The 144,179-nt window shown below is 44.0% G+C and overlaps 1 protein-coding gene across 1 annotated transcript; it reads left to right on the top strand.

Moving 5' to 3' along the window:
• Positions 1-10,116: 10,116 nt before the first annotated feature.
• On the top strand, positions 10,117-121,233 carry YIPF1 (Yip1 domain family member 1). The gene is made up of 10 exons (XM_069232643.1): positions 10,117-10,297; positions 43,084-43,156; positions 59,431-59,594; positions 66,761-66,841; positions 67,120-67,207; positions 67,287-67,403; positions 81,591-81,757; positions 89,997-90,179; positions 101,892-101,992; positions 120,395-121,233. The coding sequence occupies exons 2-9, from the start codon at positions 43,126-43,128 to the stop codon at positions 101,982-101,984; spliced, it is 924 nt and encodes a 307-aa protein (XP_069088744.1). The 5' UTR covers positions 10,117-10,297; positions 43,084-43,125; the 3' UTR covers positions 101,985-101,992; positions 120,395-121,233.
• The last annotated feature ends 22,946 nt before the right edge of the window (positions 121,234-144,179 follow it).

Raw genomic sequence — 144,179 nt, forward strand, 5'->3', positions numbered from 1 at the left:
AGGGTGGGGCTGTTGAAGATTCCTCCGGTAACACTTCCCCAAGCTACTAAAGTGATTCAAATGAAACAGTACAGAATACCGGGAGGACATGAGGAGATTAGCCAGACTATACATGATTTACTAGAGGCCGGGGTAATAGTTCCCATCACCACTGCGTGGAATAATGCCCTCTGGCCTGTTCGTAAAAGTGATAACAGTTGGAGGATTTGCATTGATTATCGCCAATTGAATAAACATACACCTCCTCTGACTGCAGCGGTCCCAGACACCATTACCTTGATTGAGAACATACAGAAACACAGTGGGACTTGGTATGCAACCATTGACATTGCCAATGCCTTCTTTACGATACCAATAGCTACTGAGAGCCAGCCTCAGCTGGCATTCCAATGGGCGGGGCGTCAGTACACCTTCTGTAGATTACCCATGGGGTATTTACATAGCCCCACTATCTGCCACCGGCTGGTGGCAGAGCATTTGGATGAAGTACCAGTGGTTCCTGGAGTGCAAATTTCCCACTATATAGATGACGTGATGATGCAGGGAGAGACGCAAGAACAGGTGCAAATTCAGCTAGACAGGGTGGTGGAACATTTGCAGAATCAAGGGTGGGAGATTAACCCCGAGAAAGTGCAGGGACCGTCTCAGAGCGTGAAATTTTTGGGCATTCAGTGGAATCAGGGACACAGAGAAGTGTTGCCAAAAGTAAAACAAAAGATTAAGGAATTCGCAGTACCGCGAAATCGGAAGGAAGCCCAGAGTTTTATAGGACTATTCGGGTATTGGAGACAACATATACCCCATTTGTCTCAGATTTTGGCCCCATTGTACAAAGTTACACGAAAGAAAAATGCGTTTGAATGGGGAGAGCAGGAGCAGCGCGCGTTTGAATTGGCGAAAGACGCCATTCAGCATGCTTTGGATTTGTGGCCGATTCGAGAGGGAGACATTGAGTTGAATGTGACAGTCCAGGGGCAGTATGCCAATTGGAGTTTATGGCAAAAACAAGGAAGAAAGAGGGTGCCCCTGGGATTTTGGACAAAGAAGTTACCTGAGGCAGGAGAGCGGTATACTCCCTTTGAGAAGCAGCTGCTGGCCTGCTATTGGGCCCTGGTTGATACTGAGCAAATTACACTGGGACATAATGTGATTTTAAGGCCTGAAATTCCCATCATGCAGTGGGTGATGAGTTCCCCAAAAACTCATAGAATTGGACATGCGCAAGAAGCCAGCATTATAAAATGGAAATGGTATGTCCAGGACAGGGCACGAGCGGGTCCAAAAGGGACCGCCGTTTTGCATGAGCAGGTAGCGCAGGCTCCAGTGGAGAATTCCGAAATGTTGCATGATGTACCTTCAGTGTGTGAATCCCCAGTAGGGTGGGGCCAGCCGTTCGCAGACTTGTCTGCAGATGACAAAAAACATGTGTGGTTCACAGATGGTTCAGCAAAATATGTTGGAGCGAAAAGGCACTGGAAGGCAGTGTCCTATAATCCTGTTACCAAGAAGCTTTTGACAACTACAGGACAGGGAAAAAGTAGCCAGTATGCAGAGCTTTATGCCGTGTATCAGGCTTTAAAACAGGAGCTACCCGGAAAATGTCACATTTATACAGATTCCTGGTCTACCGCCAATGGGTTAGCTACTTGGCTTCCCACGTGGCATGCACATCAGTACAAAATCCATAACAAAGAGGTATGGGGGAAGGAGTTATGGCAGGAGATCTGGGAAATGTTACCTCAAAGCACCGTGACTGTCTATCATGTGGACGCTCACTGTCCAACTGATTCATTAGACCGATGGTTCAATTGTCTTGCAGACGATCGAGCCAAGATTCAAGAGGCTGAAGTGGAGGCGCAGAGTTCTGATTTGGTGGGAATGGCTAAATGGGCACACCAGAAATGCGGACATCTTGGAGAAAAGGCTACTCACAGGTGGGCTGAGATTAGAGGGATGCATCTTCCCCTAGATTTGATTAAAACAGCGATCATTGAATGTCCCATTTGTCAGCATGCACAGCACAGACCGGTCCCACAGGTGGTGAGAGGCCAGCTAGGTAGAGGTAAATTGCCAGGACAGATTTGGCAGATTGATTACATTGGACCAATGCCAGTGAGCAGAGGGTGTCAGTATGCCTGCACCGTGGTAGACACTTACTCTGGTTATCTCATAGCCTTTCCCTGCAAGCGCGCAACTCAACAGAGCACCCTGAAAACACTAGATCTGTTGATTCTGTACTATGGAGTGCCACTCCAGATTCAAAGTGATAACGCCAGCCACTTCAAGGGCAGACTAGTGCAGGACTATTGTGCACAACGCAATATTGAGTGGATTTTTCACATACCTTACTACCCACAAGCAGCGGGACTGATTGAGAGAATGAATGGGTTGCTGAAAGAACAATTGCGTAAACTGAATGATGGGACACTGAAGGGGTGGAGGGATAATTTGTATGATGCTTTGCAAATTTTGAACAACCGACCCCTTACAAATGCTGAGACACCTCTCATGAGAATGCTCACACCTGCTTTACAGATTAATCCGTTTACAACGAGCAATACCATTGTGTATTGGGAAACAGCTCCAGGAGCTTTGGCCCCATATCGAGCTACACCAGAATCTGCAGGACTTGACTTACATGCTTTACACATGCATCGATTGAAACCTAGAGACATCACTCTGATTGAAACTGGGGTGGGAATTCAGATTCCCCCTGAGCATTACGGTCTGATCGCCCCTCGATCTGGGCTTGCCTTGAGGGGCATCCAAGTTTTAGGAGGCGTGATAGATGCAGACTACCAAGGCGAGTTGAAAGTCATTCTCTTGAACAGTGGTGACACAGACCTAGTGGTGCAACCTGGTGATCGCGTTGCCCAAATTGTCATTATGCCGGTTTATGGAGGTGTTGTTAAGAAGGGGAGCGCCCCAGCTCTTCTCACTGTGAGAGGCAAAGGAGGGTTCGGATCTACTGACAAGAACCCAGGGGCCAAAGTGTGGATTGAATCCCCAAATAACCCTCCTCAACCCGCTGATGTCATCGCCACTGGACCAGACAATGTCCTGGTAGTTATGCGACCTGGTCAAGACAAATGGGAACATGTTCCCGCTGACAAATGCTATCTGCGAGAATGATAATACGTGTTTTGTCCTTTGTTCTTTTCAGATCATCCTGTGGAGTGCCTGTGCCATGAGTGTGGTGTATGGAGCCCGTTCGGGAGACTCCACCGGGGAGCGGGAGGGGCTCATAGCCCAAAAATTCAACCGTCAGCCGCAGATGCCAACGCTGCTGCATCAACCGAACAATGTTTGGATTCATCTAGCGCAGGAAGTGCTGAATATATCTCACTTCTGTATGAGTAACATGCAAAGCGTTCAAGATTTGATTACCACTTGTCTAGTGGCAGTGCCCACTCCTGCTGCTGTATTATTACACATCTTTAACAATACAAACCAGGATGGAATGGTGGATGTGAGTGACGTTCGCTCCCATCTGTCACTCTATGAGTACTGCCGTCATTGCCCGGAGGTGGGCAGGCGGTTGTGGAGGAACATGACATCTATACTCACGTTTAACATCTCAAGTGGGGATGTGTGCTATTCATTGACCTGTGATCCTATGAAAATAGGTAAATGTGCTCAGCTCAAATTGGAGAAAAGAGACAAAAATTTAACTGCTGCACAACGGACGTTGTGCCACTCACGGACTGACCTAACCTGTTTGAATGTAAATAATTCAATGTTTTGCCAACATGTGGTGCCTGCTGCCAGCCACATTCAAAATGTTAAGTTGCCTAAAGGTTGGCTCTTTTCTTGTGGTAATCTTTCTTTTACTTATATTCCAGCCAATCTAACCGGAGGGCCTTGTGCCTGGTCACGCTTAGGCTTTCTCATGTTTCCTATGGATACTGCTCTACACCCTCGCTATACCAGAGACACTATTCAATTACCTACGGACTGTGATTCTGAAATTTCATTGCTGTCCAAAACAGAATATGTTAGTTTAGCTAGTTCTATCGTAGGGGTGCCAGGACTTGCAGTATATAATACCAGAGTTATTAATAAACTTGCATGTTTAGTAGTCAAGAATATTAACTATACATCAGCTGCCTTAGCTGAGCTGTTATTAGATGTACAGGGAATTAGAAGAGCTGCTTTGCAGAATCGCGCTGCTATTGATTATTTACTGCTTAAACACAACCATGGCTGCAGTGATTTTGAAGGATTATGTTGCTTCAATTTATCCGACCACTCCATATCAATCAACTCCCACATAGAGGCCCTGCATAAGTTGGTGAAGGGGGTGCAGCAGGATGTTGACAAGGGGTGGTGGGATTGGGCTTTTGGATGGCTGCCTAATTTAGGCCAACTGCGTTATATCTTTGGTGTAATCATTATCATAACAGTTATTTTAATTTCATTATGTTGTTGTATTCAGTGTGTGCCTAATCTTCTATCTCAGTTTCGCCCAAGAGCATTGCCATTTCAGCTTATAGGATATACTTAGTTGTAAGTTGGCCAAATGGTCCAAGGGTGGAGATGTATTGCTACATACACTACGTGCATGCGGCAGCACTACGTGCAAGGTAAACAGTGGTGCAGAGTGTGGACCATTGGCCTCTGCTTTCATTGGCCTTCGCTTCCATTTTGGTTCACGACTCCATTTTGTCGAGTCTGGTTCGGTGCGTAAGGCACTGTTCTGTGTTTTTCCACAAGCTTCGGCAAGCTGAAGGGTGGGGTGTTTTTCTGCTCAACTTCGCTCCATCTGCCTGGTACGAAGGGCGCTATTTACATTCCACGAGCTATCAGTTAGAACAACAGGGGGATGCGCCTGTACACAAGGAGGAATGCAAGCTTCACCTTGGAGTCCTCTCCTGGGAACTTGGCCCGTTCTGAGGAGACGTCTCGAAGGGTGAACAAGGTACCGCCGATTGCACAATTTGTAAAGGAGGGGGTCTTTTTCTAGAAAAGACTCCTGGGCGTTAGTAAATACTATAAAAGTTGGGGGCCTGGATGGGCTGGTTTAGGAACTCTCTCCTGGGTTGGACGCAACGCCAGGAGGACTGATTGTCCCGAACAGAGGCTCCCTGTGTCAGCTGATTTGGGTTCCCCAGCTTTGTGTACGGCGGAGGGATGCAGACGCTCTTTTCGGTGAAGCTTTTCAATTTATTAAGTGTATTGTGTGTGCGCGCGTAATGTGTACTTATTCTTGCAGTCATTTTCATGCTATTGAGCATTGAAGTATATTGTGTGTGCGCGCGTAATATGCACTTACTCTTACAGTCATTTTCATGCTATTGAGCATTGAGGTATATTGTGTGTGCTCGTATTATATGCACTTACTCTTGCAATTATTCACAGAGTGCTTATATCTTTATCATTATTCTCATGTTATTCTCCTGATGTATATATATATATATTAGTGTGGTTTAGTTTTGCTAGCTGAGAACTTGCCCCTTAAATAAACTTGATTATTCTACTTACGAAGGTGTTTGAGAGTGATTGCTTTACATTGTGCCTTAAAATATCCTGAAGTGCATAGTTTTGATATTCTGAAGAGTAAAGCAGCACATGCTTGCATCCTTCCTACCCTCCCATCCCTCCATGTTGTTGCCTTGCCCCTTCGCACCCTTCTGCGTTGTTTCTTCAGCCCCTCCTGAATTTTTGCCACCACCTGCAAAAATAAGCATTGGCAAATGTAGTAAAAACTCAATGATATTTCAAGTAGATTCTTTATGCAGGCCTACACACATCATACAGCTACAGCATCCACCTCTTCACTGCCCAATTGCCACCTTGCCACCTTTAGAACCCCCATCTATGCATGTTCTTTAATAGAACCATGCACACACATATTCTCCAAACAAATACAAGGGATACTATTTACATGATAATGTTAGCATTTGCACATCTTAGCAATACAGCCTGACATTACAACACATCTCCCCTTCACAGAACTACAAAAACGTAAAGCAAATAAGTACAAATAATAAAGTAGCAATATCTAATTAATAACCTATGTAGAAATTATACATAACATAATAATGAAGAAAACATTTTGAAAATAAATATGCTAAACAGACAATAAAATATTTACATGCATGTTTAAATTACACCATAATAACACATACAAAATCTTCAAACCTCTTTGGTTTGGTAATAATTTGACCAAATCTTCCAGTATTTATTTGGTTATCATTGTTTGCATTACACTGTATGTTCTGAGAACTAGTTGTACCTGGTACATCATCACTCTCTTCTTCTGTACATGCTTCACATTCACGCACAACTTGCCTACTATCACAATTTACATCCTCACCCATGTCTATCCAATCATATTTATTGGCATAATTCCTTTCAGCTTGTGCCAAGGTTCCTGCACTTTTATATTCTGTCCATATGCCACACTTTCCCATCACTCAGTTTTACAGAGTTACGAAACATTTCACACACCTGCAGTGGTTCTGAAAATCTGCTTTCACCTTTCCAAAACTTTCTCTCCTTTCTCACTCTGGCCCAATCTGCACAACTCAAATTAGTCTCCTTAGTGCCAATAATTGTTTTGTCATACCGTGACTTATATGCTTATTGAGCCAAGGTATTTTCATTCTCACCTGCTCTGGTGACCATTCTACTTGTTTGGTCAATGCCATTCAACCCAAATCCTTACCAATGGGTTCACATCACCTCATCAAAGAACATAGACTTTTCTCAGTTTCACTACTGGGAGTAATTCTATAAGCCCAGATTAATTTAAAAATCTCACTTTCCCATTTCAATCTACCACTCCTGGTAAGTTTGATAATACCCATAACCGATCTTTTGAAACATTCAATTAAGCCATTCCTTCTGGATGGAATAACAAGGTCGTTTTATGAGTGATACAATTTCTTTTCAAGAATTGCTGAGATTTCTCTGCAGGAAATTGTGGTCTGTTATCTGTAATTATACACTTGGGCAGCCCTTCTCTCATAAAAACTCTGTCTAAAAACACAATGATTCTTTCACATTCAGCTTTATGCACTATTTCAATTTCTGGCCATTTAGAGAAATTGTCTGCTAAAACTAAGATATACTTGTAATCACCTTCATCAGTCTCCACCGGACCCACCACATCCAGGCCAATTCTTTCCCATGACAAATTGGGCCATGCAATAGGTAATAAATGACGTTTGAATGTCTTTTGGCATTTGTCTGCATTATTGGACTCCGTACGATCTTGTATATTCATTTCAATTAGTTTATCTAATCCTAGCCTCTAATAGTTACTCTTTACTTGGTCTTAGACACCCCAAGATGTCCTTCATAACACAAATCTAGAATCTATTTCTAAGTGAAACTGGTGGTATTACATTACCACATCCGGACAACATGCCATATTCTATACATAATTCATTACTCACCTCCCAAAACACTCTTTCATCCAAGCTTAAGTTTTTCTTGCTTGGCCATCCTTTGTTAATGAAGACAGCAATTATTTTTAAACTGTCATCCTTATCCCAACCATATCTCCATTAAGACATGCAAATGCCTTCCATTCCTCCATTGAATAGTCCAGCCACACAACATTCTTCACACAATTGCTCATATTTTTTTTAATAGGTAATGGCATCTTGCTAAGAAAATCAGCCACTCTGTTCTTGACACCTGCCCAATATTGCACATCACATGGAAAATCCAACAATTTTACAGACATCCTACTCAATCTTGGGGACGCATTTTGCAAACCAGCAGTTCTTAATACCTTTGTTAAAGGTTTATGATCTTACCTTAACAGCACATGAAAACCCGACATAAATTGACAAAAATGATTTAATGCCCACACACAAGCCAGTGTCTCTTGTTCGATCACTGACTATCTTTCTTCAGCTGGGGACAAGGAACATGATGCAAACGTAACTACCTACTCTTTGTGCTTGTCATCATACTGTGACAACACTTCCCAATCCTTTATTACTTGCATCGGTTGTCACAATGAATTTACATTTTGGATCAAACCCTATTGGAAATGGTGCATTGCAAGTATCATTCTTCAAACTTATAAAAGCTTCTTGCGCTTCTTTGACCAAAGAGATTTGGATTTGCTTTTAAGCAATTGTTGTATATGATACGTTTTCTCTGAAACGTTTTTTAATGAACTTGGAGTAAAATTCAACTAAACCTAGGAAAGCTCTTACATCATCCTTACCCATGGGGCTACGAGCTTTATTAATTGCTTCCACTAACCCTTAATTGGGTTTAATTCCACTCTTACTGACACTGTGTCCCAAATATAACACTTCTTCCTGGGCAAATTTGCACTCACTGAATTCAAATACTAAGCCTTTCTCTGTAAATATTTCCAACACTTGTTTCAGTCTGTCATGTTCCAATCTGTTTTTGCCCATTACCAGGATGTCATCTTTGAAAAACATCACTCCAGCGATTCCGCAAAAATATGTTACTCATAATTCTTTGGAATATTGCTGCAGCTGATGCCGGTCCAAATGGCACACAATGGAATTGGCAAAATCCAAATAGTGTGATAGAACTGAGAGGGACCAAGTCGAGACTCCTGGCAGAGATGACCAAGGACTTTTGGCATCTTTGCCTGGATCGCAAGATCACAATAATGGCGGAATACATTCCGGGACAATCTAACATAATTGAAGACTAGAACTCCAGGTGTCTGAGGGACCCCCAGGGATTGGAAGCTGCATCATTGGTTATTTGCTCTGATCCAGGAAATGTGGAGGCCCTGCTACATCGACCTGTTTGCATCTTGATTGAACCACCAGCTAGAGGCGATCTTGAGTTTTTTCTAAAAGAACAACCTAATTCTCTCTTATCCCTTATTTTTTTTTCTGCTAAATTGACTATGCTTCTGTGCCTACTATCTCTAAAACGCATTTCAGATGTTAGAGCTCTAGATGTCTCCTCTGTACAGTATACTGCTGCAGGTGTCTTCTTTCAGGTCCAAAGAAGAACAAAAACAAATGTAATGTCTGTATTTTATCTGTATTTTCCGGATCATCCAAATCTGTGTGTGGGAAGCTGTTTAAGAGAATATATTTGTAGAACGAAAGATTTGAGAAAGTCAACAGAACCTCAACTCCTAGTCTCTTTTAAAACCCTGCATAACCCTGTTTCTTCTACCACTCTAGTCTGTTAGGTGAAATGGATCATGAATTTGGCAGGTATTGACATTTCTGTTTTTGGGGCACATTCTAACAGAGGCGCTATAGCATCCAAAGCCTTTTGGGTAGGATTGAGTTTAGCTGACAATCTCAAATAGGCCGATTGGTCAAATGTTGCAACTTTTAGAACTTTTTTATTGCAAACCAGTGTCTCATTTAGCCAGTCCGTTAGTTTCTATGCTCTGAGTTAAAGACTTTCAAAGTTATCAATCATTTGGAAAACTTTTTAAAGATTTTATTAGCTTTTTCCATTTTGATACTTATTTTTCCTTTATTCAGGGTTTATTAACTACTCTCGCAAGAAAAGAGGACTTGTTGCTCTCGGACAAGAAGTTTATATTCATATGTTGTACTGATTGGTTGGTTTTCTTTATGACAAATTTTTGTAGTTTTTCAGCTAGGAATGCTGGGAGTTGTAATTGTATCTTGGCTGCTATTGAATTAAAAGCAAGATAAGATAGCATAGTATGAGCCTCTGTACCTTGTAATAAAATTGGAAGTTAAAAGGATAAGCAGAAAGATATTGGATGGCTGAGGTTATTCATTACTTGAATAAGTCCATGTTCGAATAATCAACCTGGAGATAGTGATTATTTCAGGCTACTGTTCCGATTTTTTTTTTAAATATAAGTTTCTATTTTTGCGGGGTTAGGTCCTGGCCCCTTGTCTGGAAATTTTAATGTGCTATCCCGTTATGTTTGATACATTTGATAAAGTGTTGTACATCTGTGCATTTTGCTGCCTGCATCTGCACACTGTCAGCATCTTGAGCAGGTCTTTGATACAAGTAATCTTCACGAACATTGAAAATAGTAACAGCCGTGTTTCATTTAAATATGGCGGCGTGTGGTTGCCAGGTGCTTTGTAGTCCTTCTTTCGTTTCCATAGGTAACGGCTTGGCTCTGTTCCTACTGTCACATCACATCCTCGCCGTGGACCTGTTACTTCCGCCCGCGTCATCAGAGGCAAGATTCACAGCTGACTGCTGCAGAGATCTAGCTGATGTACCTAACCTGAGGGACTCCAGCCTCCGAGCACCCCTCCATGCCGCTCCCCATTAACTCACCCGCTCCTCCAACAGGCGCCCGACTCCAGGATCTACACTGAGCAGCCGCGTGCTAAGGGTAGGAGAGATGTAATCTATTATGTGCCAGTACAGAGGAAGAAAAACACAATGCTTGCCGAGCATTTGGGTGGGAGTAGTCCCACTCCAAACATCTGAAAGGCTGACCTGAAGCATAAACATTAGTGTCACTGTTCGTGAAACAGGAGGGTGCGCGGTATACTGTTCTTAAAGACCACTAAAGCACGGGGTACGCCATAAATGTAAGCGGGTGTCTGTTCTTTAAGTTATTTCTAATTATATTAGTGAGCTTCTACTTCTGCGAGCATCTTACGTGTTTGAGTGTAGGCAGGGCAGTGGTAGCATGTTGCCAGTGGTCTATGGCAATGTTGCCAATGCTTTTCTTTATATAATATAGATGTGGGCGAGCCAACAAATTAATAGTGAGAGCCGAGGCAAGTGTCTGGCTCGGATTTGGGAGCCCGTGCACAAGCGAGCCCTGAAAATATATGTTATATAAATCATACAGCAAACCACGTAAAATATTACAAACTCTTGCCAAGCTCAAAAAAGTGTATTTCTTTAACACGTGGAAGCTTTGACAGTAATAAGGCACATTACGGTACTGAACGGAGAAATACTTATTAAAAGTGAATAATTTGTTCAACTGGTAGTCTGATCTCACATACTCAAAAGTGCTTCAATACACACTAATGAAGTAAAAAGAGTTTTGGTGAAATAAAATATTTGCCCCAAATCACACAATTTAAGCAGGGAAGCTGCAACTCATTCTGTTTTTCTGATTTCACTCTGTACAAATCAGTCAGTAAATGGGTATCTATTTGTATTTCCTTATGTCAAGGATTTGTTGTTATCTCTTAGTGCATTCTACTGCAGTTTTAAAAATATAGCGCAAACTCAACCCAAAGGTACTGGAGCGCTTTAGATAAGCAACAGTTGCATTTACACAAGGTCCCACGCACTGTTTATAGCCATGGAGAGATTTAGTGATTTGACCAGAATCATAGGACTTGAACCTGATTTCTGAGTTCCTTAGTTGGCAGCTGTGGCTGTAACACCACATCCGAGGTAGAGGGAGGGAGGCCGAAGCCACATGAAAGCTCAGCTCGTTATGGGTGCAAGACTCCAACAGGACCCCAAGTGAGCCAGGCTTCAGGTGAGCTTGGCTCGAGCTTTCAGTGACTTGCCCACCTCTAGTGTAATAGGCACTTGCACTGATGATTCCCGTTCTGCATCTGTCCTGTATTAGTGAAAATTGACAAGCCTTTTCACTTACAAAGAGTCAAAATCGTTGCCATTGTCGGTGTTTTTAGCTTAATATAGTGTCGTAAGCAGGGCCAGAGGAATTATGCGATGTTGCCCTGCGGCGTGTTCTGCATTGTTATGGATTTGCCACATTGGTCATATAATCCATAATCTGCTGCATAATTTGCAGACAATTAGTTTTTAGCTCAAACAGACCACAGGTTACTAAAACACAGCAACACATGTTGCTGCAGTGACCAGCCCTTCGCAAAGGTTGACTGGTCACCTTTCAGTTGCCTATTGCTGTATTTTGGAGTTAAATTGGCAATAACCAGGTGTAACTGAAGTAAGTACACTGGCTCTTCTTGTTCTTTCCTTACAAGTTTATTTCCAGTTATAATGTACAGACAGAGATACATGTGCTCGCCATCCCCAAACCGGCACAACTCCAACCTTTCATATGAAAACATTCCAATCCCCAGTCACAGCCTGCCCCAACATTCCACTGCCCCTGATGTCATAGCATTCTTCTTTTACATACAAACCAATACATCACTACACATCCCCTTCCCTTAAAAAAAAATAAAAAAAAAAAAAAAAAAAAAATTATAATATGTATATAAATAAATATATATATTTTTATTTAATCACACACAACATTTTCTAATACCTTAGGTTTTCTCAAAACCCTGCCGAAACAACTTTTCTTCACTTCACCACAAGCTACATTTTTATTCTGTTCACGCTCATTCACATTACATTCAAATTCTCCCATATTAATACGAGTCTGGACACCTTCCTGACAGCCCCTAGCTCCCAATTCCCCAATAACTCTAGAATCTTTGTTACCATCGATATCACACTCCAACCACCAATATTTGTTATTATTACCTTCCAGCAAATCATACTGCACAAATTGTTGTTTGCAAGGCTTAGCAATAGCAACGCGACTCATGTGACATACACTGCCATCATCCAAAATGACAGTATTTCTCATCACTTTCTTAATTCTTATAGGCTCGCCAAACTTGCTCTCACCTTTAGCCACTTTCCTTACGGATTTCACTCTCACCCAATCTCCCACATTCAAATGTGCTTCTTTAGTACCATATTTATTATTAAAATATTTCTTGTTCTTTTCTTGTGAACTCTTTATGCACTTTCTTACATGTTCTTTGCTCCAAGTACTTGTCTGCTTCTTTGCATCCAACCAGGGTTAATCTTCGAAAATGGAATTCTACCTCGCATTATATCAAACGGACTTTGACCTATTGTCTCATGAGGTGTCACTCTATAAGCCCATAACATTTTCCTTAACTCAGAATCTATATTACTTTTGTTTCCATGCTTTGCAATTTGAATGATGCCCTTGAAAATCCTATTTATACATTCCACTACAGCATTCCCCCTGGGATGATATAAAGCTGTAAACCTTTGTTCAATACCAGTCATTTTAGCAAAAGTTTTCATTTCCTCAGATTTAAATTGAACACCATTGTCCGTCAATAAAATTCTGGGAAATCCTTCCCTCAAAAATATTTCCTCCAAAAAATTAATCACTGCCTTGGTATCAATTTTTTGTAACACAGAAAATTCAATCCACCTTGAAAATAAATCAACTAAAACCACAATAAACTTTGAAGACCCATCATGCCACGTAATAGGACCCATAATGTCTAAAGCAACTTCTTCCCATGGTATATTAGGACAACTTGAAGAAGAAATTGGCGGGTTAAGTGTCTTTTGAGATTTGTCACTATTCTCACACTCCATGCAGTCACGTACATATCTCTCAATTTCTACATCAATTTTTGGCCACCAATAAAGTAATTTAATTCCTCTTTTGGTGCGAGATATTCCTGAATGACCTTCATGTCCAATAGCGATAAGTTTATTTCTAATACCACAGGGGGGAATAATCTTCCCACCTCTACACACAAAATCACCTTCAATACTCAATTCATCTCTCACTTCCCAAAAAGCTCTTAACATATCACTGCTTTTGACTTTCTTGTCATTATACCAGCCGAACATCACTTTGTTTTTAACTTCTTTCAACACTTCGTCTTTCTCATACTCCATGATCCATTCTTCTTTTTGCAATGAGCTTAAAGTATTCTCATCAAACACACCAGCTACACACCAGTCATTCCATGGATGTTGATCCAACTCTCTTAAAGGTAAGGACATTCTACTTAAAAAATCAGCAGTAAACTTTTTTACCCCAGGAACATACTGCACTTCATATAAGAAATCTTGTAGTCTCATAGATAGTCTAGCTATTCTCGCAGATGCTCTACATAAACCTTCTGTAGTTAACAATTTAGTAAGAGGCTTATGGTCAGTCCGTATGATGCATTTTTGCCCCCAAACAAATTTCCGAAAGTGTTCTAATGCCCATACACATGCCAAAGTTTCTCTCTCTATTACAGAGTATTTTTCCTCTGTGGGAGACAAAGAACGGGATGCAAATGCAACCACATATTCTTTACCCACATTGTCACTCTGTGTTAATACACTACCAAGGCCCTTACCACTTGCATCCGTAGTGATAATAGAACAAGCTTTTGGATCGTACCCATGCAACATTGGAGCACTCACAATTGCATTCTTAATTTCCTGAAAAGCCTTCTGACAACTTACATTCCATTCAAATTTCACTTTGTTTTTTAGTAACAGTCTCATTTGGTAGGTTTTAGCTGAAAAAATTTCTACAAATTTCGAATAAAACTCGGCTAGACCTAAAAAGGATCTCAAATAATCTTTAGATGTGGGGCATGGGGCATTCTTAATAGCTTCCACCAACTTTTTTTTAGGTCTTATGCCTTCATGGTCAATCTCATGCCCTAAATACGTTACTTTTCTCTGTGCAAACCTACATTTACTGATCTCTGCGGTCAGACCTTTTTCTTGTAAGATGTTCAAAACATTCCTCAATTCCTTATCCTGTTTCTTGCTACTTCCCATAACTAAAATATCATCCTGAAAGAATGTAACATTAGGCAAATGTCCAAATAACTGCGCCATCAACCTTTGAAAGACGGCAGCCGCCGACGCCAAACCAAATGGCATACGTTTGAAACGAAAACAACCCCATGGTGTACAAAAAGTTGTAAGATGTCTGCTATGATAGTCCAACCTAACCTGGTGGTAAGCAGACGACAAGTCCAAAGTGGAAAACCATTTAGCATCTCTCGTGGCAGACAACATCTCATCAATACGAGGCAAAGGAAACTGATCTACTATGATATTATTGTTCAAACCTCTCAAATCCACACACAAACGCACTTTGCCATTAGCTTTACGCGCAACAACCAAAGGTGAAACCCACTCAGAAGCTTCAACTGGTTCTATAATCTGTGAATTTTGTAACCTGTCCAACTCTTTTTTTTACCTCTTCCCTGACAGTAAACGGAATATTCCGTACCTTATGAATTTTTGGTTTGGCATCCTTTTTGAGTCTAATCTGATGTATAAAGCCTTTCAGTTGACCTACTTGCCCATTGAACACTCCTGGAAACTCTTGTGTGACCCATTTTTGTTGTGTCTTCTTCATCACACATTACTAAGACTTGCTCTACACTGTTAGGATCAAGCACAATATGCAGTTTCTTTTGGTCTTTCCAACCTAATACCGACGGACCATCCTTAGCCACATATAATTTACATACGGCTTGTCTTTGCTTAAATTTGAATACCAGCAATCTAAAACCAATAATATCTATTCTATCACCAGTGTAACTTTCAGGCGAAATGTCAGAAGTTTCTAAATGTTCTCCTAAACTATGTACAAAATGCTTTTGCCATGTGCATTCTGAAACAATACTGTATGGGGAACCAGAGTCTGCTGCCACCTGCAGCATAACTCCCCCAAATGATACCCAACACAAGGGTTTGTTTGACGTTTGTCCTGAAATGATCAAAACCACAGTTTTGTGACCCCTTAGTTTATAATTTACGTCTTCATCACTGTCATCAGAACAGTCTTCCACCACTTCCTTAATGCAGGCCACTTTACTGTTCACTTTCTTCATTTGTTTCTTCCTGCACACCCTAGCAAAATGGCCTACAATTCCACATTCCAAACACTTAGCATTTTTAGCTGGACACCCATCAAATTTTGCAGAATGAAAGGAACTCCCGCAACGGAAACACTCATTTCTGGATCGATCAGACATGTTATATTTTTGATTCTTTGCAAAAGTTTGATTTTTCTCTTTTTTAAAGTCATTATCCTGCTTATCCATGGACCATTTGTTGTGCTTGCGATCACTAACTTTGGCAACAACTTCTTCAAAGTTCTTATCCTGTGCCAAAGTGATTTTCGCACATCTTTCGGATAATTCCGCTTTCTTCACTAAAGCAATAATATCCTTTAGACTGGATTCGCCTTCAATCCACAACCTCTCTTGAATAGATTTGTTTTTAGTATACATTACAATCTGGTCCCGTACCAGTTCATCATGTAGACCAGCAAACCTACATGAGCTAGCTAAATGTTTTAAAGCAGAAACGTAGCTCTCTATGTCCTCGTGTTTCTCTTGTTTCCTATGGAAAAATGCGTGACGAGTAACCGCAATGCAAACAGCAGGAGAAAAATGATCATTTAAATCCAAAATAGCACTTTGAAACACATCTTCATCGCCTCTATCGTGTTTTTGTAGTTGATTGTAAATACGAAGACCTTCAGGGCCTAAACAGTGCATTAAGATCCTTTTTTTTTTCTTTCAGCAGAGATTAAACCATTGCAATCTTCTAAGTTTGCTATGTAATTCAAAAAATATTCCTTCCACTCCTTCCATTGTATAGCTGGTTCACCAGGAGATGCTAAAAATTCCTTTGGTGTACTCAACTGCAAAGAAAGCGACGTCCCTGTACAAGAAGAATCTCCACTCGAAGACATAGTGTACTAAAAATTATAGCTGTAAAATATAACTCTTTAGCTTACTTCTTCAGCAAGACATGTATCTCTGTTATAATAATTTCTGTTAGTTTTCCTTTGTGCCGGATAAACTTCAGCAATGAAGTTGCTAAAAAGTTAAGAATAGTAAAAATAATACCATGTACTTGGTACTAATTAACATTAAAAGGGCGCTGTTCCTGCTCCTATGTAACTTCCAGCGCAAGAACCAGCATGTTCACAAGACATTGTTATTAAGCATTATGTTGTCCAGGCAACCAGTAACCATGCGGGGGTGCACGCGAGGACCGACGCGATGAAAAATCTAACGTTTGAGCAGTACACACGCGCCTCAAACAAAATAAACAAACGGCAACTGTATTAGAGAAAGAGAAAAATAAAAATAAATAAATTAATAATAATTAAAAAAAACTGCCCTCACTTGCTTAAAATAAGTTGCCTTTAACAAAGCAGGTCCGAAAATAGCTGCTCTCCAATCCTCAGTCTGATGTCTGTAGCGTTGCCTTCCAATACAGTTTTCTTAGTCCAATGCTTGCTGCTTTACGATCCAGCTCGTCGCCATGTGAAGTAAGTACACTGGCTCTTCTTGTTCTTTCCTTACAAGTTTATTTCCAGTTATAATGTACAGACAGAGATACATGTGCTCGCCATCCCCAAACCGGCACAACTCCAACCTTTCATATGAAAACATTCCAATCCCCAGTCACAGCCTGCCCCAACATTCCACTGCCCCTGATGTCATAGCATTCTTCTTTTACATACAAACCAATACAGTGGCACTCGCCATTAGTTAAGAACAGCATCACAGGAGAAATAAAATAACCACTACTAAGATAAATATCCTGATGGGATGCAGTTTTCACTTACTTGCACTTTTTTGCAGTGGCAAAATTATTCACACTCCTGCCATTAACTTTTTTCATGTCTTAATATCTCAATAAAGTGTGGTGTTTCAGGAACGCCTTCCCTTTACACATGCACAGTAATTAGGCTTTGATAATGAGGTTAGGGCCCGTGTGAATTTTTTTTTTTTTTTTTACTTCCTTAAGAAAAAAAATATTTATTTCTTGTGAAAGGGTCCTTGGGTCCGTTATGAGTATATCTTTGAAAGGCCTGGCCCACCCTCTAGATCTGGGACTGCTGTCCTTGCATCAAGAACTGCATGGCAAGAGAGACCTCTATTTATACAGAGCAACACTGTGAGAGAGACGACTTTCCAAAAAGAAAAGTATGGCGAGAGAGCCATCATTGTTGCAGAGCATAAAGTTAAGCCAGACCCTATTCATACAGTGTTATGTGAGAGACCTAGTGTTGCGTGAGAGGCAATTTCTACTGCCCCCATCCCTGCACATTGCTTGAGAGGCACCCATCCTCATGTGCAGATGAGCTTGGCATGGGGGGCCTGCCAGTTCCCTCCAGAGCACCAACACATTAGAGCCTAGGTTGACCACTGGTCATGAAGCCAAATTCTGGGCAGTGCTTGTAAAAGTTTAAGGCAAAGGTTCAAAATGCAGGACGAAAATATGGGGCAAATTGCCAATTTTACTGACCCATCTGAAATGAGGAAGCAATAACATAAATGTAATTAAAGTGATGACATAGAAGTACACGTTAAAATAAGTTTATTTTCATTTTTTTGTGTAATACAAAGTTGCATTGAGTAAACATTCATATGTTGCAGGGCTTATTTAAAAATTAAATATACAGCAGACATATACGTGCTAAACAAAATTTCACAGCCAACATAAGGGACAGTGGTCACAGGACTCTACTATGAATGGCTGTACCAGAAGCAGCTCTCTGCTGCTGAACGTGTACATCGAGAACAAGGCAGGAGTACTAGTAGATTTTTAGCTTTTCTTTTTCAAAGTGTGCTTTTTATTAGAAATTTTCTGCATAAGTACAGGGAATGACTGGGGTTCAAAAGAAACATTTATTTAAGGGATACAGCATCTCAATTTCTTTCATAGAGGAACAAACACCAACCCCAAATGTTACAGATACTTTGTACTCTTCGTACCAATTGAGGAATGTGACAAAATTAACAAATGGAGATGAAAGTGATGATGGGGAAATGAAGGTGCAAAGAATATGAAGGGAAAAAGTATGTTGAAATGTTGAAAATGTATGTAACTATTATGAACCTAGCAGGATGTTACGTCTGCACACACCTACCAAGGGATGTTGAGGATAGAATAACTTATGATAATGTACCCGTGCAGAGATTTGTGGGGTGTACTATGGTGAGGAAGTGCTGGTGACACAACATAACAGTGAGGATAACACTTCCGATTCCTGGCAACATACCTCGGTTGTAAGTCCTACATCAAGGGGCAACGATCAGAAAGCATGTGCATTCACTAGACACACTGAGAGAGAGTTGTCCCTATTAGCACATTTTGACATGACATCAAGGCAGGGAATATGGAGACACCATGATCTTGAGACATGTCACCTCCCAGGAGTCAAGATTGCAGATGACATAGGGATACAGAGATTAAGAGTGGGACAACAGATAGTGGTCTCTTTCTGCATTAAAAACTCCAGGGATGATTTGTCCATTACATGCACCATGAAAGAGTAAATGAAAGGGGGTGTTGAGGCGACACTTTGCCAAGCAAGGATGAGACTACGGGCGCAGCCCCTGATGAAAAAATCAAACACATATGTAGGTGAAAGCAACTGCACCTAGTATGACAGTTTACGAAGGGCCAGAGGAGGGGAGATGCACCCATCCCCAGAGTTTGTGTGAATCAATGGCCTGTTTCTTTGAGTGTGGGAGCTCAGCCTACGTCTGCCTGCCCATTGGATGATATGGGAGCTGCTGTTTGTCCTTTGTGTTGCCACGAATGTCCCATGTAACCCTCCTGTAGGAAGTTGGCTCTGTATGTGCTATTTCAAAGTAAGGAATAGCATGCACAGAGTCCAAGGGTTCCCCTTAGAGGTAAGACAGTGGCAAAAAGAGATAATACCAATGCTCTATTTTGTGGTAGTGTGGTCGAGCAGTAGGCTTATCCAAGGAGTAGTGTTAAGCATTTGTTGTACATACACACAGGCAATAAATGAGGAACACACACTCAGAGACAAATCCAGCCAATAGGTTTTGTTATAGAAAAATATATTTTCTTAGTTTATTTTAAGAACCACAGGTTCAAATTCTACATGTAATATCTCATTTGAAAGGTATTGCAGGTAAGTACTTTAGGAACTTTGAATAATTACAGTAGCATATATACTTTTCACATAAAACACAAATAGCTGTTTTAAAAGTGGACACAGTGCAATTTTCACAGTTCCTGGGGGAGGTAAAGTATTGTTATTTTTAGCAGGTAAGTAAATCACTTACAGGTCACAGTTTTGGGTCCAAGGTAGCCCACCGTTGGGGGTTCAGAGCAACCCCAAAGTTACCACACCAGCAGCTCAGGGCCGGTCAGGTGCAGAGGTCAAAGAGGTGCCCAAAACACATAGGCTTCAATGGAGAGAAGGGGGTGCCCCGGTTCCAGTCTGCCAGCAGGTAAGTACCCGCGTCTTCGGAGGGCAGACCCAGGGGGGTTTTGTAGGGCACCGGGGGGGACACAAGTCAGCACAAAAGGTACACCCTCAGCAGCGCGGGGGCGGCCGGGTGCAGTGTGTAAACAAGCGTCGGGTTCTCTGTAGGTTTCAATGGGAGACCAAGGGGTCTCTTCAGCGGTGCAGGCAGGCAAGGAGGGGGCTCCTCGGGGTAGCCACCACCTGGGCAAGGGAGAGGGCCTCCTGGGGGTCACTCCTGCACAGAAGTTCCGTTCCTTCAGGTGCTGGGGGCTGCGGGTGCAGGGTCGTTTCCAGCCGTCGGGATTTTAGAGTCAGGCAGTCGCGGTCAGGGGGAGCCTCGGGATTCCCTCTGCAGGCGTCGCTGTGGGGGCTCACGGGGGACAACTTTGGTTACTCACAGTCTCGGAGTCGCCGGAGGGTCCTCCCTGAGGTGTTGGTTCTCCACCAGTCGAGTCGGGGTCGCCGGGTGCAGTGTTGCAAGTCTCACGCTTCTTGCGGGGATTTGCAGGGGTCTTTAAATCTGCTCCTCTGTAACAAAGTTGCAGTTCTTTTGGAGCAGTGCCGCTGTCCTTGGGAATTTCTTGTCTTTCTTGAAGCAGGGCAGTCCTATGAGGATTCAGAGGTCGCTGGTCCTTGGGAAAGCGTCGCTGGAGCAGGTTTCTTTGGAAGGCAGGAGACAGGCCGGTAGGTCTGGGGCCAAAGCAGTTGGTGTCTTCTTTTCTTCCTCTGCAGGGGTCTTTCAGCTCAGCAGTCCTCTTCTTCTTGTAAGTTGCAGGAATCTAAATTCTTAGGTTCAGGGAAGCCCTTAAATACTAAATTTAAGGGCGTGTTTAGGTCTGGGGGGTTAGTAGCCAATGGCTACTAGCCCTGAGGGTGGGTACACCCTCTTTGTGCCTCCTCCCAAGGGGAGGGGGTCACATCCCTAATCCTATTGGGGAATCCTCCATCTGCAAGATGGAGGATTTCTAAAAGTTAGTCACTTCAGCTCAGGACACCTTAGGGGCTGTCCTGACTGGCCAGTGACTCCTCCTTGTTGTTCTCATTATTTCCTCCGGCCTTGCCGCCAAAAGTGGGGGCCGTGGCCGGAGGGGGCGGGCAACTCCACTAGCTGGAGTGTCCTGCGGTGCTGGAACAAAGGGGTGAGCCTTTGAGGCTCACCGCCAGGTGTTACAGCTCCTGCCTGGGGGAGGTGTTAGCATCTCCACCCAGTGCAGGCTTTGTTACTGGCCTCAGAGTGACAAAGGCACTCTCCCCATGGGGCCAGCAACATGTCTCTAGTGTGGCAGGCTGCTGGAACCAGTCAGCCTACACAGATAGTTGGATACAGTTTCAGGGGGCACCTCTAAGGTGCCCTCTGGGGTGTGTTTCACAATAAAATGTACACTGGCATCAGTGTGCATTTATTGTGCTGAGAAGTTTGATACCAAACTTCTCAGTTTTCAGTGTAGCCATTATGGTGCTGTGGAGTTCGTGTTTGACAAACTCCCAGACCATATACTCTTATGGCTACCCTGCACTTACAATGTCTAAGGTTTGGCTTAGACACTGTAGGGGCACAGTGCTCATGCACTGGTGCCCTCACCTATGGTATAGTGCACCCTGCCTTAGGGCTGTAAGGCCTGCTAGAGGGGTGACTTATCTATACTTGCATAGGCAGTGAGAGGCTGGCATGGCACCCTGAGGGGAGTGCCATGTCGACTTACTCATTTTGTTCTCACCAGCACACACAAGCTGGCAAGCAGTGTGTCTGTGCTGAGTGAGGGGTCTCCAGGGTGGCATAAGTCATGCTGCAGCCCTTAGAGACCTTCCCTGGCATCAGGGCCCTTGGTACCAGAGGTACCAGTTACAAGGGACTTACCTGGATGCCAGGGTGTGCCAATTATGGATACAAAAGTACAGGTTAGGGAAAGAACACTGGTGCTGGGGCCTGGTTAGCAGGTGTAGGAAGTTGGCTCTGTATGTGCTATTTCAAAGTAAGGAATAGCATGCACAGAGTCCAAGGGTTCCCCTTAGAGGTAAAATAGTGGTAAAAATAGATAATACTAATGCTCTATTTTGTGGTAGTGTGGTCGAGCAGTAGGCTTATCCAAGGAGTAGTGTTAAGCATTTGTTGTACACACACATAGACAATAAATGAGGTACACACACTCAGAGACAAATCCAGCCAATAGGTTTTTATATAGAAAAATATCTTTTCTTAGTTTATTTTAAGAACCACAGGTTCAAATTCTACATGTAATATCTCATTCGAAAGGTATTGCAGGTAAGTACTTTAGGAACTTCAAATCATAAAAATTGCATGTATACTTTACAAGTTATTGACAAATAGCTGTTTTAAAAGTGGACACTTAGTGCAATTTTCACAGTTCCTGGGGGAGGTAAGTTTTTGTTAGTTTTACCAGGTAAGTAAGACACTTACAGGGCTTAGTTCTTGGTCCAAGGTAGCCCACCGTTGGGGGTTCAGAGCAACCCCAAAGTCACCACACCAGCAGCTCAGGGCCGGTCAGGTGCAGAGTTCGAAGTGGTGCCCAAAACACATACTGTAGGCTAGAATGGAGAGAAGGGGGTGCCCCGGTTCCGGTCTGTTTGCAGGTAAGTACCCGCGTCTTCGGAGGGCAGACCAGGGGGGTTTTGTAGGGCACCGGGGGGGACACAAGTCCACACAGAAATTTCACCCTCAGCGGCGCGGGGGCGGCCGGGTGCAGTGTAGAAACAAGCGTCGGGTTTTCAATGTTAGTCTATGAGAGATCTCGGGATCTCTTTAGCGCTGCAGGCAGGCAAGGGGGGGGTTCCTCGGGGAAACCTCCACTTGGTCAAGGGAGAGGGACTCTTGGGGGTCACTCCTCCAGTGAAAGTCCGGTCCTTCAGGTCCTGGGGGCTGCGGGTGCAGGGTCTCTCCCAGGTGTCGGGACTTAGGATTCAAAGAGTCGCGGTCAGGGGAAGCCTCGGGATTCCCTGTGCAGGCGGCGCTGTGGGGGCTCAGGGGGGACAGGTTTTTGTACTCACAGTCTTAGAGTAGTCCTGGGGTCCCTCCTGAGGTGTTGGATCGCCTCCAGCCGAGTCGGGGTCGCCGGGTGCAGTGTTGCAAGTCTCACGCTTCTTGCGGGGAGCTTGCAGGGTTCTTTAAAGCTGCTGGAAACAAAGTTGCAGCTTTTCTTGGAGCAGGTCCGCTGTCCTCGGGAGTTTCTTGTCTTTTCGAAGCAGGGGCAGTCCTCAGAGGATGTCGAGGTCGCTGGTCCCTTTGGAAGGCGTCGCTGGAGCAGGATCTTTGGAAGGCAGGAGACAGGCCGGTGAGTTTCTGGAGCCAAGGCAGTTGTCGTCTTCTGGTCTTCCGCTGCAGGGGTTTTCAGCTGGGCAGTCCTTCTTCTTGTAGTTGCAGGAATCTAATTTTCTAGGGTTCAGGGTAGCCCTTAAATACTAAATTTAAGGGCGTGTTTAGGTCTGGGGGGTTAGTAGCCAATGGCTACTAGCCCTGAGGGTGGGTACACCCTCTTTGTGCCTCCTCCCAAGGGGAGGGGGACACAATCCTAACCCTATTGGGGGAATCCTCCATCTGCAAGATGGAGGATTTCTAAAAGTTAGAGTCACTTCAGCTCAGGACACCTTAGGGGCTGTCCTGACTGGCCAGTGACTCCTCCTTGTTTTTCTCATTATTTTCTCCGGCCTTGCCGCCAAAAGTGGGGCCTGGCCGGAGGGGGCGGGCAACTCCACTAGCTGGAGTGTCCTGCTGGGTTGGCACAAAGGAGGTGAGCCTTTGAGGCTCACCGCCAGGTGTGACAATTCCTGCCTGGGAGAGGTGTTAGCATCTCCACCCAGTGCAGGCTTTGTTACTGGCCTCAGAGTGACAAAGGCACTCTCCCCATGGGGCCAGCAACATGTCTCGGTTTGTGGCAGGCTGCTAAAACTAGTCAGCCTACACAGACAGTCGGTTAAGTTTCAGGGGGCACCTCTAAGGTGCCCTCTGGGGTGTGTTTTGCAATAAAATGTACACTGGCATCAGTGTGCATTTATTGTGTTGAGAAGTTTGATACCAAACTTCCCAGTTTTCAGTGTAGCCATTATGGTGCTGTGGAGTTCGTGTAAAACAGACTCCCAGACCATATACTCTTATGGCTACCCTGCACTTACAATGTCTAAGGTTTTGTTTAGACACTGTAGGGGCACAGTGCTCATGCACTGGTACCCTCACCTATGGTATAGTGCACCCTGCCTTAGGGCTGTAAGGCCTGCTAGAGGGGTGTCTTACCTATACTGCATAGGCAGTGAGAGGCTGGCATGGCACCCTGAGGGGAGTGCCATGTCGACTTACTCATTTTGTTCTCACTAGCACACACAGGCTTGTAAGCAGTGTGTCTGTGCTGAGTGAGGGGTCTCTAGGGTGGCATAAGACATGCTGCAGCCCTTAGAGACCTTCCTTGGCATCAGGGCCCTTGGTACTAGAAGTACCAGTTACAAGGGACTTATCTGAATGCCAGGGTGTGCCAATTGTGGATACAATGGTACATTTTAGGTGAAGGAACACTGGTGCTGGGGCCTGGTTAGCAGGGTCCCAGCACTCTTCTCAGTCAAGTCAGCATCAGTATCAGGCAAAAAGTGGGGGGTAACTGCAACAGGGAGCCATTTCTTTACAGCAGGCCTCAGCACACTTTCAATTCAAAACATAGCATCAGCAAAGGCAAAAAGTCAGGGGGTAACCATGCCAAGGAGGCATTTCCTTACACAGCTCCCCCCCCCCCCAAACGAAAGAGGATGAGACTAACCTTTCCCAAGAGAGTCTTCAATTTCTAAGTGGAAGAACCTGGAAAGGCCATCTGCATTGGCATGGGCAGTCCCAGGTCTGTGTTCCACTATAAAGTCCATTCCCTGTAGGGAGATGGACCACCTCAACAGTTTTGGATTTTCACCTTTCATTTGCATCAGCCATCTGAGAGGTCTGTGGTCGGTTTGAACTACAAAGTGAGTACCAAAGAGGTATGGTCTCAGCTTTTTCAGGGACCAAACCACAGCAAAGGCCTCCCTCTCAATGGCACTCCAACGCTGCTCCCTGGGGAGTAACCTCCTGCTAATGAAAGCAACAGGCTGGTCAAGGCCATCATCATTTGTTTGGGACAAAACTGCCCCTATCCCATGTTCAGAGGCATCGGTTTGCACAATGAATTGCTTGGAGTAATCTGGAGCTTTTAGAACTGGTGCTGTGCACATAGCTTGTTTCAGGGTGTCAAAGGCCTGTTGGCATTCTACAGTCCAGTTTACTTTCTTGGGCATTTTCTTGGAGGTGAGTTCTGTGAGGGCTGTCACAATGGATCCATATCCCTTCACAAACCTCCTATAGTACCCAGTCAAGCCAAGGAATGCCCTGACTTGAGTCTGGGTTTTTGGAGCTGCCCAGTCCAGAATAGTCTGGATCTTAGGCTGGAGTGGCTGAACTTGGCCTCCACCTACAAGGTGTCCCAAGTAAACCACAATTCCCTGCCCTATCTGGCATTTGGATGCCTTGATAGAGAGGCCTGCTGTTTGCAGAGCCTTCAAAACCTTCTTCAGGTGGACCAGGTGATCCTGCCAGTTGGAGCTAAAGACAGCAATATCATCAAGATAAGCTGCACTAAAGGACTCCAACCCAGCAAGGACTTGATTCACCAACCTTTGGAAGGTGGAGGGGCATTCTTTAAACCAAAGGGCATAACAGTAAACTGATAATGCCCATCAGGTGTGGAGAATGCTGTTTTCTCTTTTGCTCCAGGTGCCATTTTGATTTGCCAGTACCCTGCTGTTAAGTCAACGGTACTTAAGAATTTGGCAGCACCTAATTTGTCAATCAGCTCGTCAGCTCTAGGAATGGGATGGGCATCTGTCTTGGTGACAGAATTAAGACCTCTGTAGTCCACACAAAACCTCATCTCTCTCTTTCCATCTTTGGTGTGAGGTTTGGGGACTAAGACGACTGGGCTAGCCCAGGGGCTGTCAGAGTGCTCAATTACTCCCAATTCCAGCATCTTGTGGACTTCCACCTTGATGCTTTCCTTAACTTGATCAGACTGTCTGAAGATTTAGTTTTTGACAGGCATGCTGTCTCCTGTGTCCACATCATGGGTACACAGGTGTGTCTGACCAGGGGTTAAGGAAAAGAGCTCAGCAAACTGTTGCAGGACCTTCCTACAATCAGATTGCTGTTGGCCAGAGAGGGTGTCTGAATAGATCACTCCATCCACTGAGCCATCTTTAGGGTCTGATGAGAGGAGATCAGGGAGAGGCTCACTCTCAGCTTCCTGGTCCTCATCTGTTACCATCAACAGATTCACATCAGCCCTATCATGGAAGAGTTTTAGGCGGTTTACATGGATCACCCTCTTGGGGCTCCTGCTTGTGCCTAGGTCCACCAGGTAGGTGACCTGACTCTTCTTTTCCAGGATTGGGTAAGGGCCACTCCATCTGTCCTGAAGTGCCCTGGGAGCCACAGGCTCCAAAACCCAGACTTTCTGCCCTGGTTGAAATTCAACCTTTGCAGCCTTTTGGTCAGACCAAAACTTCTGGAGCTGTTGGCTGGCCTCAAGGTTTTTACTTGCCTTTTCCATGTACTCTGCCATCCTTGAGCGAAGGCCAAGTACATAGTCCACTATGTCTTGTTTAGGCTCATGAAGAGGTCTCTCCCAGCCTTCTTTAACAAGAGCAAGTGGTCCCCTTACAGGGTGGCCAAACAGAAGTTCAAAGGGTGAGAACCCTACTCCCTTCTGAGGCACCTCTCTGTAAGCGAAAACCAGACATGGCAGGAGGACATCCCATCTCCTTTTGAGTTTTTCTGGGAGCCCCATGATCATGCCCTTTAATGTCTTGTTGAATCTCTCAACAAGGCCATTACAGGGAGTGCAGAATTATTAGGCAAGTTGTATTTTTGAGGATTAATTTTATTATTGAACAACAACCATGTTCTCAATGAACCCAAAAAACTCATTAATATCAAAGCTGAATATTTTTGGAAGTAGTTTTTAGTTTGTTTTTAGTTTTAGCTATGTTAGGGGGATATCTGTGTGTGCAGGTGACTATTACTGTGCATAATTATTAGGCAACTTAACAAAAAACAAATATATACCCATTTCAATTATTTATTATTACCAGTGAAACCAATATAACATCTCAACATTCACAAATATACATTTCTGACATTCAAAAACAAAACAAAAACAAATCAGTGACCAATATAGCCACCTTTCTTTGCAAGGACACTCAAAAGCCTGCCATTCATGGATTCTGTCAGTGTTTTGATCTGTTCACCATCAACATTGCGTGCAGCAGCAACCACAGCCTCCCAGACACTGTTCAGAGAGGTGTACTGTTTTCCCTCCTTGTAAATCTCACATTTGATGATGGACCACAGGTTCTCAATGGGGTTCAGATCAGGTGAACAAGGAGGCCATGTCATTAGATTTCCTTCTTTTATACCCTTTCTTGCCAGCCACGCTGTGGAGTACTTGGACGCGTGTGATGGAGCATTGTCCTGCATGAAAATCATGTTTTTCTTGAAGGATGCAGACTTCTTCCTGTACCACTGCTTGAAGAAGGTGTCTTCCAGGAACTGGCAGTAGGACTGGGAGTTGAGCTTGACTCCATCCTCAACCCGAAAAGGCCCCACAAGCTCATCTTTGATGATACCAGCCCAAACCAGTACTCCACCTCCACCTTGCTGGTGTCTGAGTCGGACTGGAGCTCTCTGCCCTTTACCAATCCAGCCACGGGCCCATCCATCTGGCCCATCAAGACTCACTCTCATTTCATCAGTCCATAAAACCTTAGAAAAATCAGTCTTGAGATATTTCTTGGCCCAGTCTTGACGTTTCAGCTTGTGTGTCTTGTTCAGTGTTGGTCGTCTTTCAGCCTTTCTTACCTTGGCCATGTCTCGGAGTATTGCACACCTTGTGCTTTTGGCCACTCCAGTGATGTTGCAGCTCTGAAATATGGCCAAACTGGTGGCAAGTGGCATTGTGGCAGCTGCACGCTTGACTTTTCTCAGTTCATGGGCAGTTATTTTGCGCCTTGGTTTTTCCACACGCTTCTTGCGACCCTGTTGACTATTTTGAATGAAACGCTTGATTGTTCGATGATCACGCTTCAGAAGCTTTGCAATTTTAAGAGTGCTGCATTCCTCTGCAAGATATCTCACTATTTTTGACTTTTCTGAGCCTGTCAAGTCCTTCTTTTGACCCATTTTGCCAAAGGAAAGGAAGTTGCCTAATAATTATGCACACCTGATATAGGGTGTTGATGTCATTAGACCACACCCCTTCTCATTACAGAGATGCACATCACCTAATATGCTTAATTGGTAGTAGGCTTTCGAGCCTATACAGCTTGGAGTAAGACAACATGCATAAAGAGGATGATGTGGTCAAAATACTCATTTGCCTAATAATTCTGCACTCCCTGTAGTTTGTGGATGATATGGTGTAGTGAATTTATAAGTAACTCCACACTCATTCCACATGTGTTTCAGGTATGCTGACATGAAGTTGGTACCTCCTTAGGACACCACCTCCTTAGGACACCACCTCCTTAGGGAAGCCCCCTCTGGTAAAGATACCAATGAGGGCCTTGGCTACTGCAGGGGCAGTAGTCGACCTAAGGGTAATAGATTCAGGATACCTAGTAGCATGATCCACTACTACTAGGATGTACATATTTCCTGAGGCTGTGGGAGGTTCAAGTGGACCCACTATGTCCACACCCACTCTTTCAAAGGGGACCCCCACCACTGGAAGTGGAATGAGGGGGGCCTTTGGATGTCCACCTGTCTTACCACTGGCTTGACAGGTGGTACAGGAGATGCAAAACTCCTTAACCTTCTGGGACATGTTGGGCCAGTAGAAGTGGTTGACTAACCTCTCCCACGTCTTGGTTTGTCCCAAATGCCCAGCAGGGGGAATATCATGGGCTAAGGTCAGAATAAACTCTCTGAACGCCTGAGGCACTACCACTCTCCTAGTGACACCAGGTTTGGGATCTCTTGCCTCAGTGTACAGGAGTCCATCTTCCCAATAGACCCTATGTGTTCCATTTTTCTTGCCTTTGGACTCTTCAGCAGCTTGCTGCCTAAGGCCTTCAAGAGAGGGACAGGTTTCTTGCCCCTTACACAACTCTTCCCTTGAGGGTCCCCCTGGGCCTAAGAGCTCAACCCTGGTAAGGTTCAAGCTCCATGGGCTCAGTTCCCTCAGAGGGCAGAACTTCTTCCTGAGAAGAGAGGCTCTCTTTTTCTTGTTGTGTTGCAGCTGGTTTCCCAGCTGACTTTCCTTTTCTCTTGGTAGGCTGGGCCTTTCTTCCAGACTCCAGCTCTACTTTTTCACCCTGTGCCTTGCACTGTGCCCTTGTCTTGACACACACCAGTTCAGGGATACCCAGCATGGCTGCATGGGCTTTCAGTTCTACCTCAGCCCATGCTGAGGACTCCAGGTCATTTCCAAGCAAACAGTCTACTGGGATATTTGAGGAGACCCCCACCTGTTTCAGGCCATTGACCCCTCCCCACTCTAAAGTTACCATTGCCATGGGATGTACTTTAGTTTGATTGTCAGCATTGGTGACTGGATAAGTTTGTCCAGTCAGGTATTGGCCAGGGGAAACCCGTTTCTCTGTCACCATAGTGACACTGGCACCTGTATCCCTCAGGCCCTCTACACTTGTCCCATTAATTAAGAGCTGCTGCCTGTATTTTTGCATGTTAGGGGGCCAGGCAGCCAGTGTGGCTAAATCCACCCCACCCTCAGAGACTAATGTAGCTTCAGTGTGACACCTGATTTGCTCTGGGCACACTGTTGATCCCACTTGGAGACTAGCCATTCCAGTGTTAGCTGGAGTGGAGTTTGAAGTGGTATTTTTCTTGGGACAGGCCTTGTCTCCAGTTTGGTGTCCAGACTGATTACAGCTACGACATCAGGCCTTTTTGGGATCAAAGTTTTTACCCTTGTACCCAGAATTGTTTTGTGAAGAGGCTCTGGGCCCACCCTCCTGTGCAGGTTTTTGGGGGCCTGTAGAAGACTCTTTACTATTTTTGTTTTTGGCTGTCTCACCACCCTTCCCCTGGGGAGGTTTTGTGACCCCTTTCTTTTGGTCACCCCCTGTGGAAGTTTTGGACACCCTAGTCTTGACCCAATGGTCCGCCTTCTTTCCCAATTCTTGGGGAGAAATTGGTCCTAGGTCTACCAGATGCTGATGCAGTTTGTCATTGAAACAATTACTTAATAGGTGTTCTTTCAAAAATAAATTGTACAGCCCATCATAATTACTTACACCACTGCCTTGAATCCAACCATCTAGTGTTTTTACTGAGTAGTCTACAAAGTCAACCCAGGTCTGGCTCGAGGATTTTTGAGCCCCCCTGAATCTAATCCTATACTCCTCAGTGGAGAATCCAAAGCCCTCAATCAGGGTACCCTTCATGAGGTCATAAGATTCTGCATCTTTTCCAGAGAGTGTGAGGAGTCTATCCCTACACTTTCCTGTGAACATTTCCCAAAGGAGAGCACCCCAGTGAGATTTGTTCACTTTTCTGGTTACACAAGCCCTCTCAAAAGCTGTGAACCATTTGGTGATGTCATCACCATCTTCATATTTAGTTACAATCCCTTTAGGGATTTTCAACATGTCAGGAGAATCTCTGACCCTATTTATGTTGCTGCCACCATTGATGGGTCCTAGGCCCATCTCTTGTCTTTCCCTGTCTATGGCTAGGATCTGTCTTTCCAAAGCCAATCTTTTGGCCATCCTGGCTAACTGATTTCAGAGAGGTTGGTCCCTCCTGTGAGGGAGCCAGCATCTCGGACTATTATGCTTGGAGTCAGGGCTTGAGAGGCCCTGTCTTCCCTAGATAGGACTGGTAGGGGGGAATCACCCTCCAGGTCACTATCATCATCCTCTGTGTTGCCATCCTCAGAGGGGTTGGCCTTTTCAAACTCTGCCAACAGCTCCTGGAGCTGTAGTTTGGAAGGTCTGGGGCCCATTACTATTTTCTTTATTTTACAGAGTGATCTTAGCTCCCTCATCTTAAGATGGAGGTAAGGTGTGGTGTCGAGTTCCACCACATTAACATCTGTACTGGACATTATGCTTCTAAAAGTTGGAATACTTTTTAAGAATCTAAAACTAGTTCTAGAATCTAATTCAAACTTTTACCAAACTTTTAAACTCTAAAAGCAATGCTAACAGGGACTAACACAAGGCCCTAGCAGGACTTTAAAGAATTTAGAAAAATTTCAAATTGCAAAAATCTATTTCTAATGACAATTTTTGGAATTTGTCGTGTGATCAGGTATTGGCTGAGTACTCCAGCAAATGCAAAGTCTTGTACCCCACCGCTGATCCACCAATGTAGGAAGTTGGCTCTGTATGTGCTATTTCAAAGTAAGGAATAGCATGCACAGAGTCCAAGGGTTCCCCTTAGAGGTAAGATAGTGGCAAAAAGAGATAATTCTAATGCTCTATTTTGTGGTAGTGTGGTCGAGCAGTAGGCTTATCCAAGGAGTAGTGTTAAGCATTTGTTGTACATACACACAGGCAATAAATGAGGAACACACACTCAGAGACAAATCCAGCCAATAGGTTTTGTTATAGAAAAATATATTTTCTTAGTTTATTTTAAGAACCACAGGTTCAAATTCTACATGTAATATCTCATTTGAAAGGTATTGCATGTAAGTACTTTAGGAACTTTGAATAATTACAGTAGCATATATACTTTTCACATAAAACACAAATAGTTGTTTTAAAAGTGGACACAGTGCAATTTTCACAGTTCCTGGGGGAGGTAAAGTATTGTTATTTTTAGCAGGTAAGTAAATCACTTACAGGTCACAGTTTTGGGTCCAAGGTAGCCCACCGTTGGGGGTTCAGAGCAACCCCAAAGTTACCACACCAGCAGCTCAGGGCCAGTCAGGTGCAGAGGTCAAAGAGGTGCCCAAAATACATAGGCTTCAATGGAGAGAAGGGGGTGCCCCGGTTCCAGTCTGCCAGCAGGTAAGTACCCGCGTCTTCGGAGGGCAGACCAGGGGGTTTTTGTAGGGCACTGGGGGGGACACAAGTCAGCACAAAAGGTACACCCTCAGCAGCGCGGGGGCGGCCGGGTGCAGTGTGTAAAAAAGCGTTGGGTTCTCTGTAGGTTTCAATGGGAGACCAAGGGGTCTCTTCAGCGGTGCAGGCAGGCAAGGGGGGGGGCTCCTCGGGGTAGCCACCACCTGGGCAAGGGAGAGGGCCTCCTGGGGGTCACTCCTGCACAGAAGTTCTGTTCCTTCAGGTGCTGGGGGCTGCGGGTGCAGGGTCGTTTCCAGCTGTCGGGACTTTAGGTTCAGGCAGTCGCGGTCAGGGGGAGCCTCGGGATTCCCTCTGCAGGCGTCGCTGTGGGGGCTCAGGGGGGACAACTTTGGTTACTCACGGTCTTGGAGTCGCCGGAGGGTCCTCCCTGAGGTGTTGGTTCTCCACCAGTCGAGTCGGGGTCGCCGGGTGCAGTGTTGCAAGTCTCACGCTTCTTGCAGGGATTTGCAGGGGTCTTTAAATCTGCTCCTCTGTAACAAAGTTGCAGTTCTTTTGGAGCAGTGCCGCTGTCCTCGGGAGTTTCTTGTCTTTCTTGAAGCAGGGCAGTCCTCTGAGGATTCAGAGGTCGCTGGTCCTTGGGAAAGTGTCGCTGGAGCAGGTTTCTTTGGAAGGCAGGAGACAGGCCGGTAGGTCTGGGGCCAAAGCAGTTGGTGTCTTCTTTTCTTCCTCTGCAGGGGTCTTTCAGCTCAGCAGTCCTCTTCTTCTTGTAAGTTGCAGGAATCTAAATTCTTAGGTTCAGGGAAGCCCTTAAATACTAAATTTAAGGGCTTGTTTAGGTCTGGGGGGGTTAGTAGCCAATGGCTACTAGCCCTGAGGGTGGGTACACCCTCTTTGTGCCTCCTCCCAAGGGGAGGGGGTCACATCCCTAATCCTATTGGGGGAATCCTCCATCTGCAAGATGGAGGATTTCTAAAAGTTAGAGTCACTTCAGCTCAGGACACCGTAGGGGCTGTCCTGACTGGCCAGTGACTCCTCCTTGTTATTCTCATTATTTCCTCCGGCCTTGCCGCCAAAAGTGGGGGCCGTGGCCGGAGGGAGCGGGCAACTCCACTAGCTGGAGTGTCCTCCGGTGCTGGAACAAAGGGGTGAGCCTTTGAGGCTCACCGCCAGGTGTTACAGCTCCTGCCTGGGGGAGGTGTTAGCATCTCCACCCAGTGCAGGCTTTGTTACTGGCCTCAGAGTGACAAAGGCACTCTCCCCATGGGGCCAGCAACATGTCTCTAGTGTGGCAGGCTGCTGGAACCAGTCAGCCTACACAGATAGTTGGATACAGTTTCAGGGGGCACCTCTAAGGTGCCCTCTGGGGTGTGTTTCACAATAAAATGTACACTGGCATCAGTGTGCATTTATTGTGCTGAGAAGTTTGATACCAAACTTCTCAGTTTTCAGTGTAGCCATTATGGTGCTGTGGAGTTCGTGTTTGACAAACTCCCAGACCATATACTCTTATGGCTACCCTGCACTTACAATGTCTAAGGTTTGGCTTAGACACTGTAGGGGCACAGTGCTCATGCACTGGTGCCCTCACCTATGGTATAGTGCACCCTGCCCTAGGGCTGTAAGGCCTGCTAGAGGGATGACTTATCTATACTTGCATAGGCAGTGAGAGGCTGGCATGGCACCCTGAGGGGAGTGCCATGTCGACTTACTCATTTTGTTCTCACCAGCACACACAAGCTGGCAAGCAGTGTGTCTGTGCTGAGTGAGGGGTCTCCAGGGTGGCATAAGTCATGCTGCAGCCCTTAGAGACCTTCCCTGGCATCAGGGCCCTTGGTACCAGAGGTACCAGTTACAAGGGACTTACCTGGATGCCAGGGTGTGCGAATTGTGGATACAAAAGTACAGGTTAGGGAAAGAACACTGGTGCTGGGGCCTGGTTAGCAAGCCTCAGCACACTTTCAATTCAAAACATAGCATCAGCAAAGGCAAAAAGTCAGGGGGTAACCAAGCCAAGGAGGCATTTCCTTACACCTCCTGTTACATTTACCTACACTGATGAGGCTAGGAAGGGTGCAGGAGAAAAGATTAGCTAAATGGGTAGAAAATATGATAACAGGAATAGGTGAATTAATGCCACCAGTGGGAATAGCGCATAGTAGTCACCGGATAAATGCCTTAGCCAGGCTAATTGAGAACATGGCAGACTCCACCTCAGCCGCACTGGGGAACTTCACAGAAGCATTAACAGCTTTGAGGGCGGTGGTTATCCAAAATAGAATTGCCCTAGACATCCTCCTGGCAAAAGAGGGAGGAGTCTGCCAGGTCATACATCAACAATGTTGTTCTTACATACCTGGTAATAGTGATAGCATCAAACATGCAATTGGAAATATAAGGAAAGTGGGACAGCAGGCATATGACATACAGGGAGGAGACACACATCCTGTTTTGGGTCTTGGGGATCCTGCTACTTGAAGCACTAGCGATCTGTGTGTTAATACTAGTCACACTGTGTGTCCTGGTGCAGGCACTTCCGGCCTGTCTGTCCTCCATTATCACCAACTGTTTTTTCCTGGATTCCTCAGACACCACCTACAAGCCAGTATGTAGAGATGAGGGCGATATATCAGAGATCACACCCCACAGGAACAGAGACATTAATGACAGAAGCCACGGACAGGGAAGTGGGGCGGGACAAAAGGAGACTAGGGAGGTTTAGTGCAAGAACAGAGATCATCATTGATTATCGGAGATGGGGATGTGGAAACTGACTAAAGAATTCATTTTGCATTTGTCCAGGTCTGTCCCTGTTTTGTGATACTCAATGATGCATAGGCCTGCAAGAGGTCAGATGACCTCTATTAAACTAATGTACTCTGCTGAAACAGCTTGTAACGCAAGCCTTGCTCAAAAGACATATCCTGTGATATGCAAGTGCTTTGCTTACCCAGCAACATGCAGTAAGAGCTGTAACCACATGAAGCTTGATCTTAGGGCTTGCACTTGATTGGCAAGGGGTTATGAAGAAATTGTTGGTGTAAACTTTGGAAAGTCTCAGCCGTTAGGGCATATGGACATCACATACTAAGCCATATTCTATCATGCTGTTACCACTCTTACTACACAACCTATTCTCTTGATTGGTTGGGTACATATTGTTTGTGTAACCCGAACATCTCCTGATCAGCATCACACCATGTATTTGTTTTATAATGATGAAGGAATCACCTTTTCTGATTAATGCTTGAATAATGTATTTTCACGCCTTTTGTGGTTTTCATGTATAAAAGTTCTGATAGAACTTCTCCAAATTGGTGATCACGAATACATTGTGTATGAACCGGACTGTCTGTCCCTTTATTTCAAGGAACTTCGACAGTACAACATATCATATAGTATTAAAGAAGGAATAACCCTATGTATGACACGCTCAGTATAAATTAAACAGGTGCCCTAATCGTTCCCCCTTCCTATAGTTTTCAAAAGTTAAATCAGCATTCCACTACAGAACCCCCACCTTGCTGATTATTTCAAAATAGTTACTTAGATTCTGCCACATTTGTGCCTTGGTTTGTGAAAATTAATGCAAATGAGTCTGAAATCTGCAACAAAAATATAATTCATGCACTTTCTATTAGGACCTCGCCTCTGGAGTGATAGATGAAAAAAGAGGTAGGATTTCTACCCCAAGCCTTAAAATAATGTTAACAACTACAGTGCTTTGAGGTTTCAGAGGAGACAGCTAGCAGTGTATAAACAACATATCCTCAGTAATCTTGGAGGTGTAATTGAACACATACAGGTTTATCCAAGTCAGTGTCAATCAGTTGGTTTTAAGGCTACAACCTCCTTGTCCCTTTGAGCCAAATTATTTGTTCTTCCATTCCTCCACCCCTATACCTCTTAGACTGCTTTCCCCTAGTTTCTCTTCACTGGGACATACAACACTGTTAACACTTGACTAGATTCACCTCCTGTGGGCTTCTGGGCTATGGCTGTGAAGAGGTTGTCTCACTATGGTAACCTGCCAAGAGGAAACCAACTCCCAAGGAGGAAAACACACGTGAGCAAGTCACTTTTATATTTGGCCAAGAGATAGAAATCTCAGCTGTGAGCGCCATATACTTATATATATATATATATATATATATATATATATATATATATATATATATATATATATAATGTGTGGTTTTTTTTATGTAGACTATTTAAGGAGCACTGTATGCTGCATTTTAGCTGACTCAGAGATGAGGAAGGAGATGTGCAGTTGAAGTCCTCGAGTACCTCTTTGGAGTTGCACGTTTACTTGAAAGAACATTGTGTCTTGGATCCCAAAGGTTGAGAGCCTTGCTAAGGTTGTTCACCATCAGTCTGCATTGAATACAGTCTGCATATGAGGCAAAGAACAAGCCTTTTTGGCAGCCGGTCAGACAAAAGCTAAGTGAACGAGGTGACAAAGGGAGGAAGCAGGGTTGAAAATGAACCACCAAGAATGAGATAGAAACACGAAATGTAGAGTGCAAGAAAAGTGAGTCATGAGGGTCAATCAAGACTAGGCAGCTTCGGTTTTTGACATCCCCAGCTTTTGGCAGCACCAGCATAGGGCTTCTTAGAAACGTTTTGGGGTACTCTGCTGACATGTGATGCTAAGTATTATTGTTCACAAGAAAAGCAGTGTAATTGGATGGACAATTTATTTTTTCCAGTGGAAACAGCAATTATTTCGCAAAACTGTTTAGCCAAAGAAATACGTAGAAAAGAACTAATTTAATAAAAATTAAAAAGTAATCAAATTGTGACAAGTACTAACCATTGTGATTTGGGGATCTCAAATTTGCTAAACTCTTGTTTTGAAGAACAGGGAATCAATACATGGAAAGGTAAACACAACATGAGAGATGGGAGGGAGACATGACGAATAAAGGAGGAAAGGATGAGAGTCGGTATGTGTCTGGCTTTGTACTTACTCCGAGGGAATCACATGCTTCATTAAGAAACTGGTTTACTACTTCACTGTGCTCTCCAGTTTGCTCTATTTCATGTGGCAACCTCATTTGAGAAACTAAGGTAGCATTATTCTCCCCACACTGTCAGACTTTGTGTGGTAGTGTTAGGAGGCTAGCTTCACATACCAAACAGTGAAAAAGGTGGACAGCTGGTGGTGCTTGTGTTGGGCAGGCAAGCGTGCTTGGCTCACCTTGCTGTGGGATCATAGTCCAGTGGTCCTTTTTGGTCCTTGAGGAATAAAAACCTAAAGGGAGGTTCAGATGCCCTGAAGTAACCCAAGTCTGAGCACACAACCAATAACAACAGTGAAAGCTGTGAGGAGATTGCTAGGATTGGCTAGGTCACATAAGCTAATCCGGAGTCTACTCACGCACACATGGCTGTGATTGGATGAAGTGTACAAGAAGCTGCTCTGCAATTATGGACAAATGCCTACTGTAATACAGTTGTTTATTGTCAACAGTCAATCACCTGAAATTATAGACGTTCTGTGTATAGACAGGTGATAGCACTAACAGTACGTGTAAAAGATAAAAGGGTGGATTGGTGCTTGCGGGCAGGTGGCGAGAACCTCAGCTGAACTTGAACCAGCAAGGAGGAGGGCCTAGAGGCAGTCACTTCATCAAGCTGCAGTCTTAAGTGTCAGGTAAGCCAAAGAAGGATGTGCCTTCTAGGGTGGTAGTGGGAGGAAAGGCGGTCCAGGCTCAGTGAAAGGCGAGACAGGAGCCGTGCCTCAGAGCTACTATGGATGTTCAGTAATGAGAAGAGGCTAGAACCTATCTGAAGAAGAAGCGGGGAGGTAGAAGTGAGCTCTGGTATAGGTGCTCTCAAAGTCCGCTATCACAACAATTCACAGCTTTAAGCAGCAGGAAAGCTACACCCAAAGAATCAGGGGTCAGGTGACACTGGTGATCTAGGAATGGACATGGATTGACTGAGAAAGAACTGCTTCTTTCATCTACTTAAGTAAGCTTATATTCTAGGATGGCAGGCATAATTCCACACTTACACCAATGTGTACCTCGCGATCAGGGCGACATAGTCAGAAATTCTCAACTGACTAGACAATGACAAAAGTTGTTTTGGCTGCCAATCAACTTTACAAGGGAGTGAAACACTAAAGTATTCTAGAGCACACAATGCAAGTACTGTTGGTCAAAACCGAATGTGACTTAGAGTTAGACATTCCGCCCCAACGGCAGTTATAAGGCAATGTTGTGGCAAATGGCACTTTCTAATGTACATAAGAACGATGGGGAAAAGGTCCATTGTAACTAACATAAGGCAGGTAGTTTGTCAAAATTGGTTCGAAATTAAAGGCGATTTTCCTACAGGAGTTTGGGAGTCTATAATTATACTGATCAAAACTGCCAGATTCACTGTTTTCACATTTCCACCAGTTAGGTTAGTGTTCCTAGCCAGTATCACAAAAGCCCAATTAGATACACATCTCCATGCTTACATCACACTAGTGTGGTGTGCACATTTAGTTGCCAGAATTACAATAATTCAGATGGGTGCGTACTGTTAAGCAAATATCACTAAGCAAATTAAGCACTCATTTTGATGCAAGGTGTACAGTTGCTGCAGGTGGGTTTACATTACCATATCTGATTTATATTTGCCACAGTTATGTAAACGTTTCCATGCCAGTATCACGATGCCACAGTTAGGTACATACATGCCAGTATCACGTTGCCACAGTTAGGTACACACATGCCAGTCTCACCAGTGAATTTAGACACATCGGAGCAGGTTATGTTGCAGACAGCTGTATCCTCGTTATATACCGATGAACACACCATTACTTAGATGTTGTCACCCATTGACTTCAGTGGGATTATTGGCCACAAACTCCTAAATGCATCCTATTTGGAATCTCAAACTGTAGCAATTATATACTGTAATCTCCACACGCAGCTAATCACTGGATTAATTTCCTGATCTCTTCTGTCTACCTCTGCTATGGGCGACAGAACAGGCACCACTCTACAACAAAGGCACACAGGCATAGAGAGACAGACAACAGCAGCGGATGGAATACATACATACATTCTGGATGGCGCAGAGGGCTTCACATCACCAAATATCTATTTATGTCCAGTGCATTCATTGGTTTCTGATTTATTAAGCACCCCTAACTGGCAATTTAAGTGTCCTAATTAAAGGGAGGCATCCGATAACCCGACTTCTGGAGGAAGGTGAACAGTTTAATTTGACAGTAAGTCATTAATTTAGTGCATTATATGGTGAATACATATTTGTATAATCGCAGTTATGCTGGTGGTCGGCAGGTGTACCCCACCATGAACTTTCGTATGTAGAACATTTGGGAATAATTAGACTGTGAACAGTGTGGATTATTTCTGCATTGCTAAATCTGCATCAAAGTGTACAAACATGAATGTTTGTATTAAACTTTTAACACCGTGAAAAGTACTTAATATCTGTCATGACCTATATGTAAAAGGCAGTCCTCACTGCCCAGCCTGAAATAAACTCTATGAATCAAAGCTGTGCACTAATGTCAACGGTAAGGGTTTATATGGCATCGAAATGAAACAGGCTGCAACGATTATCTTTTCAAAATTTTTTATAAATGTGGAATGTAAAGCACACGTACCTCCATTGTGAGCATGCAAGCGACTTTGGAAAGGTGTGTAACAAGTGTCCATGTGATGTTCATACTTTGAACTCAAAGGTAAACAAGCATTTGCAATGCAATAGGTCTTGCATTTGCTTGAGTTAGAAATATTAGCATTTTAAATGCATAACTGGACTTTCCTTGCCACATACATTGGTCAAGCCTGCAGCATAATTTGATCTTCTCTGCCACATAATTTCACTGGCCCGGCATCATAACTAGCAATAAGGTGGATAACAGTGAAGCCTCCCGCTATCGCGCTTTGAAGCTGGTATGAAACACTACATAGAAATATATCAATAATAGTAATAATGATAATAATAATAATTGTAATTGTTGCTTTTATTAGTAGTAGTGTAAGTGTTCGTATTGTGAACTTTGTTTTTGTTGATATCGGCTCTGTTATCCACATCGCATTTGAGAGACTAAAGAGAACCTAAAAATAAGTACACACAAAACTGACGCCAAAACACACACATTTCATGCGTAGGATTCTAACCTTTGGACATGATGTTCATTCTGCCAGGTTTATTAAATAGGTTTCATCTGTTAAATAGTCGGTGTCAGGAAAATCATTGAATTAGCACAGTGTTTACTCGTACATTTAGCAAAGCTATCAAAAACGTCGTATTACTTGCTGTACTTATAACAATTTACCTGGTGGCGAGTTTTCCATTCAGTGCATGAATTGTGCCTGTATCATGAAAAGCAAACATTTTTAAAATAGTGCCAAAAGCTCACTGTTGTTTCACCCGCCGCTCCCTCTAAATTGTATCATCAGGAGAGAAGGATAAGCAGCTAATACACTATTGCATGTGCCAGTGAATTCAAACCTGGGCCCTGGATTCATTTATACTTGTCACTTAATACACCTCATCTGTGGAGAGCTCCGATGCAAGCTGTGATTTCTGGTTGCCTACACCAGCGACAGGCTGCAGTGTTCCTGAGCAAATCAGAACACATTTGAAGACTAAGGTGCTAGTGCACACCTCATCTTTTAAATATAAGGCAAGGCGTTAAACAAATCAGAGATTCTAGCAAGACATGCTTGTGCAATCTGGGACACCATTAGGAGTTAAGTGAAAAGCATTTTATTGATGAGTGGGCATAAGGCGAATGTTTGAACTAAATAAATGCTTATAAAAAAAAATAGAAAAACATCTGCTTGGAGTGTAGGGATGTATTGAAAACAACTGCACAACATAGAACATGTAAGGACAATCTATTCAAGGCGCCAAATACATGCGATCTAATGTAAATATCTATGCAGTATTCAATAAAAAGTCAGTGTAGTGTACATATGTTTGTAATGACAAACCCAGTCTGTCAGTTTCCAACTCCACTAACATTGTGATCCTGCTAAAACACAATCCGCCATCATACAATATCCTTCGAAGCAATCTTTCTTTGTAGTAGTTCAAATAAAAACACTTCAAATCAAAATCGCAGTGCACTAGGAAACACATATGAAAAGCTCTAATGAAGTTAGCAGATTTATGGCCTCAATAAACAAGATAAGCAATGCCCTGTGTGCGATGTCATGATTGCTGGCATGGAGGTGCCCTGGAGAGAAAGAGTGAGAGACTCTCTGTGATGGGATGCGAGGGCATATGGTGTCTGTTTAATAAAATAAGCTTATTTTAGGAGCCATTTGTTTAGTAAAAAAAAGCTTATTTTAGGATCCTACGAGGACAGCCCTGGAAAAAAGCCAAAACAAATGTCAGCAACATGGGAGGAGGAGGGAGGAAAGGAATGCTGCAATAAAACGCAGGCAGCTGCCAGCCTAAAACACGCACAGTGAAAGGGGACACCAAAGAAATGTAAAAAAAAAGTCAGTCACAGCAACAGATAAAGAAACCAAAGTGGAACAATACAGTAGTAGGTCACTGCTCTGAAACAGAAAAAGGAGGGAGCAGAAGGCAGAAATGACTACTAGCGAGCAATAATTTTTAAAGGACATTGCAATCAACATATGAAATTACTTCCTTCCACAGTATAAGTATACTTAAGTAGACACCAGGTCGAACGCCTACGCTCGACCTAAAAAATAGGGACACCAGCAGAATCGTGGGAGCCTTGCATGTAGCCAGTGTTCAGTGGAGTTCAGCATTTCAGCGATGCACTGCAGGAGCTCTGAGACAGTGCCAGGCAGAAGGGTTTCTCTAGTAACGGGGCCACAAGAACCACTGCAGTGCACGGCAACATGGAAGGAGTGCAACTTCAACCACTGGACTTGAACAGGACATCTTTGTAATTGTGGTTTGGTCCTTTGGCCTGCAGATATTAGCATCAACCTTTGGGGAGGCATTTTTCTTATACATGCCTATAATTATGTACAAATGTCATACGTAATGAACGATGTAACTCTTTACGTAGAAGACACAAGAATAGAGGACAGTCCGACCAAAAATACAGTTGGGTCACCTTGTGTGAGCCCCCCATCTCCCAGCTTAGAAACATGGTCCGAGAAACCACGGCCTTGTGAAGCACCATAATAGTATAAACCCTATCCATGAACAACACCAGGGTAAAAGAGACAGTCGGTACCAGCACCTGTTTTAAAATACCCTACTCCTGGCAGCATTAAAATAATAAAGGGCTCATACCTGCAAATACCTTTTTTGCGCATGACTCCACCTTTGGGACACTAGTGTAACAGAGACCTCATTGTGCTTAGCACCCCCATAAGATGTTCCACATCCTTGCTGAGCACCATGGTCAGTGTGGTATTCTTCACCACCCGTCCTTGCATAGTTCAAAGATAAGTGATTCAGTTCCATGCTTGCACAGCACCAAAGTAAGTGTGGTGAGGTATAGAGTGATAAGTGACACCCCTGGACTTAATGTAAGCGAACCTAAGTGGATTTGTAGCCAAACTGGGTGTGACTATGATCTCCAAACCGACACCTGGCACATGCAGGTCCCACATCCAAGATCACTGAGTATTTGTCTTGGTAAGGGGAGAAGAGTTTCATTCTATGCATTTCATTTAAAACAGCTTGTTGCCTGAGAAAGAACTCACAGAAGGCTTCCGTTTTAGCTAAAGAGCATTCAAATAGAAACACTTCACTCCGCATCCAACCCAATGTTTTACCTGCTTAAGCTTCTGGGTTTGGCTGTGTTTAAACTTCAAAGTACCATCCAGACAAAGCCAGTAAATGACACAAACATGTACCATTATGGGCAAAGAATAACAAATTTTGATATTTTGATTTAGTAAAACGCAGTTCACACCACCTGGGATGTAGCATGGTGCTACCCGGCTTTTCATTGTCCACAGACATCTTAGTAGCCGTTGGCTGTTGACTGTCGGACACACAGGTTTGTGTAGACTAAATGCAAGACCATATGAGTATTTTAGTGCATTAACATGCCAGTTTATGTTTAAATGTTTCTAAGATGGAATAATGTTCATCAAAGAATACTTGAACCAGATGTGCAGTTGACTGTTTTTCTATTTCAGATACTCTAGCCATTGGCGGCCAAGTCCTGTCCTGGTGAATGAATGGCGACCGTGAATGATTTAAAGTTTCAAGGTTTGTCTTAATTCAAAGTTTGGTTGTTCATCAATTTCCGGTCATCTGCATCTCTACAAGTTCTGAATATAAATAAGTACTGGAAGGGATTTTTAGGCAACAGTGGATATGCATGTTCCTAAGGTGACCTCTAGAAAGTCTTTTTTCTTAAATGCAAATGTTCTAAAAAATGTTATAATAGTCCGTTTCAAATAGCACAACTCCCCACAAAGGTTTCCAAGCATCGTATAGATATAAAATAAAATAGATTTGTAATGATGTCTGATGTACAGTGTCAAATCATATTTGACAAACTTAGCTGAAAGTGTGGCCAAGTAACGAGACACATAGTAGGCCGAACAAATAGTGAAGAACAGGCAATGTTCTAACAGTTTATTAAAAAAACAATATCCTAATAGGTCGTGGTTGCAGCGCATCAGAGAAATGTACAAATGGAGTCTAAACAAAATGTGTATGTTTAGGTCAAAAACAGCAGCATCGTGACATCATATTTGGACAAATTTATTTAGTTGAGCGTGTGAACCTTATGAGCCACTTATCTGACAGGGCAGATTTTAAATCAGTTAGCATTGTTCTGGTAGGTTAATAGAGAGTTTAGTAGTTGTAAAGGCACTAACCAATAGAAAACACACATTCACTTGCATTGATATTAAAGATCTAACTGTTTAGCTAACTAGGGCCTGAGGAGTATCTCATAGGGTTGAAAACAGAGTGAATGAGGTGTGATATGCTGAATAATAGCACATGTGAAAGGTAGGAGAAACTCACATTGAGAAAGCACAATAGTAAGGAACAGTGCATGGCTTAATGCTCGATTTATATTGGATAGAGATTGCAACTTTACAGACAGAGTGTAAATAAAATGTGCAGTGAGTCAGTTTATAGGTGGAAAAGCTGACTGGCAAGGCATTCAAATGCAAATGTTTCTTAAGGAGCATATTAAAAGTACAAGTTTTCTTGCTAAAAAGAGAGAGGGTTTTAGTAGAAGCAATTATAGGAAGTCTTTGCCTTCATCTTAAAGAGAGCACTGATGACAATTGTTAGCACCACACACAATATGTCCTGCAGTTTATAATTTGTGTTCGCTTCTTTGTCCATTTCGACTCCCAATGGCTAATGATAAAACGTTTGATGTCTAAGAGGTCTGGGTTAGTGATTCAGGCAGTGGTGTTAAGGTGGGGATTTGTTTGCGACCTGGCTATCACATTCTATTTTGATTTTGGGGAGGCTTCTTTTTTTCCAGGTGAGAGCAATTGAATTGTGTTCAATCATCAAACTTGGCAATTAGAAACTGCCGCCCTCAAAAAAAAAAAAAAGAAAACTAAAAAAAAACAAGGCTGATTTATCTTAGTTGTAGGATAAAAGGAAATTTGTACTCCTCTCCTAGAATCAAAGAGACACTTTATATTGTTAAACACAACATGGTTATTTGTCATTGGGTTACAAAATGATTGCAACCTCTGGTTGCTTTTTAAGGGAACAAGTGTTTCTTGGGATCTTTTTCTTATTAAAAAAGGTTTCTTTTTTATGATTTAAAAAAAAACTTTGCTTAACTGAAAATGTTTTAGTCTTCCTTGTTTTCAAACCTGTTACATGTGTTTTTCTTACTTCGGCTTTCCAGATTTCAACCTTCAAATCAAAAAGTGACAGAAAAAAGTGCAGCGTGCCAAACTTTTACAGCTACTCAATTTTAAAAGAAAGGATTGCATTTTCTTTTTCTTTTCGCAAGCAAGGAACTGTAACCTTTCATCTTGTCTCTTTGTTGCTGTAGTGGATCCAAAGACCACTTCCGATTGTTCCTCAATGCCATTTCCTTTTTAGGGTGTAAATGCCATGATAAAATGCAAGATAGCCAACATAAGATTTTCATGTTTTGGTATGTACATTGCAGGCTGTTTACAGACCAAACTTAGATCACACAAATAAAATTCTTTAGCTGAATTTATTTTTATAATTATTTTTTCCTTTATTTAGTTGAGTTTTACATTTTCAATAAACACACATGCAATGACTGAACAAAGCACAAACAAGCACCATACAGCTGGGCCTCATCATTTTGCTGTCTTCTGGTTGTCAGGAGCAACTAGGATTTAGGCAGTACATTTATGCTAGACAGTTGGATACAAACAACATTGCATTGACAATCATTTTTATATCAAAGAAATAAAATATAGATTACCAAGTGGGTGATGTTATTGGCTAATCGATGTTCACTCCTAATCAGCTGTTCTGGGATCCAGGGTCGTCTAATTCTGAGCATCAGTTTGCTCATCTGCTGTTGGTGACGGGGAGACCTTGTTGGTCTTACTATATCTTCAGCAGCCCTCTCATCCCTCTCGAAATTTTCAACAGTACAAACATTAAGATCAAAATTATTCTGTGATAGCTGTAGCAGCCTCAGACCTAAATACACTATCAACTTGAGATTCAGATGGAAATCTTCACAAAATGCATGAACAGCGCTTATCAGGAACACTGTTCCACGCACACTGGGCTAATGCCAGAGCATGTACTCACAAAATGTGTAAAACATTGGACCTATGGAGCGATATCTGTAGAAATCAACATGCAAACAGTGCAGGAATGAATAGTGTGCCCCTGAAGTAAAATGTGAAGTCATTACCAATGTGGTTTCCTGTATCTCTATACATCAAGTAATTGCTGTTATTCCGTTATCTGCCATAATTCTTGTGCAGCCACAGATTGCTTTCTGGGGGCCCACTCAACGTGTCAAATTGGTGGTTGAAAACACAGTTGAAATTTCCTTCCCTTATTAATATACAGCATTGTAAGCCTGTGATTGCTTGTTGCTGATTGCAGACAAAAGTGTTGATTGTCATAGTTGCGATCATAGCCAAGTCAATACTTTTCCACTTAGGTTCACAAATAGCCATTATGTGTCCGCCATCATAGTAAAGGAAGGAATCAGGCCTGTATAAAGCAGACTAGCAGCTAGGCGCATACTATATGTTTATCAAACAAGTGATGCCTCTGCTGTGAATCAGTACTCCTGTTTCTATGTGCATCTGTCAGAACCTACAAGAGTGAGCAGAGGACTACCACAGAAGTAGAGACCCACTGGATCACCAAGCGGATGACCACTGCTTGTTGAAATTCACTGAGAATTCCTACATGGCCACAATGAAAACACTAAAAGGGCAAAGCCCAGCCAAGGTCCCCTTCCTTGATGTGCAAACATGAATAATCAAAGGGGCAAGTGAATTATGATCCATCGAAGAAAGTAGGCGTGAAAAATGCACCACCAGTTTACAGGAGGAGATCCCTGTTGTCACATGGGTTCTAAATGCATCAACACACACATCCTAGGGAATATGGACAATCAATATTAAAAAAAAATCCCTCTGAAAAGTATAACTATAGGGAACAGTCCCATGGCACAAATCATTATATGTGGGGAAACTAAGCTGAAGTAAAAAGAAAAACATTTGACAACCACACTCTGATTTCAAATGAATGGGCTGGTGTATTCTGTGCATACACTGAAACAATTGATTATTTTACCCTTTTACGTTCACATTTCTGTGTGAACATGGTAAATTGTACAGAACGTTGCTGTAGGCTCTTCTGAACTCTATCCCAAGTCTTTGGTAAATGGAGATTTTCTTAGCTTTAGTGAAAGAAAGTCTTGATTTTATTAAACACACGGAGGCGAGTATTATGCTAACTTCTCTTGCTTTAATTTGAATAGCAGCCAAGACAAAAACTACAATTCCCAGCAAACCTAGCTGGGAAACTACTCAAAATATGTCATACAGAAAATAACCAATCAGAATAACAGGTGAGTATAAACATCTTGACTGAGAGCAACAAGTCCTCTTTTCTTGCAGAGCAGTTAATCCACTCTGAATAAAGGAACAATCAGAAGTAAAATAACACATGCCAACAGAATAGAAAATAAGGCTTCAAAACGATATATGATATTAACAGTCTTTTCATCGAGGTCTGGATGAAAAAAGGAAAGATGGAAGTCCTGAAGTAGAGTCCTCTTCTGCATAAAAGGTGGTATGCCAGTCGAAGCATCATGGTGTGGTGAAGGAAAAACTTCAAGATGTCTGGTTGGTAGAGGTAGATGGACCTGCTGAAACAAAGGGAGGGTTAAACGCAGGAACAAAAGTGGTGGGATAATACTCGCCTCCGTGTGTTTAATAAAATCAAGACTTTCTTTCACTAAAGCTAAGAAAATCTCCATTTTATTACAAACACGTAGGCTCCTATTATGCTATTTCGAAGCATAGAAATCACTGAATTAGCCACATGAGAAACAGGCTTACAATAAAAAGTTCTAAAAGTTGAGACATTTGACCAATCTGCCGATTTGAAAATGTCGACCAAACTCAATCCTGCCCAAAAGGCCTTGGAAGCCATAGCTCCCCTAGTGGAATGGGCCCCAAAAAGGGAAATGTCAATGCCAGCCAAGTTCATAATCCATTTCACCCAACGGGCCAAAGTAGTGGACGAGACAGCATTGTGAAGGGACCTGAAGGAGACGAGGAGTTGAGTTTCGGAAGGCCTTCTCAAATCTTGTGTTCTTGATATATATTCTTTCAAAAAAGTTCCTACGCATAAATTAGCATGACCAGGGAAATATGGGTAAAAAACTGACATTAGATAAGTCTTTGTCCTTCTTCGAACCTGGAAGAAAACACCTTGAGGAGTATATTGTACAGAAGTTACATCCAATGCTCTAACATCAGAAATGTGCTTGAGAGAAACCAGACAGAGGAGAATGGTAAGTTTAGCAGAAAGAAACTTTAGAGATAGAAGAGAATTAGATTGTTGAGAAAGAAGAAACTGTAAGATCACATTGACATCCCACATAGAATTATACTTAGGTAAAGGAGGTTTGGCAAAACGTACTCCCTTTAACAGTCGACAAATTAGAGGATATTCACCAATTGGCTTGTTGTTGACTCGATCATGTTCTGCGGGAATCGCGGACCTGTACATATTCACCGTTCTATATGCTTTGCCCTGGGCTGCCAGGGAGGCTAAGAAATTAACGATAAGAACTACATCCGCTGAAGAGGGATCGGCACCCCTGACCAAACACCAACTATGCCAGACTGACCTGGCTGACTTGTAAGCTTTAGTTGTGCCGGGAGCCCAGGCCTGACATTTGAAGCTAGCAGCTTCCTGAGAAATTCCTGGGGTTCTCCAGGCAGACCCGAAACCACCCATGCGACTAACTGAAGTGAATGGTTGAGTATCGGATCGTGAGGTTGTCCCTGGGGATTCAACAAAAGAGAGGGAAAGAGAGGAAGAAGAACAGGGAAGTCTACCAGTAATTCGAGAGCTGAAGGGAACCAGGGCTGTCCCTGTCAAAGGTGGATTGACTGCAGAACTGCGCCAAGACTCTGGAGATCATAATGAAGGGAGGGAAAGCGTAATTTGTTTTGTTGGACCAATCCTGTTGAAAAGCGTTGGTAGCCAAAGCTTGAGGGTCTGGTCGCCAACTGTAGAATTGAGGGATTTGAGAGTTCAAACGAGAGGCAAAGAGATCGACAGAGAAGGGACCGAATTTGGAAGAGAGATTCTTGAAGATAGAAGGGTGAAGACGCCAATCGCTGGAGTCTTGAAGGTACCTCGAGCACCAATCTGGGATTGTCCATAGAAGTAAAAGTTTGTACATATTTGCTAAGCTCCTTGATAAAGGAGTCCCCAAATAGCAGGCCGTTGGCTTCTGGACCCATCTCTTTGGAGGCGAGACTGTTGAGTTTAGGGTCAATTTTCAGTAAAAGGCTTTTGCGTCTTTCCTGCGCCATAGAGGCGTTTGTGTTGCCAAGGAGGCAAATCGCCCTTTGGGCCCAATTAGAAAGGATGACCGGGTCAACTTTCTTGCCCTCCATTCTGGCTTCTTCAGCCAAATCCAAAATTCTTGTGAGAGGACCAGAGAGATCCAGCAACCTGTCCTGGCAGTTGGTCCAGGCCCTGTCTACCCCTTTCTTGGGATCTTTTCCAAATCTGGTAAAGAACATTAGCATGTTGGGATCAATAACAGGAGTGGCTGTAATATTGTTGGGGAGGGAGGGTCTGAGGCATTCCGATTTGAGTCTATTACGCACTAACTTATCCAAAGGTTGTCGTAAATTTCTTGAAACATATTCTGCCACCTAATCACAGGGAGTCCATTCGGTGGAGTTAGGGTGACGGATAAGCGACGGATCAAACATCGGTTGACCCGCAAAATCCAATAAAGAATTATTTTCATTTGATTTAGATTTAGATGACTCTCCCAATAAATTTAGAGAAGTTTTACGCCTCTTCTCCACAGGCCCTGACCAGATCATTATGTCTGGATCATCCTTATCCGTGTCAGAATCACCCATGTCGTCATCTGTATCTCCCAGGTTAGTGATTTGAATGGGAAAGGTGGCATTGGAGGAAGTGGACGGTTGGTTAGAAACATTTTTTGACGGAGAGTCAGAGTTAATGACGATATTGTCTGCCTTTCTTTTCCTGGACTTGGAAGGGGTAGAGGTAGAATCCAAAGACAATAGTTTTTTGACAGAGGCTTCAAATGTCTTAGAAAAATCGGCAATTGAGTTGGAAACTGCCTTCTGAACAGAGTCTTGAATAAAAGAATCTAAATCCTCCTTAACCTGTTGAGCCTCTTCATCTTCAGAATAATTTTCCATTGTGAGAAAAATGGAAACTTTAGTAAGAAAATAAAATATTTAAGTAATTATTTAAGTAATAATGTAAAATGTGAAATGTGGGGTGAAGGGTTAAACTGTCTTTGATATAGAAGCAGGCTTAATGCTGAAGAAGGGGAAAAAACTGTGAGCCAGGCAGTAAAAAAGGAAGAAAAAGGGCTTTCTAATGTTGAAACGGTCGCGTTTGACAAAGCGCGACTGAGGAGGGAGAACAGCTGAAGAAAACAGCTGATCCCCTCGGGGAAGAACAAGGAAAAAGCTCACCGGCTAGCAGTTCTTAATAGCAGTTCTTAATAGCGGTCACGCTTGATAAAGCGTGACCGCGGTGAGGAAAAACTGAGGAAATCAGCTGAGCTCTAACGCGCTGTGCCGGCAAGCGTTAAGCTGTCAATCGCTGCCGTGCACAGCGCACGCGCCGCGGGCGTTCGCTTTAGAACGCCAGGAGAAGGCTAAAAATAGATTCAAACAAGCGGCAGGAAAAAAGGTTGAAAACAGATTTAAACGAGCGCACGGAAGAATTCAAAACAAGCGTATCAGCAATACATTATGAAAAGAGTAAAAATGTAATTAAAAAAAGCAATATAACCGCATTAAATCTACATAATAACATGAACAAGAAAAATAGTACTTATCTTGACTGCGAGCAGCAAGAAAAGAGGACTTGTTGCTCTCAGTCAAGATGTTTATACTCACCTGTTATTCTGATTGGTTATTTTCTGTATGACATATTTTGAGTAGTTTCCCAGCTAGGTTTGCTGGGAGTTGTAGTTTTTGTCTTGGCTGCTATTCAAATTAAAGCAAGAGAAGTTAGCATAATAGGAGCCTCCGTGTTTGTAATAAAATCTAAGTGCAAGTCATGCCATAACTGCAAGTGGAAGACGTCTGTGGAGGCCCAACTCTGCAGAAGTCTTCCAAATCCATTTCAAGGCTCGCAGGTTCCCTGGGCCATCATCGGTGCTGCAGCAGATAGATGCCTTTAATGAGACTGCACTATAGATTTTCAATTTGATGCTTGCTCCCTCTGGGGTGCCTGTGATCCCCAGGTATCCGTGGGGTCCACCAGTTGCACTTCTGCAAATGCACTCATCCTGATGGAGCTTGTCTTCCACCCGGTTTCTTGCTATTGCCAACCCACAGCTCTATTCTGTTCCTGGAGGCCACACCAATCCTGAGAGCACCAGGGCAAAGTCCTGCGGCACTCGTTCTGTATTTGGTCCGGATGCCGATCTCTGGGTTGCCATTGGGTTGGACTTGTCTTGCGGTATGAAATCACCAACGTGCAGCCCCCAGCATGGGATGATCCACAGTCTCTTCCACTACGCCAGTACTGTAGGATGGTAGAGGACCTGTTTAGCTCTGACTGAGGCACTGTTTTGTGGCTACAAAACATAACACATAAATGAGGATGATATAGATGAGCAGACGGTCATCTTGCTCCCCCTCTTACACCCCCCCCCCCCCTCATTATACTGATGCTGGACTGGATGTGGACTTACAGAATGCTAGTCGATTGAACACTTCTCCTGAGACCGAATTAGAATCTCAACCAGGTCCACTCACAGATGAAAGTCCCTCCTCTGTGGTAGGTGTCCACAGGGCAGCTGAACTACTTGATTTATAACTAACTGCATTTGAAACAAAAGCAATCTTGTTGACTGAAATTGCACAGCCTGAGACTGCCACGTCTGAGCCCTTGCTGTCTTTCATTGAGGCACTAATAGCTAATGGCTGCTTGGAAAAAGCTGTGCTCTGCTCCACGAGTCAGTCATCCAGTGGCTAGGCCACATAGGCTATTCCCTGGTGACTCAGCCTTTCTCAGTCAAAATCTGAAGCCGGAAAGCTTAGTGGTTCAGGCGTTCACAAGCAAGGTCAGCCCCCACGCAGTCCCTTATGCGCCACCAGGTTGCAGATCAAATCGCATTGGTGCATTCGGCAAAAGCGTATTTCCCGCCCACAGTTTAGACATACTGGCCCCTAAATATGGTTGTCTACTTGGCTGTGATACACAGGCCGGTCTTGACACATTCGACTGTGTGGACCATGCCACAGCCACCCACTGTGGTGATCCAGACTCTGGACAAAAGTCCAGCTCTGCACTGGAACGTTTTAAAGACAGCTGTGCTCCGGTCCTTTCTCTAGGCTTGCTTTTACCAGCCTGCCAGTTTTGCCAAACAAAAAAAACGGAAATTCTGAGGTCTAGCTTATTGACAATGGCAGCCCTCCTAGTCAGTTCATCAGCCGGTCCAGACTTTTTGTGGTTCAAGAGGACTTGTGAATTCATCACTTCAGATCGGGGGGTGCTGCAAACTGTTCAGAAAAGATATGCCCTACAATTCCTATTATCCTATCCTTGTATCCCTCCCTTTCAGACTCAAGCTCCAGCAGATCATGTAGCCATTCTTTTGCAGGAAGTTAAGTGGCTGTTGGCCAAGGGGTCCACAAAGAAGGCATTAGAATTGGAAAAGTAGGACAATTGTTTCTCCTTCTGCTTCTTGGTACGTAGAAAAGAAAAAACAATTTTTAATCTTCACCCCCTGAATACCTTCCTGTGAAAGGAAAAGTTTAAAATGCTTACTCTGGCCGAGGTTCTTTCTGCCCTGGATCCAGGGGATTAGATAGTATCATTAAACTTGCAGGACGTGTACTTTCATGTGCCCGTCCTGCAGTCACCATGGACACTACCGTTCATTTGTGGTGGGGTGAGAGCATTTCTAATTTGCCGTTTTACCCTTCAGCCTCACATTCCCCCCTTCAGTGTTTACGAAGGTGATGGCAGTGGTTGCGGCCCACCTTTGTAAGTTGAGGATATATGTATTGCATACCTCGATTACTGCTTATTCATGGAGGGCTTGCCACAGTCATTTGCAGGCCATCTCCGAATGGCCATCTTTCTCTATCATTCCTGGGGTTTTCTGTCAGTGTACAGAAATCTCTACTGACATCCACTCAGAGAATTATCTTTATAGGGGCCATACTGGACACAGTAGCATTCAAAATGTTTCCTCCCCCACAACGAACCTGGGACTCAATCCTGGTTCTCTTGAAGTTGGGCCTGAGACTTCCTGGACTGCTGGCCTCCTGCATTCTTCCTGGTTTCTCATGTTTGTTGGAATGTATGCTTTGCGGTGGAATCTTCATTTCTAGTGGGTGCAACACTGGGGCTGTTGGTCAGACATCATCTGCATCTCAAAGGAGACAACCCACAACCTCCAGTGGTGGCAAATGAACACAAATGCTGGTCTCCCATCCCAATCCAGAGATCAGACTAGTAATGGATGTATCATCTTAGGTTGGGGTCGATCACCCAGAAGAGGTAGAAATCAGAGGTCAGTGATCACTAGTGGAACAAAGGCTCCATAACTCCTTCTTGAAGCTTCATTTCATCCTGCTGGATCTTAAACCCTTTCTACCATCTATCAAGGGAAGGTCTGTACAGGTCCACAACCGTGTGGTACTGTAACAAGCTGGGCAGCATGGGGTCTTAGATTTTGTATCAGGAAGGACTTTGCCTTTGGAGATGGCTAAACTGTCAGGGGATCTCTCTGGTAACCAGTCATCCAGTGGTCACACTAAAACCTAAGGTGGACAAACTCCGCAATCCTCCACTTTCAGCCCCCAAATAATGTCTTCTTTCTGAAGTGACCCTGCATATCTTCAACTCTCGGTGGATCTTTTCACCACCACCAGTGTTGAGATTTTAGTGAAATATAGAAACTCTATACATGTCTCTACCGCTGCCGTTTCTGCCTCTCATCCTGAGGAAGGCCAAGAATAGACCAGCACCAAGTCATTTTCTTAGCCCAGGAATGGACCAGGAGATTATGGTTCTCCATTCTGTTGAGCCTGTGCATTTGCCTTGTGAGCTGGTTGCCTCTCCGGGAGGACTTCCTATTTCAGCAATAGGGCATGGTCCTGCACTCTAATCTACACATTCTACACATTCATGCATGGAGTTTGAAAGTTGACAACAGAACAGTTTCGACTTACCTGTGAAGCCTTAGATGTCATTCTTGCTTTGAGCACACCTAGACAAAAGTCATCTGTTCTTGGTGTTAGAAGAAATGTGTGGCATAGTGTAGAGACGATCAGCTTTATCGCCTGCATGCCACATTATCAGGTATTCTGTTGTTTGTCTTATCTGCAAGGCTTTGCAGAGGGCACAGATACAGGTTACGTATTGGTCCTCTCAGCCTTTTTAGGTTTGCCTGACCAACCTTCTTTGTTCAAGTCACCCATTGTGATAAGGTTCTTAAAAGGTTTGACATGTTTCTACCAGTTGCGACTGGGAAAAGTGTTGGGGTGAGAGGAATAAAAAAAAATAAGACTTACCTGAACCTTGCTATCGCACCCCTGCTCTCCGCTGCACTCCAGGCAGCCAGCCTACTCTGCGGCCAATCATGATGTTGCTCAAAGCAGTGTTTTGATTGGCTGGAGCACCCTGGCTGGGCGCTCCAACGCAAACCTGGAGCCTTGGCTTGCTCTCTCCAACCCAGCAACACAGTGCCGGGCTGGAGAGAGCCCTGTGTGCATGTGTGTTTACCCGGCCAAGACGGCCGTCAAAACACACTGTGCGCTCCCCTCAGTGCTGGTGACCCCCATGGCCCGACCACTTTAAAAATAAAACGATAATAAACATTTTTATTGTTGTTTTATTTAGAAAGTTTTGCAGCTCCTGCTGCTGGCTGGGGTCGCTTCCACCTAGGCCCTTCATTATACCTCAATGGGACCTTAACTTGGTCCTCAAATTTCTGTTATGCATGCCTTCAAGCCCCACGCACATTTGCTCTCCACAGCTCCTCAACATCAAGACTGTTTTTCTGATCATAGTCATTTTTGTGCACTGAGTCACTGAGCTGCAGGCACTGTCAGTGCAGCCTCCATACACTACTTCCTTTCCTGACAAATTTTTGCTGAGAACCCAGGCTTCGTTTCTTCCAAAGGTTGTTTCATCCTTCACCTGGGTGAGTCTGTCACCATTTCCACCTTTTTCTCTCCATCGCATCCCCTGAAGGCAGAGGAGAGTCTTCTCCGGCTTAATCTGAGGAGAGCCCTTAGTTTTTACATAGAGCATGAGATACTTTTATAAGGGAATACCATTTTACCAACCAGCTCTTTGTGCTAAAAAGTGCAAGGGAGTGCAGAAACTGACCCCGTCCAGATACATTGTTCTTTTAATAAAAACATGCTGTGACCTGGCTAACAAGGAACCCAAATTCATTCCACTGAATTCGAGGATGCATCAAAGGCATTGACAAGGGGTGATCCTGTCATTGAAATCTCCCAGGCTGCTACATGACTATCTAGACCGCATAGAGGGCCATTTTGTCCACTGTGCCCTGCAGAACCTTTTGATGTAAGTCAAATGCTCATTCCGGATGCATTTTGGGAGGTACTGCTTCGAGTATCTTTTCTAAAGGTAAGATATTTGTAATTAGAAGAATCCATCAGCACAGCAAGTTACTGACCTTAAGTAACACTTTTTCTGGTTGCTACTCTGTCTAACCGCAGATTCGTTACCACCCAATTCCCAATTCTGTTGAGAGGACTTCTTTATCTATTTAAGAGGTCCCAAGTTAGTGTTGGCACACTGTTCACCTCCAGTCTGTCATTATTGATACACATCTTTGAGGGTGAAAAAAGTGCAAGGAAAACTGATGCCTTTATGTAGGGATGGTGTCAGTATATGTCTCTGCTTTGTCACTTCCCCGGCAGCGAGAGGCGAGTACCAAGCTACCACCTAGCAGTGCTCAGGAGCAAACACTTGAAAATCTGGATTGAGTCTGGCACCTGGGTATGTATATTCTAAAGGGTACAGTGAGGAATTTGTGGGTAAGCAGAGTATTTAGTAGAATGAGCTTCCCTGAAAGTTATTAACTTGTTATTCTACCTCTTTACATTTCTCTAGCTCTCTTTTTTTCGCTTTCACTCACTATCTCTTCTTTTTTTTTTTTTTTTTAGAGTTGGTAAAAACCTTTGGGCACAGACTAGTGACCATGTGTATGTGGGAATCGGGGACAGATCCCATTTTGACTAAATGTTACTTTGTGTTATTGTGGTTTGGGTTTGACGTGGATATTGAAGATAGTTTGTTTGACTTCTAAACTTTCTGCAAATTGTAATTGACATGAAGGGAGTAAAGGATTAATTCAGGTTTTGTGGCATTGCCTTTTGCCCAACATACGCTTTTAACTTTCCATGGACAAGGTAAAACTGCAAAAATGATCCGTCAACATTAAAGCTAGGTTGGTGTCATGAGTGTACCAGGTTTGCTGACTGTCAGATCTGATGCGTTCTAACAGTGGTCAGAGATAAATGATGACCAAAATATCTACAAGAAGGGCCCGAAGAACGCCTGCAGCTCACACTGTTTGGTGACAATGTTAAAGTCTGTAGTCTTTATCATCTGAGATTCACATTTTAAGAAGAAATTAAGACATCTTAAGAGTCTGCTAAACAGCTTACTTGTCCACTACAACCTAATGGCTGATGGTATTATGGGCCTGTGAGAAAAGGCCTCTTTTCTCATGGTTAGCCCCCACGTTTTGCCTGGTATTTGATGTAGTCTCAAAGTTGGTAGTGCCCAGGTCCCCTGCTAACCAGGTTCTCTGGGCCAGATCTCTTTCCCTAAAACTGTTGTGATGCATTGGCACAATTGGCAACACCTTTAGCTGCCACTATAAGTCCCTAGTAAAAGGTACTTAGGTACCCAGGGCATGGGGTACTAAGGGTAGGCCCACGTGGGCAGCAGCACAGATTGCGCCACCCTCTAGGGCCATGCACCCAGAAGCACCCAGCACTGCCATTGCATGCTGAGTGTTCTGATGTAATCCTAAAAAGACAAAATTGACATGGCACACAACCTGTGTGCCCGGTCCACTACACGCTGCATGCACTATAGGTAAGTCACCCCTCTCGCAGGCCTTCCAGCCCTAAGGCAGGGCACACTATACTGTTTGTGTGATGTATGAGCAATATGCCCCTCCTGTGTTCTTGCCAAACCTGGGACATAGTTAGTGAACAGGGCAGCCGTTTTAATGCATGTGCTGGACACTGGTCAGTACGAGTTTTACAGCTGCATGATGGCTACCCTGAACCCTGGGTTGTTTAGTATCAAACAACTCAGAATGATAAATCCAAAGTAGTACCAGTATTGGCTTTATTACAAAATGTACCCAGGGGTCACCTTAGAGGTTCCCCCCCTGTAAAAGCTAACTACCCCGGCATGGTTACAGGCCAATCACAACCAGCATGCCACCATCAGACAAGATTCTGAGCCCCTGGGGTGAGAGATCTTGCTTTCAGAGCAAAGCCCTTTCTGGGTGGAGGTGCTAACACCCCCTCCCATAGGAATGTGCAATGCCCTGCTAGTGAGCTTCAAAGGGCTTACCACCCTGAAACTCGACCCTCAGGCCTGCTGCTAGCAGCAGATGGCCGCCCCTGTTGCAAACCCCCACTTTTGATGGGAGCAGTGTCAGGAAACCAGACAAAGGACAGGAGGAGTGGTCAGTCCTGGCTTGCACCACCCCTAAGGTGTTGCATGCGAGGTGACCTCTCAATTCCATTCTCCTCCATCTTACATGGAAGGAAAATAGCCAGTGAGGTGTAGGAAAGTGATCTCTGCCCACAGGAAGTGGTCACTTAGTGGGCGTAGACACCCTAAGGTAGATGACCCATTGGTCACTTCTAGGTTGCCACTCAAACGCCCACTAAATACAGTATTTAGTGGGCATACCTAGACCAAGAAATTAAATTCCAAGGACAAAAGAAGACCAGCAACAAAGAAGACCCAAGGCTCGAGAACTGAAGTCCTGCTGCACCAAGAAAAGGCACCAAACCCTGCCTGCTGCACCTAGGACTCGGCAATCGCTGCTGAGGGGTAGCTTGGACATTGGACAGACTCTACAAACCCCAGCAGACCTCCACTCTTCACAGATCGCCAAAGATCTCCCCCCCAGAGTGAAGGCATCACCCTACAACATCAAGGTACCAAAGACCCAGTGAAGGCCACTTCACTGACCGGCTGCTGACCAAGGAACCGGACACAGCCACTGGACCAAACTTTGCCCGTCATACCGTCAGAACAAACCCTGGCAGTGTGCCAAGTTTGGTGGCACTGTGCCCTCCAGTGGCCAGACCGTACAATAGCCCTAGGTAATGGTCACCTCACGTCAGGCACCCAGAAGAATAGTCTGGACTGAAAAAAAGAGCAGGAGGAAGCCACAGTCGAAGGACTTCAGGAACCACCCGAAGAATCCCCCTGCTGACCTGCAAGCGACCCTCAAAGAGACTTTGCTCCTTCTTTCAAGGGCACCCTTTCGCACAGCTCCTGGCTCATTGATTTGCTCTGCACCCGACCACCCTCTGCCCTGCACTGGAGATCCAGCTGTGCCCTAAGGGTGCCCCACCCCTTGCGACCTCGACACTCCAAGGGGACCCACTGGACTTACCTTTAAGTCCACCTGTGCAACGCTTTTCCAAGTGGTCCCCCGCAGTGGCTTGGCACCAGCTCCAATGACATTCTATAGCTGCTCCCACCAAAACCGGGAACAGCCTGAACTTTTCCAGCTGGTCCATAGTGCCCACCAACGACCTTGACATATCTGCAAAAGGAGACATTGTAAACACACTGCTTGATTTTATATGCCTATTCAAATTATTTTCTCCATTGATTCCTATAGTGCCTGATTACGCACAAAAGACTATTTTTATTAAAACTTCATAACTTAAAAAGTACTTACCTGATATTGATGATCTTGGTCATAATTTCTTTTTATAAAAATCAAGTGTTTTTGAAAATTGGTCTCAAGTTATTCTTTTCAGTGTGTGGGCTCATTTATTTATACTGTGAGTACAACAAATGCTTTACACTTCTCTGAGATTAGCTTAACTGCTCGACCAAACTACCATAAAAAGTGTTTACCTCTGTAAACCAACATGTGGCTGCCTGGACCCCCTGCACAGTGTGTCTAGTTTTTCACACTACATAGAAGGCCATCCTCCTAAGGGCCACTGCAAGGATCATGTGTAGCAAGGCAGAGAAAGACCATGCCTTCAGCTCTTCTTTTCTGCAGGTCAAGCACACAGCCCCATGCAGCCTTGTTCCTATAATCTGCTCTAGAACTGATGTCTATATAATCTCGCAGAGATCTAATTGAAGCAATGTCAACTTTGTGTGTTTCAGTTCAGTTGGATAAGCACACACGCAGTTCTGATGAATTGGGTTTAAAACCGAGACTTTGAGTATTTTAGTAGTTTGTTGTGCTAAACCATAATAATTAGGGGATTCTTTTCAACATCTGAAAATATCCTTCCTTCCTAGTGTCCTAAGTAGATCAATGCAATCATGGTTGTAGCCTGTAAAAGGAGTACATTTTCCTCCTTCTTGATGAACTGTAGGTACATTCCTTTGCTTATTTGGGTCATAGAAAACATGCCATTTGTTATTCAGTATCAATGTGGGCATTGGTATGGGGGTGAAGGTGGCATTGCCAAGCACCTTGGGAGAGCCTTTATTATTATTTAGAAAGAATTTCACTGTTTGCTTATCGTGTGAAAATATAATTTAGGACTTTATAACAACTTTGCTGTGGTTGTTTATAGAATTTGATGCTGCTGCTAACCTGCTGGCTATAAATCCTGATGCCACCACAATCAGCATAGATGATCCAAGTGAAAAACCAAAGAATCAGCGTAGAGTCCAACGAGACACCAGACGGGATGAGGATGATGACCTCCTGGGGAATGATGTCTCTGATAAAACAGAGGTTAGATGTTATTACCACTTTCAAGTTTTATATGTCATGCTTATGAAAGGTGCTATCACTCGATCACCACATCCGCTTCATCCACCCCTATCATGTGTGACTTGAGCTAATATTCATCTCAGGGAAAGACTCTGTAAAGCTTTTTATGCTGCGTATCTGTTGTGAATTGTGCCTGTTTAGTATGTTCTCTTTCAGGACCAGCATTTGACTTAAGATACCTGCTTAAATTGTCTTCAGAAGTGTTCAAACTGTTTTGAGCCACTGGGGTCAGTGCTTATTGTTTATTTGGTGGGTATTGTTTTGTCCTCCAGTAATTTTGGAAATGTTTCACCAGGTATTTCATGGATGTCTTGGAAGGACTTCCTTTTGAGTGCATACCAATAAAACATCTAGCTGTATCTAAGGCTGTGATTACTTTTATCGTGTCATCACCCTGTGAAGACCCTTACATCAGAGTGAAGGCAGGTAGAGAAGCCTTAATTAGCTCTTTGATAGAGTTCCTGCCAAAATCAGACATAATTTAGGCATATATAAGCAAAAATAATGACTTCTTACAGTAACAAAAAGCCCCCTTTTGGGTAGCAGGCTAAGTAATACCCTTCCCTTCAGAACTAATGGGGTCCATAGAATTAATCTATTTAGTTGCCACAGTGTGCTCACAAAACGGTTGTGCATTTTCCTATATATATATATATATATATATGTATATATACACACACACACACACATCCCCCCCCCCCAACAGTGAGTTGTGTGTTAAAGTGACGTTTCCACAACAGAACACAACAGCCCTTGAAATTTGCCAGTTATGGTCCCCTGTTCATAACTCTCCTCCCGCTGCCATGAAAACAATGGACAGATCGGCATGCAATTTGCCATGCTAAACTTGAGTTAGTTTCTCTAGGGGTGTGTAAAATTTCAGCACCAAAGTTGATGCATTTCAAAAACTGCAGTTTGAATGGAAAGCACAGCTGAATCAAAGTGACTTATTTGTAATTGCTCATTCTCTTTTTCTCTCTCTCTCTCTCTCTCTCTCTCTCTCTCTCTATATATATATATATATATATATATATATATATATATATATATATATATATATATATATATATACATACACACACACACACACACATAGATATAAATGCATGTGTATATTATACTCAGTCAATTATATAACATCAATAAACTCCTTCGGTGTCTTCTTAGCAGAGGAAACACAACTTTACAGTTCTTCTCAGTGCTTTCGTTTTTTTATATTCCACTATTCTCAGTAATCTGTGTGCAGTTTGGCTATGCCCACTGACCCAGCTGTCCAGGTACTTGGCCATTGAAGCAGCTGTAAATGGCTCCACTGCATGATTCCCTCCACCCTTCTACCTTTGAACACATTTTCCAGGATGAGGGACCAGTGTCTAGAACCCTTTAATGGCCATTTCAGTTAGGACAAAGGGACACACATGCTTTCTTTCAAATAGTTTGTTTTTAAATTTTTGGATTCTAAAGTCCTCTGCAGATCTGACATTCTCGAATGCCCGATAAATTGATAGAGAAGTTATATCTAAGTTCCTTTTTGAATAATCCTTTGATGCCCACCAAACACCTTTTTGTAGCACAAATATTTCAAAAATTACTGAACAAATGTACTCTGAACTTCAAATGGTCCGAAAGCTGAGTATAGTTCCAGTTCCTGCATTTTGAGTAATACTGTTTAGCAGTTTTTGCAGTAGCGATTAGAAAAATTTCCTATATGATAACTTTTGTTTCTGACGAAGCTTCACATTGTGAAGTGAGGTGAGGGATACCATATGAGTGCTATATACATAACCTTAAATATACATTTGCTTGTGCCGACTGGTAATTTTTTGGGAGTCATGGTGTAGAATATGTTGCTGGCAGATTCCTAAAAGTTGAAGGCCAAAAGCTGTTCTATCTTTTGAACCGAACGTTTAGAGCAGAACCCAATTATGCGCCATCAAGGCATTCAGATTGTTTTTTTTGGCCTGATCACAGATTCGATTATAGTGAGTGATGAATATCAGATAGGGATCATATCTTGCATTCAGTAGGAGTCCTGCTGACCCTGAATCCTGAAGTGACTGTTTGAACTACACATTGCCCTGAAGTAGCCGTGTGATGCAGCGCTATATAAAACTCCTAAATAAATGTATACATTTGTAGTGTAACAGTCATAGAGCTTGCAGACTGATTAGTTAGCCCAGTACACTGTCATTATATGCAGGCAACTCCTCTGACCTCCTGGTCAACGTCTGTTGCCGTCCCCAGTGCAGGTTCTCTGGCTGCTTCTGGTGCCTCTGCCTGGAACGAACTGAGAGCCTGACTTACTGTCAGTTCAAAGCCCACCTCTGCCCGCTGGCTGCTGCCTCTCTCATATCCCTTGTGGCCTAGTGGCCATCTAAAAGTAAGTATCTTCCTCTCTTTAACTCTCTTTACATCTGCCTTTTTACTTCTGCTTTTACTTCCTTTTTTTCTCACTTGTCTTTTCTGTCCCTTTCTCTTTCTTCTCCCATGCATTTTCTTCACACCGCTGCTGCCTCTGTGGCCCGCCCCACTCTGTGAAGCGATTTTTCCCGCCTCCGAGCTGACCAGACCCCCACTTCCCTCCCCTTCTTAATGGCGGCCATGCCGCTGATGTGCCAAGGATACTCCAAAGGCAAGCCCATCTGCGCCCGCCCGTGCCCGGACCACGCCCATCGCCACGGACCAAGGTTCTCACCCCCCCCTCCGGTTTAGTGCCAGCACTCTACGTGCCCTCAACCCAGGAAGATCATCAGCTTGCCACCAAGCCAACCCCAGGAACACCCATGGACCTCTTTCTAGCTGCGCCTACTCCAGCACTCTCCAAGCACCACCTCACGATCCCTCACCAAGCTTGGACAGCCACCTCAAGTGCATCCTCCTCCATACACGCACCCTTGTCAAGCACACCGTAGAAGTCTGGGCCCTCCTCGATTCAACAATCCCGTACGTCGCCTTCCTCATGGAGACTTGGATCACCCCCACTGCTGCCCCAGACATCGCCATGGCTATCCCGGACAACTACAAAATCATCCACAAGGACAGAGCCAACCGGCCTGGATGAGGCATTGCCATAATCCACAAGAACAACCTCCGCCTGACTATCATCACTGAGTGTCAGTCTAGGTAGACACACGAGCACCTACACTTTCAGATCAAGACCAACCCAAACACCTCCCTACATGGCACCCTCATCTACAGGCCAGCCAGACCCCAACCCCAGTTCTGCGAAGACATCACCGACCTCGTCGCCCCCCAAAGCACTCACCTCCTCAGACTACATTCTACTCGCTGACCACAATTTCCACCTTGATACCCTCGATGACCCCAAACCTCCTGGACAACCTCACAGCTCTCGGCCTCAAACAACTTGTCAACGTCCCTACCTACGGAGCCAGACACATTCTTGACCCCGTTTTTTTCAGCAGGGGACAACATCACTATCTCCCACACCCCTGAACTCCAAAGGACCGACCACAAGTGCATCCACTTTACCTACACAAAGAACACTGCACGCCACCACTCCCGGCAGACACTGGGGCAAAGTCACAGAAGCACAGCTCACCAAAGCTCTCAATCTCTCCCTCCCACCGGACGCAGCGTATGCTAATGAAGCCTCAAGCAACCTGCACCGCTGGCTCTCAAACTGTGGCAACAACGTAGCCAGACAAAGAAATCAGCAGGGTATCGACATTTGAAGATCTTCAAATGGATTCCCCCCCGACACGTGGAAGACTGTCACCCACGCACTCATCACCAGCAAATTGGACTACGGCAACACACTCTATGTTAGCATTACCAAGAAACTTCAATCAAGGCTAGAAAGAGTCCAGAATGCAGCAGCCAGACTCATCCTGGACATCCCCGTCACAGCTGAATCTCCTCCCATCTCAGATACCTACACTGGCTCCCAGTCAATAAGTGCATCACATATGAACTCCTGAGCCACACCTTCAAGGCACTGCACAACATAGGACCAGCATACTTCAACCACCCCCTCACCTTTTACGTACCCAACAGATGTCTCCGCTCCTCTTATCTTGTCCTTGCAGCTGTCCCCAAAATCCAGAAAAGTACAGCAGGAGGAAGATCCTTCTCCTACCTAGCAGCCCGAACGTGGAACACACTTCTCCTCAAGCTCAGGCAGACCGCATCACTGAAGCAGTTCAGGAAGGACTTCAAGACTTTGCTCTTTGACTGAGCAGCACAACGACTACATTCCGCGCCTTGACATCCTATGGGGGATTAGCCACGCTTTACAAATCTATAATTGATTGATTGAGGAGCCTTCTAAGCAGGTTGAGCTGGACACTCTGCTTTGTACAACTGCAGAAATATGCCTATGGAGAGCAGTCTGCATAATGCCAAACCACTAGGCTCTTGAATTTCCTAGTCACCTCGTGTCCTTTTCAACTTTTCTGGCTTGCTAACAGCCTCTGCCACAGGTTCAGCTACAGGTAGCCTCCTAACACTGGCTAAGAAAAGGATATACTGTCCAGAGGGAAACGCGTAGTCCTGTCTGCCCTTGACAATAGTCCGATATCTTCCTGTAATGCAACTGATCTCACTAAAGAGAGAGTAAATGCACCTTAGCACTGAACAAAATAGGTTCCAGTTCTTTGTGCTGAACCAACTTCCCAGTTACGTGGCTTCCTTTTAATTCAACAACTTCCATTCAGGATTCTAGGGTCTTTCAGTGCTGACTAAGCTTGGGGTTACACGTACTGAGCAATTTACGATTCCTAAACTATGCACTTGTCATGACAGCCTTGTTCCTGTCTGCAAAAAAGTTTCAAATGTATAAGTTGGGCTCTGAGACAGAACTATGAAAACAGCCCATTGTAAGCTGGGCGAGCCTCGCCTACCTCCAGGAAGCACCATTCAATCTTACTGGACCTGCTATAAACACCTGGAAAAGGATGTCTGCCTCCTATGAAACCTTCCTCTTCCCTAGCCAAGGTGGTGTGAAAACCTGTCAATCTGTTGCATGTAGGGCCGATAACAAAGGCAGCTGGTTCATCCTATGGCCAAATTAATTTCTTGTGAAAATTACTACTATACATCGACATCAACTGACATGTACCAGTAATAAACCCCTAGGACAATCCAGATTAGACTATGCTAATGCTATCTACCTTGCCGCCCTAGAAAACCTCTTTCAAAGGACTACAACCTGTCCAAAGCACCTCCAACCATCTCACAGCTGGCATTTCAAGAATGTCACCTATTCTAGGAACTCTAAACTGGTTCACTCTATAGGTTAAAACTCTAACTTATGTAGGCAAAATCTTGCACCATAAAAGTCCATCTTTTTATGCCTACATTGTAATTTTTGTCCAGTGTTCCCCATGCATCACCCAAGAGACGTGTATCCTTTCCTAATCTCATTCCACTGCTGTGGAGAGTGTTTTAAACCCCTCACAGAAGTAATAACGCTGGGGAGTCACTGTGGCTGTGAATCGGAGTATACATTTGCATGTTAAAACCGGAATGAGGAGTGTCATTTTCTTTTTCTCTACTTTGAATAATGTTTTCCATCTCACAGTAGTGCTCTGAAGCCCAGTGGGTAGTAGGAGTGTAAATCAACTACACACCAGACACCCTAACTCACTATGCTTAGGCTGTAATACAAAGCTGCCCCTTAAGCTGCAGACAGCACCAGATGCAGGAGTGCCGCTTGCACCAGGCCTTAGAAGACTCGGCCGTCGGAGAAGAGAAGTACGGCGTGGGCTGATGGGCGAGGACAGAGATCATTTTAAATGCCTCCATTTATTACCTGGCTACCTTGAGGGTGCTGACCAGCTTTGTGGTAATGTTGTACACAGCCCCGTAGAAATGTCAAACCCTCGGGCTCTGCCCTTGTTTCGCACAGCCTCCTTCTGCCTTGTCTCTGCTGGCACAAGGAGGTTGTTTTCCTCTGTGTTGTGGTATTTGGATTTGGAAAGCTCAGCTTATCACCCGAGGGGTATCCAGGTGCTGGAGTAGGCGTGTAGGTCATCTGCCCTATGGAGTTAAAGCTTAGAGTTCTTTTCCTGTAAGGTTATGGTTTGAATCTGCTATTAGCAGACGATCCTGTTGTCAAATTCTTCCTCGTCTCAAAGATACTCACCATATGGATGACATCAGCACTTACAGCCGCTACGGCTTAAATTGGGCTGTGTGGGCAGCCTGCCACCCGGCTCACACGGTTTCAGTTCATTAAGCATCGGACTTCCGACCTTAGGCACTGAAAAAAAGGCTTTTGGGAAGACCCAGCCATTCCCCTTTTTCATGGAACTTGCCCTGCAAGCTCTTCACCCTTAACGATTGCCATTCAGGAATGACATCTGCCACCAATACAAAACATTGCACCCGATTGTTGTTGCATACACTTGAGGAACAAGCAAGTTAGAATGGGCATGATAGTGATAGATTGTAACCTTCTGTGCACTTTTTTATAACTCACTGACGTATACCTCAGTGGCAGTACAGAAGCACTACAGAAAGACTCCAGATTCAGACGACAGTCTAGGTTCGATTCTGATTTTACTTGACACCACAACACGTCAACATTAAAAAGTATGGTCTCGAGTACGATCAGAATCAAAAAGCATTTTTGATTTTATTAATTTGGGTAGGTGTTATTCCCAATTGCAATGGGCCCTATACAAGGGAGGGGACATGTGTAAAACCATACATCACATGGATTTTGGTTTTATCTGGGATCAATTTAAGATTATTGGAAGCCCATGCTTGCTGCCATATCAGCGGTTGTTTCCAGTCTGCACCCTGTTGTTGTTGGCAGTTATCATTTTTAATAAGATGACACCTTGAAGTTTTCAGAAGTTCATCAACTTGGGGGGTGGTGTACTCATTAAAAAGAACTGGGATGGGCGCAGAACATAACCATTCCTGTTATGATATCTGCTCTCATGTTACATCTTTTGCTCACTTTGAAAACTAAAAAAAGAAAACAGGATTTTTCCAAACTAGTTCGGTAGGCGCGGATGCTCTTTTTTGCAAACTTTTCTCTTTGGGGGAAAATTCAGTGGTGCGTGCCTGTATTTCTTTTTGTTCTGTAGTTGATGATTAGATTCGATTTTTGCTTGTGTTAGTTGCATATTTATTTAAAGTTTGCGTTTTGCTTGCAGCTGCTAGCTGGCCAAAAGAAGAGTGCTGCCTTTTGGACGTTCGAATATTACCAGTCATTCTTTGACGTGGACACTCGGCAGGTTTGTAAAGAGCTGTCATGCTTCACCAAGAGAACGCTTTGTCATTTTCCTTTGTTCTGGTTTCTCCATTCACACCCGATGCTACTGTAAAATTATTATTCTTTACTTCTTTACCTAACGCTTTTAGTTGAAATTGTGAAATTATTCTCAACCTGCTATAATAGTGTTACTATTGTCTCTGCATGTATGCACACTCGTTTAATTGGCGTAAGAATGTGAGCACTTGTCCTTGCAGTTGTTTGTTGAAGTCACTCAACTGCTCATCCATAATTTTCTAGGTTCTCGATAGAATAAAAGGCTCCCTTTTGCCAATACCTGGAAGAAACTTTGTACGATTATATGTCAGGAGTAACCCCGATCTCTATGGTGAGCATGAAACATCTTCACATTTCGGACACATTGATATCATCCAGGTATTTTGTCTCATATACACTTTTCTCTTTAGGTCCCTTTTGGATATGTGCCACGCTGGTATTTGCTATTGCTATCAGTGGAAACATGTCAAACTATGTGAGCCATCAAGGCCAACCAAATTACCATTATGTGCCAGAATTCAGAAAAGGTAAGCATTCCTCACAGACTTGTTTTGGTATGTTTAAGGGGATGACTTGATTAAATGTTCTAGTGCTAAATCATACACACATCCTTGTATGATCTGTATCCCGTGCCATTTTTATTTACATATCTCATTGCAGTACACATATGTCCGAGTACCTAATTCCTTCATTTACTTTACGTAAACAAATGGAAACATAAAGAATGCTTGTACACTCTTTTAAATTGCAACTGAATCAGACAATAATCTGTTTTCACTCATTTTACATTTTACATATATCCAACCAAAACAACCATACTGCTCCATTTAGAGCCGGGGTGGGTGGGGCTTTGGGGGGGGGGGGGGCGTAACAGGGGGTGGGAAGGAACGTGGTGTCTGGATTTGTATACTGGGCAATGATGATTCTGCTTGCAGTTAGCCAGTGGGTATGTGTGCCGAAACTGACTTAAAGACCTATGAAGAATGTAGGTGTTGATCATCAAGGAGCCATGGAACGTTGGCCAAGCTTTTTGGCATGCATCGCTATAGAATTCAGACGCACAAACAGTGATGAGAGGAATGCTTTCAAACAGCCTAAATAGCTGTTTGTTGTTCCAATCCATCATTAGATTGAGCGCACAAGCGCTCTGACCCGTTGCAATCTATCTGTGGGCTTTTAACCACACCCACTGCACGCCCATCAGTATCACTCGTTCGTGGGCTTGCCTTTCAAAAATCCTTTGTTATCATTGGTAAATGCTGTACATTTATCCCTCCTTGGGGCGCTTTGGTTACCGCCTTGGACATCGACCCTGTTACATGGATAATTGCATGATTGCCGATACGTTTAACTGCAAGCAAACTTTTTTTCTTTTGTGTCTCTCCTTTGCGCTCGTGCTTGTGGTGGCCATGGCGCTGCGAATCGGCTCACTTATGTCAACTCTTTTACTTTCTATTTTCAATTTAAGTGGCAGGTAAAGTCCAGTTAGGAATTTACAACCTTAACAGCTCTAACTTGAACAAACGCGAGACCCATTGTATTGCAAATGCTTGTTTTTAGTCCACTGTGCTGCTCTAGAGAGCGAGGGTCCCCCTTATGCAAATCAGCACTTACCTTGATCATTCGAACAGTCAATCCAAGACTGCTAAGTAGAGCCCTCCATCAGAAGGAGAATGCAGTCCTCTGTCTGGATCAGAAGTCTTCAGACTGGTGGTGTGGACCCCACTGGGGACCTGAATTCCTCTTTTGGGTGGGTGGAGGGGGTGTCAGGAATGGCAACTCCAGGCCCTAGCCAAGAGGAGCATTTTTATGCCCTTAGAGAACAGAGACGTGCATCCTCCTTAAAACATTGCTTATTTTTAGGGGGGGCGAGTGCATGGTTGAGCTCAACATAACCCCCAAAGTCAATCTACCTATTTCTGATAAAGAATTACACTGTGGATACTTTTAGGGAGTCCGTGATTGTCACTAGCATGTTGGGATACATGTGTTTAATTGCATTTTTAAAAGGTGTTAACTGAGCAGAACTCTGATGTTTAAATTGCTAAATATGTTCAGAGATGCCAATTTTATTGAATAGTTGTAAGACAATACATTTGTCATTCCGAAAGGCCTTATAATTATTATTATTTTTTTTACATGGGAGTGCATTAAAAAGTTTGAAAAACATTTGAGTAAAGTGGGACAGTGGATGAAAACCTATGGGTAGAAATTCTAACCCGAGCAATTGCTAGTGGTTTAGATCAGATGTTCTTAACTTCTAGTCCAGGGACTCCTGGGGGTCTGCAAGGCCTACTGTGGGGATCCTCAGCAGCTTAAAAAATTTAATAATATTAACAGATTAAGAGTGTATAAATAAAGAAACAGTGTTAAATGTACAATTTTGAAACGTTCCATACATTTAAAAAGAATTTGAAACTGGAGGCTAAAAATTAAGTTGGTCTCCTCAGACTGATTTGTGGGAACAGTGCAGATACATCAAACAGAATATACTATGGGCGATGGGTGGCCTCAGTTGAATTTAGAAAAGCCCCAACCTTCCCATTAAAATGAAAATTGTTTTTTTTATTTATTTTTTTAAGTATGTTGTATTAAATAAAACTTTACATTTTTTTATGTCTTTGTTTGATGAATGTGTCTGTATTTTTGTGTATTGTTTTCAGGTCCTTTTCAGATCCTTGAAATTGCTTAAGCTGGGGACCCTGGCTTCCAGTAGTGGCTCTGTGGGGGTACCTGGATTCCAATAATGATTAATTGGGGAGGTCCCTGGATTCCAGTAATGATTACATGGGGGCCCACAGACATCAAAAGGTTAAGAACCACTGGTGTAGCCTATTCACAAGCATTCCCCCATTCACTTTCGGTGTGATCACTGTGGAATTGCCAGACCTCCTTTCCGCCCTTGCTCAGAACAATTTCTTCTATTGGTTATTGTCTCTGTGTGCCCCCCCCCATCCCCCCACTACTGAGCTGAGTTCAAGGTAGTTTTTGTCTTTTTTTTAACTATGTTTATTAACTTTTACTGTACGCTTGACTACAATAAGATAGCTGAGGGCAGTTTCAAGCTGCATTTCCCACCACAAGTCAGGTTTTAGGAATTAAATATGTTCGATGGCATGTGAGGGTGTAGAGACATGTTCTCCGCATACTCCTCCCATCTTATGTTGAGTCTGGATGTGTGCAAGTTGTTTTTCTTCAAAGAAGTCTCTGGAGTCACAAGGCAAAGTGGCTCTGCCTCTCGGTGATATTGCACACGGGCATCGACTCCATTGTTATTCCTCCTTTGGGTTCGGAAGTGTTCTTTCGTGCTCTGGTTCAAAACCACTTTCGTGTACTCTTGGGTTCGTCGCTAACCTCTATTCCCGTCGGTATTGTTTTTCGTTCACATTCCACTGTTGTCTTTTTAAAACAGAAGCAATCCTTTGATTGTCAATTAGATGTTCTCTAGTCACGGTCTTCGGGCCTCGCACTTTTAGGCCTTCTTCTCGTCTCATTGGCTTCGACCAACGATGCACTGCTAATGCACTGAACTCCTTTTCAATTCTGTCCGAACTGCCACACAAAGTACCCACATACAGACCTCCATCAGGTTTGTAACCTGTGTCTGTCTCCCGACCACAACGAGGAAAACTTTGAGACATGTAGATGTTTTTTATGGAAGAAAATGTTGCTGGACTGTCGGAAAGAAGTGCAGTGAAATGAACTGGAAGAGAGAGTACCTGACATCTTTGTCCATCATGATGTCGGACAGGCAGCTGAGGAGGAGGCCCTTTCCATTCCAGACTCCGACTCCGAGATAAAGTTTGGTCTATAGATGCAGGACCTTCCTTCAGGACAGCGCACAGTGAACAATCATGCCCCTGTCCAGCCCACTAAGAGACACTCAGATCTGACCGAAAATACTGCTCCTGAGCCACCACTACCGACAGGTCATGGTTGGCACGGAACGTTTGCTAAGGATGCCCGCCCTTAGCCCTGGCAGTGAATATGCCTAAATGATGTCTGATTTTAGCAGGATTCTATCAAAGAGCTAATTAAGGCTTCTGTACCTGCCAAGCGAAAATCTCCCGCCACCACACCGAGCTGACCAATCTTGGTGGCAAGCCGACCATCTGCCTCATGGGCTCTGAGCACCCTGGCTTCTGCCGTTCCGGTTCTGACCACCTCAGCGCTAAAACAAAGACCAAGTTTGGAACCAAAACCTTCCAATTCTGCACTGGCACCGATCCTCGAGACCATAAAGGAAAGGTTTGTTTAGAAGCAGAAGAAAATACATATTCAGCCTTCTGCTGGTTGGATTTTGGCAAAGGCAGTACAGTCGGCGCCTACTCCACCGAAGTGGCAGCTTTCTTTCAACAAAGTTATCGACCTACCTGTACCTCTTTCAGCCACCTTTGCCTCCTTCTCCTCCACTTCCACCACATTCTCCACCTGCCTCAATACCACCAGCTTCTTCACCACATCACTCTCTTACTGATACAGGAGACATTACTCCACAGGGCTCCCCACAGTCTTACACTGGGGATCGGGGGGAGGGGAGGGGATAATGATCAGCAGCCCAAAGATCAATGGGACAACTACAACATTGACTCCCTCTGGGGATAATGACCCAGACTTATACCCAGCTCAGCCATAGCCACCAGACGATGCTGCATCCTTTCAGGAACTTATATCTAGGCAGCTGCATATCACGAGGTTCCCTTGCACAAAGACCCCAATGAGGATGACTTTCTTCTACCGCTAGGGCATGGCAATATTTGCCCTTGTTAAAGGGAATGCTCCGCCACTAAGATGAGATCCCCCTAAGATCCAGTGTGGGCCCATATTATTACACCAAGAGTGGATAAGAAATACAAAGCTGCACTCTCAGACCCACCTTGCATTAAGCGCTAACTCCTTCCAGACTCGCTGGTGGTATCTAATGCCCGTAAGAGGGTTAATTCTCTGCAGCTGCCACTCTACCCGATAAGGAGTCTAAACTCATTGATGCCTCGGGAAAAAGGGTGGCAGCACAGGCAGCCAACGATTGGCGAGTTGCCAACACCCAAGGGTTGTTGGCAAGCTACGGTAGGGCCCATTGCGATGACATGGAGGAACTCCTCCAACATCTCCCTGAGTAGTACAAGAAAAGAGGCCACCAAGTTGTCCAGTATAGTAAGCTCATCTCAAATAATTAAATCAGAAGTGCCCTCGATGCACCGAACACAGCTGCTAGGGGCATAATACAAGCATACTGTTGCATGTGCTTGGCTACGCATATCTGGTTTTACGCCAGAGGTTCAGCAGATGCTCTTGAATGCTCCTTTTGACCCACATCATCTGTTTGGTCCACAGGTGGATCAGACATTGGAAAAAAAGATACAGAAGTTGCCAAATCAATGGGGGTGCTTCAAACTCCCACTTCTTGTGGTCCCTTCTGGCGTCCCACATATAAACAGGGCACCAAAACACGCCATCAGATGCCTCTACTTCTTCATGTAGACAACAACCTCACACCTCCCCTTCAAGAAGATATTACAGAGGCACATATAGATGAAACAAGGAGCGTGGAAAGGGTACCTTCCCTGCACCACACCACACCCAGAGGCACCTCTAAACAGTGACTCAATTCCCGTTCCCCCTGACCGTTTAACACCTGTTGGGGATGACTGCAACTTTTCTTACCTGTCTGGAAAAACATAACAACAGATCAATGGGTGTTGGATGTTATCCAACGAGGTTATTTTCTGGAGCTCATCAAAACACCTCCAAACATCCCACCTCACAGACACAAACTTTCAATATTACACTGAACCGTGCTCAAACAAGAAGTACAGGCTCTCTTGCAAAAAAGAGCCATAGTAGTTTGACTCTTGCTCTAGGCAAGACTGCTGGATTAAGGATGACAGTACTTATGTTTGTAGGTGACAATGCCAGTCCTACAATAAGTCACAACTGTCGTCCCAACCCTCCCGGCTCACAAACAGCACCTCACCAAAAATCCAAACAGTAAAAGGTGACTTGTGGCAGCCTTTTAAGAGTGTGACATCTTGGGGAGTGTCGTGGTTAACCGGAGAGTGCCCCTTTCTCACATGTCTCAATCAAACACAGGCAATGAAGGAGATGCATTGACGTTTTCAATAGGTTTTATTAACATAACTGCAATCTACGGTAAGTTGCATGGGCTGCAATGATTAGGATCATGAATAATACAAGAAACAGAATTGTGAACACGAGAGTCATTAACACAAAGATCCCCACCATCATGCAATAACATGAAATGACATAAGATGTGAAATATTTACTAATACCCTAATATGATGTACCTACTCTCTAACGTAAAAGAGAGCTAGGTGTGTTAAACCTAATCTGTCAATGCCATGTCCATGAGAAGAGCCCCCCCAACCCTCGTTATCTTGGAATGAGGTCTCGAACTCAGACTCTGTAGGGACATGAAGACTGGGTCAGCGTCAAGGCGACGTGCAGCATCGATAGCAGCAATGGCATCTGGTCAGAATCCTCTGACTATCTGTCTAAGTGAGGTGCATTTATACAGATCTGCTCGGACCCCTGACGGAGGTCTGTTCCCAAACAATAGATAACAAAACAGGCTTGGGATGGAAATTTATGCAAACAATTCCCCCGAACGCCTGACGAGGGAAAGTACCTAATGTGAATAACTACAATTTATCTTTGTTGCTTGATATTGATGCCTTAGCGCGGTGGCACTGATAACATGAAACTAAAACATCGGCCTAACTAGAAACAATGCAGCCGTCTTGAAAACATAGAATTAAATAATTGCGCTAAAACAGAGCAAGATAACTAGGGTAAAAGACACTAGGTGATGGGGGCACAGGTCTGCAAGCAAGAAGGCTAAGCTAACTCCTGTTTCCCATTAAAACAAGATAGGATTCACTGCAATCCCCTACAACAAGGTTCAAGAGTATACTCTCTATACTTCCTTATTCCAAAAAAGATGGTTCACTTCGGCTTATAATAGACCTCAGGCCGTTAAATCGTTACATCCTATCAGAGCACTTACACATGGTAACTCTTCAGGATGTTATTCCTCTACTACAACAGGGCAACGTTATGTCTGCAATAGTCCTAAAGGATGCTTATTTTCTTATCCCAATACATCCAGCTCACCACAAATACCTCCGGTTTGATATAGCAGGAACACATTATCACTTCAAAGTCCTCTCATTTGGAGTCACTACCGCACCCACTGTGTTCACCAAATGTCTAGTGATAGTCGCAGCACATGTACATAGACAGAGTATTCATGTCTTCCTGTATCTGGACGATTGGCTCATCAAAGCCAGTATTCTTCATTTGTGTCTACAACACACTCAGTCTATTCTACGACTTCTTCATCAATTAGAGTTTACAATTAACATACAAAGGTCACACCTTTATCCTTCACAGACTCAGCCTTATCTAGGAGCTATTCTCAACCCACAGTTGGGATTTGCCTACCCGAATGCAGCCAGGATTCACAATATCACAACGCAACTACATCAATTTCACCCCAGTCAACACATAACAGTCTGAATAGTTCTGAGACTTTTAGGCAAGATGGCGTATTCTATTGCAATAGTGCCATATGTGAGCCTACGTATGCGTCCGCTGCAGGAATGTCTAGCGAGTCGGTGGTCTCAGTTACAAGGTCAATTACGGGATCTAGTGTTGGTAGACAGCTGTCAACATCACTCTCTGCAGTGGTGAACACACAAAACCTATCAAAGGGGTGTCAGTTCCCAGACCCTGTACACCAGATCATTCTCCCAGCAGATGCTTCCCTTGCAGGAGGGGGTGCACACCTACAGGATCTCACAGTTCAGGGTCTCTGGGACACCAGAGTCTCCACATAAACTACAGAGAACTTCAGGCAGTTCACCTAGCATTGAAATAATTTCTAATTCACCTGAAAGGCAAGGTTTTCTGGATTCGGACAGACAATTCAACAGCCATGATGTTCTAGTTACAAGAACAGTTGAGGGAGGGGGGCACTGTCTCCAGTTATCACGCCTGTCTCAAATGATTCGGTGTTGAGCAATGCATCACAACACTCACCGGTTAGCAGAAACACCTCCCAGGGACAGACAGCAACTTAGCCAACCTCCTCAGCAGGATGCAGCAGCAATTCCACAATTGGGAACTCTACCCCCAAGTCCTCCTCCCATACTTCCACAGGTGGGAGTTTCCACAGATAAATCTTTTCGCAATCACAGACAACGCAAAATGCCCAGACTTCACCTCAAGGCTGCCACACCCGCTATCCAAAGGCAGCTCTCTGTGGATGAACTGATCAGGGATATTTGCCTACGCTTTTCCACTTCTTCCGTTTCTGGTTCTGAAGCTCAGGCAAACGTCTCTCACCCTCATTCTGATAGCTCCCACTTGGACTCGACAACCATAGTTCACCACACTACTCAAGCTTTCAGTGGTGCATTACAAGATGCTTCCTCTCAATCCATATCTTCTCACTCAGAATCATGGAGAAGTCAGGCACCCAAATCCAAAGGAACTCAACCTCGCGATTTGGCTCCTGAGGTCATAGAGTTTGGTTACCTCAATCTCCCACCAGAAAGCATGACCATTCTCAAACAAACGTGTAAACTCACAACCAGAGCATGTTTTCTGATAAGTAGAAAAGATTTGTTTTCTACTGCCATAGTAAAGACATTTACCCATTTCATGCAATTGTTCAAAACATGGTCTGCTGTCTACTTCATTTGCAGACCTCTGGCTTAGGGTACACTTCAATACACCTGCATTTGGCTGCAGTTGCTACACATTTGCAAAACAGACAACATTTATCATTGTTCATAGTACAAATTATTAAGCCATTCATGTAAGGCGTTAAAATAGTAATTCCACCTAGGGTTCCCCCTGCGCCTGCATGAAATATCAACATTGTGCTCACTAGACTTATGGGTCTACCATTCAAACAGGTGCATAACTGCTCTCTCCTATGTTTATATTAGAAGGTTGCTTTTTTAGTACCCATCACTTCACTTAGATGTGTTAGTGAGCTTGAGGCATTAACATTGGAAGAACCTTTCTTTCAGCTACATAGAGATAGGGAGCCCTTCGAATTAACCCAAAATTCCCAAAGGTAAATAAGTCAGTTGAATGACCAGTTTTCTTTCTGCAACCTGATTCAGTTGCGTAAGAGCCCTTAATACACTAGCTATAATAAGAGTTTTAATGTACTGTATTGACAGAACAAAAGACTTTCGTAAAACCAAGCAACTATTTGTTGGTTTTTCACCCCCTGATACAGGGAAGCCCATATCTAAATCGGGTATTGCAAGATGGATAATTAAATGCATTCAGACATGTTACACCAAAGCTAAAAGAACTTTGCCTACACCCCCTAGAGCACACTCTACCTGTAAGACAGGAGCATCTATGCCTTTCCGGGGCAATATACTATTAGCTGAAATCTGTAATGCAGCTACATGGTCAACTTCACACACTTTCACTAAACATAACTGCATGGATGTATTAGCACGTCTGTAGGAAAGTGCCCATTTTGGCATGGTCCCCCTCCCCTACACTTTTGCCTCAAATCTGATGCTAACTTGATTGAGTGTGTGCTGGGATCCTACTAACCAGGCCCCAGCACCCGTGTTCTTTCACTAAACTGAACCATTGCTTCCACAAGTGGCACACCTCTGGCACACAGCTAAGTCCTCTGTAAACGGTACCAGTGGTACCTAGGGCCCTGTGGCCATAGAGGGTCACTAAGGGCTACAGCATGTATTGTGCCATCCTAAGGGACCCCTCACCAGACAAATGCACACTGCCATTGCATATTGTGTGTGTTGGTGGGAAAACAGGTAAAGTCGACATGGCATCCCTCTCTGGGTGCCAGGTGACTGCATAGCTGCATGAACAATATGCCCCTACAATGTCTAAGTCCATTCTTGGACTCTGTAAGTGCAGTGTAGCCATAGTGAGTACATGGGCCGGGCGTTTGTCATTATGATCTCCACAGCCCCATGATGGTTTCACTGAATGCTGGGAAGTTTGGAATCAAACGTCTAAGCTCATTAAACCCACACTGATGCCAGTGTTGGATTTATTGTAAAATACACACAGAGGGCATCTTAAAGATGCCCAGTGAAATTCACCCAACTCTCTAGTGTGTGGTTGACCGGTCTATGCTAGCCTGCCACTACCAGACGAGTTTATGATCCCATGGGGTGAGAGCCTTTGTGCTCTCAGTAGTCAGGTACAAAGTCTGCTGTGGGAGAAGGGTGCTTCACACCTCCCTTCTGCAGGAACGGCAGCACTTGGTTGTGAGCCTCAAAGGCTCCACCCCTCCTGCACCCCTATCCCCCCCCGACCAGGCCCCACTTTTGGCAGCAAGTCGGGCGGGAAAATTTTTAAACACCAGGAGGAGTGTCCACACCACCTGGGACCACCTCTATGGTGCCCAGAGCTGAGGTGAACCCCTCCTGGCAGAATCATCCAACTTGTTATGGAGGGTGATAACCAGTAGGGTTAGGAATGTGCTCCCCTTCCCAAAGGGAGTGGGCACAGGAAGGGTGTAGCCTTGCAGGATCAGTGATTTCTTCAAACTCCCAAAGGACCGCCTGCCTTCCCTAAAGACCAAGATCTCCTGAGGAAGTGGCCCTGCCCACAAAGAAACCCCCAAGAAGGACTCCAGACACTCCCGGTTCCGCAAGTCCTCCCCACTCTGCACCCAACTCTCATGGACCGAGTCCTGGTGGCCCACCAGTCCAGAGAAGGTCCCCAGGCGATTCCGACCTCGAGTCCACCCTGGGTTGACCCCTCCTAACCAACATGATGACACCTGCAGCTTAAATCCAGAGGAGCCCCCTGACTGCAACCGGCTCTGGTGAAGATTCCCGACGTCCAAAGATATCCCTGCACTTGCAGCCCCCTGGCCTTGGGGAACCCAACCAACAGTCCAGCAACGTCCATTGGACTCTCTACTTACCTACCCAGCTGTTGGTCTTCTTCAGCCGACTCCCTGGATAAGCCTGTAGCCTCTTTGTGACCCCGGGTGATTCCCCCATTGTAAAGCATTGTGCGCCCAGTGCTCTGTTTGCACGCTGCACATGCCCGGCCCTGTGCATCTGAGGATGTGTGTTTGGTGCTGACCTGTGCCCCTCCCCTGGTGCTGATCCCTGAAGTTGCGGGTACTTACCTGCAAGCTGTTTCTTTCTGAGTGCCCCCGGTCTCCACAGGATTCCATTGGGTGCCCAACACCAACTTTTACCTCTGCACCCGGCCGGCCCCATGTTGCTAGTGGTGCACCCTTGGTGTCTTTGTAAACTTTGCCCTGTTGACACCCTAACCCCCGAAGACCGGTACTGTAAATCAAGTACTTACTTGCAAACTGTGTTGATACTTTTCCTCCCCTAGAACTGCATTGCCTTCCATGAAGTCTACTTTTGAAACTGAAAAGTATTGCTTACCTGAAAACTGTTTTATCTGTGAATTTCAAACAAAGTGCAATTAATACTTGAAAGTGATACATTCTAGAAACTGTACTTACCTGCAACAAAGATCCTTTTAATTCTAGAAATAAAGTAACAAAATATATTTTTTGATACATAAAACATTGGCGTGGAGTTAATCATTGAGTGTGTGCCTCATGTCTTGACTGTGTGTGTACAACAAATGCTTAGCACTTCCCTCTAATAAGCCTAACTGCTCGACCACACTACCACAAAAGAGAGCATTAGTTTCATCTACTTTAGCCTCTGTAAAGCCTCTGGGGAACCCCTGGACTTTGTACCTTACTTTGGTATAGTATATACAGAGCCAGCTTCCTACAACGCCAACAAGTAAATGTAGGACAGGCAGTGCTACATACCCCTTTTCAAGCAACTTGAACACTCATAGGTTAGCTACCGCTTTCTGGAGGGCACTGCTTTATGTCTATGCATAGCATATGTATCTACAGCCACACATGCCATCAAACAGATTATGTTGCTTACGCTGTAGCATCTGTTTGTGGCATGTAGTGCTGTAGATTCACATGCGCCCGCAGTACCTTCTTATATTCTCATATGAATGGACATCTCTTTACTAACCCTTACTCACACTCCATTCTCACCCAACTCTGGGAAAACAGTCTAACAATGGAGTTGATGCCCATGCACAATATCACCGTGAGGAGGATTCCCTTTGTCTTGTGATTCAAGAGACTTGTTCGAAGGAAAAACAACTTGCGCACATCCGTACCCAACACTAGATGGCAGGAGTATGCAGGGCATGTGAATCTACAGCATTAAATGCTATGAACAGATGCTGATAGGGTAAGTAACAATCCTTTATTTCATCTACCCTTTCTTCATACCGTCAGTGGTGGCCCTCATCACGTCAAAATTTAATCATCCATTCCTTTTGAGACATAATTAAAGAGCCCATGTAATGTATAGTGCACTTAGGCTTCTTTCAGCAAAGCTTCTGGTTTTGACAACTAAATTTCAGCGATATTTTTCATCATCTTATTCGTCGCACTACTGCTTTAACTTTTGATCATTATTTCTGACTATAAAGAATATTCAGATGGTTCAGCATTTACTATTCAGGCACAAAACAGTTATGTTCATTTCTGCTTTTTCAAGATTGGGTTTTTGCTGTAAAAGTACTGGTAGCCACATCTTTGTCGTATATCTTGTTTTCTTAGCCCTACAAGTCCATGCACCAGCAAGCGTGTGCTACTATAGAAGTATCAGCAATGTTCTCATTAGCACTGAAACCTCGTTACTAAAGGTCAGAAAAAAAAATCCACACTTCACAGAAAATGTGTATTTTTCACTTGCAGGAAGAAAGCTAAAAAAACAAAAAGACCTTATATGGGTTGTATGAAAACCTATGACCTCTTGCTGCATGATAATAAAAAACCATAAAGACATAGGACATGTAGTCTGTCAAGTTCTTACATATCATAACAACAATGCCTAATAACTTCAGACTATGACCTCTTGCAAACCTTTAATGTTAAGAGTAGACTAGCACTTCCTGGGCGCAACTTGAAAGAGATTATTTCCAACCCAACTCAAGTTGGTCTGGGTCCAAATGACAAGTCCTGAACACACATCGGATGATGGAAAACCTATGTAAAAAAACATTAACTGTTCAGAGTGGACTCAGTGTTGACAGCCTGCATCAATACTCTTGACAGGAAGGAAGGGTTGCAATACTAAGTGTAGTTATGCAGAAATTGCATTCATAACATAAATGTATTATATGAAGCTGCCAACTTTGGTTTTTGTTTTGTGAACTGAAAACAGCCTTCCTTAAAGGCAGTTGTTTTTAAATATAATTTTTTTGTGAATTTTTCAATATAGCCAGTAATTCAGTAGCATTTTAATGATGCAACAATAGCACAAATTGTGCAAATCACCTTTCCCCAATTAAGGAAACAACCCCCACCCCTAAACCCCCCAAAAATGCTGCTCATACAGGTTTAGTCTTCACAATGCATAAGCAAGATATACCATTTTCGTAAACATAGGGTGCATTATTAGATTAGTGCAGAACATCCAGGTGAGATGATCAAACAATAAAAGCTGCAGGAGAGTGCTTGCCATAGAATGCTGACACTGGACTTAATATAACAGAATCTTGTTCAGTTTATACACCGACCATAATTACTAATCTTATTCCAGTACACAGTTGTGACTTTGGGTTTGGGTAGCAGGAGTAATCAGTACCACTTCATCAACTCTTCACCCCCCCCCCCCACCCCTCACCTCTTTTGCCCGAGCATGCACTTTTCCCCATTCCTGCACAGTCAGTGTTTTACCCAACAATTTCTCCCATCTTTTCTCTGCTTTAGGGCTGCATGTGGTAGATCTTCTCTAAGCACCCTATAAAGATGATAAATTAAACATCTGCCCCCTACCATGTGTAACATCATAGCTAATGTATGTGAAATAGGTGGTTCCCTAGGGAAGCACGGCTATAGATCCCTTGCCGTCACTGCTATTTCTGCATACTGAAAATATTGACCTGCTACCAACCTGAGGGAGTCTATGGCGTCCGCCTGCGTGATGAATCCCTCTCCGAAGTAAAGCTTTTCCAGGAGCTCACCCCCACCATCTTTCCATTTTTGTTCTGACATAACTGCAGTGACTTGTTCAAGTAGTTTAAGGGCCCAGCGCAACATATCCCACTGCTAGAGTCAGAGCAGGGGGTTAAAATAGGGCCATAATAGCTGGATTGCTCAGAATATTGGAAAGTGGCTGCCGGAGCTCAGAATGGAGCGTCTAGTCATCCATGCCCCCGCCCCGCCCGCAACCCCACCCTGCTCCCAAAGGCACGTTATTATCAAGGCACACAGACGACTTGGGCAAGACCTCATAGCAAATATTGTTTTTTTTAAATATTAAGGCAAGAGGCAAACCTCGGTTTCCTTACTTATAAACGGATAACTGATTGTTGTGTAGCTGGGATTTTGGTAAGCACCACTTCGCAAATCGTAATCGGTTGCAAATATTTTGTTAAATGTTAGTGTATGTAGAGTTGTATACTGTAATTTGAGCCTTCAGCAAAACAGCCCAGGTCTTATTAATGCTGGTATGCCTTTACAGATGTGTGCAGTTAGATGGGCAATTATCTATTATTCTAATACAAGTATAACATTTTTTAAGACGCTTTATGGTCAGTGCTCTCAGAATATTATTAATTAAGTGATAGATCTTGCGTTTTTATGGTAAATGTGGTTTTCTGTGTTTCAGTGTCTATCGCAGCTACAGCCATCTACTCCTACGCATGGCTTGTTCCACTGGCCCTTTGGGGGTTCCTCATGTGGAGAAACAGCAAAGTTATGAACATTGTCTCCTACTCCTTTTTGGAAATTGTTTGTGTCTATGGGTATTCACTGTTCATCTATATTCCAACTGCTGTAAGTATGGCATACCTGGTAGATTTAGAATTCATAATGTTAATTTTTCTTGACCACATAACAACTGTACTAAACATTTCAAATAATTGTATCAAAATTGGGGGAATGCGGTCAGCAATTAATGCTGTGACCTGTATCCTTTGCTGAGAGGTTTTTATCAGATGGATTTTAAATGGTCATCCCTTATACTCTCATGGTAAAGATACAACTAGCACAGTTTGACTGTCAAGGCAAAATATTCATTCATGTCAAGTCAGAATATTCATGTAACATGCAAATAGTACAGTGAGCCACAAATATGCATTAGTATTGCAAAATCCAATACTGAATATGGGACAAACTCAGTGTTCTGATGTTTCTGTTTATAATGCATATAAATTAGCCCTCAGTCAGGTTTTGATGGGGTGGACAAAAATATTGAGTGTTTGGGACAACCACACACCACATCTGATAGAGCGTTCAAGTTGCAGATCACTTGCCTTTTGAATTTCCCAGGCCGCAGACTGGATCCAGAAACTTTTGCATGAGCAGTACCTCTGTGCTCTTTGTTTGGCGCTTTGTTCAGTTAATTGTGGCATCGTCTGCGCTGGATGTGAAGTTGCCGTCCCCCATATGGGTGCCAGCCAGGCATGCGGATGTCCGTCCTGTTTTTTTTTTCTGCACCAGCTAGTGGTGATCCAGAGCAGCGCTTCCCCTCTGTCTCTTTTTGACAGACTTTTTCTGACATTTTGTCGAATATTTTTTCTTGTGTGTCAAGAATATCCTCTAGGAAGGTACGGTTTAAGCCGTGTGGCTCCTGTCACTGCACCATGTCGGTTACTGGCCCCCACCTTGTGTGCTTGTGGTGTCTCAAGCACGACCACGACTCAAAGTCCTGCTTGGACTCCCGGACCATGGTGCCAAAAGCTTTGAGGGAGCAGTCCCTAAAGCTGCTTGCCACCCAGCAGTTGACGGCATCTAGTGCGACTCCTAGGAGGTCTCGGTCCTGATCAAGAAGGCGGTTACGGGACCGCTCAGAGAAACCACAAGTCCTCTTTGTCACACTCGAGGTCCTCGTGACACTCCGGGAAGAGGCACAAGAAGTCGTCTAAACTGACTTTGACTTCGCCTCGTCTGTCAGCTGACAAGACGAGTGGGGAACATCAGCGTTCCAGGTACGGTTATGCCGAGCCGTTGCAAGGTCCAACTCCGCGTCTCCCCAAACACCCCCCCCCCCCCACCACCAAATATCCAGGAGCTTGAGCAACCCCCGCTCAAATAAAGGAGTTTTTCAAGGCCATGTGCTGAGTATTCAAGCTGCCCGACCCCTCCGGAGTGCCTTCAGGCTCTGTGGGTTTGAAGGAGGCTCCATCAAGTTCCGCACTGGTGGCTATAGCCTCGGTCCATTGGGCTCTCACGGATCCGATCTCCGTTCCGGATTGGTGCTGGTTGTGCCAATGTGACCTTCTCCAGCACCAATCCCGATGCCGATGCTCCCGGCGCCGCCGGTGACAATAACCCACCCCATTCTCACCCCCGACCACTTGGAGTTGGAATTACATAGATTCTGGCGCTGGTAGGGCCCATTGGCCCTAGGTCGGTGCCTGAGCATTTTGTGAAGCAGACAGGTATGGGTGAAGCGTGAGAGGGGGTCACTGGCCCCTTCAGAATACAAGTTAGAGACCACAACATCATTGGATTGGTCTGAGGAGCTAGGAGATGCCAGTGGACTGAACACCTCTCCAGGTACTGGCTTGCTCTCTCTCCACCCACCGTGGCTATGGAGTAGGGAGCATCTTAGGCAATGGTGGTGAAGAGGGCAGCAGAGGTCCTTGACCCTGAACTTACCTCGGTGACAGTCAAGACTAACCTCTTGACCAAAGTGCTTCAGTCTGGTGCTTCCTCATCCGAGCCCTTATTGCCCTTTAATAAAGAACTGACTGATGTCCTTCTTGGAACTTGGTCCAATCCCAGCACAGGGGCTCTTGTGAACAGGACAATTGCCCGCTGCCATCAGGTGAACCTAGTTTCCTCGTCCAACACCTCAATTTCCCATGGTGCATTCCCTGCCGCTTCCCTGGACAGGGAATCCAAGAGGCTGGATAGCTTAGACAAGAAAATGTTTTCTTCCACCAGCTTAGCATTGCGGTCAGTGAACACGGCATACCTTGTGGGATCCGGTTGCACAAGTGATGCCACAGGTCCCGGAGGAGGCCCGGGCCATCCTCTTCCAAGCAGTGAAAGAGGGGAGGGACACAGCGAAGTTCACCATTAGGTGTGGTCTGTGTACGACTGACTTGCATGGCAGTGCGGTTTCGTCGATGGTGGCCTTATGGCATCACGCCTAGCTGAGAACATCCAGGCCAAACCTCATGGACATGCCCTTCAACGTTAGTCGTCTCTTCAGAGAAAAGGTAGACCTGGTGCTGGAGCACTTCAAGGACTCACGGGCTACAGCCAAGTCCTTGGGCTTCTCATTGACACCTTGCCCCCAGTGTGCCTTTCGCCCCATGTGTGGCTTTGGAAGAGGCATGCCACCATGCCAACCCTATGCCAGCCACGTCCTGTGCAAGCTTCCCAAGCTGTGGAAGGATGTGGACGCAGTGCATTCTGACCCGTGGGTCTGGTAGTCAGAAGTCATCCGCCCCCAACCCCCAGGCAGCTGCAGCCTCTTAGCCCTCCTAGTTTGGCTCTGCAAAACAATGGGTGCCCAGTTGAAGGGAGAATCCAATATCTCCTCCTCTAGCAGTCCGTAACATCAGACAAATGGGTTTTGCAGATCATTCAGAGGGGCTACTCCCTCCCTTTCCAATCCTTCCCTCCCCCCTACCGCATCTCAAGAACGGCTGAAAGAGGATCATCTGATCTTGCTTCAAGAGGAAGTTACAGTTCTCCTGGCCAAGTGGGCTATAGAAAGGGTTCTGTAATCAGAAGTAATCAGTGGTTGTTAATTCCCGCTACCTTCTGATACCCAAAAAAGCAAATGTCTTCGCCCTATTTTAGACCTCTGAACCGTCAATGTCTTCCTCAAAAAGGAGAAATTCAGGCTGCTCACTTTAGCTCAGGTCCTGTCTGCCCTAGACCAAGGAGACTGGCTGGTAACTCTGGACTTGCAGGATGCGTATTTTCACATCCCCATCCTGCCTGCCCACTGGTGTGACCTGCAGTTCAAGGTAGGCCACAAGCACTTTTAGGTCACCGTACTACCCTTTGGCCTTACCAGCGCCCCTTGGGTGTTCACCAAGGTGATGGCAGTGTAGCAGATCATCTGCGCATGTTAGGGGTTTCACCCTTCTCCTACCTCGACGACTGGCTTTTGGAGGTGGCCTTGGCCCAGAGTGTCATCTCCCACCTTCAGACTACGGCAGACCTCCTGCATTCACTGGGGTCCACTATAAATGTGCCGAAGTCACACCTGACTCCTTCTCAAACGCTCCCTTTCATTGGAGCTATTCTGGACACAGTGCAGTTTTCGGCTTATCCTCTCGAGCAGTGAGTCCAGGATATTCAGGTTATTATACAGATGTTTCAGCCTCTATGCTGGATTTTCGTGAGAATGACTCTGAGGCTGCAGGGCCTTATTGCCTTCTGCATCCTGCTAGTGAATCATGCCAGATGGCATATGTGGGCTCTGGAGTGGGACCTGAAGTTCCAGAAGGCACAGCATCAGGGGAATTTCTCTGACATGGTTCAGATCTCAGAGGGAACTGCAAAGGAGCTGGAGTGGCGGCTTAGAAATCGCGATTGGGTCAAAGGCAGACCCCTCTCCCTTCCCCAACCAGATCTGACATCCTGGAATGGGTTGGCTATCTGTGAGAGGTGGCGATCCGAGTACTCTGATCTACGGCAAATCTAGACTCCACATCAACTTGCTGGAGCTCTGTGTGATCCGGCTATCACTGAAAGCATTTCTTCCTTCTGTCAAAGAGAAGTTAGTGAAGGTGTTCATGGTCATCACCACCACCATGTGGTACTGTAACAAGCAGGGCAGGGTGGGGTCGAGGACACTTTGTCAAGAGGCCCTGTGTTTCTGGACATGGCTGGAACAGCAGGGCATATCCCTGGTGGTTCAACACCTGGCAGGTTCTCTGAACGCCAGGGTGGACGAAGTCAGCCGTCGTTTCCTAGCGGATCATGAATGGCGTCTCCATTTGGAGGTGGCCCAAGGACTCTTTCAGCAGTGGGGAGAGCCTTGCTTAGATCTGTTCGCCTCCAAAGAGAATGCGCAAAGTCAGCAGTTTTCAAGGTGGCTATCCCTCAGAGATGCTTTTCATCTTGAGTGGCGTTTAGGCCCTCCTGTATGCCTTTCTGCCCATACCTCTTCTGCCCAGAGTTCTCAAGAAGATCGGGAGCGACTGGGCCCAAGTTACCCTTGTGGCTCTGGACTGGGCATGGAGAGTCTGGTATCCCGAGCTTCCGAAAATTAGCATTGATCCTCTGATCGGGCTGCCCCTTTGGGAGGATCATCTATCGCAGCAGCAGGGGAGCGTCCTCCACCCAAACCTGTCCACTCTCTGCCTCTTTGCGCGGAGATTGAGTGGTGACAGTTGGTAGCTTTTGATCTTCCTCCTGAAGTCTGTAAAGTTATCTTGACTGCTAGGCGGCCCACAACCAAAATGGTAATGACTGCCGTTGGCAAACATTTGTAAAATATTGTGCAGAAAAGTCTATTGACCCTATTTCTGTATTTTTCAGATATTCTTTACTTCATTATCTTCATTCTTACTGCAGGAGAGTACCCTCTTTTTGGCATAGTTACACCCACTTTTTGCCTGCTGTTAGTGTGTTTTGACTGTGTTCACTGGGATCCTGATAACCAGGACCCCAGTGACTGTGCTCTCTCCCTTTAAATTTGGTTACACCCCACAGTTGGCATAATGGTGCCCCCATGTAAGTCCCTATTATATGGTACTTGGGTACCCAAGGCATTGGGGCACCAACGGTTCCCCATGGGATGCAGCGTGTATTATGTCATCCATGAGAGCCCATGCAAAATGTGTCTGCAGGCCTGCCAATTGCAGCCTGCGTGAAAAGGTGCATGCACCCTTTCACTACAGGTCACTGTAAGTCGCCCCTATGGCAGGCCCTCCTAGCCCAGAGGGCAGGATGCATGTACTGGTGTGTGGGGGGCACCCCTGCATGAGCTGAGGTGCCCCTACGAAATCCAGCTTCAATTCCCTGGACTTTGTAAGTGCGGGGAAGCCATTTTACCTGTTTACCAGACACACCTGTGTCCTGCTACATAATGGTAACTCCGAACCTGGGCATGTTTGGTATCAAACATGTCGGAATTATACCCCAATATTGTTGCCAGTATTGGTTGTATGAGACTCTGGGGGCTCCTTAGAGGACACCCAGCTTTGCTCCTACCAGTTTACATGGTTTTCCGGGGCAGCCTGCACTGCTGCCATCCTATAGACAGGTTTCTGCTGCTTGACCAGCTCATGTTCAGGAAGGCAGAACAAAGGATTTCTTTTGGGAGAGGGAAGCAACACCTTCTCCCTTTGGAAATAGATGTTACATAGCTTGGGAGGGGTAGCCTCCCCAAGCCACCAGTACACCTTGAAGGGCGCATTTGGTACCCTCCTTGCATAAACTGGTTTGCGCCAGTCCAGGGACCCCCGGTCCCTGCTCTGGAGCAAAACTGGACAGTGGAAAGGGGTGGTGCTCAGAGCTCCTCCAGGTGGCCACTTGATTCTGCCATCTTGAATCCAAGCTGAGCAGAGGCCCCTGGGAGCATCTGAGTGGCCAGGTCAGCAGGTGACGTTGGTGCCCCTACCCGATAGGTGGTCACACCGCTAGCTGACCAATCCCCATTCCTGGGCTATTTAGGGTCTCCCTCTTGGGTGGGTCCTCAGATTCGATGTGCAAGATTCCAGCAGGACTCCTTGGCATCATCTACTTCTTCTGGCCACTGGGACTGCAACTGGACCCTCCAGGAATCGACAATCTTTAACCCCAGACTCCGCTTTGCAACATTGTTTCTCCGGCTCCTTTCAGCAACTGCAACATTTCCCTGGCTGTGCATCCTCTGAGGGCGATGAGTCTTCAGCCTGCACAAGAAGCAAGGAGGAATCTCCCTTGGAGTGAAGGAGTCACTCCCTTGCATCCACAGGCACCAACTGAAACGACAACCGGCTTCATGGATCCTCTCTCCTCCGGAACTGTGTGGATCCTGCATCACAGGCGGTGGTCTGGAGTGATCCCCTTGGTTCTCTCTACCAGCTGTCCAACTTGGGAGACAGTGAGCCCTTGCCTCTCCATGCAGCTCAGTACCTCTGTGCACCGCAAGGCTTGTTGGCTCTTCTTCCAAGGTATCTTCAAGCTCTGTGTAGCCCCAGCCTCCAGCACTCTTCTCTGCAAAGCACAGTCTCCTGCCTGCTGCTCCAGCGACGTGGGACTCTTCTCCAAGTGTGCTGAGTGGGCCTCACTGCGACTCCTGTGCCTGCTGCCTGTGAGTTGTCTATTGTGGCTGCCTCCTCGACTTCAGACTCTCTGCACTGCTGAGGGTCGCCTGGTACTCCCCTCCTTGGGTTGAGTCCCCTCGGAACTTCCTGCTCCCAGAAGCTCTGCAATTCTTAATCTGCAACTCTTAATCTGCAACTCTTGACTTTGCCAAGGCTTGTTGGTGGTTCTTCCACACCACTGACTGACTGCAACTCTTCTACCGACGTGGGACATCAGCTGCATCACTCCTGGAACTCTTCTCCTGCTCCTGTGCTGCATAGCCGACTCCAGGTCTTCACCGTCGACCCGGTCCTGCACCTCCAGAAGGGTGGGTAGTGGCTCCTGCCACAACTGGACACTCCATCTTGAACTTGGCTTGGTGCCCTTCCTTTGCAGGTCCTTTTCTATCAGGATCCACCTTCAGTTCCTTCCAGTCTTGCTTGGGTCTTGCACAGTCCTTTTAAAAAGTTTACCTGTGGGTTTGGGAAGAACCAGCTACTTACCTCTCTTCTCCTGGTCACGGGGGGGGCACTCTGATACTCACCTTTTGGGGTTCCTAGTTCCTCCAACTCCCCTCTACAAATTCCACTTCCGCGGGGTCTGCTTCTCACATACCACTTAGTATATGGTTTGCTCCCCCAGCTCTAAATTGCTTTCTGTTATTTCACTGTTTTCTATTGCTTTTTATGCCAATTCCTGATTACCAATGTGTATATATTAGCGTGTTTACTCACCTGCTAGTAGAGTATTACCTATACAATATTTAAGTATTTGTGTTACCATAATAAAGCACCTTTATTTTTGTAACACTGTGTGGTTCTTTCATATGTATAAGTGCTGTGTGACTATAGTGGTATTGCATAAGCTTTGCATGTCTCCTTGATAAGTCTTGGCTGCTCATCCACAGCTACCTTTCTAGTGGCGTTAACATCCTACCGGAGTGAGCAGCAGGCTTTATCATCCAAGCCTTCTTATCTCTCTTTGTTCCCAGACAAAGTGGTGCTTCGCATCGAGGCCTGTTTTCTCCTGAAAGTGGTGACTACATTTAATTTGGGACAATCTGTCACCCTGGCCACTTTTATCGATCCTCCACATTCCTCTAAAGACATTGAGCAACTCCACCGCCTAGACCCAGAAAGAGCATTGTCATTCTACCTTGACTGCTCAAAAGAGTTCCGGGTGGATGACCAGCTTTTTGTGGGATATGTGGGAGATGGAAAAAGGTCACGTGGAACATGGCTTAAAGAAATGTTTAAAACTGCTATGAGGCAGTCAGTGCAGGCCATTTCATAGTGCTTTTTTTTTTTTATTAACTTTAAGCAGCAGCTCCCGCTGCTGTGCAACTTGTAAAAAAATATTCGCACAGCTAATAGATTTTGCATAGGCAAAACCTATTTGCTTTGCTAATGCTTGTTGCATTATATCTCCTCTTTCTGACCAGACAACAACAAAAGAGTGCCGCCTTCTGGCATGTGGCTACTGATAATACGGGGCATACTTCTAGGCAGTGGAGATGCGAGCTTGTGTGTGTATCCACTTCTCCCAAATTTAATTTCACGTGAGTCCACGTCGTTCAATTGTAATTTCGTGTAGGTTTGGGCCTGACTACAGGCAGTGAAACAGATAAGGTACCATACCTATCTGAAGGGCTGATATCCAGCACTGACCTGAAATCAGTAACGCTATAAAGATTTAAACAACCAAAGTAAAATATTGTTTTTCCTTTTTTTGTTGTTTTTGAGTTATTCAATAAATGTGCCTCTTTGTATGCTACTGCTATCTTCCATTGATATTACATTACACCTTTTTCTAGTTGCTGTGGACTTTTCCATTTGAAGCGATGCGATGGATATTAGTTGTGCTTGCAATGTGCATTTCAGGGTCTGTGTTGGTCCTGACCTTTTGGCCCGCTGTTCGCGATGACAACCGACGAATCGCGATTGCAACAGTAGTGACGATAGTACTTCTTCATGCCCTGCTTGCGGTTGGCTGCAAGGTATGACATACAATGTTTTATAAATATGTACATTTAATTCATAGAACTGTTTGTTATTGAGAAACTTGGCGTATTTCAAAACCAACTACATTCGGTTTGTATGTTGTAGCATTTACTCCTCCGAGAGCTCGTTAACTGACCCTAAAACTGCAAAACTGTGTGTGGTGCAAACCAGCATGTCTGCTTGTTGAGGAACATGTTTTATGTGCATGAAAAATGTATTCCAATCAACAAGCTGCTTGGTGTCTAATTTATAAAGTCAAGCACTTTTAAAATGTTTTGTAAATAGTTTTGCAGCAATGCTATTTAAGACACTCACTTGAATAGTTCTGCCACATTGACGTTTTTTAAATAAATAAATGAACCCCCGACACCTTCTGGCTGCAGCACCATATATTATTCACATTTGCTGTGGGGGTCTTGAAGTTGTCCAATCTGCAATTCATTTTTGGGATTCACTGTCTTCCATACTGCATATCCTCCTTCTGCTTTCAATACCAATGACTGCTTCTATTTTTATAGCTCTTCAGGAATGTATTGTTCCACTGTTCGGTGATGGACAGAAGTTGTATTAAACAAATTGCTCATATTTACACTGGGTCCTCTGCGTCAGGGGATATCATGGACTTGAATGACTTGCTTCTCGATCCAACACTCAGTCTCTTTCATCCAATTAAGGAAATCTTCCTTATTGACGCTGCAGGTTAAAATACGATGCAGACACAATCCTCAAAGCAAGTAGTTTTAGAGTTTAAAAAGACAGGGTTATAAAACATCTCAAATGTTTTTTTATTGAATAAATTTATCATAAAGGTCCGAGAACTAATACAAAATCAGAAGCAACATTTCACCCTTCGTGGAACGTGATCATTGCTGATCATTTTCCATTAACAGAATGCTTTGTAAGTCAACAATCAGACTCCGATTTACTTTTTAAATTCAACCATAGATGGCAGTCAAATTCGATTAACATTTTGAAAAAAATGTTGAAACATAATTTTTACTTCCGGAAATGACACGTCAAAGTAAACATCTGTAGGAGTCTGTGGTTATTATCTGAGTTGCAGGCTGAATCATGACCCTGAATTTCCTTTATTTTGTGGGCCTGGTGGTCTGCTATGACCCATGAACATCATGTATTTAGCAGTCATGATGGATCTGTCAGCAGCATTCAACTTGATTGCCATAAGGTACTGCTGCTGCACCTAAGGACCTTGAGGAGAATGAAGTTTGGGCCACAACTAGCTTTTGTAGACAGATACAGTACAGCAGGTGACCATGGGTTCCCGCTTGTGGCTAATGTGTCCTGTCACCTTTGGGATTCCTTAATCATATTTGTTCATTCTTGATGCAAGTCATTTGTTTGGTATGTTATAATGTTATGGTTAGCTGGTACAGTAGGTATGTTTTAAATATGCATATTTACAAGCTGCAGGGATGGCACATTGAGCTGAATGCCCATGCATGCTGAAACAAAGTGATAATCTACAAGTTTCAATCCCAGCAAGGCTATCTCTATCTTCCAGCCCCCTGAATGGCAGCAAATTTAGTTCCATGAGTTGTTAACCCCTTCGCTGCCAGGCCTTTTCCCCTTCCTGTGCCAGGCCTTTTTTTGGCTATTTGGGGCAGTTCGCGCTTAGGCCCTTATAACTTTTTATCCACATAAGCTAGCCAAGCCAAATTTGCGTCCTTTTTTTCCAACATCCTAGGGATTCTATAGGTACCCAGACTTTGTGGGTTCCCCTGAAGGAGACCAAGAAATTAGCCAAAATAATGCAAAAATTTCATTTTTTTAAAAAAAATGCGAAAAAAGGGCTGCAGAAGAAGGCTTGTGGTTTTTCCCCTGAAAATGGCATCAACAAAGGATTTGCGGTGCTAAAACCACCATCTTCCCAGCTTTCAGGAACAGGCAGACTTGAATCAGAAAACCCAATTTTTCAACACAATTTTTGCATTTTACTGGGACATACCCCATTTTTACTATTTTTTGCGCTTTCAGCCTCCTTCCAGTCAGTGACAGAAATGGGCGTGGAACCAATGCTGGATCCCAGACACCTAAACATTTCTGAAAAGTAGACAAAATTCTGAATTCAGCAAGGGGTCATTTGTGTAGATCCTACAAGGGTTTCCTACAGAAAATAACAACTGAAAAAGAAAAATATTGAAATTGAAGTGAAAAAAACATCAATTTTTCTCTACGTTTTACTCTAACTTTTTCCTGCAATGTCAGATTTTCGAAAGCAATATACAGTTACGTCTGCTGGACTCCTCTGGTTGCGGGGATATATAGGGCTTCTAGGTTCATCAAGAACCCTAGGTACCCAGAGCCAATAAATGAGCTGCACCCTGCTGTGCGTTTTCATTCTATACCGGGTATACAGCAATTAATTTGCTGAAATATAAAGAGTGAAAAATAGCTATCAAGAAAACCTTTGTATTTCCAAAATGGGCACAAGATAAGGTGTTGAGGAGCAATGGTTATTTGCACATCTCTGAATTCCGGGGTGACCATACTAGTATGTGAATTACAGGGCATTTCTCAAAAATGTCTTTTTTACACACTCTCTTATATTTGGAAGGAAAAAAATGTAGAGAAAGACAAGGGCCAATAACACTTGTTTTGCTAATCTATGTTCCCCCAAGTCTCCCGATAAAAATGATACCTCACTTGTGTGGGTAGGCCTAGCGCCCGTGACAGGAAACGCCCCAAAACGCAACGTGGACACATCACATTTTTTGAAAGAAAACAGAGGTGTTTTTTTGCTAAGAGCCTACCTGTAGGTTTTGGCCTCTAGCTCAGCCGGCACCTAGGGAAACCTACCAAACCTGTGCATTTTCGAAAACTAGAGACCTAGGGGAATCCAAGATGGGGTGACTGGTGGGGCTCGGACCAGGTTCAGTTACCCAGAATCCTTTGCAAACCTCAACATTTGGCTAAAAAAAACACGTTTTCCTCTCATATCGGTGACAGAAAGTACTGGAATCTGAGAGGAGCCACAAATTTCCTTCCACCCAGCTTTCCCCCAAGTCTCTCGATAAAAATGGTACCTCACTTGTGTGGGTCGGCCTAGAGCCCACGAAAGGAAATGGCCCAAAACACAACGTGGACACATCAAATTTTTTCAAAGAAAACAGAGGTGTTTTTTGCAAAGTGCCAACCTGTGGATTTTGGCCTCTAGCTCAGCCGGCCCCAGGGGGGGCAGAAATGGCCTAAAATAAATTTGTCCCCCCCTGCCCCCCCCAAACCCCCACCCTGGGAGTGACCCTTGCCTACGGGGTCGCTCCCCCTGCGTGACATTGGCACCAAAAAAATAAATCCCTGGTGCCTAGTGGTTTCTGCCCCCCTTGGGGGCAGATTGGCGCAGCAAAAATCGGCCGATCTGCCTCCAAAGGGGGCAGAAATGGCCTAAATACAATTTTCCCCTCCAGGGGAGCGACCCTTGTCCAAGGGGTCGCTCCCCATCTGTAAAACAAAAAAAAACAAAAAATCCCCGGTGCCTAGTGGTTTCTGCCCCCCTTGGGGGCAGATCGGCCTAATCAAAATAGGCTGATCTACCCCCCAGGGGGGCAGAAATGGTCTAAAATAATTCCCCCCTCCCCCCCCAGGGGAGCGACCATTGCCTAAGGGGTCGCTCCCCTTACGTGAAATTCACGTAAAAAAAAAAACAAATCTCCCTGGTGTCTAGTGGTTTCTGTCCCCCTTGGGGGCAGATTGGCCTCATCAAAATAGGCCAATCTGCCCCCAAGGGGGGTAGAAATGGCCTAAATATAATTTGCCCCCTAGGGGAGCGACCCTTGCCTAAGGGGTCGCTCCCCACGTAAAAAAAAAAAAAAAAAAAAAAGAAAAGAAATATATATATCCCTGGTGCCTAGAGGTTTCTGCCCCCAGGGGGGGCAGAAAAGGCCTTCCAAAAAAGTGCCCCCCATTGGGAGTGACCCTTGCCCAAGGGGTCGCTCCCTTATGCCAGTTTCCACAACAACAACAAAATCCCTGGTGTCTAGTGGGGTTTCAAAAGCCGGATTGCAAGTATCCAGCTTTTGAAACGCTCGGAGAGACTTCAAAGGGAAGGAAATACATTTCCTTCCCTTTGAAGCCTCTCCGGGCCTCCCCCCACGTGATCGAAAAAGAAATGCTGAGCATTTCTCTTTCGATCGCGCTGGAAGCTGAGCTTCCAGCTCGATGGGGGAGGCCCTGTGACAAATCAGTGCGCGCTCGGTGGGGGGGGGGGGGGGGGGGGACTTTCCCTTCCATCCCTGCCTTGTGGGGGTGGGTGGGGAGCACTAGCGCTGCCCCCCCAGTTCCCGTGCCTTGGATGAGGTGACCTCGTCCAAGGCACTCGAGAGGTTAATAGTAACGGCTCTTATTTATAGAGATTACAAAATGCCAGACATCACATGCCTTATGAAAAACAAATTAATAATATTATTGCCTATATATCTTAACATACCCTATTCAACTGCCTGACATAGGAGGACCGTGGGATGAAGGATAACTGGCTGAAGCCTAAATGCAAAGCAAACGGTCAATGTTTAAGACTGCTTCTTTCCAATCAAAGCTTGGAATTTTGATGATTTGCCTTTGTATCAAAGATGCTTTGACCTTGTGCCCGCTTAGAAGGCTCCAACTTGTGTAAAACGGTAAGCGCATAAATGTTGATGTGAGTCTCTCACTTCTGGCATATTATGCCTGATGCCCATGATTTGCACTGGTTTATGTGCCTTAAAGATTCAGATTCAAGGTGATTATTAAGTTTGGTTTGCGTTTTGGGCTTCTTTTCTTAAAATATTACCGAATCTAGTTAAAGTCTAAGGCAGTGGCGGCTGCCACTGAACAGGGGTGGCTGGGCAGGGCGGGATAGTGCGCTAAGGGATGGAGGGTGGGTGGAGGCATTTAAAAAAATAAAAATAAAAAAACACTTACCTTTAAGGGTAGACCCGTTTGTCTCTCCTCCGTCCTCTTCCAGGCTGCACAGGCTTCCAGTCAATCACAACGCTGCTGAAAGCAGCATCGTGATTGGTCTGAGCGGCCTGCTTTGCCGCTCAGACTGGGAATGGGAGCCTGGGCATGTTCTCTACCCAGCTGTGCTATACAGCCGAGTAGAGAACATGCAAAGTGAGTATGTCTTTTTGGCTGGCCCAACACGGCTCGCCAAACAGACATGCGCACTGTGCGCGCAATAGCCCTCCTCCAGCCCCCTTCCCTTCAGCCCAGCCCCACCCCACCCTTCACTACAAGTAAAAATAAAATGATAATAATGTAAGGTACATTTTTATAATTTTATTTTTTCATTTTTGGGAAATCCAGCTGGGCGATGCGCCTCTGCCTTATTGGTGGAGCCGCCCCTGGTCTAAGGAATGGGGAATGTCCTGTCTGTCTAGAGAAAGAGTGCTGGAATGTAGTTCTTTCCTTGATGTGCTTATATCATACAAATGCCATGACGGCTGTCATTTCAGAAAAGGGGATGCCTGCTTTTTTAGTGCATTTGCCACCAAAAGCTAAGGAAGAGAAGGTCATGCAGATATTGATGAATGTCAGTGGTTTCTCTTCTGAAAAGGTTAGGAGGTAGCAGCTACCACCACACGCTTGGGATTACACTTAATTCTAAATTGTAATATTCTGAACATGAGAGAAATCCTTTTGTGCAAAACTCAGAGATTGTCCGGGAAATATATAGCAAATACTGTTTGTGGAAACACACAGTCGCTGCAAAGCGCTTTCATTTAGCATGCGTTTCTCTGCCTCTGTTTACATAAAAAATATTGCACTTGTTGTGGATAATTTCGTGGTATCTGAGCGTTTGTACATGGTTTAATGACTGGTTTGATGAGACTTAGCTGTAGATTCCGTATACCAAGAGGTATTCCAGCTGTTTGACACTAATATCTCAGTTAACTTGGCTAATGTTTTTCTGGTCATTGCCCAACAACATGCCATGCCTGCTTTCAGATGTTAACTAAATAAGTATGTGACCTGCTAGTGGTGGAGCGGTAAGAGCCTAGAGACTCCGCTGGTAGATGCCTGAGAACCTAAGAAAAGATCACTATTTGTGGAATTAGTCGTAGAACCAGAAGTCAGATTTTCCTTTAAACTTCGAACCAAAGGTGTCCATAACAACCTTTCTGACCTCTTGCCACTTTCACAGTCTGCAGCTGGAACTGGAGAGAGCTCTCCACATTAGCATTCTAGAGGTAAGGGCCATCTTTGCGACCCTAAGGGTTTCTATTCCAATTTAAAGGAAGGAGGTTATTGATGTACATTAATAACCTCATCTGTTCAACTCGTGTTTCATGTCAATAGACTGACAGTTGTTGTCAGAAAAATGTGGTTGTCCCCCATGTGCTCAGTGGGTGTGTCAACCTAACTGGCTGTTGGGGGCTAATACTCAAACAGGCCCTTTACGCACAGTAGTGGCATTCTCTTTTCGCAAGTAAGAGTGACTTTGAGAGACTGTGCAGCATGACATCTATTTACCTCCTGATTCTCTTCCTTAGGTGACCAGTCCCTAATTCCTGGATGAGGTATTGTGATATGCGTTTCTTTCGTCGCCTGCTATTTCACAATAGATTAACAAACTGCAGAGAAACCATGAGTGTCAGGTTACCATGTGGCCCCAGGGTTTTCAATCTGATTTCATTCTGGACTACCCATGAGAGCAGATCTATCTCAAAATGCAGAGGCAATATAAAAAGTTGCCTTTAATCCCTCAGTATAGATGATTTGTTTCTGAGACAGTAACTTGGGATTTCGCCTTGTCTCAAGAAACACCAAATTGGTTCTGTAAGGCGAGAAGCAGCAGATGCAAATACAGATGCAACTGATTCAAATGATGAAAAAGGAGATTGGAGAAATGCAAAAATCGTCTCCTGTATAGCTTGTATCATGTATTGTTCTTTCGTTCTGACTGTAGCAGGTCAGTTATCCAGCTGGAACTGTACACATCCTATTTAGCGACGACTGCTGCAAATAGAGCCTAAATAAAATGGTTTCTTCCAACACAGTGAATTTGCAAAAAGATATTTTGCACAGCTACTCCACTAAATCTTTGACTCTGTCCTGTCCGGGTCACACATGTTCTTTTCTATGTTGGCTTACACGCCTATCAGGCCAGAGCCATCCAATAATATGAAAATGATGACTATGATCTCTGTGCTTCTGCTTGCTGTTAAATCAACCAGGAGGATTGCAATCCAGCTACATTATTTCACTGGGGTAACTTTAGTCTTTGATCTTGGAACTCTAACCTCACACCCCCTCCTTTTGCCAAATGTGGTTTCAGATTTTCACAGTTGAAGTGGTCATGTTCCTTAATTTGTCCAAGTTTCATATTGGTTGTTGAGAGGACCCTTCATTATATTCATATCAGGCAGAATATTATTTGAACCACACAGTCAGTCAGGTCATCTTACTTCGTATTTTTGGGCCTGGCTTAGCCACAAACTTTTCATTCTAACTAAATGAATGTTAGTGGCCACATTCATCTGGAGAACTATAAGGCAATGGTGCGGGCTCCTCTGGAGACTTATAAGCCAGTGCTGTGGAGTCTTCTGGCTTTCTCATTTAGAGTGATGTGGACTCTTCTATGGACCTGCAAGGCAGTGATCTATGCAAAAACATTTCCCTTTTTGAAAAATATGCAGAATGTCTTCTCAAGAGTATATGTAGTAGTAGTAAAGGTTTATTGTATAATTAAATAATTAAAATCTTTACAATTCCATCATATAACATAAAGACAGTCAGTCAGTCCTTTGCAATCCACAATCATAAAATCGCATTATGACTAAAATCTTTTCAATTCCATCACGTGACATGCAGGTCTTCAACAATAACTTCTTTAAAATCCACAGGTAACATCACATTGTGAGATCATTACAATAATGGGCCATTATGAAAAATATGTGGCATGGAATATTGTTGGTCCTGTGATAGACGCTTGGTGCCATTAACGCTCTCTCGTTTCCATATCATACTTAGCGATGTCCTGTGAACCAGACAAGCAGCATGCGGGATAAGTGAGTGCAAGTATGTTTCAAAGTTCCATACAGTTAAACCTATGCAGGTGTCTCATTAAAATCAAGTTAGAGAGAGCCAACGTAAAACTGAAGCAACAGAAACAGTTGAGGCGCTGAGTGCACCACACGGTGTCGGTAAGTGCAAGTGCAAGTGCGTTCTGAGGTTAAAATTCGACTAGCATAAGAAGGGCATTAAAAGACCAACACGGACACAAGAAAACTTAATAGTACATGTAAATTATGCCTAAATAGATCTTCAGCCAAAAGGAGAATCTTAAGCTAAGTGCTTATTAGCGTAGAGTGCGAAAAACGCAACAACGATTTAAATTGGTAGTAGCAATTTTAGTCTCTTCAGGACTGTAACAGCAGATTTTTTTTCCTGGCAAGCCAAAAAAATTTAGTGTAACAGGAGTTTAAAATAGGGTCTGTGCCACTTTCAATTACAGCCTTCCTATAAGTCCGAATGTTTTGTTAATTAAAAAGTAGTTTCAATAATTGTCTTCTTTCTTGAGTTAAGCCGGGGCAGATACAGGTGATATGGACAATGGTTTCCTGGCTGGAAGAGCACAATCTGCAGCAGCTCTTAGAGTCTGACTTTTTCCCCTACTAGAAGTAGAAGGCCAAAGCGATAGTCCGTAAAGTCAGGGTTTGAACGGCTAGACCACCCTCACTCCAGATACGGTTGAGGCTTTAAAAACTTGTATCTATTTATGATTGTCCAAGCATGTGACCTCAAAGTTAGAGTTGCTTTATCTGTTAGCAGACATAATTTCTTCAGCATGAAATTAACCAATTTTTTTAAAACGTTAGGTGATGGGCAATTGCCCAAAACTTCACAGATGCTTAAAGCCTTCATTGCCGAGGCCAGGTATAGGCGATCTGGAGATAATTCATTTGTTTGGATTTCCTACCAAAGAGCTTGGCAGAGTTGGCTTTCTGTGGCACCCCTGATTCTTGTCCATATTTTCACTTATGCCCCTTCCGTGCAATGGATTGGTACAGTAAGCCAAATCAAACCATTTATGTGCTGGTGAAGAATTTAGGGGAAGATGGAAAAGTGATCCAAATATTTTCCTTAAAATTAGTTTTAAAACTGGGCCATATCGCCCCCGAAGATCTTCATTTCTGTACGAGATAGTAGTAATAAGTCTTACCCCGATTACTTTCAGAAGGGGAGAGAACTTGGGCCTGACAGAACATGTTGTAGAGTGTGAAAGGCAAGCATCAGGGAGTTAACTTTCCTGAGCAGTTCGCTTCTATGCTGTTGAAAGGAACCCCTATCATCAAATAGTACTTTTAAAGAGCAATACGTTTTCATCTGCTTGGCTTTCAGTATTGCTGATATTCCTCCCATCATTTAAAAGCAAGGCGGGTGGGACATAGCAGTTTGGTAACAAGTACTCACTTATGGAACCTCCGTTCCATGCTATTGTTAGATATTTAGTCTTTGATGACAACCACCTTGGGCTTCACAGTTCAAAGCCAGATGTCATCATTATAAACAGACAACCCTTAAACCCCTAAACAATATGGCATTCAATGATAATGGGCAGAGAAAACAAAATAAAATGTGGGACGATTTTGGATATCAAGGCCATACTGGCCCCAATATCATTGCAGTAGTCAGCAGGCACTTTTTTCACAAATAAGGCATATCCCAGCCCCCCCATCTGTAGAACGTTATGCCATAGTAGTTGGGTGGCGCTTAACTTTTACTTTCATTATTGCCATGCCCCTCACAGTGACTTACCTAATAAACACACCATGAGACTTGAAGGGGTTGACAACCCAGCGGTTTGGGCTGGTGTGAAAAGAAGGGATCAAATGTCATCAGCCCGTAGCGGAAACTATTCATTTTAAAATGGTCTATTTGTCCTTCAGATATTCCACCCTCTGATTTGTGCTTCTCTTTTTGTGCCATTTCAGCCTCAAAGCCAAATGTGGCTGCTCTTTTATCTGTACACGGCCCTAGTATCTGGAATGGCTTCCTACTGGATTTTAGATTCTCCTGTTGGTGTTTTGAAAGAAGTACAGGACTTTCATGTTTGTCTAAGTGATACAGTTAGACTAGCACGACGAGACCCCATAGGTTACTGGTGCAACATAATTTCAATCAGTAAGTTAACCATACCCTCGATTTACACATCAGTCAGTTGAGAGCCTTGGTTTCCGAAGTCCGCACTTGGATTTGCGCCTCCAGAAGACATTAGAGCCCATCAGGCAAAAACCCCTGAATGTGTTTCCACATGTGTCTTTCTGTGTAGTGCGATTCTAAATGATATCACTCTTTAAGACTTCATTCTTTAACCCCTTCATTTCCCATTTTACTGTGCACAGGAATGCATTGACACCCTCAAGTTGAAAGAATGAATATGGCTACTGATTCATCCTATTTGGCACATTTAGCACGATCATATTTTTACAATCAAGCGACACATGCCAATCCACTGAAAGGTCAATGTGGCAAGCAGGCACAGCTGGGGTCTGTTATAGAATTCTGTGGGAAATCAGCTTTATTTGCTGTGCTTCGCAGGTTGAAATATGGGATCTCCACGGTACAAGTGATGTGCTTGTTAAAGTCTAATGTGGATGATTAAATTGTAGGAGTTTTACCTTTTGTATTCCTCACATCTATGCATACCCAAGTACTGCTAATCCATTTGTTTATAATCCATATCTGTTTTAGAGTTCCCTACCCATGTCTCCCTCCCATTTAGTCCTTAGTTCTCTCATGTCTGGATGAATGCATCCTCTTATGGCTCACTAAACGGATGTAAGCACTTTCCCCGTGCTGCCAAGAGTGAACATAACCATCTTTTATATAAATCAGCTAGAGTTCATTTTATGGTGCTGAGCACATTTGATCATGGTTACCCGTTGTTTTTCAGGTTACTATTGCTGCATACTTTTTTTGTAAAGTTTCACTTATAGGAAATCAGCAACTCCTTCTTGGCATTTTAATATTGGTTTATATTAAACTAATTAGTCTACCTGTTGCATTCACGCATAAATGTGACTTTCCTTTTCTTGTGTTAATTTTGCCTTTCTTGTAGTCATCACGTCTGTTTATACGTTTAGAGATGTATGCTTAGTTGATGTCTCATTTGCTCTATTATCGAAGTTTGTGTATGTCTTTCCATATCATCTGGAGATTTTATTCAAGGTGGTACCTGGCTTTAATATCATTCGACTCATTTCATTGCCCCTATTCTTGTCAAATTACGAATTATCAGCATAAGGCCCTCACCTAAAAGGGCTGTTTGTCCTTGTCTATCGAAAGTCTGTTAACATAAGGGAATGCATGTCCATCTGCAAGAGATCAGCAGTAAAACGAGTTAAATGTAAATAGTCAATTCACCTATTTCACAAATAACTTAATATAAATAAAATGGCAGACGAGCCCAGTGCAAATGTATGCCTGCAGAGTGGCAAGCTGCCAAAGAGAGTAGAACAAAAAAAAATCCATTCTAAAACTTGGTATTGCAAATGCCATCAAAATCCATATGTGTCCAGTTTTTTTTACTTTCTTTGTTGATTCATATAGTTTAATTGGAATGTATCACAGCATCTGGCCTTTCATATCAATTCCCTTGCATATGCCTTTGTTTTTTTTTTTTTGTGTGAACAGTTGTTTGATTTATTATTTTTCCCTTTGGTTTAATATGTGCTTTCTTGTGTTAAACTCTGTATCTAATTTCCTAGGCATATTTTTTTGATACACCAGAGAAGAGTCATGACACACCTACGCCTACCCATATTCTAGCTCCAACAAAGACAACAACAAAGGTTCTGTGAATATCGAGGTAAGGATATGCACCGCTTTAATCTAATAATATTTCAGTTGCGTCATTATTGTGTTGCTCAACCGTCTTCAAGTTTTCCTGGCCCCTGACATCTTTTTGTTAGCAATAATGTCTGTTAGCCTGTAGTTGATTAAAGTTTCTTTGCTAAGTCTTTTTCACCGCCCCTTGTGAAAGAATTTCTGTGACTGCTGCCTCCCCAGGTATCCCACTCCACCCCCGCCCCTTTAAGGGACTGTTCCTGCAAGCACACCATGTTAGATTCTTGAAACAAAGTGTTTCACTTGGATTTCAAGTGTATTATAAGAGGACTACTGATGTGAAGGCACCAGGTGTCTGCAACTTCCTGAAGACAAGGGGACTAAGAGAAAGCTCACGAAGGGACACATAGCAGGCAAAACATAGGAGCAATCCTTAGGTAGGGAGTGGGATAAATGCAGAGAAGAGATGTGACAGAGTGACAGGACACAGAGATGTTTCAGAGACTGAGTGATGTGGAGACTGGGCAAGGCCGGGCAGGGAGTTACAGTGATACCAGAAGGAATACTAAGATATGGAATGTGTCATTGAAGTGGATCTGCTAAAACAGATCACAAACCGGTTCGCATTGCAGCTATTGGTTGCCAATTTTAAATAAGGGGCGTTAGAAATGGGGTCTCTAGTTGGCCGTGGGTTGTACCCTGCCAAGTAGGAACCCTCACTCAAGTGAGGGCAAGGGAGTCACACAGCTAAGATAACCCCTGCTCACTCCCTTGGCAGCTTGGCACAAGCAGTCAATGTGTTAAGTATGTGTACACACAGTAACACTGTGAATACACTACAAAAGGACTCCACACCAGTTTAGAAACATAGCCAATATTTAGCTGAGTAAAACAAGACCTAAATGACTAACATCCAACATACACAATGAAAGATATCACTTTTTAAAGGTTGAAATAAGCCTTTATCCATAGGAATTAATGATTGTATCTTTTAACACAAAGTACGTGGGATGCATCAAAAACGAAGGCGATGCGAACCGCAGAGAAGGTTAGGTGTAGAAAAGCAAAGCAATGCATTGTTTCCTTACTGCGCGAGGAAGGTGATGCGTTGATCTTTTCCTTGCAGGAGAGGTGGTGCGTCGGTTCCTTACTGGCAGGGGAGGTGATGCGTTGATTTCCAGACACGCGGCCTCGGCTTCTTACTGTGGTGGGGGGTCGATGAGAAATTGATGCCCTGAGGACGATGCGTGGAAATATGTAGCCGCAGGGAAACAATTGCTGGGTCGATTCTGCAGCCGCTATAGAGGCGCTGTGTCGATTTTCCTCATGCAGCGAGTTGGTAAATGGATTTTCTCCTTCAGGTGTCCAGCTTAGACTTCCAAGGGCCCAGGGACTGGATTTGGCATCACTTGGCAAGTCGGGACTCTCAGCAGGTGAAGTCTTTGAAGCCCCTGAGACTTCTTAACAGGAGGCAAGCTCAGTTCAAGCCCTTGGAGAACCTTGGAAAGCAGGATGTAGAAAGCAAAGTCCAGTCCGTTTACTCTCAGGACAGAAGCAGCAAGCAGCAGGCCAGCACAACAAAGCAACAGGCAGAGTGGCAGTCCCTCCTACGGCATCCAGCTCTTTTTCCTGGCAGAATGTTCTCAGTCCAGAAGTGTTTCAACTTTGTGGGGGTCAGAGGTCCAGTACTTATACCCATTTCTGTCTTTGAAGTAGGCAAACTTTAAAGGGGAATCTTTGTAGTGCACTGCCTTTCCCTGCCCTGTCCCCAGACACACACCAGGGGGTTGGAGACTACTTTGTGTAAGGACAGGCACAGCCCTATTCAGGTGCAAGTGTCGACTCCTCCCCCCACTCTAGCCCAGAAAGACCCACCAGGATATGCAGGGCACACCTCAGCTCCCTTTGTTTGACCTACTAGAGTTAATCCGCAAACAGCCTAACTGTCATCCTGACCCAGAGGTGTATTCTACAGTCAGGCAAAGGCACAAAATGGTTAAACAAGAATATGCTCACTTTCTAAAAGTGGCATTTCCAAACTCACTGTTCAAAAACCAACTCTACCAAAATATGTAATTTAAAATTGTGAGTTAAGACACCCCAAACTCCATATCTCTATCTGCTCCCAGTGGGATATTACATTTAAGATATGTCAAGGCAATCCCATTGTTACCTTATGGGAGATATAGTCCTTGCAGTAGTGAAAAACGAATTTAGGAGGACATGTTAGCCATACCAGTACATTTCTACCTTTTAAATACAGTGCACCCTACCCATGGGGCAGCCTTGGGCCTACATTAGGGGTGACATGCATGTAGTAAAAGGGAAGGTTTGGACCTGGCAAGCCAGGTTGAAATGGCAGTTTAAAACTGCACACACATGCACTGCAGTGGCAGAGACGTGTTCAAAGGCCTACATAAGTAGGTGGCACAATCAATGATACAGGCACACTAGTAGAATTTGATTTACAGGCCTTGGGCACACTTAGTGCACTTGACTAGGGACTTACTAGTAAATCAGATATGCCAATCATGAAGAAACCAATCAACAATACATTTTAGATGGGGGGCATATGCACTTTATCTCTGTTCAGCAGTGGTAGGGTGCCCAGAGTCCTAAAGCCAAAAAAAAATGAAATTCAGCACAGGAGCAAAAACAGAAGGTCAGAAGCAATAAGACAGGGGAAACCCTTCAAAAAGGGCAATTTCCAACACAGGGAAACAGCTAGGTCTTCAGTCTCCTCCTGAATCTCAAGAGGTCTGATTTATCCTTGAGTGAGTCTAGGAGCAAGTTCCAGTTGTGGGCAGCAATTAATGAAAAGGCCTGACCGCCCAGTGTCTCTTGTTGGAACTTGAGAATCATTTGATTCTGATGAAAAACTGATCTCAAGGTACAGGTGGGAAAATATAACTTAAAAAGGGACCTCAGAGGAGAACTACCTACCAGGCAGTGATAAAAAACAATAATTCTTTCCTCCACTGGCAACCTGTGCAATCATGCCAGAACTGAAGAGATGTGAAAACACGACTATCTAATCTAGCTGCGAAATGTTGAACCAGATGTAATTTCTTAATAAATAGTGGCAGTAGCCCTAAATAAATGGAGTTAAAATAATCTAGATGTGAAGAAATAAAAGCATTTAGAATTGTGAGGTTTTGGGATGATTTGAACAAATACAGCACTTGTTTGAGGCAGAGAGTAGCTGAAAAGAGAAGACTTGACCATGAATGCCACTTGCTCTGTTAGTTAGCCTGCAGGGTTTTTGTTTTCAACAACCACTGTTGGAGAGAAACCTAGGGAAGGAGGCCATACACTAGTTGGAACTGACACTACAGGTTTCAAGGGGGTAAGAATCTTGGTTTTCAAACCGTTAGCTTAAGATTGTTAGAATTCATCCAATGCTGTACACTCACTGAACAGTTGCGCAAGGCGGACAATGCTTTGGCATCACCCTTTTTAAAGCTGGCAATTATTTAGTTGTCATCAGCATAGAAAAAGTAATTTAAGCTAAAACACTCAATCAAATGAGCCAAACAAATTAAGTACAAGTTAAAAATGAGTGGCAAAAGAGTTGAACTTTGGGGGCGCCACAAGAACACTGCCTGGGAGAGAGGATTCATATGGGTCCAGTCTTACATAACAAGATCTGCTGGTTAAAAAGTCCCTGAGACAGCTCAGGGTTACACCCTGGATGCCAAGATTTCTGATAAAGAGAATAGAATTATTCACAGTGTCAAACACTTCCATTAAGTCCAGGAAGATTACTGTAAAGGGTGTGTGTAAATCCACCATTAACCTCAGATCTTCCAGTCATGAGGAGACGGTAAGCTTGTGCTATGGCGTCATCTAAAAGCGCATTTATGCAGCATGAGAAGGTTTTTGTTGGTAACAAAACTGGAGAGCTGTTGAAACACCTCAATTTAAAAAACTTTGCTAAGAAAAGGCAGTTGAGAGCCTGTTCTGTAATTAGGAAGTGCATCGTGATCCAGTCCAGGTTTTTTTTTTATTATGGGATGCAATTTTGAGTACTTAGGAGGCCATATCGTCTCTAGGTGAATAACTCACAATGGCTCTTGCCCAGCTCGGGTCAGCCAGGACATATTCTTTATACAAGCTGGCCATCAGTAGATCTTTCGTTGAGCCCATAGCACTGCATTGTACCAGCAGATAGAAGAACTTGGTGTTTCCAAAAGGAAAGAATTCGTAAAGCATAGCATACTCGGTCCCACAGATGTAGGGGGCTTTAGTTAGGGTTGTAACATGCACCAGAGAGGCTTGAATATCTTCGATTTTCTGACAGAAATAGTGTGAAATCTGGTTACCTCTCCTATTTGATAAACTGTTCTGTTCTTGTAAGGCAGGAATTTGTAATCTTACAGAGCAGACAGTGCCAAGTCACTGACTATGAAACAGGGTATTTAAAGTAAGATCTAGTTTTAAATCAAACGTACTCAGCATGTTGATGTTGAAATGGTAATATATACAATCTCAGAATCTGAATGAGAAAATCTCTCATAAGCTAGCATACTTTGGCTTCATCTAGAACAGTCTCATTGAGTTGTTCAATGTTGTCTATATTGCGATAAAATAATACACTTATTTTTAGCTGTACTGAGCATATTTAGCACTTTAGATCCAGCTCTTTTTCCTGCCGTTACCCTTTCTGACTGCACGTACTGGTGAGAGCAATCGAGGGTGGTGAAGGAATGCAGAGGTGGAATGTATGTCCCCCTATTGCTGCTCTCTCATTAGCCAGAGTCAAATTAATACAGAAAGCCTGCGGGAGTGTCAAGTTTGATAATGTAACTGTGCTGTGCATGTTTAGCACTTTGCACCCAGCTCCCCTTCCTGCAGTTGCATTTATAGGCACCACAGGGCTTTTGACAATCTACTTAGTTCCTCTTTTGTGGTTACTGGTTGATAATGCTCTTCTCTGAAAAAACTCTCTTTTTAAATAAACAAAAAAAGGTGCAACACCCACAGTAGGTTGCATGTTTTATCTTTGAGGGGCAGTCCTTCACATGTACCACTTGGTGCTAAGATATTTCATCCAGAGCTCTTATATGTGGGTAACATTTGTATGGACATGAAGAAATAAAACTGTATTAAGATGGAGCAGGAAGTAGCTTGGAGATGAACATAGAATATTCTTGGAGCTGCCCTTTACGCTAGACGAGTTCTCATTGGTCATTGGCTCACTACCCACTTATAAAGCCATGACTGCGTGGACTTCCGGCAGAATTTAATAAGTGTGCTCGGCAGCTGGGCCCTAAATTGCTGGCGCTGTGTGAAAAAGCCAAGCAGAAAGGTGGTACATTACCACAAACACAGGAGGTGGTGGTCATTACCTTCTTGAAGCCGGGCAAGTCCCACTCTGCATGGGACTCTTACCGACCGCTGTTGCTGGATCAATCAAGGTTCGTTCCGGGGTTCTCCACAGCACATAATTTGCGCGCCCTCATCGCCATAACGGAGACGCTTGACCCTGGAGGTGAACGCGGCTGGGATATATCTAGATGCCACAAAGGCATTTGACTCGCTGCAGCGGCTCTTTTTATTTGCTATTGTTGAGAAAGGGTGTGCCGCGCCTCTTTATGGGATGGATACGGTTACTGTCTGATAAACCCTTGGCGAGGGTCCGTATGAACAGGATGTTATCGGAAACCTTCACATTGGCGCAGGGCACCGGGCATGGGTGCCCGCTCTCGCCATTCTTCTTTGCCTTAGCGATAGATCCATTTGGCAGCTAGGCTCCAGCAACTGTATTCAGAATATGTGCTAGATTTATTAGCAGGCATATCCTGGTGTTAATATTAATTAGAAAAAGAATGGAGCACACAGGGCATCAATTAATATATCAAACAAATTGCAACATTTTTGACCCAATAAATGTATAAAAATGACAAATAATATGTACCTATCAAGGTGATATCAATATAGTGCCTAATCAATTTGACAGATTGTCAATGAGACTCATGATTGAATGATTGAATATATCATAAATGTAAGATTTAATGTGAACGTAGAAAAATATAAAAAATATTAAAAATAGAAAGGAGAACAGTGTCACAATTGACAATCAAAATATTCAGTGGTACATGACCTATTTGTAAATCAAATGTAATCACCAACAAAAAATTGTCACATCAACCAATAAGTACTGAATCCCCTCTTTGGAGAAAAAATATACAGATCTCATATAGTAGTGAGATGAGCAAAAGATGTCCATTCCAAAGAAATAACTGAAAGATGATGTCTTCATCCAGTTTGAGGAAGGAAGCTGAGATTCATCCGTATTCAGCCCCAAATTGAAAAGGAATAATAGAGTTCATCCGTATTCAGCCAATAATAAAGTTCATCTGTATTCAGCCGACACGTGTTTCGTCCACTATGGGACTTTATCAAGGCTGATTAAAGAAAGACAAATCAATTTGATTTACTACATTGGTCCTAATGTCATTTAAATCCAAGCATGACATGCCTATAAAAGATAGGAGAAGTCGCCAAGTAAACGACATAATGGTGACAATTTTTGAATCTAAAGTGTGCGAAAATCACCATGATATTACCAATAAGAGTTGTTTAAATCATAAATATGTTACGCAAACAGAAACCAAAAATGTTTAATAAATAGTAAGCAATGAGTCCGAGAGTGATATAGGTCAAGAGAATTACAAAGAAAAAACCAGAAGAGTCCCAAAAGTGAGTTGAAAGACCAATCAAAGTGCAAGAGATAGTGCACGTTAGTTACAGTGAATCGTTAAATGCCGCAAGTAGAATGGTAGTCACTCATAAATGCTGGTAAAAGTCCTTGACAACCCCGTTAATTTAGAAATTTTGTGCCCAAAAACCTTTGTTGACAACCAAAGAATGTATAAAAGCACTGGGTTTTGTACCTTAAGATTTCAAAAAGATATTCGATAGTTTGATAAACTTCATAATTTATGAGGCAATTGTAGATCCAAAATGAAGTATTAGAATGTCATTGGAGATCTGCAAAATAAATAATCAATGATGTGTCTAAAGTAGAACAGCACTGGAGAAATGATAATAATAAGTCAGAAATCTCATTGTTGACTAACCTGCATTGTGCGAGATCTGTGTATTGGAAGTCAAATAATAAGATGTCAAGTACAAGTGGCATCCCATGATAAGGTGCCTAGTACAAAGAGGAACAAAACCTGCTATTAATGATTCCGTCATAAATGGATATTATATAACTACTTCACACAGCTAGATAAGTGTAATTATATTCATGAAGTAGAGATATCGGACAAATGTCCCGATCATAGCATCAAAATCCAAAAGTAACACCAAGGCAGAAAGGTTTTAGGTTGTTTATATTGTCCCACAAGGCCTATAATACCCTAAATGTTAATAAGAAGTTTATGTCATCTAAGACTCGATAAACCCAGCATGTATATGCGTTAAATATTGAATTAAGTTGTGAACTAAAACGAAAACGAGGGCATAGTATTGAGTCCAATAAAACAATCTTGTCATTGAAATAACAACCCCCAATGGACACGTCCAGAATATCAGAAAACAAGGAAGTCAAACGCAAAGTAAGTAAATTCTCTTGTTCTATAACCACTAAAATACTTAACTCTCCATGTATTTACTTTGCGCGTGACTTCCTTGTTCTCTGATATTCTGGACGTGTCCATTGGGGACTGTTATTTCCATTTACTTACTTTGCGTTTGACTTCCTTGTTTTCTGATATTCTGGACGTGTCCATTGGGGGTTGTTATTTCAATGACAAGATTGTTTTATTGGACTCAATACTATGCCCTCGTTTTCGTTTTAGTTCACAACTTAATTCAATATTTAACGCATATACATGCTGGGTTTATCGAGTCTTAGATGACATAAACTTCTTATTAACATTTAGGGTATTATAGGCCTTGTGGGACAATATAAACAACCTAAAACCTTTCTGCCTTGGTGTTACTTTTGGATTTTGATGCTATGATCGGGACATTTGTCCGATATCTCTACTTCATGAATATAATTACACTTATCTAGCTGTGTGAAGTAGTTATATAATATCCATTTATGACGGAATCATTAATAGCAGGTTTTGTTCCTCTTTGTACTAGGCACCTTATCATGGGATGCCACTTGTACTTGACATCTTATTATTTGACTTCCAATACACAGATCTCGCACAATGCAGGTTAGTCAACAATGAGATTTCTGACTTATTATTATCATTTCTCCAGTGCTGTTCTACTTTAGACACATCATTGATTATTTATTTTGCAGATCTCCAATGACATTCTAATACTTCATTTTGGATCTACAATTGCCTCATAAATTATGAAGTTTATCAAACTATCGAATATCTTTTTGAAATCTTAAGGTACAAAACCCAGTGCTTTTATACATTCTTTGGTTGTCAACAAAGGTTTTTGGGCACAAAATTTCTAAATTAACGGGGTTGTCAAGGACTTTTACCAGCATTTATGAGTGACTACCATTCTACTTGCGGCATTTAACGATTCACTGTAACTAACGTGCACTATCTCTTGCACTTTGATTGGTCTTTCAACTCACTTTTGGGACTCTTCTGGTTTTTTCTTTGTAATTCTCTTGACCTATATCACTCTCGGACTCATTGCTTACTATTTATTAAACATTTTTGGTTTCTGTTTGCGTAACATATTTATGATTTAAACAACTCTTATTGGTAATATCATGGTGATTTTCGCACACTTTAGATTCAAAAATTGTCACCATTATGTCGTTTACTTGGCGACTTCTCCTATCTTTTATAGGCATGTCATGCTTGGATTTAAATGACATTAGGACCAATGTAGTAAATCAAATTGATTTGTCTTTCTTTAATCAGCCTTGATAAAGTCCCATAGTGGACGAAACACGTGTCGGCTGAATACAGATGAACTTTATTATTGGCTGAATACGGATGAACTCTATTATTCCTTTTCAATTTGGGGCTGAATACGGATGAATCTCAGCTTCCTTCCTCAAACTGGATGAAGACATCATCTTTCAGTTATTTCTTTGGAATGGACATCTTTTGCTCATCTCACTACTATATGAGATCTGTATATTTTTTCTCCAAAGAGGGGATTCAGTACTTATTGGTTGATGTGACAATTTTTTGTTGGTGATTACATTTGATTTACAAATAGGTCATGTACCACTGAATATTTTGATTGTCAATTGTGACACTGTTCTCCTTTCTATTTTTAATATTTTTTATATTTTTCTACGTTCACATTAAATCTTACATTTATGATATATTCAATCATTCAATCATGAGTCTCATTGACAATCTGTCAAATTGATTAGGCACTATATTGATATCACCTTGATAGGTACATATTATTTGTCATTTTTATACATTTATTGGGTCAAAAATGTTGCAATTTGTTTGATATATTAATTGATGCCCTGTGTGCTCCATTCTTTTTCTAATTAATATTAACTTGTTGGCACAGGTTTTTCCTGTACCTATACACACGTTTGACAACGGACGTGTTTAGAATGTTTGAGCACCACAACCATACTCTCAAATATAGGAATGTGCGGTAGTCGTTTGGTTTTGTTCTGTTGTCAACTTACTTAATAATATCCTGGTGTTAGTCTACGCGCGTGGTATTTCACTATACCTATGGCAACCTGGCGACAGCCATATTGTCCTATTACAAGAGTTCACGCAATTTGCCACGTACTCCAGTGTGTAGATTAACTGAGAGACGTCTTGGATCTTTCCATTAACAGCCAATCCTCCACAGTTCACTCCAGAGATGCCCCAGCGCTGATGCACTGATGAGCTCAAATATTTAAGTATTTGGATGCATAGTGATACAGAGACGGACTGTGGCACCACAGTGGCCTCTGTCACTGAGCAAATCTCCAAGTTGATCTCCCTCCGATCACTGCCAGGGCGTATAGGGCTTATGAAGATGTTGGTGTTACCGAAATCACAATACCTTTTTTTCAATATACCAGTTCCGCTGACAGTAACAATGTTCTCGGATCTTAAAGCACGCTGTCTTTTCACAATGGGGGGGGTGGTTCTCGGATCTTAAAGCACGCTGTCTTTTCACAATGGGGGGGGGGGGTTGGTCGAGGCACTCGACTTTGTGCTTTACTATGTTTGCGCCCAGTCCCATTGTGCACTCCACTGGTACCACCCTACCCCGTATCTTGCACATCCGGCAGTGGAATTGATTTACATGCTGCCATTCCAGCCGCACTCATTCTTCGTAATCCCACTCGCCTCCAGATACAGGCAGTTCTCCACAGTGGAATGCACTGTTACCTCGGGGGACAAATTGAGGAAAAAGACTGGTGCGAGTTACCTCTGCCTGCCGCTGGGACATCAACCACTATTGCCGGCCACACATGAGAAATGAATGCACTCCCAATATTACGAGCGGGATCTGTGATACTGGGGTGACCTGTATCGACAGAGGACTTTTCTGACAGCGGACTTCCTGCGGAATGTCCCAGGAACTCCCTCGGCAGTCTTTACATATCACTGCCTCAAAAGCAGCTGTAGAAGTAAGCTCCCAGGGTTCCCTGATGAACCTCCCCATTTTAACACACCGGACAACTTCATGGGCGCCAAATCCACTAGTCACTTGAATGCCACACTCTATTGCAGTGCCAGAGGGAGACTAAGAGACGCTGGCTTCGAAAGCGAAGAGGGGTTGGGAGGAGGAATTGGGTCAGACCATTCCAGTTGAGATGTGGGATTATAGCAGCACTTACACAGGGCAGGTGTCTGCTAGTAGCAGGCTGCATATCCTACATTATAAATTCTCAATGAGCACATACTGCACTTCCAAGATGCTGTATAAATATGGTCTGATATATATATATATATATATATATATATATATATATATATATATATATATATATATATATATATATATAGGAGCTCTTTTCGGCCATGGCTCAGATGATTGGAGATACTCTTCAAGTAGATCTATGCATTGGCTTATTAGGATATGTAAAATATGGCGAAGCATCCTACAGGAGCTTGTAGCTCTCGGACTATTGTCGGTCAAACGTCAAGTGGCTTGTAAATGGGGTAGAGGACGGGCTCCGCAATTTAAGTTGTGGATCGCAGACATTTGCAGTGAGCAAATTAAAGTGTATGCCTCCTGCCTCGCGGTCTAGGGATATGTGGCCGTCCTTTCGAATAGATCTATTACAGCAGTCTGTTGACTCCCATTTTGAGGACGCTGGGCCCAGTAGTGGGGTCTGATGTGCCCGTTGAGACTCCCAGCTACTTGAAACAGTACTACCGGCAACAATATGGATACTTTGGCGGTATTGCCCAGTCTTGACAGCTGCACGGGTTCTGCCATATTCTGACCGTTATAATTTCACGACACTGCGTGTTACAACGATCGGCTCGCTCCTAGTTTCTCTTTCGTTATGTTCAGGTATTTAGCAATAGCGTTGTCTACGCTGTACTGTACTGTTGCGATGTAATATCCAATAAATGTAATATAAAAAAAAGATGGGGCAAAAATGGTTATCTCTATATCGTACATGGTTAAATACACCCTATGAGTGGGTGGGTGGTATTGCTTACGGTACCTCCCTCACTTGAATCAGCCCTACACTGTGTGTGTCCGCACCAACAGTCCTTTTATAGGACTGCCATGATCCATCCCTGTTCTTTGTCCTATCAGACTGTAACATGTAGACTGCACTGTTGCTGTTACAGTTAGGAGGCATATGGGGTCCTCAGCTGTTTTAAATCCCAAGCCTAGTGGGTTTGTTTTGATTAAAATGCTGCAATGACCACAAGCATAATGACCCATTCTGTCTTTTTCCTGTTTTTACAGAATAGTCATTTTTCAATTGTTCATACACTACGCTGAGACTTTTAGGGTAGGACAAAGAAAGGGGAAGGTTCATATAGATCCTGAAGAAGGTCTGTTGATTTAGACACACATTGATTCAATTTCCTTAGTTAATTTTTATATAGCTTATTTTGGACCATGGTATTTAATTTAGATTCTCTTTTTAGGGATTTTGATTAACATTGCATCCGAGAGTCTACTGTTTGCTGTGTTACTAATTAACATTTGCCAACACTTGGTACACTTCCATGAAATGTTTAACCATTACTTCCTGATCATCAAGTCCTCTAAAATAATGATGGGTTGGTTAGCCACAATCAGTCAGTTTTGGGGTGTCTTCTGAGGTATTTCGTAGTTCTGGCACCATTAAGTGCCATCTTAATTTAAGTCTTCTTGACTCAAATTAACTTTGTCTAAGAATCTTTGAAAAAGAGAAGCAAGATTTTACAGTGGCAACTTGACATGGATAAATTCCTCTTGCTCCCCTTAGTTGACCATAGGGGTTCAGGGAGCAATACATTGGGTTGCAGGCAGAAAGCTTTTGTGGATTTGTGATTGAGTCACTGCAGCATATTCAATGTTTATGCCTTTATTTTGATGTGGCACACAGGCACGCATTCATTCCATACGTGAAAATGGCAGGGATAATATAGTTCTGCTTATTTCCCTTATGTTAGGACTGAGATTATAATTCTGTATTTCATGACCAGTGCAATGTGGGGTCTAAAACACAGATAGTAGACATTACTAGTACCTGCCTTTATTGCTTCTTAATCTGTGATGGGCGAGGTGCAGATCTCAACACATCCCTCTGTGAATGAGAGGTGTGCTGGTCACAGGCATGCCCTTGAGTTCATAACCTGTACAAGTGCAAGACTGAGGAGGACAAAGCAATGTCTGCAGATAATACTAAATATTCTCGCAAAATCTCTTGTAAATTCAACCAGTACTTAAAATGACCTTGTTCCTGATATGTAAGGTTTTGTGGCTCGGCCAGAAGTGTGTATCAAATGCTACCCTAGATTCATTCTTGAAGAAACTGGACCACAGGTCAGGCTATTGCTGTGAGTGGGTGGTGACTCTTGTAGTGCACTAAGGACATTACAGAGGTCTGTGTTTGGGTGAGGGGAATAGGGCGCCCAAATAATAGAAACAATACTATGAAGCAATTCAGTTTTGCACAAAGAATGAATGGCTACTCACCCCCTTAGAAGGGCCAGTCTTTATAATGGATCAGGCTCACAAAGAAATGGGCTAGATAAACAGCTTGACTCCAGGACACCACTTTGGGTAAGAAGGAAACGGACTGATTGTGGAGGCAGTCCATGAGAGCTTTGGACACCGGAACAATATGAATTTCTTCACTCGTGGTCTGGGAAGCCAGTGGGATGATGCCATTCATGCACCTACGGGCGAAATGTGAAATGAATTAATTCCAGGCCTTCAGGTACCTCCAATTTGAACGTACACTGACGGCAAAGATCTAGGCAGAGGAATAAAGCATGGAAAATTAACTTCTTGAAAGAAGGTTAATGGAAGATTATGACAAGAAATGCAGTATCCCTAACATACACCTTACTGATGGCCAGCTTGCAGAAGGTACTGGGGGCTTTCTAAAGTAAACAGAGTGACTTTGCAATGTTTTGTGAGAGGAAGCCCTCGTAATTTCCAGGGAGGTATCAATAAAGGCTTCATGGCTGGACAGCTCCGAATCATGAATAGAATATATTGCTTAAGGGTGCAACTCTACACATTTTGAGGGAGGAGGGAGAATGCTTCTATGCAGAGATGTGTCAGTAGGTTGCATGTCTGAACATATTATGGAACTACCCTATGATACCAAACTGTTGGCAAAAGACAGGCGAAACATTGCAAACAAAAGTGGGGCAACCAATAAACATCAAGGCACCAGCTACTGGTGGCAGCCGACCTGACTAAATACCAAACTCTTCTTGTGAGGGGAAGTTTCACTACGGTGAAAAGGGACATTGCAGAAACCTGGCGGCGCTTGGAACCACTGACCGCTACCTAACGGACATATAGTATGGATTGTTGTATGGCTGTAGTGGTTGCAGCTACCCCTGGAAATTAAAGAAAATCTGGGTGGGGCAACTGGGCTAACACAAGGGTAATAAATAGCCAGGAGACTGATCGGGTGAGAGATCCCCCCCCCCCTGGAAACTAGCATTGCTCTCAATCGTCCACGAGCGGGATCGTTTCATCCGATGGTGGGTCTGTCTGGGGGAGTTCATCTCTGACCACGTGGAGGTAGGGGCCTGTGTGAACATACCTCGTGTATATGCCAGTGTATATGTACAGTTGTGGTATCGTGTACTAGATTTTGCAAACTCGTACCACAGTTTTATTGACGATGTTCAAAGCACAAACGAAAAAAAATGATTATAAAATAAAGTTGTGTGCAGCAAATGTTAAAATGTAAAGCACTTAATATTCTGCATATCTGTTTTGTGATGTCCCAAAGCCTGTGTTCACACAGCAAGTAACCGAAAGACAGCGAATATGCAGTAAGCTTGCAGACAGTGATGTAGTTTGATATGGTCGGCCTCCCCGGAAAAGGAGGCCCACTGGAGGCAAAAGCAGAAAGCATCTAAGCAGCATGCCTGCTCACGATGTTGCATCAGCCCAGAGAATCTGTACTGTGCATATATCCCAGTCACAGAATGTGATACACGGTGAGCAGTGGCCAGCAGTTTTCAGAAACAGGTTTTGCGTGGATGGACTGAAAGCAGTTCTTGGCTCCTAGAAATAAATGTACTGGTGTGCAGACTTTGTTTTGTTTTTACTATCAATGAAGGAGTGCGCCAGAGTAATTTACAAATATGCATAGAGCAATTATTGTGACTGCCACACCACCTGTCGCACAGGTTAATCATGCTTTACTACATCTTATTGGAATACACACCACATCACATGTCTGAAATTAGATATAAGTATAAGGCCGGTATAAGGCCGTAATTGTGGGCAAGCGAAGGAGCATCAGCCTATAGATAATTTACAGTCCTCCAGTCCTGTGTTAGGCATACTCTTCAATGTAGTTGATAATGTATTGAGCGTCTGCCCTCAGGTTTAATGACCGTGAACTGTGGTATCAGGATCACTTCTGGACATTCGATCTGAACAGGCGACAGAGATGAATGGCCAATTTTGAGTATCAGTGGTGTCTGCAACGTGCAGTGCCAGTCCGTTGCCAGGAAGAGGAAACAGAGGAAGAACCTTAATGAAATAGGACTCGTAAATTAAAACTAATGTGCCATCTGCTTAACTCGTTAAAATTATGCCACTGGCTCCAGACGCTGTGGCTTATGTCCCTGGGAATAAAATAAAGAAAGTAGTTGGATGGCACTTCAACAGTGTGGCTGTAGTAGCAGAGACTCCATTTAAATCTTTTCCCTTTTCAGGGAAATTATTGAAATTCACTGCAATTGTACTGTAAGTGTGACTGACTTTTAACTGTCGACGTTGTCATATAGTGCAAGGCAAACGTAGGTGGTTGCTCAGGAATGCATGAGGGGAGCTAGATCGCCTCTGGAAGCAGGAACGTTTGCCACTTTTCCAAGTAGGAGTCCTTTAAGAGGGGATTATTTCACAAATTCTAATTATACTGAAGGTTGCAAATTAGTTGGATATGCCTGATTGAAGCCATTCTAATTTTTCTTGAGGTAAATATTTATTTCATCGCACTCCATCCCAGTGTAATCAAGAAAATAGCAATAATTAAGTATATATAGCTTTACTCCACTTGATTTGTTTATGAAGTAATGTATTTCATAGAACTATGAAATATATACTGAATTGTAGAATGCTCTTGCATTTCTTACATTATACATTCAGTGTAGTGGTGGTTGACAAATTAGTCCTCCATTCAAACCTTGGCAGAGGGAGCTCCCTCCATCAAAGTACCATCACCTAGCCACCAGTTTCAAGGCAGTAGTAGAGGCAGTGGTTGATGGCCAGGTTCTGATGTGTTCAGAAATGTCATATTAACCTGCACATTGCTTGTCTACATGTCTGTTCAGAAATAGACTTCAACTAACTGCACCCATGGTAATCATAATAGTAAATAAACACGGTGAAGTTTAGAGCACTTGAATCTGCACTCTATTCTAACTATATGGACAGACAAGTCAGTGGTCTAAACAAACATGGAAAAATTATTAAATGGAGGACTCACTCAGTGGAGGCTAAAACCTTGCATTTGTTAATTGCTCATGTCCTCTCCTTAAGTGCAATCCACCATCTAGAAGGACAAAATAAGCCAGTGACTTAAGAATAGTCATGAATGGGTCTTCTTCAGAAGTTCTGGTGAGATGTTCTTTCACTGGGCTAAGCTTTGATTTAATTTTGTACAACCCCAGAAAGAAAATGCCAAGACTTTGCAGCTAGTTATCTGGGAACTGAATTGAAGGGTACTCTGTTTTTAATGAACAAGTCTGGCATATTTCTTGACAGTTTTCCACGTATTCCTCCGATCCGAAAAATCCTTATTCAACAAAATTATGCAGAAGCATACACGAATCTGATTGGCCTTTCGAGTTGTGGTCCACAGACATTTTTCCACCATCATACCTACAACATGTGCAACTGCTTTAGAGACTAAGGGCCTTATTACGAGAATGGCGGTCACTAGACTGCCAGACTCGCGGTGGCAGTCCCGACTGCCGTGGTTTTGATGGTCAGATTAAGAGTTTGGTGGTCAGACTGCCAAAAGACCACTATCTCCGCCAGGGTAAGTGATCCCGAACCAGATCATAGATATGCAGGGCACTACTGTTTCAGCTCTGACACTAGAACAGCTGACGACGTAGGACAGGGTTTTCTAAGAAACATGCTTATTTAGCTAGCAGTTAACTTTTTTGTTGTCCCCTTTTTTCCACTCTTTTACCTAATTTTGTCTGCTCTATAAGACGGGGATAAGCTTGGTATTTTATTAAATGTATGGCTCAGTGAAATTTGCATGATAGAGAAAGAAAAGTGACTTGCTTCTCATCTGCTTTAATTGAATGAATAGAAACCCACTCAGAATTCGTGACAGCTATGAAGCTGCCCTGCCAAAATACCCACTTTTTGGTCCATTTTATAAAGGGGGAAATTAAAAAAGACTGCATTGGCAACTGTTATTTGAGTTGATGGACAGTGTTTTCCAGTACTTCACCAGTCCCCAACAATAAATCACCCATCACCAATTAAACAGGCACAGAATAACTGAAGACATCTGCCATATACGGCTGGCCAATGGAGGATTCTAATTTAGTCCTTCACTGTAGGTTCCAAATTGCAACATACGTCTTGGCATCTCACAATTACAATCAGATTTGGGATGATATTAACAAAGTGCATCCCAGCAGAGCTCACTGTTTAAGCCAGTGCTACCCAAACGTTTTAAAACTAAATTGCACAGAAATTATAATGTGTGCAAATTCTGTTTCCTGCAAATATTTATAACTTGTGCATTACTAAGTAGAATGTCTTGTTTTGTTTAGATCCTTTTCAAATCTTTGTTTCCATCACACTTCAAAAGTACAAAAACATTTGCTTTATTTTGCTTTCCTAACTGCGGAATGTGTACAGTTCATGTTCAGGCATTTACATTTAGTTGTGTGTTTCAAACAAATGACATCCTTGGTCCTTTCTTTTCACACAGCTTTTACTCCAGCCAATTTGTCACATAATTCACTTTAGAAACTCCTCTTACTTTGCAGTTTGAGAAAGAAAAGTGAACATCAATCTCCAGGTAAAAAAACATAAGAAGCAATGCGTCAGAAGACACAGCCGGACTTTTTGACCTCTGTCTTTGAAGCACAGCAAATGTGACAAGATAGATACAGAACTTAACTGCATCCTTATTGGACTTTCCCGACCCACCACAAATCGACTCATGACACACCAGTGGGTTAGAACCCACGGTTTGGGAAATGCTGCTTTAATCTGTGCCTGCTCAGGACCATAAACTTTAAACATAACATTTCCAAATGAAAAACGATGTACAGTAGCCACGTAAGTGGACCAAAAGAAGTGTCAAAAAAGGACTTGCAGACCAGCTTACTGAAACCCACAAACTGAGCGCCTACCTCTTCATCCATCACACTGCTAAGCAGTATGTCTTATAACTCGATAACCATACCTACCCATGTAGGCAAGCACTTCAACGCCCCAAATAGGATTAGTGCTGTATAAATGTTGTAATACAGTGCAAAATAAAGTAAATATGGTTTCAAATAAGCATATTCCGTACAATAGTGACTATTCAGAGACAAACTACAATGTTTGACATTGCTGAAGACTAAACTATTTGTTTTGGGGATATGGTCTCCTACTTAACATTATTTAGTTGTTAAAGCGATTAGCTCAGCTTTCCGTTTGAATAAAGAAAATATGACATAATATGAACATTGCATGTGTGTATTGAAAATGAAATATGCATGCTTTATGCTATTTCTATGCAAATAAAATATCAGTGTTAATTTAACCTTCATTATTTACAATATATTTTTCTATTCATATTTCAGTTATAGAGGGCAATTATTTTTCATTGTTCATTTGTGTCTTTCAGGTTTACATCTGTCAATAAGGTTCTCTTCTTCAACTCTATATTTACATACACTCTGGGTAACAGAAATCAAGACAAGCTGGAACCAGTATTATAAAAGCCAGGACTGATTGATGCTCACCGGTGACATGGAAATAATGAAGTGAAGAATAATTAATTATTTAGGCAAATAGAATATTTAATGCTCACAGTCTAGTTCCTTGTTTTATCTGAGACACTTATTTCAGAGGTTCGAGTTCCACCATTTGTACATTACGTACCGGATATATAAGATTTTCTTTAATACACTATTTCATATGTTCAATTACTGTTTTGGCCTTTTATTATTTTCTTTTTTAGGTAGCGTGCTGACGCTCTATGCAGTATGAACTATTTCAGAAAAATGCATTTATATTGCTGTATAATTGATGCTTTGAGTAATTGGGGTTAAATGCTGTAGTTTACTATTTATAATGTATCTAAAATGAAATGAGATTTACATAGCTGCAGGGGTTGCTTTACCCGGTGGAGTCCCCTGCCCTTAATCAGTGGTGCCTCTTCTACTTTCGCTGTGTCCTAAGAAGCTTGACCAAGTTGTATTCATACACACCTTTATCTGTCAATGGAAAGTGGATCTTGTCTAATTTCAATTTTAGCAGTCTCCTATTTAAAGCGATATTTTAATGCATCTTTTTTTCAAATTCCAGTTCTCTAACAAGGACGTTAATTTTCAAGAACTGCTGGAAATCAAGTATTTCCATTGCATGTTTTTTTTTAGCCAGACACCCTCTTTGAGTATAGAACATTTACTTTTGTTTATTTATTTTGTTGCATCTTTAAAAATAAAATAATTATCAACCTTACCTTACCTTATATTTTCTCATATCTTAAACATTTCATTAAACCAAGTGAGAAGTTCATTATGAAATGTTGCGGTTTTATTATCCAAGAAGTGTGACTTCCCTGTGTCAAGTGCTCAGATGCCTCTTGTTTCATGATCACATGCATTATTTTAAGAGCTGCTGTTGGTTTTTGGACTTTGTACAATGGGCCCCAGTACATGTGATTTGATCCCTAAAAATGTGTGGAATTGGTTAAAAATAAAAATTGCCACCTTTATTGAGTCCCTAATATATGGTATCCTGTGTACCCAGTAAGTTAAATGTCACTAGTGCACTGCCGCACCCATTTCACCACCACTAAAGTGACAAGGCAAACCATGTCTTCATGCCTGCCCCTGCAACCCGAGTGTGCAGTTTTGAAAACTACAAATTAAACCTGCAAAGTAAACCTTTTTTCCACGCCTAAGTAAGTCACCCTTGAGGTAATAATACACTTTCTCACAGAGTTTATCATTGCTTTCAATTACATCAGTATACCCATCACATGCTGAAACACATTTAGCAACTAATAAATATGATCCCTTCATTTCTCTCTCCACTTACAACTCAATTCAGTAAAATGTAGAAACACTCTTCTACGTTTCACTTAAGTAGATGTTTTTTAGTTCGTAGACAAATGTCACATCAGTCGGCTTCTACATGACATAAAGAAACCAATGCCTTCTGCAACTGCTCACATGCCATATGTGTTATATGTTGGCTTGATCTGTAAAACCCATGCTACTGGTACGATAAATAGCTTATGCATCACTTTATTATGACTATTGTCCATAGTGCCCCTCCCCCCCCCACTTCAATCTGAAGTGATATTTTCTTGCTGCAAGTGACACAGTTGTTGCTTCACTGCCCATCTGTACATTGGGGGGGAATGGGACACTGCCGTGTTTCGGAACAAAGTTTGGGAGAAGTCCTTTTCACGTAGACAACCCCTTCCTATTCCCTGACTCCTGCCCAACCACAGTCAGCTTGGTGAGCCTAATTTCCACCTACTACTCTTGCAAACTAATAAGGATGATAGCGCAGTGTCTAAAATGGAAACTAGCATATGTGTGGCCACACCCTATTGTATCTGTTTTATGAATGAACAATTTTAAACTTCACAGGCAATGTGTAGTAAAATGCAAACAGATGTTCACGTGCTTGATAAACAATACAGTAGCATGCCGCTTAGTACAGTGGTTCTCAACCTGTGGTCCAGGGACCCCTGGGGGTCCGCAAAGCCGCCTCAGGGGGTCCGCAACTGCTTAGAAAATGTGATGATATTAACATATTAGGTCCCCAGCTTTCAGTAATGACTCAGTGGGGTCCCTGGATTCGAATAATGATTCAGCAGGGGTCCCCCGGTTCCAGTAATGATAAAGTGGGGGTCCACAGACTCCAAAAGGTTGGGAACCACTGGCTTAGTACATACCACTGGCCCTTTGTCATATTCCCCTTCTGAAAAGATTGCATGAGAAATACAAAGAAACTAGTCAACAGGCAGCATGGTTGCTGAAACTATGTCCACAAACTTTATATAAACTGTCTTTCTTCAGCACTAGATATTTCATGTGATCATATGCTTGAGTTATTTCCCTTGTCCACCTGTGAATTCCTTATACATTTAACAAAGTAGCCTTAAGGCGGTGCATTTATCTCATTATATTACATAGCTTGCCCATCGCATGTATGTCTAAAATGTAACCACTGAGGTGGAGGTGAGTAATCCTTTTCTTCTCTCATCTCTTCCTTAAAAGCCATCTTCACGTTTTCTTCTACACTTCATGTGCTAGGCTGCCCCTGTTCTGAACTCTGCTTATTTTGAAATATTCACTTGCTTAGAGCAATAATTTGACTCTTGCAGCTTTCAGAACATTGCTTCTTCTGAACAGATGCAAGCGTTTGGATATTTATGTTTTTTTCTCCATGAAAATCCCTACTGACGGTTGCAATATTTTGGAAAAATTGTTCCCAGAGTCAATGTTCACAAGTTGAGTTTTTTATTTTGCAAACATGCTGTTGCGTGAATGAACCCCATCGCAGAGTCAATGCTTGTTTGGATAATTTTCAGCATTACATTTTTTCCCAAATAAATGTTGTTGAATTTTAGTGTAACCCTAAATATTGGTCACTATCATACAAAGTAAGCCTCCTTTGGCATTACATAGTTTCCAACCTTTTCTGGCTGCCTCCTCCCTGCCCATAGAAACATTACCTCAATCAAGAGACTAACAATTGAATAAACAACAGGAGGCAACATTCGTTTTTTTTTTTTAGGAGTCTGTAGTTGGTACAGAGAATGGAGGGCTGCGTCTCGCCGAATCAGAGATGCAATGAAGATGGTGGCTGTTGGGAATTGCGGCCCTGAATAAACATCGGTGGGCGCTTCAGCCAGCACCCGAGCCGGAAGCAGTACTACACATCGGACCCGGCAGAGGGCCCTTTGAATCTCTCGCCGGCTGTAATGTGCCAGCACCCGAGCCGGAAGCAGTACTACACATCGGACCCGGCAGAGGGCCCTTTGAATCTCTCGCCGGCTGTAATGTGGTGCGGAGAAGCGTACATTAAGGAAGCTCGGCCTGCAACAGGAGCCGCAAGCGGCCTCGCGTCTGAGTGACTGCAGATTTTCCACCGCAGCAGGGGTTCAACTACCTTGAATTTACGGTCCTGCACGGTGTGTATGTGGCGGTTGGGCCCCTCCTGAGTACGGGCTGGAGCTATGAGGGAGCAGCCTTGCCTGGTCCTGCAGACTGGAGGCATCTCGTGCACACCAGCACCACGTGTCGGGAGCTGGATGGCAGAGAAGTGGCAGCAGGGAGGAGTGCCACGGTGAAGTATTACAGTGAGCAATGTGGCTGACCACGCCCTGCCCCCCGACTGGAGCCTGCTCGGTGGTCTGAAGGGCAAGAAAATCTCTGGAGTGGCCAAACATTGAAGGGGTCAACAGACATACTATCTATGAGAAAACTGCCCGGGATGGGGTGAGTAGCCTAGACTGAACGTGTTTGGGAGCTGTCCCAGATTCTCATTGCTGGGGTAGAAACTGATTTCATCGAGGTGCACTGGCATTCTGAGGAGCCTCCAACTCGATTTCACGCCCCTCCCCATGCTAGCTAGAAGACTGGGAGTTGCAAAAACACACTGGACCCAAGGACGTCACAGGCTCACTTCTGGCACACCCAACAGCATGATCCCATACTCAGGGCACACACACAGCCCTGAGAAGCTCACTGCGAATCCTGAGGGACGAAGCGTATTAGTCCTTGTCATTTGGGCCCTAAGAGAGCTGAAGAATGGCATCACTGACACCCCTGAGAGCATCACACAGGGGACCATGCCACCTGTGTTCTGAACTGTGACAACCTATTGTACGTGTCCTTGGCCTAAGCTCCTTGGTGCGGAGAGCGAGCAGCGCCTGACCCAGCTTGCATCAGAGACTGCATAGAGTGTAGGTGGGAACAAATCTGGAGGACCATCCCAGCTAAGCTTGGACCAGGACAATACCAGCCAGCGGCATGGGGCCTAGATAGGATGATGCCAGCAACGCATCACTCCCAAGCCTCGGAACCACATCGAGATGGGCAGATATTCAGAGAAGTGGGACACCAGAAAACCCAGCCCCACACAGGGCATTTCTGTCGCTCCACCAGGGCCTATGCCTGTTGATGAAAGACCTGCATTGGAAGGGCACAATGACTCAGCTCTGGACACTATTCTCCAGGCTATGCCAGCCTCTCGCAAAGCATTGGAACTGAAAATAAATACTATGGTTACAGATCTGAGACTTCTCAGAAACGACCACAGATGACTGGCGGAGAGAGTCACTGCGACTGAGCGGACATTGGAAGAACTAAACCCCGAGGTCCCCTCACTGAGAGACAGGCTAGTAGGAATGGAAAATAGGGTGAAGATACTGGAAATATAGGGAGAAGATGCTGACAACTGGGCAAGGAGGAATAATTTTTAAATTATTGGTCTTCCCAAGTGAATTGAAGGCCCTCGCTCTGACTTAATTGGTTCTCTGGAGAACTTTTTCCACGCCGTGATCGTGCCTGAGGGTCTTTCTCCATTTGTTTGCACTTGAATGAGCTCACCGCATGCCCTCCAGGCCTCAGCTTCCTGGAGCTGGTCCTTGCCCTGTTGTCGCCAGGTTATTACATTTTACGGGTAAAGATCATATCTTTACCACGGCCTGAACGAAAGGAGAAATAACAGTTGAAAACGAACGAAAGGAGAAATAACAGTTGAAAACGATAGTCATGATCTTTCCCGATTTTACTAAAGCAGTGCATTAGCAGAGGGCCTCTTTCACTACGGCCAAATCACATCTCAAGAAGATGGGATCACATATGCAATGCTTTTTCCTGCTTGGCTCTGAGTCACTTATGATGACTTGTGCACTTCTTCACTTCCCTGCTCCAGGCCTGGTAATCGATTGAACAATTCCCCCGCTGAGAGGGCAACCCCACCATGACCACACAGCAAGGTGCCCCATGTACTCGGAGGAGAAAGGCCAAATCTGACACGAGGGCGAGCCCATCGCGATAAAGTGCTCTGCAGGAGAGTCAGAAAGTTGTGGAGGAAGTGGCAGCTATCTTTGGAGTAGGATCTGCGCCCCCATCAGATATAGGGGGATGATAACCTACGAAGTTCTGACTCAGACTAGGCTTCAGACACTTCTCGTACCTCAGATCTTTCCCTCCCACAGGTCACGCCCAAAACAGCTGACAAACTGATTTAACGTTGGGATGTATGAAGGAAGGTGTAGACAATGGGTCAGGAGGTGGGAGCAATGCAGCCACCCTTGCTTATGTACGGAGACTGAACAATACTAGTTGGAGTGAGATTGGATCACAAGTATTCTTATTAATAAGAAGATGGTGGGAGGCGAAGCTGGGAAATGCCTGCTAAAGAACACCTCCCACACTTTCAATTGTGCATGTGAGAACTGCACAAATGTTGGCTTGTTGGCGAATGGTTTGGATGTGGGTAAGTTAATGTTTCGTCCTGGGGTTGGGGTGTGGGTTGATGTTTTATTGTTGAAATTATTATGATACCCCCTCCCTCTCCCCCGGTCTCCATCGCTTTCTGGGTAGTGGGCTACCCACTTCACATTTATATGTCTCCCCCTTGAGGTACAGGTGGCTCAGATGTCACCCTACGATCCCGCCACAGCAACCCCCGACGTATACAGGTATTACTTGGAACGTCAGGGACCTGAATAGCATGACAAAATGGTACAAAGTACATGCATACTTAAAGAGGCGTGGAACTCACATTGCCATCCTACAAGAGACCCACCTGATGGGCCCAGAGATGGACACCCTCTATAAGTGCTTGAGACGGCAATTACAGTTATTTGTCACAACATACTCTTCTTTCGCAAGGGGGGAGGTTCCTAGTATGGATTAGACCTGGAGTCTCATTTAAAAAAAGAGAAGTGAACTTGTTGACCCTAACAGGAGATACATCCTCGTATCAGGCTGGCGGGCCAGGACTTGACTATTGTTGGGCATTACGCCCCAATACAGACCAGTGGGGGGGTTCTTTGATGCACTATCCCGCACATTCGTTTTATAACTGACAAACATATTATCCTTGGATGAGAGTATATTAGTGTCAATGAACCTTCCCTGGACCAATCACACCCGCTCCTAGGTGATTCCCGAGTGGTATGACTGGCGTACACATTCCACAAATGGCATCATGGCTGGGGTCTTATAGATTCCTTGCAGAGACTACACCTAGGACTTTGGGATTATTTCTTTTACTCCGGTATGCACGACTTACATGTAAAGTTAGATGCTTTCCTTTGTTCACCAGAGGTGCACCGAACAGTGAGACACATCGAGTACCTCTGTCGTCCAGTATCAGACCACAATCCAATATTAAAATCACTGGACTAGGGCAAGAAATGTCCTAAAATCCAAGATTAGTGACTTCGAGCGGAGGCCTTGGACGACCCACCGTTCCGGTAGACCATAGAGACTGCTTAGAAAACAAGCATTTGAGCCCCCCTTCCCTCTATCCTCCCCCCCCCCAAATGGAGTGGGATGCCTTCAAGCCTGTACTGAGGGGCCGATGCATAACTGAGGTGGTGTGGGTCTGGCAAACTCTCATAAGGGAAGTGGAGATACAGGAAGAGGAGCTGAGAATATTGGAGAAGGCTCACTCTGAGAACCCAGAGATACTGCAACAACTCCTCAAGGCAAAATAACAGCTGGCAGTATGCTTAGAAAAACTTGGATGCTTTGATCATTGCAAATATATGATTAAAGCCCATGCGAAATGCGATAAAGCGGAGACCCTATTGGCCTGGCTTGCCAACCCCACCTCCAAGCAGTCTCAAATACTGGGGGGGAAGGGGGGGATGGGGGTGAACCTCTTCATTCAGGGAGATATAAACCATAGATTTGAGAAATACTATACACGATTATACACCCCCCTCATTGAGAGGCTGCAGGATGACCTGATGACATTCTTGAGACCTTTAGTATTGCCGCACATCAGTGTGGAAAATGCTGAGGAACTGCGTGGCCCTATAACGGTGCAAGAGGTGTGGGCTGCCACTAAGGCCATTGTCAGGGGAAAGTCCCAAGGCTTCTCCCATCGAGTTCTATGGAGCCTACTCAGAAGACTTGGCCTACAAACTAGTAGACTTATTTGCCTCTGCTAAAGAAGCTGGCTGCTTACCGATCACCACAGGGGAAGCACTTGTGATCCCATTACTGAAACCGGTGCAATCCCCGCCCCCCCAAGATGTTTGATCATTTTGTCCACTGTCAATGCTCAATGTGGATTATAATATACTGAGCCGCATATTGGCTTCCTGCCTTTCCCCCCGTATGACAACAATTGTGCATCCTGATGAGAGTGGGTTCATCCCCGGGCAGAACACAGTGATGGACATATGCAGACTGTATTCCATACCAGAAACAGCCAGGGGAAGATATAGCGGTGATAATACTGATCGACACAAAAAAAGGTGTTTGACAGCCTGAGGTGGGACTACCTGTACCAGGTAGTCAAAAAGAAGGGATTGGGACCAAGTTTTACCCAGTAAACTAAACTCCTCTACACCGGACTCCTTGCACGTGTGCGGATGGGTAAAGTAATTTCCAATTCTTATGCAGTTGTGAGGGGAACCAGACACTGCTGCCCCCCTCACCCCTGTTATTTGTTATCTCACTTGAACAGTTGGCCAGCAGAGCACGAACGGGGGTCCTCGTGCCAAGGGCTGAATCGCTGGGGTATCTCCCACAAAATTCCGCTATATGCAGATGATATGCTCCTATTCATAGCTGAAGTTGTGAGGGACCTCCAGGATGCTATCTCGCTGCTGGAGCAGTTCGGCACAATGTCTGGACTTCGCATAAACTGGCAAAAATCATTGGTGTTCCCCTTAAATCGCCATATGCCTAGACTGTATAACCTGCACAGGCTCATGTGGGAGTGCTCTTGAATGAAATATCTAGGAGTCAATGTATATCATGAGCCTAAAAATGTCCTGAATGGAACATAGGCACAGCCCTTAGAGCTTTTTGAGCTAGTGTGGGGTTTTGGAAGACCCTTCCCCTGTTTGTGGTGGGACGCATAGAAGTAGCAAAGATGGTGACCCTCCCTCGCCTACTCTATTTCTATACCACCTTAATAATCATGATCCCCGCAAACTGTTTACAGACCTAAATAAACTACTGGTAGATTTCACATGTAGGCGGGCAGGCGCAGAGTGGCAATGTCCAAAGTGCTCAGGCCAACCGTTGATGGAAGACTAGCCACACGAGACAAACTCTAGTACCGTGCAGCCCAACTCCAGTGGTTCAGTCAGTGGCTTCACGCTAGATTGGACCCTAAGAGGGACGTCCTAGAGGGCACTCCAGCCCTAAACGCATTATTTCGGATCCTGCTGTCTCCAAAAAAAACCTGCCCCTGGGAGCACGGGGAAACTCCTGACGATATGGCACTGTGGGCTACGTGGTCTACAGCACACTCGGACTCCCACACCATACTCACTGGACCTGCCATTACAGGCCCTTATCCAGGACGGGGGCTCTGCAGGGAATACTAGCATGGGCACAATATGGTATAACCTGCATAGAAGATCTCTTCAGGGGTGGCAAATTATTGTCCTTTCAGGAAATGGTAGAGGCATATGAGTTACCTCCAGGTCAATTCTTATTACATTGAGCAGTGACATTGACAGTGCAAAACCATTGGGGTATAGAACTAGCAGAACCTCAGAACCACCAAAGTAGTGGAGTACTCTGCCCCACCATCAGTAGAAAAGAGCAGTCACACTTCTATACCAGGCCCTCAGCAGATGTTAACACTCCCCCGTTGAATTAAATAAAAAATGGGAGGTAGATCTGGCAATCCCAATTACTGACGTGCAGTGGGCCACAATCCTTGCCAACACATTCCTGCAATGTCATATTTAAATGAATTAATTACTTCTTTCTAAACAGAGGGTAAAATTATGAGAACCTATAGCATACAAAACACAGGGTGCCTGCACTGTGGGGAGCAGAGGGCTGAAATGCTCCACATGGTGTGGAGCTGCCCTAGGCTGCAAGAGTACTGGGAATTATGTCACAGATAGGACTCTACCCTGCTCTGCACTGACCTGCCTGCTAGGGGGGTTCCTTTGTCCGGCTAAGCACAAGATGACCACAAAAATGTAAGTTTTAGCCCTAATCCAGACAAAACAAGAAATTACAATGAAATGGAAAGCCACCACAAGCCCTCTGGTACACAAATGAACAGGGCACCTCTTGACGTGGTCAGGAGCACTACTGTTCCAAGAGGAGAGGGTGCACCACCATAGACATAGCAAGAGCCTGGGATACCCTGGTTGTTTGCCTCAAAGAACCTGACACTAACTCCCCTGAAGGTTCCCTGCCCACGGATCAAGACCCTGAAGACACATGACCATTGCTAGATGTGAGAACGTAGGGAAGGGTGGCTGGGAAGTAGACTACATACATGGGGAATGGCACACCACCGGGAAAGCGGGCACTTTGCAATCATATACCTGGATATAAACTAGAATGGGGGATGCAGAGGAGGGAACGGAAGTTTGGCGTGAGTAAACTTACTACTTGTGCATGCTGTGAAGGGTCAGATGATAAAAACAATGTATGATATCATATACTTTGACAGCACATCTACCAATGATGTGTGTATCACATGTTACGGAAATACAAACCTTGAATGGGTTCTGACCTTTATGTGTAATGCACTATATGTTAGCTGGTAAAAGAAATAAAATTTGTTTAAAAAAAAAAATAAAAAATGAGAAGAATGAGTGACCTCCAGTTTTGCTTCTGCGTATGCAGGAATGCGTGAGAGTGAGGCAAAACATAGATGTCTGAGTTGGTGGAAGTATACAGTTGTTCGGGTATTCCGGTCCTGTGTTGTGTAGGGCTATGGATGTGTGTTTGAGAAGTTTGAATTGCCTGCTCTTATGAATGGGGAGCCAGTGAAGCTCCCTGAGGTGTGGTGTGATGTGGCTGCGGTGTCAGTGGCCAAGTGCGAGTCTTGCTGCTGTGTTCTAGATGGTCTGTGTAGGACTTATTTGGAGATTCCGTCATAGAGTGTTGTCTTAGTCCAGCCTGCTGGTGAAGAGTGCTTTCGTGGCCATCTGTCTGGTGTTCTGAGGCAACCATTTGGAGATCTTTCACTGCATGCGTAGGGTGTGGAACGAGGAGGTGCAGACTTGAGGCGTCATGTTGAGCTTGTCATCAAGGATGATCCTTAGATTTCTTGCATGGTCTGTGGGAGTTGGTCCTAGTTCTCACAGCCACCAAGTGGAATCCAATGGGGAGGCCTTGTTGCTGAAGACCAGTACTTCCTTCTTGTCAGGGTTGAGCTTCAGGCAGTTGGTTCACATCCAGGCTGCCACCATGGTCATGCAGTTCGTTCTGCTGGTGTTTGTCTTGCCTGTCAGGGAGAGGATGCGCTTGGGTGTCATTGGTAGAGGAGATGACGAATGGCAGATTTGGAGCCAAAATCTAAAGAAATGCCCTGTAGAACTCCACAGGAAGTCAATTGACTCCTGGTGTTTTGCCCAACACCATGGTTTTAATGGCATTATGGATTTCTGGTTCCGTAACAGGGCTTCTAGTGGCTCCTGTTCAGTAGCAGGGAGGTGTTGTAAAGCAAGGCTATCTAGTGGTATGTCAAGCTCCGATGGAAGGTTCGTTTCCGGTGAATGATAGAGACAGTCGTCCCGGAACGCCCCATTAATATCTTTTGGGTAAAAAGGGTAACACCATTCAAGGCAAGTACATGATAGGGACCCCCTCTACTCTCAGGATGGATCAACCAAGCTAAAATCTGTCCTGATTGCCCTTCCTCCTCGTGTGCCTAGCTTATCTAGCTTTTGTAGTTGTGGCATCGGAGGCACTCCAGTCCCAGGTTGTAAGACTCTTGGGTTTCCAAGAGGCATGCGCAGGCCTCCGGGTTTGCGGCCTGTTTATTATTACAGGCATGGAGGACGTACTCCGGTTTCAGGAGATCTCGTTCTAGGTCGCTCCAAACTCCCACTGACCGCTGCAAGCAGTGCTTCCTCACAACCACCTTAAAAGCCTCCCATTCCAGACCTCTACTCAAAACTGTCCCTGAGTTAGAGGCAAAGTATTCCATAATGCGATCCACCAATGCGTTCCTGATGGAGGTATTTTCCAGGGCTGCAGAGCGCAGCCTCCACGTGGATATTAGTGTGCGCTCATCTGATGGGTGCAGTGTCATGAGGAAAGGGCTAGGGTCTGAAACAGTGCAACCAAGATATTACATATGCGAAATTTACAACTAAGGGACATAGAGCAGACAAAGTGATCAATCCTGGTGTGTACTTGATAGAGGCCTGAGTAAAAGAGATAGTCTCCGTCGGGTGTTCCATATCCTAAGGTGTAACCCAGGAGTGGAAGCTAGCAGCAGTTCTTTGGGTCATCGCTCCCAGTAGAGGGGAGAAGGGGTAGAGGTCCAGAGTCGTGTCAAGCACACAATTAAAATCTCCCCCGAGAAGGTAGGCCCCCTGTTAGACAGTCCAGACACATAGGAAAGAGGCCTGATCTTGATTTGGTACATAGATACTGTCCAGCACAATTTGCTTACCACAGAGCTATCCCCTCACAAAAAGATACTGACAACTATCAATGACTACCGTTGTGGCCGCAAAGGGGACCCCCGCCTGCATCCCGATCAGCACCCATGTGCAAAGGCTGAGTAGGTAGTGGCGTAAATATGACCCTGCCACTGTCGCCGAAGGCGATCAGCCTCTACACCAGTGAGGAGAGAATCCTGGAGGAAAGCAATATGAACACCCCCATCTCTTAATGTACAACAAGATTTTGTGTCGCTTAGCCACCAAACCCAACCTGTGTACATTCAAAGTCATCAGTTTAGAAGTATTAACTAATGTTGCCATGATACAGAGGAGTCCTCAATCAAGTGTAACATACCACCCCCAACTCTCCCTTGTGCTCCATCCTCACTTCCTGGATGGCATCGAACAACAATAAACAACCAACATCCCAACTCTCCAACCTCAGAGCAGCCCAGTAACTGCTGGCCTCTCAAACCGTAGGTAACAAAGAAGTCAGCAATTATTGGCATCACCAACCTTTGGTGTCCGGGATGGTGATATGGGGGGAGGCAAGAATAAGTCAACATTACAGCCTTCAGGGGTGTGTATCAGCCCATACTCTGGAAATGTTGCCCTCTAGTAGGTTACGGCTCTTCCAAGTAGCAGGAGGGTAATTTAAGCAATGGTTTACGCAGTCTGAGGAGTCACCTTGTGCATGTCCAAACCGTTGAGGTGTGGGGATTCAGAGTCTGAGGAGCCCGTTTAGCATTCTGAAGCATTACTATCATCTGCATCAGAAGCCCATGCCTCAGTGAGCAACACTTCTGCCTGCAGTGCTGCTGGTTTTTCCATTGCAGATTCTGTTTGAGTGGAACTTGTCAGGGCTTCCCCTGCGAGCTGTTTCTTAATCTCTGACATTTCTGATGTTGCGGGTGTGACTTCTCAGCGCCAGTGTGCAGCCTATCTGTCTCAGCTCAGTAGGTTTCCAGCCACAAACAGGCTTCAGTGCAATTTACGGTTCACCACCCAGAATGGGCCTGCGTCCCTTGCGTGCTGCAGCAGAAGGTCCCTGTCCTTGTAATGTTAGAGTTTGGCAACCTCAGGTCGAGGTGGGCGGCCTAGGCTGCTGGGCGAGCAGGGACTCTGTGAGCTATTTCCGGGGCAAAAAAGGGCGAGAGCTGGGATGGGACCATGATAGACTGCAGCCAGGGTTCCAGGTAGGTCGCCGCATCTGTTCCCTTGATCCCCTCTGGAAGTCCCACTATGCAAACGTTATTGAATCTATTGCAGCCCCTTGCGTCTTCTGTGCAGCTGTCCAGCTCCAGGACCCATTCTGTCATATGAGTGAGTTGGCCTTTTATATTATGGTGCAAGGTTTGTAGGTCTGCAAGGAATGGTTCGGTCTCTTTGACCCTATCCGCTAATTTCTGATGTTCTGCACAAAGCAGGCCCAGCTCAACTGACACTATTCTTATATCTTTCTGTAATGTGTTTTTTGTATCTTTCATGGCCCCCCAGCATTTTGTCGAGACTTGCCTGCAGGGCCTGGAGTGAGGGATCCGGGGAGGTTCAGAGTTCGACATGTGTGGATGGGATCCGTTAACCGCCTGGCGCGGCCCCTGTGTCTTAGTCTTTGGTTTACTTCATCAAAACCCCCCCTTCACCCTCCCATTGCCTCCCCCCCCCCCATCCTCCCAGCGAGAGCAACTATGGCCCGCATGTCAGCAGCTCAATCGAACTGGAGTCGGCGAGGTAGGTGGATGCCCCACCGTACCACTGCTGTCACAGAGTAGCTATCGGAGTCAGGGAGGCAGTGAGCAAAGCAGTGGGACAGTCCCCTGAGTTTGGGTCTCCAGTGTTCCAGAATGGGCCTCCCAGTGTTGTTTATTCTTCTCTTTTTCATGTCTCAGCCTTGAAAAAGCCCCAGGTTGACTACCATGTAAGAGGATTGAATGGCTACGACTATGATGTCAATGTTTTTGAAGATCTAAAAAACTCTTTATTTTGTGTGGTTCCACCTAATTTTCTCTATCAGAAGAAGGACTCCACCTGCCGTTGAGACCGGTTAGAAGACGTGGACTCCAAGGGTCAGTTGGATGACCTCTTGTTAAGCTACAGGGACAAAACAAGCTGATAGAAATACTTTTCCTGAAAAGCCCAGCTGACCAGTTCCTATGCACCTGCACTGGACACTACTAATGGTTTCTGCTGGTGTGAGTCTTGACCCACCCTCCCCTCAGTGCTGTTCCTGAGGTCCTAGGACCCTTAGCTGAGTCAAAGTGTGCTCCTAACATAAGGAAAAACCTGGTCAATCCTTGAGTGTGATCATGGGAAAACTGTTAATCTCTTTCTTGTGGGTGTAGTTGGATTCTTCCCTTTAGTTTCTTGGGCAAAGCTTCATGTAAGTGTCTGTCATGTGGGTGACTGTCTAACATAGCTTCCAGCATTAAGTTAAAATCTCCTACCCATAACATTTTCCTCTTTGGGACTTCATGATTTTCTCTAGGAAATTAAGAGTTGATGACACCACGCATTGGCCAATAACTGGCATGATCCAGAGCTTCAGTCTCCTGGTGAGGAGATCCTCTCACAAACTAAAAACCTTTCTTTTTCAATGCAGCAGGGACAAAGTCACTATCAAAGCACTCCGGCTTTAAGCCGTATCAAAGTTGTAATGGACAGATGTCCATCACGAATCCGCACAACGAATGTCTGTGGTGCTTCGGGTTGAGGAATGACGCATCGTTGTTGTGGGCTCTGTCGACAGATACAAACTAAGGTCATCAAGTAGTGTTGCGCTAAACTCTTCCCTTGCTCTGAAGAAGACTGTAGTAGCCATTTGCAAGCTAGGTCATGATCGAGAATGAGGTACAGGTATCCCTCAAGATCATCTCCCTCGACCAAGTCTTTGAAAGAAAAACTAACATCATAAGGAGAAGCACTCTTCTCGCCAATTCAAAGCTAAGTCACCTCTGGCTCCATCTTCCCTGGAGCTGGAGGTGGTGGAGATGTCTCCTGCACCATTCACAGCAGTTCCGATCCAGGATGGTCCCCTCCATCACCTCCTCTGATTCTTGTGGTGTTGGTACCCATCTACCCGGCATACCTAGAGCCAATGTGGATCTGTCTGGCTTCTTGCAAACCATGATGGGCCTTTTTAAGAAGGGGGCTGTCTACACCAAGCATGCTGCCTGCCTGCTTGCCTACCCTGGGCCAGATTGGAGGGCAATTTGTTATTTTGCCATCTATACCCTTGGCGCCATCAGGCACAAAGCTTTTCTACCTCAAACTCAGTCCAGGTGCTTTCACAACACACCCTCGGATAGAGTCCAAACGGACATGACCTTTGAAGGGGAACATCTCTTTTGGCAAACATCAGATGCTGCTCTGAAGTGTTTTAAAGAAGCCAGGTCCACCAGGAGGTGAACATGGTAGTGATGGATGCCTTCTTTTTTTGGGATAGGGTGCACACTAGGAGGACAGACTTTGCCTTCCTTAACTGAACCGTTGTGTTGACAATAGGACTCTGCACACTTTACTCCGCTATTCAGTGGTAAAGTGTTTGTGCTGTCCCCTTTTAACTTGGTACAATTGGCATAAATCTAATTGGCACATTAAATGTACTTATAGAATCCTAGTTTAAATTACTACATGTGTTTGGGTCATGCAAATTCAATGCTAAAAGGCTCCAAGTGGGCTGCAGGATTCATTGTGCCACTCACTAAAGTAACACTGTAAAATATGTCTTTCTGCTTGCCCTTGAAGCCTGTGTGTGCAGTTTTAAACTGCCACTTCGACCTAGAAAAGTAAACCTTTTACCAGGCCTAAAGCTTCCATGTCATTACTTATAAGTCATTCCCCAAGGTAGACCCTAAATGCCCAAAAGTTCAAGGTGCATGGTATTTAAAAAGTAGCACCTGTATTTAAAGTTGTATATATCCTGGCAGTGAAACATTTTACAAAGTTCTTTTTGTCTGTGACAAGGCTAGCCCTCCAATAGGAAACCACTGAGTTGCAATATAGCAATTTATAATGCTTAGCTTTCATTGGGGAGCAGCTGGAATTATGAGACAAGGAATCAGTTTAATAGTAAAGGTCAAGTCGCATTTTATATTACTATTTTAGAAATTACATTTTTATAAAGTTGTGATTTCTCCACGGTTCTGCCGCTGTCCAGTGTCCCTTGACTGTTAATGGCTCTCCTGTAGTATTATTTATATTGTTTCATGTGGAGAGATGTTTTTCTTCCTTGAGCAGTATGGCTTGGAGGGCTGTGCAAGTCCCTTCCTGAACTTCAAATCTTCCCACCTTGTCACTGGCAGATGTAAATCACACCTACGCTTGCCCCCTTTTGTCTTTCTAGTGACCCAGTGGTGAGGTGAGTACTGCTCCAGAAATGGTTTGGAGTGACCACAAGGAAGGGGTAACCCATTTCATAGCCATAACTCTGGGGGTGCACAGGGAGCGCTGACCAGGGTAAGATGGGTTCTACCATGTTGGATTTAGGTAAAGATGGGCACTGTGGGATAGTTTACAGTATGACACACAAGAAGTGCTGCACAAGTGGGTAGGCTCACCCCTGGGAACTTTTAACCGATTGTTTAGGGAGTGGACAGGACTTTTGTCCACCTGCAGTCTGGCACTGGGCATAAAGGTGGCATTCCCATTGACCCTATCAGAGTACTTCTAGACCTTTGAAGACTCAGAAGGACTGCCACTTGAAGGAAGAATGGACCACGAAATTACTCTCATGGTCAGTTAGCTGAGCACCTGTTTGAGCTTGAGATACTCAACAAGCTTCCAGAGGCCTTTCTGGTAACTGCCCACCTGACCATTTCCAACTTGACATGCCCTGGACATTACTGCTGGCCTCTGCTGTAGTGAGACTTTGCCTCCGAGTACTGTCTCAAGGTCCTGGGCTGTTGGCTAGTGTCAGTGTACGCTGACGTTTCCTGAAACCTGAGGCTTAAAAATGTCCTACCAACTTTCTGATCTGAGAATTGATGTAGAAATCTTTCAAGCCAATCTGGCAAAGGTGCGTTGCCACTGAGGCACAGATTGCAGGCTGTTCCGGCTATGTTCTTTTATGCAGCAGCAAATCTGAACCAGTGGTACCTCACTGAGAAGGTTTTCCGCCCTGTGGAGCCCATTTTGGCTAAAGACTGCAACCTTACCCCACTGGAAGAATCTGAGCTACACAAAAGTGACTAAGTCTGAAGGTAGAAATGTTCCCCAGATAAAGGAGTGGAAAGTAGATGGCCAGTGAGGGACATTCCCTGTGCGTTAAATTTTAAATGTTCCCACTCAGGACTTTCCTCCAAATAACAACAGCTTCTCCGAGACCTCATTCAGCGGCTGTTTGACAATGTGGAGTCCTCTTTGACCCCAGCTTGCTGCCTTTTTCCGCTAAGGATTTTTGACTTCCATTCCAGGAGCTGAGTCAGTATGTCAAACATTTCACCAAGATGAACCTGGTACTTGTTCGGCCTGGATGGAGTTTGCGGAGTTCTGCTACACTGAACTCTACGAAGCGCAGAAAAAAACTCTGTTGCGCTACACAGAGTTCCGTGAGCGGCGGAGTTTGGGTAAATTGGACTGTTGATGCTGATTTCAGCACCAGGAGTTTCTCCAGAGCGAACGGCATCACACGAAGCGCCAGAGGGCGCTAACTTCTTTCTGCCACTCGAGTAGATTGTCTACTCGAGTGACAGCTTCCTCAACGCAGCTTTCTGATCGCGAGTGGTTGCGCTCGCCAATGTAGCGATTTTTCTCGCTCGCCAACAAGAGAAAAAACTCAGCACCGCATCACTTTGCGGAGGTTTTCGGAACTCCATGCAGAGTGGGGAAAATTCTGCAAACTCCTCTGGCGGAGCGGAATTCTTTGCCCACCCCTAGTCCTTATACCCGCCTGCGCTCCCTCATGGTCGGCCTTAACGTTTGACTCTGTCCTTATCAAACCTTTTTTTAAAATCATAATTCTTGTTCTAAAAATTGGATTTTTGTTGTTTTGGTGTCGTATTTGTTACAATATTCTCTATTCTTTTAAATTAGTTTGGGACTTTTCTTGTTTTGTGTTCTTACCTTGTTGCTGTTTGAGTAGTGCAAACATACTTTACACGTTGCCTCTAATAAACCTGACTGCTCTTGTGCAAAGCTATTAGAGGGTTAGGCACAGGTTTATTTGCCGACTTTGTTGGTTCACCATGGCATGGATTGAGATTATTTGAGGAGGCTTCTCACCCCTCTCAACAAATACACTGATTTCTTACACATCCCCACTTTGTCTTTCACTTTGAGAGGATCTGGCATTCTAATCGGTAGGGCAGAGTCTGCACCACAATTTTCAGAACCTACATATTCATGTGTGGAGGTTGAGCAATGTAATCTGAGCATCTTTCAGTTCCCCCCTTGAAGTGGTAGATGTGATCCTTTCTACACGTCGCCAAAATCTGTGCATTCAGGGAAGTGGAACAAATTTGTTTCCTGGTGCGCTGAATTAGAGATGGATCCTCTTAAAGCATCCTTGTTCATTGTATTACAGTTTTTATTGTCCTTAGGTCAACAAGGCAGTGTGGTAGCTACGGTCAAGAGATATCTTTCAGCCTTGTCAACGTTACTTCGTCTATCAGACAACCCTTCCTGTTCAAATCTCTGAAAGGATTCACAAACAGGTAGTTACTGGTTCCTTTCATAGTGCTACAATGGGACCTTAAACTGGTTCTAACTTTTCTTATGGGAACTCTGTTTGAGTCCCTATAAATGGCTCATGATAGTTATCATCTCCATAGTGTTGAGTAGAGGAAACTTGTCTTCCACTACCTCCTTGTTGCGGTCCCTGTGGTCTACACAAAGTTCTATGTCGCCTGAAGACTTGGTAGCCACCACTAATGGTGCCAGCCACTGAGAGGCTTCTACTGGTTCAATTGTTCCTTCCTTGCTAAACCTATTCAGCTCCATTTCACCAGCTCCTCAAGGGAGAATTCTTGACTTTGCACGCAATAGTTTTTACACTATCCTTCAGTCTGATACGATGAACGTATCCTTTGGCACATCCCACATTATCTGAAAACACTTGAGGAAATTCCTGATGGAATAGGTCTGGCATGGTATCCACCCTTCTGACCTGCATTTTTAGGTTTAAATCCCTAAAAGTTCCTGGTGCGGCCAACTCAAAATGGTGTTGCCTTTGACAGGGACACAAACATTTCCTAAAGCAAGATTCCATTGAAATTCTAATTCTACTTGAAAATAACCAATTAGGTTTACCCCAGTAGCTGCATGGTCGTGGATCTGGATCGCAAAGTCTCACCTTACCATCAAAATAGCGAACGTAGTCTCCATCAGAAACTGGTGATATTCTTGCACACAAATCCATCATCATGGATACCTCTATTCCATTAAGTTTAACAACATCCGAGGGAAGTTCACATCGCACGTTTGTTACACAACATACATCATTAACAATTTGTAATACAACATCCGTATCCTCTGCACTCTCTTCATTTATCTTCTCCTTTACTGGAGAAGCTTTGCACCACTTGGCAAAGTGCCCCTTTCTCCCACAATGTCTACACATAACATGGACAGCAGGGCATCCTTTATAGTTTGATAGATGATTAGGATTACCACACATATAGTATTAATTATTTCCTCTAGGCATATTTTATTGTTTTTGCGATAAAAGGTAATTGCATAAAACGCTGACATTCCATCTTTAGATTTTTGTAGACCAAGCAAACATTGCATAGAACATTCAATTTGTTTGGCAATGGTTAACACTTCAGGTGGATCTGGATAATTTTTTGTCCATACTCGTACTTTACCACTTTTACACTCGAGCATAAATTGATCTCTAATTCTTTCTTCTGTGTTTTTGCCAAAGTTGCACAAAGAAGCTAACGTTCTGAGGGCAGTCACAAAATCTTCTACAGACTCATCATCATTGTGCTTTCTTTTTCCAAAAATCAAAATGCTGTAAAACTATAGATATTATGGGCAAAAAATGAATGCCTGTTTTCTTAACACCTGTATCAAATTCATTTTAAGTATCGCCATCACTGTCGGCACCCAAATCAGGTAAGTCCTCAACAGGGGCACAAATAGACCTGAACCTCGGGGGAGGTGGGGTAGCACTTCAAACAATGGTGTGGAGCTATCCTTAGAGTCAATGCTAGAAACTAGAGTAACAAATTGTGCATTTGAAACATAATGATCAAACAAGATACAAATACAGCAATCTTGCTATAATACATTAGACAGTGCTTATAGACTACTGACAGAGCTCTTTAAAAAGGGAATGAGTGATTTGACAACTAAAAGGCAGCTGTTACAGTTGCACTGTATTGAACTTTAGAACCAGTTTTCACAAAGCTATTTTCAGATTATGACTTTTTTTTTTTTTATTCCGTCTGTGAAATGACAGTGAGCTTGTGGAATAAGTTTAATTACATCTTTAGAAATAAGGTCCTGCCTCGCTGTTACTCAAAGGTGTGTTTTCAGTTTGTTAATTGGACATTTCAACATATGCCTTTTTGAGGCTGCAAACAAATACAAGCCTCAGATCTCTGAGTTTAGTAATTTACTGCCCCTGACTCCGAGATGGATGAAGTCACAGGTTTTTTTCTTAATGCATCTTTCTTTCCTTGTAATATTGATTAAGTGAATGCCAGTCACTTGGCAGTATTACCCTCTGAAAATTCCTCTGGCTTGAATCTGCACTATCCTAAATAAATATAAAATAGTTGTTGTCAGTACAGCACATTGAAAACTGATACAATGGATCATTACCTTAGATGTAAGCACCCAGCAGCCTTTATCCTCACACCAGGCAGGCTACATGTTTACCAGTTTGTCATTATAATACTGGGACAAGAGTTACCCAAAGTAGTGTTTTCACTGTGCAGTGCTTTTTGCATTGGTGGCCTTTTATACCTAACATCAGAGTTATGCTGCTGTTAACCAGACCCAGACGTAGTTTGAAAGGAGAGTAAGATTTCATAAGCATTTTGCTGCCTAACTACACTAGGTTGAAGTGACAGGACAGCTATACTCTGCCTACACAAGGGGAGTGCTGATGCACTTCCTCTGTGTGGACACTACCATGGGTAAAAAAACCACACAAGAAATACGTAAAAGCATATTTTACAGCTGCCTTACGATATAATCTTCGAAACCAATCACTGAGGTGTTTGCTTTATGCAGCAGAGGTATACCGCTGGTAAAACATACATTTTTGCGCACGCTTCACATAGCTGAGCTATATCTCAGTTTCGTCATAGGTCATGTGTCAGACACCTGAGCTATCCCTCAGGTGACAATGCTCCATTACCAAAGGGCAAGAGCCTAACCCACCAATTCTGCTGAATTTCTTCGAATCTTGCTAATGGCCATGCATTTTGTGTCTGAATGCACCCTCTAAATATATGGAATGAATGTACATGGAAGATATCATCTGAGTTGCGCTGTTACTTATAAAATGCAACAAACACCCTTAAGCACTGAAGTGCTGAATTAACAACAATTGCTATTTACCACAGTGGTTACTGCATTTATGTCTTAGCAATTTATCTTGAGACCTCCTCACTGTTTTCTGATGAAATCTGTAAGGAGAAATGTGCAGTGTGGTAATTGGTATACAATTCAAAATTCTTATCTGTATGCAAACATCCATTGGCGCGTGGATTAGAATTTGTCTAAGTGAAATCTGTGTGCCTGATTCACAAAGGTATACTTACACGTTTTGTGTAAGTTTACACTTTTACAGTATTCACAAAACTGCATTTTAATGTTAAGTTTACAATGTAGTGTGGTTAGTTTTACATATTCATTGCGCTTTAGCTTCAGGCTTTAGGCCTTTGTGCATTTTGCCCTGAATATATTTTATTCATTTGCTAATAGCTTGGAGCCTCTGTGCACTTTGCTCTACGTGCTTTTTATTAGGCTTCGTACTGTTATTTTTCAAATAGCCAGTTCTACGGTGTTGTTTTTTATTCATATCACACTGGTTTGCCTACTTCAGCACTGGAGTTCTCCATAACATATTTACTCTGTGCTTCAGTCAAGGATACAGTCTGGTACATTGCCGATAGACGTGGTAAGAGTTTAGACTGGGCATTCCTGCGTAGGGACATTTTGTGATCACGCTGACATGTTAGTTATAAAATTACTTCCTTGTCCCAGTACACGCAAGAGGGAGATTCTGACCAGGGAACCACAACTTGACGCTGACTGCCTCGTTGCAGATGCTGAACCGAGATCACAGGTCTTTGCTCAGGTATGAGGGCTGATATCTCCACAGTGATTCTAATAGGCAAGCTAGAAGCTTAACATGCTGTGCTCTAGACAGAACAAGCAGAGGGAGAGTAGAAACTGTTTGACAATATGATAGCATTGTTTTTATGTTTTACTCTCCTGGTAACTATTACAATCCTACTGTGTTGTATCGTTCTGGTTATTGCGGCTCACGCCTTAATATCTAAAATACAGTCGTTTTATTAAAACATTACATAAAACTTATACTGTCCTTGTCATTTGTATATGAGATCATATTGGAAATAAGAGAGTTGGTTTGGATCTGAGTAACCACGACTTCCCTGAGAAGTTCCAAAGATGTCATGCGCTCGGCTGCCAAATCATTCCTTCCACATGGGAGAAATGAGGCACTGCTAGTTAGCCGGAGCGAAAACCGGATTTAGGGTGACAGAGTTCTTTACACGTGGGTCAGACTCAGTCCCCCACACCGTTATAGATCCTGCTGCCTAGAAATCCAGTAGTCTCATTTAGAAGAATGAGAGCCCACGCGACATGGCGCCCAACGTTTGGTCTGGCTCTAATGATTAGGTCCGACTGACTCTCTTGGTCTCATATATATTTTGACTCCTCGGTTCCATATACGGAGACGTCCGTGGGGCTGAGGGTTTCCGCCGCCACGGCATAGGTGTCCTATTGCTTAGTTGTTGGTTGTTCAAGCTTGAACTTTGAAAAGAAAAAACCCCGATATTGGTGTGCCTTCTCTGACCTGCAGCTGTTTTTTAATAAAATAGTGAATCCTAATGTAGTGAACATAGCAATTAATATGCGACATCCGCTCACGGGACATCTATTGACACATGGACTGACAGTCCAGGGGGGTCCAGTCACTTTTGTGGTGGACGCCCATGCAGTCTATAGAACGGAACTTTTTTATTCTTGGGTCGCTTTTCCAGCAGTGGATGGGGGAACAAATACTTTTCACGAATACACAATTGCGAATGTCCCTGGACAATACAGGGCTTATGCTTATTTAGAAATACCTCTATCTTATCAAGAACACCATAATTGGCTTGATGGCGCCCTCCCACACACAATAGCACAAGTACTTAACGGACGTACTTAAACAGATTCAGGAAGAATATGGGGCTGCCCCTGCCTTGGATTTGGGCATGCAGTTGCTGGGCAATTTTGCCACAGTTTCTTCTATTATTTTGAGTAATCTCAAAGGAGAGGCAGTAGCACTAGCAGTGCGTATGCGTCTTCGGGATGTTCCGCTGCTTCAACAGGAGCGGGAGCTTCCGAGAATAATAGCGGACACATATTCTAGTATTGGTCGTGATACCCTAGGGGCTAGACCACAAAAACCCCAGTTACAGGGTAAAAATAATAAAGATAATGCTAAACAAGCAACAACCTGACGGTTCGAAAAAGCGCTGGGAAAAGAAACAGCAAACACCTAAGAAGGATGATGGGCAGTCTCCGCAACCGGAGACCCCACAGAATAAGTATAATCTCAGGAATAGGGATACTTTGAAGACGCCTGATAGATATCAATATACTGATACACGCCAATCTCGTTCCTTTCAGGACT

The sequence above is a fragment of the Pleurodeles waltl genome, chromosome 4_2 (assembly GCF_031143425.1).
Source record: "Pleurodeles waltl isolate 20211129_DDA chromosome 4_2, aPleWal1.hap1.20221129, whole genome shotgun sequence".
NCBI lineage: Eukaryota > Metazoa > Chordata > Amphibia > Caudata > Salamandridae > Pleurodeles > Pleurodeles waltl.

Bases quoted from the DNA above. Each gene is read 5' to 3' on its own strand.
- YIPF1 (XM_069232643.1), top strand. From the start codon at position 43,126: ATGGCGACCGTGAATGATTTAAAGTTTCAAG. The intron at 66,842-67,119 runs GTTTGTAAAGAG...ATAATTTTCTAG, and splicing joins TTGACGTGGACACTCGGCAG to GTTCTCGATAGAATAAAAGG. The intron at 67,208-67,286 runs GTGAGCATGAAA...TTTTCTCTTTAG, and splicing joins GAGTAACCCCGATCTCTATG to GTCCCTTTTGGATATGTGCC.